Source organism: Aedes albopictus, chromosome 3 (assembly GCF_035046485.1).
Source record: "Aedes albopictus strain Foshan chromosome 3, AalbF5, whole genome shotgun sequence".
Lineage (NCBI taxonomy): Eukaryota > Metazoa > Arthropoda > Insecta > Diptera > Culicidae > Aedes > Aedes albopictus.
In genome coordinates this window covers 411,486,231-411,630,409 of record NC_085138.1, presented here as the reverse complement: position 1 = coordinate 411,630,409, position 144,179 = coordinate 411,486,231, and the positions used below count along the sequence as shown (strand labels likewise).

Sequence of the window (144,179 nt, the reverse complement as noted above, 5' to 3'; positions counted from 1 at the left end):
TATGTAACTGTATAATGTGTTTTTCACTAGTCAAATAAAAATTTTCGGTTCATCATAATTCGACTCAGAGTACAGAATGAAAAACACGTGTTTTTTAATGAACAGCAACTCAATTAATGTGTTGTTCAGTTGTTAACCATGATGTTCTGTGCTAATTCGCCACTGCTGAATAGGAGTCGAAGTGTGATCATTATTAAACCACGGGATGTTTATGTTTTGATTTAGGCGCTTCAATTCATCATCTCTAGGTTGGTGCTGATAGGAAGGCATGCGGCCGGCAATCGACGGGTCCCGAGTTCAAATCTTGATTTAGAAATTTACCTAATGTGTAGTTCACAGTATAGGGTATGTGTGCCATCAGTAATCTCATGCTCCCATATTAATCTTATACGAAAACAAGCAATTACGGTACCGATTGGTTCCGTTCTTTTTGTTTTCATGGGTGCTCAGTGCACTGCTCACATCTAACGAAAAATTCAAAAATAAGATACAAATCAAACAACGCTTCAATCTTTTGTTTTTCGTAGGATGAAAATGGGAGCCACATGCTTAATAAGGGAACTAATACCCCTAAGTGCCAATCATAAACTCTCGTAGAAATTGAAAAATTTTGTATTTTATTTATTTTTAACCATTTTTGCTAAAGCTGGATAACAGCTTTACTATATAGTTGTTAAACGATTTAACAACAAACAGTTCAGTTGGTACACAACACTATGCTTTATAGTTCCTCCAAATTTGTGTGAACAAAACCCGAACAAAGGTTGAGCCTGGAAATTATCCAAATATTATTCAGCATCATGCTGAATTAATTCGTCGTGAAGGTGTTTGTAAAATGAGTGATTGTTACTTGGGTTGATCAATGACAAATCAACGAGTGGCTTAACACATACTCAGAGGGCCAGTACTTGTTTTAGAAATATAAAACATGTAACCACAGACATGTCTGTGATGTAACGTTTGCATTAACAAGAGAATTATTCGAGAAAGATTGAAAATTCTGAACAATGTTACCCCGGATTACGGTACTCTCTATTGGTAAGCCTTAAGTTGTCCTCTCTCCCCTGGAAGCTTGGGTCCTGGCTTATACATCCTTCTTCTTCTTCTTCTTCTTCTTATTCTTCTTCTTCTTTGTGGCTCTACGTCCCCACTGGGACTTGGCCTGCCTCGCTTCAACTTAGTGTTCCTTGAGCACTTCCACAGTTATTAATTGAAGGGCTTTCTTCGCCTGCCATTGCATGAATTTGTATATTATGAGGCAAGTACAATGATACACTATGCCCAGGTAATCGAGAAAATTTTCCCGACAGGAATGGGGATCGATCCCGCCGTCTCCGGATTGGCGATCCATAGCCCTAACCACTAGGCTAACTGGAGACTCCAGGCTAATACATATCAGCCCCGTACATATCCTTTCATCAATGTTGTCCGGAGTAATATCTCTACCGCATATCTACTGCATATTTACGCGACCTTTGCTCCACAAAGCGTAGGCATTCAAAGAGCACATGCTCCGCGGTCTCGTCGCAGTCTGCGCAATCTGCGACCTCTTCCAGTCCTCCAATCAGTTCCACTTCCTCTATCGACTCGCCGTATACCACGAGGGTAATATCATCGGCAAAGCCGACCAGCTTTACGCCCGGTGGAAGTTTGAGCCTCAACACAACACCATACGCCACGTTCCATAGTACCGGGCCCAGGATGAACCCTTGAGGTACCCCCGCGGTGATCTTGTAGTTCCTCTTGCCTTCGTCGATGTCGTAGATTAGCATCCTAGTCTGTATGTAGCTCTCCAGTTTCCGGCATAGGCTAACCGGGACTCCTAGGTGGTGTGTGGTGCACTCGATGGCGGCCCAGCTGTCGCTGTTAAACCCATTCTTTATGTACAGCGTGACGACCGCACAAAAGCGGATTCCTGTTCGTTTATTTTCGAGCGCCTTCTCGGCCGTTTTGGTTACAGCCCTAATATCGTCCACCGTCGATCGACCCTTCCGGCAGCCAAACTGGTTATCCTAGAGGCCAGAGTCATCGGATTTCGCGGTATAGACCATCAGCCTCGACAGAATGATAGTTTTCCGGAGGTGCCCAGAAGGCTGATAGGTCTGTATGCCGACGGGTCGCCAGGTGGCTTCCCGGGTTTGGGAAATATAACCAAGCTTTGCCTTTCCCAACTCTCCGGAAATGCGCCTCTGTCTAGGCACATCTGCATAGCCATTCTGAACATGTCAGGGCAAGCCTCGATGGCCGTCTGGATGGCTACTGTCGGGATACTGTCCGGACCCGGAGCCTTGTTCAACTTAAGCGACTTCGCTTTTGCGATGAGTTCGTCGTTCGTTACCGGGGCAACCTCGCTATGGCCGGTTTGGCCATACGGGACGGGGCGCATGATCGTGTATCAGGACGCGGGAACAGCGTTTCCACGATCTTCTGCAGCATCTCAGGGGGCGTTGCTGACGCGCCCTTCGTTGTTGGCTGCCTGGCAGAGGTTTTCGAAGCATGCCTGTTTACGCGCCTTATTCTCTTTGTTCAGTGCCAGTTTAGCCACCCTGTAGGCCTCACTTGGTTCTATTCTATATCCTCATCAGTGAGAGCTCTTTGCATCATCCTTCTTGCTCTTAGACAGGATGCGCGGAGTTCTGCGATTTCTGGACACCACCAGTATGCCGGTTTGCGTATATTTCTGAGTAAGATCGCCTTGGCATTGTGGCGTTACATGCATGGCTTAGGGTTCCGACTATCGCTGGATATTTAGATCGTCGATGTTACTCTCCATAAGCAATCGCTCCACAAATGGAGCGCGAGGTCAGCCATTTCCGATGTCGGTTGATTTGGCCGTCTTCCTCCGTGTTCCACCCTGTATCGAATCGCCTGATGCTCACTGTGTATGTATCCATCGCCGACCCTACAGTCTGAGCTAGCATTTAGACTCGGGCTCCAGAAGGTCACATCAATGATGTACTCTGCACCGTTCGCAACATCCACGTTCAGTCTAGCCATAGCTTCGAGTAGAGCCAATCCTCTCGCGTTAGTCAAGTGGCTACCCCACTCAATCGCCCAGGCGTTGAAGTCTCCACCGATGACTACGACGGGATTCAATTGATTCGAATTCAATTGATAGCGAATCCAGCATAGACGAGAACTGGTCTATCGGCCATCTTGGGGGAGCATAAAAACTGCAGCAGTACACCCCGTTGATCTTCACTATTGCGAAGCCCTCGTGCGATGTGCAAATTATTTCCTGCATCGGAAAACGACCAGTTGTACAGATCGCCACTAGCTTGGCCTTATCCGCTACCCAGTTCCCGTTATCGGGAGTTATGCGGTATAGGTCCAATAGGGCGATGTCTGTACTTGACTCCGAGACTGACTACCACAGCAACTGTTGTTCAGCTTCACAGTGGTTCAGGTTTAGCTGTGTAACCTGCATTATCGTCGGTTGGTTCGATCTCCTCGCGTGCATGGACATTTAGGCCCGACCGTTGTGTGATCCTTGTTCGCCGTGCAAAGCAGACAGTTTGGTGCCGAGTTGCACTCCCTGGTGATATGGCCTTCCACTTCGCACTGCCTGAAAAGGTTGCTCCTGCAGGGCCTTTACACGCCCACGACTTGTGTCCTTGCTCGAAGCACTCAAAACACGCGTCTGGCGGCGCGTACATGCCGAGCGGGCACACTGATCAGTCTACTTTGATCTGCCCCTACGGGGAACTTGATCATGGTAATCTGCGTGCCTGCCGGGCTCTTTCGCAGGTGGATTGATACACTTGGTGCATCTACGCCTAATACCTCCAGAGCTAGTGCCTTGTAGGAGGTGCCTTTTTTGGCCGCCTCCTTCTTCATCTCTCCAGTTCTGGTGAGCCGAATGCTTTTTACAGGTGAGAGACGATTTTCGCCTCGCATGGTCTCAGTTCCTCGGCGTATTTATCCGCCTCAGTTTTGAAGACCAGCGCGTCGCTCCGTTCGTTTGTGGGCTGGTTTGACTTTCCCAACTCTGAATCTCGGCAGACCTCTAAATTGTCTCTGAAACCCCTTGAATCCACTAAAATTTAGAAGACATTTATGAAATCCATTGAATCCCCTGAAAATTTTCTAGTACTTGATTGTAGTTCCCTCTGAAGCATCCTTATATCGCTTGAAACTTCATTGAACCCATTTAAAGTCCCCTCAATGGCCTTAAACTCCTTAAACCCGATAATGTCATCATGAAGCTCTGGAAACTAGTAAAAAATCCCCTCAAGCCTAACAAACGTCCTTCCCTTTTCCCTGAAATACAGCTGAAGACATTTCTGAAGCCCCCTGACACACCTTGGAAAATCTTCAAGAATCCCACTGAAACCTCCTGAAACTCCTTTTTGGAGTAAAACTAAATCAACTCTGAAAGATCCAAAAACTTCCGAAATTCAAAAAAAACATGCAATTCCCAGATTTCTCCTTTGAAACTCTCCTGAAGCCTCCAAGAAACATCAGAAACTTAATGAAGTAATTATCCTAAATGAAAAGTTCGGAATGCCCTAGAGAATAAAACTTCCTTCAGAAGGTTCCTTGAAAATGTCTACTTTTTACAAATCTTTTTCAAAGACACCTACACGGAGAAACTGAAAAACTCAAAATTAGGTACTTTTAAACTCAATTTTGAGTTCTTTTTCATCTCCCTTTTCATGCGCTCTTTCTGTTGTTGTCAGAGAGTGAAGAGAGAAACAGCCCAACTTTTGCAGTTTCGTGCGTCAAGCCAAAATTGAGTTTCTAGCACAGTACTCAAATTTGAGTGAATACAACCTAGTCAAAATTTCGGTTGGGTGGAAAAAACGTAAAATTAGGTATTTTTTTCACATGGAAGCAAGCGGGAACAACCCAACAAAAACATCGATTCCATCAACTCAAAATTGGCTTGACGCACGCCACCCCGAAGTTGGGTGGAAAGAACTCACTTTTGGGTAGTTTCGTCTCTCCGTGTACCTCGGCGACGTCACGTGGCCCTCGTGATATCCGACACGATGATCGCCTGTGGCTTACTTGTACTCTGATGCCCGGTCTGCTGCATGTGCCGGTACAACCTGGCCGTCACCACGAACGCCTCTCCGCACTCGTCACAGCTGAACGGCTTCTCACCGGTGTGTCTCCGCATGTGCACCTTCAGGTCCCCATTGGTAATGAACCGCTTCTGACAGAGCTCGCATTGGTAGGGTTTCTCGCCGGAGTGCGATCGTTGGTGGATTTTGAGGTGGTCCTTCACCCGGAAGCTCTTGGAGCAAGCCTCGCACCGGTAGGGTTTGATGTTCTTGTGGATGTCCTCATGCTTTCGGAGGGCCTGTTGAGAGGAGAAGGAATTGCCGCAGGTTGAGCATACTGGGCGGGTTTCTGGCGGGGCGTGGACGTTCCGATGGCGTCGCAGAGTGGATGGACAGTTGAAACGAGCCGAGCAGATTTGGCAGGTGTAGCGTTTCTCGTTGTTGTGGATCCGCAGGTGGGCTTGCATGTCCGCTTTGGTGCGGAAGTCTTTGGAGCAGATTTCGCACAGGAACGGCCGGATGCCTTGGTGTTTGACTTTGTGGCGGAGAAGGGTTTTACGGGAAGGGAACTTCTGGTCACACTGGTCGCAAGGGAGATTAAAGTGAACGGTGATGTGGTTGCGGAGGCCACTTTTTCGGGCGAACCGGGCCGGACACTCCGGACAGAGGATGGGCTTCTCGCCGGTATGGATAACAAGATGGGCTTTCAGGGAAGCCGAATCGCCGAAGGATTTGGAACAGGTATCGCAGAGATAGGGACGCTCACCGGTGTGCGTACGGAGGTGATTTTTAAGGACGAAACTGCGAGCGAAGACTTTGTTGCAGGTTGGACATTGGTGGACCTTTGGCTTCCGTTGCTTTCGTTGACTAGGTTCTTTAGGTTCGTGTTCAGTCTCTTCAAGCTGATCCTCTTCTGAAGGGTTTGTAGCTTCAATAGAGGTACTTACTGTACCTAGATCATTAGAAGCGGAAAATGCTTCATCATTATCACTAAGCTGTTCTTCCTTAATATCTGGCGATCCCAAAATTGGTATTTCTTGATACGTCGCATGGACTTCAGGGGAATTTGCAATGCCCTCATCATCCTCAACAATCGGTGGTGTCTCCATTTGCTGTTCATCCAAATCATTCTGGTCACCTTCTTCATTCTCGCTTGAGCTCGAACTGATACTTCGCTTGCCCTTTCCACCTAGCTGTTGTTTCTGTTTCACCTTTTCGACCTGTTCCAAAAACTTCTTTCTTTCCTCGGGTATAAACACATCTCCCTCCTCAACCACGTCTTTTTTGAACTTGCATTTGGAAAACTCACATCGCCCACTCGCCACATGCTTTCTCCAGCCTCCGGCGGTTTCGAACATTGCTCCACATCGATCGCACCTAAAAATGTATTGATTCTCTGTAAAGTTTGCAGCTCCACTAAATCCCCAGTGAAACCCCTGAAACAACCCTGGACATCCCCTGAAATTTACTTAACCCATTTTTAGACTTATTGAAGTACTTTGAAACCCTTCTTAATCCACTGAATCACCCGAAATCCCTCTGAAATTCTCTAAAGTCCTATTGACACCCTCGGAAACCCCTTCAAAATCCCCTGGAGGCTCTTCAAAATAGCTTAAAACCTCTCTGGAGACTTCCAAGGAACCTTGAAAATTACTGAATTTCGCTGAAAATCTCTGAAACTCCCCTGAAGTCCCAGAAACCACTTGAAACTTCTCTTTGCGAGTCTAAGGTAACAATATCCTTAAGACTACCACAGTCATCGATATCTACGTCGGATTTCAATTATGGCGAATATCTTGACTAAATTTCAAAGGATTTTGAAGTACTTTCACCAAAACTTAAAAAAACATCCTCACCTGTTCTGCTTACTCTTGTAGTGCAGGCTCCTGTGCTCCAGCATCGACTTCCGGTGTCGATACTTCTTGCCACAAACATCGCATTCATGTGACTTCTCATCCTCCTCTTCCTTCTTCCTCAACAGCTTCCGGTCCCGAAATGTCTCCTCACACATCGCATTCTTCGCCAAATGATTCCTCAGTCCACTCTTGGAATGGTACTTGGCGCCGCACACTTCGCAATCGTACCGCACCTCATCGATGTGGATTTTTTCGTGATCTCCAAGCGTTTGCTGGTGCGAGAAATGTCGCCCACAGAAACGACAAATCCACGTCTTCTTCTCCTCAGGCGGCCCATACCGATGGCCGGTCTTGTGTAGCTTTAGCGACGTCGCCGCCAGGAAGCGACTATCGCAAACATCACACTCATAGATGAAAGGCTTCTTCTTCGATCTAGTTGGCTCCGTTTTAAGCTTAACTTTGGCGGGAACTTCTGGCACTGGAGATGGCTTCATCTTCTGCATCGATTTTAGTTTGTCCAAAGCCTTCTTTGTCGGTGGCTTGGTGGGCTTTCGCTGCACCGGAGCTGGTTCATCCTTCAACGGTTCAACGTGAACTACGATTACTTTTTGAGATTCGTCAGTGGAGAAAGATTGAACTGTGTCTTGGACACCACTGGAATCGAATTCCACTTGGATCTCGTTTGAGTTAGTTGCATTGCACTCTACAGTTGGTTCCGAAGAGAGCGTTGAATCTATGCTTATCGTTGGTGGATGAAGTTGGATATTCTCTACGATTTGGATTGCTTGTGTGGCATTGCTTGTTTGAACAATTGTGCTTGCTAAAATATAGATCAGGATTATCATTTGTAATGACAGTTAGCTATCCGACGGAAACAGCAGTGAATTTGTAAATTTTATGTTTTATATTGTTCCAATTTGTGACGTCGTGCATTATTGTACATTTGTAGAGTCCTTTTTTTTTCGTAATAGTATGCCTAGCGCAAAATAAAGTAGAGCATTTGTAGGGTTGCATATTATTTACGGAATAAGTCGTCCTCTATAGTTTTTAACTCTATTGATTAAAACGTTCGAAAATATGCTTCGGTTGTTTGCAGCACTACACGTCATTGTTGAGATAACGAAGGTTGCAGTTTGATTGAAGCTTTACCCAAATCAAACAATCTATAGTTTGAGAAGGATTATAATCATAGTAAAATCAAGCATAATAAAGTTAAATGTGTTAGCCAAGCATTATATTCCATTATAGTTTGTTCTTCCGACGCTGCGGGCAGGTTAATTAAACGAATATTATTTTTATGCCTGATTCCGGTTGAAATAACCTAAATTTTGTTTGCTTTTACTATTTTTCCTGTGTAGTGGATTGCTTAAACTCAATGGCACATTTACACCATTTAATTGTGCAATTTAAATTACAGTAAAACCTCCATGAGTCGATATTGAAGGGGCCATCGACTCAAGGAAATATCGAGTAGTGGAACAAAAATCCTTTGGGAAGTTTTTTGAGGGAACCATCATAGTAACCCAGAAATTATTTTTCAGTATGGAAAAATTTACCTCCATGAGTCGATATCGAGTCAAGGAACATCGACTCATGGAGGTTCGACTGTATACAAACTGGGAAACTATTCAAGGTTTATCTATTTAGGAGGGTGTCCCCAATTTCATCCTTTGCCGTAGCTTAAATGTGCTATTGGCTTAAAACAGTCTTCACAGAGCTTGCTTCGCAAATATCATCAAAATAATACTCAAGGCCAAATTCGTTTCATTCCTTAGGGGGCGCATTTTACCTCGCTCACTATCACCACTGACTTACCTGGAACAAGCTGGATAATGTTTGCCGGTGCCCCCGTCGAAGCTAAGGAGATTTCCTGCGCATTTGGTAGGTCATCGGCCGGTTTTAGCTGATAAATTTGATCACCTGATACGGCGTAACTGTACACGATAAATGGCTCGCCATTGTTCATTGTGGCGTGAACAATATTCTATCTAAAAAAAAATAAATAATAAAATATCAGAAATTGGAGATCGTTGCGCGTTTTGTAAACATTCGAATGTGCGAACGTAAACAACAACAAAGCTGATTTTGACGGACGTGAATGAAGAATAAAGAAGAATGCTTACCTCATACACTGAAAGCCAAGCTGAAAGCAAAATTAGAATTAAATTTCAAGAAAGATTGGCACTAAATAATCTTCAGGGAATTACATACATTTAGGCGTATTCTGCATATAATAAATCAAATCGAACGTATCCAGCCATTCAGGAAGGTTTATATATATTTTCAAATGAAATCTTCTCAATAAATTAGAATATTTTTTGAGGATATTTCCTACGAATCCAGAAGGGCTATACAATTTTTTCCATAGGTAATTTGTTTGACAAGTAATGTTTGTAAAAACGGCCCGGCGCAGCCGGTTGTGATGACATAGTGTACTGTTGATGTTCTTTTTCCTTTTTTATTTATAGAGTGACCCTGGTAGTGGACACTCTGTTCTCAGCCATCAGGCAACACAACAATTAAAATAACAAAACAACTACTATTTAAATGGCTGAGAATAATAAAAAATGACATCTGATAAGAGAACGAAATAGCAAAAGAAAACATGAATGTGCTTCTAGTGGACTAAGCGTCCTTTTAAAGGAGCACGAATATATAAACTGAAGTTTTACTAATTCTAACATAATTAACGACAGTATTGGCCGCACAGAGCTATGGAAATCATGGACGAGAACGGCTTCTCTGGGAAGCTCATTAGACTGATCAAAACAACGATGGACGGTGTAAAACACTACGTTAGGGACTCGGGTAATCTGTCTAGTTCGTTCGAATCTCGCCGGGAACTGGACAAGGTGATGAACTCTCATGCCTGCTGTTCATCCTCGCCCTGGAAAGTGTTATGCCATGAGCTTTCATGGATTCCTTTACAAGCTCCGTCAGGTGTTCCTACTGCAGTTCACTCATAAATTCCTCCAGAAAAGTCATTGGGAATTTCTGCAATAATTACACCAGGGGTTTCTTCAGCAAGTTTTTCAGGGATTGCTCGAGGCATTTCTAGAGAAATTACTGCAAGAATTTATTCAGGCATTCTTTCAGAAATTTCTTCAGACATTCCTCTAGAATTTCTGACAGGGTTTCTTCTGGAGTTGATTCAAAGATTCTGTAGAAGATCCTTGAAGTTCCTTGAAGGTTTTCTTCTGGAATTCCTTGAAGGATTTCTCAAGGAACTTCTTCAGGGATTTTTCCTTGAATTCTTTGAAGCATTTTTTCATAAACGCCTTCAGGAATTTCTCTAAGTATTTTGTGCAAGCATTCTTTCTGGAATTTTGCGGGGATTCCGCCAAAGATTGCTTCAGGATTTCTTACCTGGAATTCTTCGAAGCATTTCTTCCGGAATTGTTGGAAAGATTTCTTCAGGAACTTCGATAGGGATCCCAAGTAACAATTCTATTGCTGATTGGTTTCCTTTGATTTTTAATAAGGTTTTATTACAGCAATAATTAAAACTCACAGTTTTATGACTGCTTTTATGAAAACCATTGATAGAATGTTTTATAGTATACTTGATGATATCCATGAAGACAGATTTTAAGAGTAAACAAAACTTTCCGATATGTAAACCTTCTGACAATTATTATTACCACAATAAAACTGTTAAAACACTCAACAGATGGCGATCCGTTCGATTTGTAACGACATCTGTTGGTGGAAAAGCAGAAACTACGAAACTGCTAGGTTTATTGCGGTCATCATAAAAGAAAATTGCTTTCATTTTATTTTCATTGATTATGGTCGTCGCCATATTGAAGAATTAGCTTACGTGAATGGAAAATAGTGAATTTTGCTTAAATTAGCAATGAATTGATAGTTTGCCAACATTTTCATAACATGCTCACATAAATAAACTCTCTCAGCTGAGTTTTCTTGTGATTCGAGATAGTTTTACTAAATTCACAAATTGATTTATTTCATTCTAAGATGATAATATTGTTGAGTGTACAACACTGCTGCCTATTGCCCCCACTTTTATTGGCACCACTGTGTCTGTTTTGCTTTTGACATTTCATTCGATGTAAAACTTTCAACTGAATAAACACGTTTTTGTATTTTTGAACTCGCAAATCGTTTTCTCGCAAGTTAAATATTTCTGCTGTGGCAATTCCCATAACTCTGTTAGGTTGTGTGCCCAGTAATTCCGGTTCGGTTCGGTTCGGTAGTGGTTCCTACGATGGAGGACGACGGAAAAACGGAGCGCGTCTACATGTTCGACGGCAGCAACTACATGGCCTGGAAGTTTCGCACACAGGTGCTGCTGGAAGAGCACGACCTGTTCGTGTGTGTGGAGCAAGAGGCGGAAGAAGTAGAAGAGCTGCAGGAACAGCCTGGCGACACGCAGCAGAAGAAGGACGAGAAGCAAAAGTTGCGGGAGAAGCGGAGTAAGCAAGATCGGAAGTGCAGATCGCTGCTTATCTCGAGGATCAGTGATAGCCAGCTCGAATACGTCCAGGAGAAGAAGACCCCCAAGGCGATTTGGGAAGCACTACGACGGGTGTTTGAGAGGAGGAGCATCGCTAGCCGCATGCATCTGAAGCGACGAATGCTGAGCCTGCGGTACGAGGGTGGCTCGCTCCACGAACATTTCCTGCGTTTCGATCGCCTCGTCAGGGAATATCGAGCTACTGGAGCAGAGATGGAGGAGCTGGACATCATTTGCCACCTACTGCTTACGTTGGGGCCAGCGTTTTCGACGGTGGTGACGGCCATCGAGACCATGCCGGAGGAAAACCTCAACATGGAATTCGTCAAATGCAGGTTGCTTGACGAGGAGGTGAAGCGCAAAACAGTGGGTGGTGAATCGAGCAGCACGGTAAAAAGCGATTCGGCAGCGTTCTCGGGAGGCAAGCAGGAGAAGAAGAAAAAGAAGGTCTTCCAGTGCTTCGGCTGCAAGCAGGAGGGCCACAAGCTCGCCGATTGCCCGAGGAAAAAGGAGGGAGAACAGAATCGGAAACAAAAATCGAAGGCACATCTCGCTGAGGACGGCGGCGTGTGTTTCGTCGGCGTGAGCAGTGACGTGGATCCACCGGACGAAATGAGTCGGCTCCAGTGGTTCATCGATTCCGGCTGCTCCGACCATCTCGTGAACGATAAGGCGTTGTTCGACGAGCTGAAGCCGCTGGAGCATCCAGTGGAGATCGCTGTGGCGAAGAACGGCGAAACGATTCTGGCGAAGCATTCCGGCACGGTAAGAGTGAAAGCTCTTGTTAAAGGTAAATATACTGACTGTTTCGTGCACAATGTGCTGTATGTGCCTGAGTTAAGGTGCAATCTTTTCTCGGTGATGAGGGTGGACCAGATCGGGATGAAAGTGACGTACCAGAACGGGAAAGTGTGGATCCACCGAGGATCCGAGCTCGTCGCGTGTGGCTCGCGGTATGGAAAACTGTATCGTCTGGATTTCTTTACGGACAAGCACGGCGCGAGTGAGGCATTGTTATCCTGTGGGCGTATTTCGAAGCATCTCGAACTGTGGCACCGTCGATTTGGCCATTTGAATACGAAAAGTGTCGAAAAACTTATTCGGGACCAAATGGTCTTCGGACTGAAAGTGAACAATGACAATTCGGACAAGAAAACCGTCGTGTGCGAGGCTTGCGTGACCGGTAAGCAAACCCGGAAGCCGTTCGTTGTGCGGGACGCGAGACGATCGTCGCGAGTGCTGGAGTTGATACACTCCGATGTGTGCGGGCCTGTTACGCCGGTCGGCCTAGGCGGGGTGAAGTACTTCGTCACTTTTATAGATGACTGGAGTCATTTCACCATGACGTTCCTGATTGAGAGCAAGGATGAAGTCTTCGAATGTTTCCGGCAGTACGAGGCTCACGTGACGGCGAAGTTCGGGACGAAGGTGTGCCGCCTCCGCTGTGACAACGGCGGTGAATACAGAAGCAGGGAGTTTGAGCGGTTCTGTGCGGACAAGGGTATTCAGGTGGAATGGACGGTTCCGTACACCCCAGAGCAGAATGGGGTCAGCGAGCGGATGAACCGCACTCTTGTGGAAAAGGCGAGGTCTATGCTGGAGGATTCGAAGATAGACAAGCGGTTTTGGGGTCAGGCGGTTCAGACTGCAGCTTTCTTGGTAAACCGAAGCCCGTCGAGTGCCCTGGATTCAAACGTGACGCCTTTCGAGCTCTGGGAGGGCCGGAAGCCAGATGTCAGCAAGCTACGTGTCTTCGGCTGTCCAATGTTCGTGCACATTCCGAAGGAGCACCGTAAAAAGCTCGATGCGAAGGCCTGGAAGGGGGTCTTTGTAGGGTACACTCACAATGGCTACCGTGTGTGGGATCCTGTAGCGAAGAAGATAGTCCATGCGCGGGATGTGGATTGCATTGAAAGCGATACGGTGAAGAGCGGAAGCAAACCTCGTTCCAACGGTTTCGTCAAGGTTCCAGTGATTCGCGAACCGGAGCCAGAGGAAGATGAAACGGAAGAGGAGCCCAGCGACTCGGAGTACGAGGATACCGGAGACGAGTTCAGAAGCTTTTTGGAGGACGATGCGGTTGAGCCGGCGGCTGAAGCACCAGCTGAAACGCTGCCTGTTAGCAACGCGGAAGGAAGACCGAGGCGACAACGAACTGCTCCGGCGTGGCACGAGGATTTCGAGGTCGAGTATGCGGGCTACGCTCTGAATGCGATGGATTTTGTGGATAACCTTCCAACCACTGTTGCGGAGGCCAAGAAGCGGGATGATTGGAGTAAGTGGGAAGCTGCTATGCGAGATGAGATGGACTCCCAGTCGAGGAACGGAACATGGAGGTTGACCAAGCTGCCTCCGGGGCGTACCGCAGTGACCAATAGATGGGTATTTCAGATCAAGCGAGGACTGAACGGAGAGCCGGATCGCTACAAAGCTCGGCTTGTGGCGAGGGGCTTCAGCCAGAAATTCGGCTTCGATTATTCGGAGACTTACTCGCCTGTCGCCAAACTCGACACTCTGCGTACGGTTTTGGCTCTGGCGAACCACAACAAGATGGTGGTCCACCAGATGGATGTTTCCACGGCTTTCCTCAACGGGAAGCTCGACGAGGAAATTTACATGGTGCAGCCTGAGGGGTTCGACCGAGGGGACGGTAGAGTGTGCCGGCTGAAAAAGTCCCTCTATGGGCTGAAGCAAGCGGCGAAGACATGGAATGATCGATTCGACGGCTTCATCGTGCAACGGCTTGGGTTTACGCGAAGTGCAAATGACCCATGTTTGTATTGGAAGAAGGTTGGACAGGACACCGTGTACTTGGTCGTGTACGTGGATGACGTGATCATCGCTGGAGCGAACTTGAAGATTGTGGAGACGGTGAAGCGATGCCTGACAATGGAGTTCAAGATGACCGACGGAGGTGATGTGAAGAGCTTTCTCGGGATGCGTATTGAACGTGACGTGGAAGCAAGGATGATGAAGATCAGCCAGAAGCGGTTCTTGCAAGATTTGCTCCGAAGGTTTGGCATGGAGGAGTGCAAGCCTGTCTCCACTCCCATGGAGGTGCGGCTCAAGTTGGAGAAAGGCACGGAGGAGAAGCGGACGAAACACCCGTATAGAGAGCTGGTGGGTTGTCTGACGTACGTGTCGCTGACGACGAGGCCGGACATTGCGGCAGCTGTGAACTACTATAGTCAGTATCAGAGCTGCCCTACCGATGACCATTGGATTCATCTCAAACGGATCTTGCGGTACATACGCGGGACGCTAGACCTGAGTCTCGTGTACCAAGCCACAACGCAGCAGCTACGCTTGAAGTGTTCACCGACGCGGATTGGGCGAACGACACTTCCGATCGCCGGTCGATAAGCGGCTGTATCTTCAAGGTACTGGGTTGCACTGTGGGGTGGATCACTCGGAAGCAGAAAACCGTTTCGCTGTCATCCACCAAGGGGACGGCATCCTATTTTTTCACTATGGAGTTTGACAGGTTGGATTGTGCCTCCTTACGTGGAGCATAAATTTATGCTCCAGCCAAAATATTCACCAACACAGTCGTGAAATTTGAATGTTTACCTTTTTTACGAGGGATATCGGTGCAAAACGCTCACATCACATTAGATCTCATAAAAGTGTTGATCATGAAAAAGCTGCATTATTTGATAATTTTCAATTTGAGAGTGTCGATGTGTAGGTAAAGTTCCTACAGAGAGTGATAATTCTTTGTGAAAAGTCACACAATACCTCTTTTTGCAAACTTTGTTCGCCAAAGTGCGTTTTTCCTTATTTTCTTCCGCTGCTGTATTGAGTGAATGTTGGTATTAGTGTGCTCTGATTGCGCATGATAAGCGGCAACAAAATCAGATCACCGTAGCATCCCCGTGTCATCCACAGAAGCGGAGCTTAACGCTCTCTGCAATGCAGCTTGTCATCAGATGTGGATGGTACGGCTTCTGAAGGACTTGGGATGTAAACTGGTTGAACCAATTACCTTCTACGAAGACAACCAGTCCACCATTCGGATCGCGGAAAATTCGAAGGAGTTTGGACGCTTAAAACATGTAGATGTCAAGCTACACTTCCTGAAGGACCTGGTGCGAGAAGGACGGATTCAACTCGAGTATCTTTGCTCGGAAAACCAACCAGCGGACATCATGACGAAGAGCTTGCCGGTTGGAGCGTTTCGACGTCATCGTGTGGGCATCGGCCTTATAGACAGCAGCGCTTGAAGGAGGGTGTTGAGTGTACAACACTGCTGCCTATTGCCCCCACTTTTATTGGCACCACTGTGTCTGTTTTGCTTTTGACATTTCATTCGATGTAAAATTTTCAACTGAATAAACACGTTTTTGTATTTTTGAACTCGCAAATCGTTTTCTCGCAAGTTAAATATTTCTGCTGTGGCAATTCCCATAACTCTGTTAAATATTCAGTATTTTCGAAGCGTATCAATTTTATAATTCTGCAACCCCAATATTCACGATAAATTCGAATGCGCATAAGCCTACCAGCACAATAACTACTTAAATATTATTTTGAAATGATTGCTTTCTACTTACGAATGATGTGTTCTCCTGAACTTTTCGTGCCATCGAAAAAGTTTCTTTGCATCTTGAGCTGTCATAGTTTTTGTTGAAAAAAAAACAACAACAATCGAGAATGGGAAATTTTTCAACTAGGTTTTAAAACGGGTTTATTGCCACTCTTAATGCGATTTTCAAAACCTCTCCGAGAGTGGTCCACTTAGCCGGAAGATGCTCTTGAAGAGGTTATCAAGAGGTTTTGATGTATGATTCAGTTTTATTGCAAGTTTTATAAAATTGGTCATGAAGATCTCTTGTAGAGCCGAACAAAACTAAAAATGTTACTTGGGATTTCTTCTCAAATTAATTCATGGATTTCTGCAGCCGCTCCTTCAAGGACTTCTTCTGTAATTCTTCCAACAATTTATTCCACTGTGGTTTCTCCAGAAATTTATTTCAGGATGCCTCTAGAAGTTCCCTACTGTAATGAAATAAATGCTTGGCTTATTTCCTACTCTTCGCATCGACCAATATGGCATCTTCTGTGCGAGAAAAATCGCCAAAAGTGAATCGCAAAAATATTGTATGGCGAACACCATTCTAATTGGCCTAGAAACCTATTTTTTGACAGGAACTGCAGGCAACTACGAGGATGACATCATAAAATTGTTGACTCAGTATTCGCAATATTCGATGAGATATGTATTTCAGATAATGTTTTGGCCCAATCTCACCCCTCTGACCTATTGTCCGAAACCCCAACGACGGTTTTTATCCCGTTCTTGCAATGTAAATGTCATTAACCCAAATTGAATCGATCATTATAGTCAAGTAAAACATTCCCGTACCAACAAAATGATTATATTTAAATATTTTGATCAACAAAAAAGTCGACTGAATCATTTCCGCATCTTCACGGTCGCCGCAGCAAGTGAGAACGAATGATCACCAGTCAGTTTGCCTTACAAGTCAACAGTGGTCACACTTGGTCCGGGTTTTCTGTGCGTCCTCCTTCGTAGTGGTCGTATTTTTCATTGTAACTCAGATTCAAGCACTGGAGTTCTTAAAGCAAACCCGGAAGTAGTTCCAGAAAAAAAAGCCGGAAGAAGTTCCTGAAAAAAAAACGTCAATTTTTTTAAGGATGCCCGGAAAGAGTTCCCAGAGGAATCCCAGAAGGAATACTCGGAGGAATTTATGCCCGGAAGTAATTTATGAAAGAATGACGAAAGGAGCTGCGTTGCGTTGCGTTGCGTGGTAACGGAGTAATTCGTAGATTGCATACTGAAAGTTGTCATGTTTAAAGCTTTAATACCGTCGATGGGGGTGACAATGGGTCTGGGGGGTGAGATTGGGTCAAAACGGAGAAACATAAAATTTGAAATAGTTCATTAACTATCGCTAATTTATATTGAAAACTTTATATTATTTCAAAGAGGAGATGTTTTTACACGTCGTGATGCAGAATAAGATGTTTAACAATAATCGTTTTTTTTTTAACTTGTGGCTAAACTTATATGATGAAACTACTAGAAAATCACTCTGAAAAAATTTCTCCTCCGTAATGTTTCACACAAGTACCTAACCATAAATTTTCCTATAAGTGCTTAGCTGTAGGTATTGCCTAGTAGATGCAACGAAAAAAGCGGGCTGCCATTGCTCTTTTTATTTTAAAATTCAATATTTTCGACATTATGTCTAAATATTAAGAATGGGGGTGAGATTGGGTCAAGCAAGTTATTGAGTGCACATAACATTAACTTAAAATTCAACTTGTTATTTGGTCCCCATTTGACGTTAGAGTTGTACCATGTTTACGGTACCTTCATAAAAGCACTTTTTTCGAATATATGTCGAAGAAGTGTCAAGCGAGTGCGTTCATGCGTTTAGTGCCTAATATCATTTATAACAATAAACCCATGCGTTTGGACAGCTCCTCTAATCATCAGCTAATCTTCAGAGTACTGCAATATCGTAAGCTCGCAAAATACACTTAATAGCGTTCATCTTCTCCATTCATTTTTGAAATTTTAAGGAAATATCGTGAAACTACCAGACGGTAGTGGGATCTAGGAAATACCGGGGCTATAAAACCGGTAGCATAGCACAATGTCGGAAAGCGAACGAACGTCGAATTGCGGCATACGAGATTGGCAGGTTTTTTTTTTTAATCAATCTTTCAATGCGCCCCTCGCTCATTGTAATCCCTCTCCTCTCATGGAGGTTGAAATTTTAAATGAGGATGATTGTGGTAGCTAAAAATGGCGATACAACATACAAACGTTATTTTATCAAACTTCAACAATTTTTTTGGTTGTATTAGCCCTTTTAGATGAATTAATCATTTCTTAAAATTACCTAAATTTTTATTCGTCATGGTTTGACGGCTGTTCGAGTCCGTATGAAGTTGATCATCAATATTAACTTCTTTTCTCGATCAGCCTAGATAGCTGTGTAGTGTCGGTAGCGATTGTCTCAATTGGCTAAGAATAACACTACGGACCGCCTGTTCCGGTGGTAAGAATCCACCAACAGGTGACCCCTAATTCATGGTGTGATGCGGCTTTATGCTTACCGTGCCTAGGAATGAATGGCTAGGGGGGTCTAATAAAAACCTAACCGCTAACGGAGCCTGTGGAGTACCAGGGCGCCCTCCACAGTATGTAGCCCTTACTGCGCTAACCGGAGCAATGGTGCAGTGGACCTTGTGTTTCTCCGAGACAATCAGCTGCCCTTCTTTAGTCTCACTTGAGGCTAAATAAGGGCGGGATTATGAAGATGTTGTTAATTAGTTTAAATTTTCACCTATATGGTTTCGCATTATGCGATTTACACAGTGTATTCTGTGTATCCTCGCCTTTGGCGTTTTCCAATCGATACCGATTTGGTTTTATTGTTGCTGTTCTTTGTTGTGCTGCTGTTGCGAAGAGTTTAATCTTACCTAGTTTGGGTAGTGGCTACGGTTAGGATAGCTCAGATCAATCTTCAGCATAAAAGAACAGCAACGATCAATCTTTGCAGACTTATGCAAAATGGTACAGCCCAAGTGGCCTTGGTACAAGAACCTTACTTTCGCAAGGGAAATTTCTATCTAGGAAACCTTGTGAACCCGGTGTTTGCCACTTTCAGTAAACATGAAATGGCAAACTCGCGTGTCATGCCTCGAGCCTGTGTGCTTGTCAACAACGCAATAGTTGCTACACTCATCTCTGAACTAACCACCAGAGATGTATGTGCTATCACAATTGATGTATCTGTTGGAAACCTCAACAGGAAATACGTCTATTGTTCTGTGTATTTACCACATGATGAACCATCCCCTACGGATGCTTTCAAACAAGTCATCACATACTGCACTTCAAAAGGCCTTCCGCTAATTGTTGGCAGTGATGCTAATGCACACCATATTATCTGGGGCAGCTCAGACATTAACTTGAGAGGCTCCAGTTTGATGGAGTACTTAAGTAGTACAGATCTTGCATTACTTAACATAGGCAACCGCCCAACCTTCATGGTATCTGCTAGAGAGGAAGTGTTAGATATAACGCTTTGCTCTAGCAGAATTAGTCACGAGCTGACCAATTGGCATGTGTCAGATGAAGAATCTTTATCTGACCATCGCTATATCTTTTTTGAACATTTAAATGTTACTTCGCAAACATTGCGTTTCAGGAATCCTCGGTCAACAAACTGGGATCTTTATACTGATTTGGTTGCAGCCAAATTTCATGGATATTCACCATCCATTGACACTCCAAGTGATTTAGATGATGCCGTTGATACTACAACGACCTTCATCATGGAAGCTTTTGAAGAAGCATGCCCTCTACGGTCTGTGAAGATCACAAGAGGAACCCCTTGGTGGAACTCTGATCTGGCGAAACTCAGGAAACAATGTAGAAAGAGTTGGAACAGACGACGTTCGGCTGGTTCGGAGGCTTTCAGGTCGGCTCGCAAGGCCTACAGGAAAGCTCTCCGGTCTGCTGAACGATCCGGCTGGAAAAACCTTTGTACAAATGTTTCCAGCTTGAGTGAAGTCAGTCGGTTAAACAAAATCCTTGCGAAATCTAAGGATTTCCGGGTGAACGAACTTCGTTTGCCAAATGGCGATCTGACTTCCTCTGATGAGGAAGTTCTGGAATGCTTATTCAGCACACACTTCCCTGGATGTGTGGATATTACATCTTCGGATGATCCTGATGTCTTTTCTTGTAGTTATGATTCTTTAGCTTCGGCTCGGAGTATTGTAACTATAGAATCGATTGAGTGGGCTCTTAATAGCTTTGCTCCTTTCAAATCTCCTGGGGCAGATGGGATTTATCCTATTTTGCTTCAGAAGGGATTTGATTATTTCAAACATGTTTTGAAAAAACTACTTGTTTGCAGTTTTGCTACAGGGTATATTCCCAAATCCTGGAGGGATATTACTGTAAAGTTTATTCCGAAAGTGGGTCGTGCGTCGTATGAAGAAGCAAAGAGTTTCAGACCCATCAGTTTGACCTCTTTTCTTCTGAAATGCTTAGAACGCATTGTGGATCATCATATCCGTGATGTTCATCTGGCCAACGTGCCTCTTCATGTGAACCAACATGCCTACCAATCTGGTAAGTCCACTGTGACTCTTTTACACAAGGTTGTTTACGATATCGAGAAAGCATTCGCTCAAAAGCAATCTTGTTTGGGTGTTTTCTTAGATATCGAGGGTGCCTTTGACAACGTGCCTTTCGATGCCATATTGGAAGCCGCACGGAGTCATGGTATATCTCCAATGATTTCCAATTGGATTCACCAAATGCTCAAAAACCGATATCTCTTCTCGACATTGCGTCTAGCAGGGATTAGGAAATTGAGTGTTTGTGGATGCCCCCAAGGGGGAGTCTTATCACCGCTTTTGTGGAATCTCGTAGCAGATACGCTATTGAGGCAACTCAATAATAGCGGTTTTCCTACTTATGGTTTTGCCGACGACTACCTAACATTGTTAGTTGGTATGTGCATCAGCACCCTTTTCGACCTGATGCAAAACGCCCTTCAGGTAGTTGAGGGTTGGTGTCGCCAATATGGCCTTTCGGTTAATCCGAGTAAAACATCTATTGTTCTTTTCACGGAAAGGCGAAACCGTAATGGCGTTCGACCTTTGCGTCTCTTTGATTCTGAAATCGATGTGACTGAACAGGTAAAGTACGTTGGAGTCATTCTTGATTCCAAGCTTTCCTGGACACCTCACATTGAGTTCAGAATCAAGAAAGCTTGTATGGCCTTCGGGCAATGCCGGCGTACTTTTGGTACAACTTGGGGTCTAAAACCCAAGTATATCAAATGGATTTACACAACTGTGGTTCGGCCAATATTGGCTTATGGATGTCTTGTGTGGTGGCAAAAGGGTGAAGTGAGAACGGTCCAATCAAAATTAGGCCATCTCCAAAGGATGTGCTTAATGGCGATGTCTGGAGCGTTCTCTTCAACTCCTACGGCAGCGCTAGAAGTTCTCTTTGACGTTGCCCCACTACACATTCATCTCAAACAAGAAGCCCTTTCTTGCACTTACCGGTTACGGGTACTCGGTCTACTAGAGGAAACTCCTGTGAACCGCAGTTCAACACACACCTCGTTGTTTCCACTTTTGGTGAATTGGGACAAAATTGTCCTTGCTCCAAGTGATCTTACAATTGCTTGTAATTTTCCATATAGGACATTTTCCACGAAATTCCCTTCCCGGGAAGAGTGGACATCTGGTTATCTGGAAAGAAGTATTTCAGACGGCATCGTATGTTACACTGATGGCTCCCTTCTCGAAGGTCGAGCAGGTGCTGGTGTTTATTCTCGTGAGCTAAGGCTGTATCAGTCTTATTCACTTGGTAGACACTGTACCGTTTTTCAGGCCGAAATCTTTGCTCTTATGTGCGGAGTGCAATCAGCACTTCAGCAGCACGTAATGGGCAAAGTAATATACTTCTGTTCAGATAGCCAGGCTGCTATTAAAGCACTTGCTTCGGCCAACTCCAGGTCGAAGATAGTTATCGCTTGTCGAACTCAAATCGAGGAGCTGAATTCAGCAAACGCTGTTCACCTTCTATGGGTACCTGGTCATTCTTCCATCGCTGGAAATGAATTGGCTGATGAGTTAGCTCGCTCTGGAGCATCACATGACTTCATTGGCCCTGAGCCAGCTATTCCGATATCGAAGTGTTGGATTAAGCTTCAGATTCACACCTGGGCTGTCACTCAACACAGACAATATTGGAATAGTTTGGAGTCATGTCGTCAAACCAAATTGTATAGTGCTGAGCCATCTCTACGGGTGGCGAAGTATCTAACTAATCTGTCTAAGCAGAATTGCAGCATGCTGGTCAAAGCATTGACTGGCCACTGCCGACTCAGCTATCACATGGCGAATATTCAGCAAGCTGATTCATTTGCCTGTGATAGCTGTGAATCCGATTATGGAACTTCGTATCATTTGATATGTAACTGTCCAGTTTTCGCGCAACTGCGTTTCCGAGTATTCGGTAAACACTTATTAAGTGAAACTGACTTCAGAAACCTGAATCTTCAGGATATTCTGTTGTTCTTAACCCGCTGTGGTAAAGAGCTATAGGCTCTCTTTCGCTTTATGCGTTATTACAGTGCCCTTTTCAGGGCGCTGTGTGAACCCATTGTGGTACGCTTGTGCGTTAGTACCCTCTTCCAGGGTATTTTTCCTATTTCCCTACCTGTCCCTATCCCCATCCAAATCCTTTTTCCTTCCTTTTCGCTCAGGTAGATGATGAAATAGGCTGTTATTTTGGCGATGGCACAAATGTCCCAAATGGAGGATAACGTGCCTCTGGAGCCGGCCTTCTGATACCTGAATACATTGTATTTTAAGTAGGTTTACTAGATATGATCAATAAAATTAACGTATATTCTTAGATAGGCGATTTCGTATACTTTGACCCATTCTCACCCCCTCTAAGGGGTGAGATTGGGTCAATTTTCAATCATGTGTAGTTTAGTAAGCAATTCATATAATGTGATACTTTCTTGCCAAACTATTATTACCACATAGAAGAGTACATATACCAAATAAAAAAGTTATTCCGATTTCAATTGCATTTGTTATTAAACAAACAATCGATGAGTATCCTTTTTTGACCCATTCTCACCCCCAACGACGGTACTCTTATTCCAGTTACTTATGGAAAGCTATTTGGGAGAGAACAGCTATCCAACCAGAAGTCTAAGTAGAAAATACATGAAAACTTTCATAGCCGGCCACGCCCATCTTCTCCGTTACGAGGATAGGAAAGGAAATGATGATATGACACCTACTTAATAAAAGGCCAGCGACTCACCGGCGCCCTCATAAGTTTTTTTTTTATCTGTATTAACGAGATTTTTAGCCCTAGGCTAGTTCATCTCGGGACCCACGCTTTACTTCACTTCCGAAGGAAGAACTCACATTTTTGCGAGTTTGTCGGGAGTGGGATTCGATCCCAGGTCCTCGGCGTGATAGTCAAGTGTTCTAACCATCACACCAGGTCCGCTCCGCCCTCATAAGTGTCAAGGAGTTTAATATATGGAAAGGGATGATTTTGGATTCACTATAAGCGAGTGATGCTACAAGATTTTATGTATGTATGTGTAATTGAGTAGATCGTGCAGATGTGTTGCTGTAAGTATGAATGTCTTTTGTATATTAAACAGCAGTCGTTGGGAGTGACTTGGCTAAGAGATTAATTGTCACTCCATGGGCCTTTTTACTCCAGGGATGGGGCACAGGCATTTTCACTGTGTCCTGGCTAAAAAGCCTTGGCTTAAGCGCCATTTATCGCTCTCTGAAACGAAAAGTAACATAATTTGGCCAACCGGAACTGACCTGCCTATAGCGTTGCGTCTTCTATGTTATGAGAAGGGGAAGGGATAAAGGGGAAGGATTATATCTATTTATCGAGAGGCCAGCGACTCACCGACGCCCCCGTAAATAGTAAGGAGTTGAAAGTTTGATTAGGGAATATTTTAATGTTTATTATAGGTTATACAACAGGATTATTGGGCTTGGATTCGTTAAAGCATACAATTTTCATTCCAATAATGTATGAAATGAAAATTTATATCTAAATCAGAAAGATCTCACCAGTTAAATTCTTGCTCCTACTGCTCTATTTATTCAATTACTGCAGCCGTACCAACGTCTAAAAACGATTGTCTCTGGAACGGTCGGTGTCCACACTGTAACCCATTGCTGATGTTCTCTTTCCGCCGTTCTCCTATTGCACACAGTTCATCCCAAGACCACGAGTCAGCTGCGTACACTTCTTAAATCACGTTTTTCCTCACTGTCGCAAGGGGCAAAACATTTTCTTCAGCCAATTCTAACACGGTTCGAGATCTACGACATGATGGGGCAGTTATCCATTCACAAAGGAATACAGTTTATCCTAAAAATCTCACATTTCTGGAGCAACATTTGAAAAGGGCATACAAGCATTGGTAAACAATGACTTCACACGTCGCTCCTTAGCCCCCCTCAGCTTATTCACAAAAACTAAGACCGTTATCAGATAGAGCAAACATCGATCTTTCGGATAACGGTGTTCATTTGCATGGGCGGGCTGCTGTTATGCCCTACGGAGCGTTTTAGAAAAAAGACACAAGACCTCTTGGGCCCTTTTCAAATGTTGCTCCAGATTTCACTATTGTATTCGTCTAAAACTATGGCTAGATTTGTGAACTGCACCTTACTTTTCACCATTTCGTCGGCCGAAATCAAAAGCACACGGAACGAAAAAAATAACGCGAGACAAAATTTTAAACACAACCGCCAGCACGCGCGACCTGCTGCGATCTCTATGAAAGAATGACGAAAGGAGTTCCTTGAAGAATTCAGGAAGACATTTTTGGGGGAATACCGGAAGAAGTATTTAGAGGATTCCCAAAAGAAATCCCTGCAGAAATTTTAAAACGAGTTCCTAAAAGAATTTCGTAATGAATTTCAGAAGCATTCCAGGAAAGAACTTCTGAAGGAATCTCGGTAGAAATCTGGCATTTGCTAAGACTGCTGTTGCTGCTGCATTTGCTAAGAAATCTCAGGAGAAATTCCTGGAAGAATCCCTGAGGGATCTTCTGAAGGTTTCCTAAATACAGTGGGGACCCGATTTTGTCTACCCCCGATTTTGTGAACCTTTTTTGAACAAGGAAAATAAAAGTTCTTTTTTTTTTTTTTTTAATTTCTTTGTATTTGTGAATTTTAACTTATTGCTAATTCTTCACAAGGAAAATAAAAGTGTTTTTTACTCAGCTTTGCCGTTTTGGAATCAATAATAATTCTGCTGATGTTTTTGGAGTCATACATGAATTGCACAATAAACACATCTCGCGTAACTTTTGAAAACAGCCAAATATTGAGCCTTGCAAGGATTTCGCGACGATCGTGCGAAAGAATGAAGTATGAAAGAACAATGTTAACATACCCAACAACAAAGGAAACAGTGCGTAAACAAACCGATTAGTCGAAACACCACCCCAAAATGCGCACCCGCTGCCAAATTACTGCAGCGATGACTGCAACCAATGTATTTATGCTAAAACCGGTGTGAACATTTTGTGGTGGGACAATTGTGTTTGCCTGTGCGTCGTATTAGGCGCAAGATCGTCAATATACTTCGTTTACTGAATCTCGTCCCAGTATGGAAAATGCAAATTGATCTCTTTTTTCCAGAGATGCCTCGAGAAATACTTGGGGGACGTTCATAAACCACAAAGACTTTTAGGGAGGTGGGGGGTGCGGTATTACGGAGTGGTTGATCAAAGTCTACGCTTATCAACAATATTCTAGGTTGAGGTAAACAAAATTCTTCCCACCCATCTCCGTGCAGGGGTGCCCCCTCACTCGGAGCAATTATGTTCAAAGAGTTCAAAACAATTTTTTTATGAGTTTGAACTTGATTTTAAAAATTGTCCCGATTTTGTCAGTCCAATATGCTACCGGGGGCTAACAAAATCGGGTTCTCACTGTAATCACCTGGGCTGCAACCTGTTGCCGAGAAAAGCCAATGCAACCCAATTATTATTGCAAAACGGTGAGTCGATAAAGAGAGCGTCCAACATAGCTCTGGTCCACACAAGTTCCTACCTCATGCTTTCACGGGTTAAACGATGCGAAGAGCTAGTGTGCTTAGCTGGTAGTGCAGCCTGGGTACGGTTGCCCGTCTGACTTCAGCTAGATTGAGGAGGTACGTCCCGAGCGCCTGTTCACCAAGGAGGTGCGACTCAAACAGCGTCTGTTTTGGCATCCAGCGGCTGAATATGAAACGCTGTATCGCGTCAGCTATACCTAAGGGGCTGTCCATAAACCACGTTGTCATGAGGGGGGGGGGGGGGGGTCGGCCAATGACCATTTTGTATGGAAGAAAAAAAATTTGTATGGACTAATGACCACGCGGGGGGGGGGGGGGTGTTGAGAAGTCCAAAAAAAATGACCACGTGATTTATGGACAGCCCCTAAGGTAGCAGCCCCGCCAACGCGATGTAGGCAGCGCGACCCCGGTAAGGTAGCCTGTCGAAGCCTTTCAACGCTACGAAAAATGAAGTAAGAAATAGAATATGCGACAATTACACCATCTTCGGCCAGAGGCCGCGCAGACTGAGCATTACTAACATTAGACAACGGACAACACATATAGCACCCAGTGGCCCAGAGGAGAATTTTCCGTTTGACGAAAAGTTTTCCCCGACTGGAGCGGGAATCGAACCCACACTATGAGGCTTACGAGACACCTTAACGACTGACGCCGCTGACCGCTCGGCCACGAAGCTCACAGAGTACCACAGAGTACCAAGAAATTTCATCCGCAAACTGTACGCTTGATTTCGATCCGTCAAACGTCGCACGAATCAGTCTAATTAGCTTCGCCGGAAATCCATGTTCGAACATAATCTGCCATAACTCATTTCTTTTCACTGAATCGTACGCCGTCTTGAAATCAATAAACAGATGATGGGTCTGCAAGTTGTACTCCCGAAATTTATCGAGAATCTGCCGCAGGGTGAACATCTGATCCGTCGTTGATCGGCCCTCACGAAATCCTTCCTGATATTCGCCGACGAAGGACTCCTCAATCGGCCTCAGCCTGTGGAACAGAACTCCGGACAAAAATTTGTACACTGAATTGAGGAGTGTTATTTCTCTGTAATTCTCGCACTCCAGTCGATGCCCTTTCTTGAAAAGAGGGCAAATGAGACCATCCAACCAACTAGCAGGCAGTTCTTCCTCCTCCCATATCTTCAATATAATACGGTGCAAGAGTTGATACAGCTGCTCACAACCGTGCTTGAGAAGCTCGGCCGGGAGTTCGTCCTTCCCAGCAGCTTTGTTCTTCAGTCCCCTAATGGCTGTCTTGACCTCGTCTAGCGTTGGAGGTTCCACAGCTTGTCCGTCGTCGTCGATTTGAATTCTGTCCGTCGCTCTTCCACTCCCACCGTTCAACAATATCTCGAAGTGCTCTCTCCACCTGGCAGCCACCATGGTCTTGTCTGTCAGCAAGTTTCCATTACGGTCGATGCACATGACGGGAGAAGGCAATGTTTTTCTCCGCACGCCATTGACAGTTTCGTACAATCTCCGCATAGCATTCTGTTCCATACTCTCTAGCGCCTGAGCAATTACATTTTCTTTTTTTTTTATTTAAATATTTATTTGAAAGGCTCATGCGCGCATTACGGAAATGTTAAAAGCATTACGGAGCCAATTTACATAATAATGATTACATGTTCTAATTACAACGGTAACCTTGTGCATACAGTTCGTTTATTCTTCTATCGTCTTCTTCCATGTACTGTTTCCTCAATTCGGCATCCTCGATCCAAGAGTATGAAGACCGTCTACCGTCTACCCTCGTTGGTTTGACCGCATGTAATCTGAACACTTTTTAGTTTGACCCCCTCTAATCTGCACATCGTTCAAACTAAAAAGGGTTCAAACGTCATTCTGCTAATGGAACGGTGTGGAACGGAACGCAGAACCAAAACAAAACACCAAATCAGGTTGCCAGTAGTGTGTTTTTCGATGCTAACAGAGTTACTAGATGTTCGAAATGTTATTCCATTTGTGAAGAAAATCGCAGCAGGCGTTGCCGCGAACGGGTGTGTTTTTATTTTGCTCGTCACGTTTTCTTCGCGTTCGCAAATTTCACGGTTCCGCTGGTGGTTTGGTCGGTACTACGCCACCCGGAAAGTTTTGTCACGTGTGGACGCGTTGATTTGGCTTAGTTTAGAATGCTGAACTGTGAATAAATATCGAAGCAAAGTGAATTTTGACTTACCAGTGAGAAGAAAAACAACGTGGGTGGCGAGTAAGCGTTGCCGCGAACGGGTGTCAAATCCGCTTGTTATTTTTTTTTGCACGTTCTCAAAACGAACTTTATTTGAAGATTGCGCTGGTGGTTTGGCAGGTATTACGCCACCCCGTCAATTTTCTTCGTGTGAAAGTGTAATTCTTCAGCGTAGTATCCATTATTCGGGAGTTTCGGCGTAGTGCCAGTAATCGCTGACTCGGTTGATCGGTCCACGTCGTTTTAAGTGTACGCGGCAATGGAAACAATCCTATTTCGGTCGTTGCTGCATCGCTGGTGAAATAAAAGTTCAACTATATCACGGCAGACTATGAAGAACTTGGTGAGATCTTTCTAATTAAAAAACGTCATTTTATTCATACATGTGATATTTACTATACCTAAATACGCGCCAGAAACAAAAATGCAAATTTTTGATTCAGGAAGTGTTAATGCATTTCAGATATCCAATTGATATTCGGATGCATCAATGCGGGGCTTACTGTTTCAGAAAACGACCTCAAGATGTACGTGGAAGCCCTGTCATACTTGAAATGGGTCGTTGGAAGTGCAGTAGAGCTATCACCTTCCATATCCAGGACTAAAACTGTTTGCGTCTATGGATAAAAGTTAAAAATAGACGCAGACATTTTTCTTCCATAAAAGCACTGCCGGTCAGTGGGAGATGGATTGTACATACACACATACACACACATAACAGAGTTACTAGATGTTCAAATTAAAAATGAACCCCGTTGGTTTGCATGAGGTGTCGTTCAAACCAACGGGGGTAGACGGTACTCCTAGTGCGTACCGGTGAAACATCAGGGACTACAATAACGCTGCTATCACTTGCGGTGGCGGATGATGATGCGGGCTTTTTTGATATTTGGCTGCTGTTCGCTGTGTCCGAGTCAATCGATCTTTGCCGCTTTGTTTCAGATTTGCTCAGTTTGGGTGCAGTTGCTTTGACACTAGAGGCGTCCGACTTTGACAGAGATGGCCATTGTTCATCGTGGTTTGATTCCTGCTGCTGTTTGGATGCTTTTGTTACCACCGGCTGTGGTGTGGTAATGAGGTGCGGTTGGATGTTATTTTTCGCTGCGGCTTCTGAACACCAGAGTTTTGGATGTAGTTTATCTCCGCAATGTTTACACGTGCGAACTTGTTGGAAGTAAGTAACTGACGTGATTTCGTCAGCGATAGTTACGTACGATGGTATTGGTTTCGTTATTTGCATTCGCACCACGCGAACTCCATTATTGAGGCCTGGAAAATAATTTTTCCAGACCTCATTTCGAATGCTAAATATATTGGCTCATATGACTGATTATGGCCAAGTTGTCGATTTCCTCCGGGAGGTCATTAATACGAACATCCACTGCGGTGCTATCAACGTAGACCGGTAGCGGAATATCGATCGTTTTCCCATCACACTCCATACAATGTTTGAGATGGAACTTCGTTGCGATGTCAGATGCGGCTTTCTCGCTGTGCATTGAAAGATACACAACGTTTTTAACATTGTGCAGCTGCAAGCTCTTCACTGAAGTCCAGTCCATCTTGAGCTCCTCATCGAGGAACTTCCTGATGTCCGGAACGCTTGGCCGCCGTGGAAGAATAGAAATATCAAGTACGACACAGTTATTTCTCGATATGATGCGACACAAAAAAAATCTGGTGGAGGAAAGCTACAACGCACGTCTGGTGTGAGCGAAGGATGTATAGCAACTGAATTACATTTTCCTCGTGTTTTTTTTTCTTATTGCGGTGGATTTGTTTTTCGGCTACTCTTGCTTCCCTATATCGCTCCCTGCTCTGCCGGGTCCCCGACACCAACATCCGGCTTCTGGCAACATTCTTTTCGTCCGTTACCCTCAAACACAGGCACTCCTCGTCGACCCATCCGTTGATAACCGAGCTCGAATCTTACTAACCACGAGATAGTGATCTGAGTGGGACCTCAAAAAGTTCTAACATCAATTACGTCCGAGAAATGTCGGCCATCTACCAGCACACGGTCGATTTGGTTGCAAATATCGCCGTTTCGGTGTCTCCAGGTGCCACTAATGGCCTTCCCCCTGGTGGCAGCAAAGTTGACTAATCTCAGGTCGTTGTCATTAGTGACGGAGTGAAGGCTCTCCGTACCGATGAGTGAACGGAAAAAGTCCTCTCTTCCGACCTGCGCGTTGGCGTCATCGATGACTATCTTAACGTCGTGTTTTGGGGATTCTCCATAGGTCTTGTCAAGACGTTCATAAAACGCATCCTTCACATCATCGGTTTTCTCGTTGGTCGGCGCATAGACATTGATCAGGCTGTAGTTAAAGAATTTGCCCCGGATTTTCAATACGCAGATTCGCTCGTTGACCGGCTTCCACCTCATAACTCGCTTCATCTGTTTCCCGATCACTATGCATCCGACCCCATGTTCTGCCTTATCGCTGCCGCTGTGGTAGATGTTATATTTGAACGATGTGTTGGCGACGGGATCCACCGCCCTGAATTCACGTTCACCAATTTTGGGCCACCACACTTCCTGTATAGCAGCCACGCACACACCAACTTTCTGCAATTGACGAGCTTAAAGGCTCACTCGTCCAGGTTCATTTAAGGTCCTGACGTTCAAGGTACCGAGTTTCCAATTATAGTTCTTATTTCGTTGCTGGGTCGGTTTCCGAGAGTATCGTTAGCGATTGTGTCACATTTGCCCGAAAACCATTCGCCCGAATGACAAACGCCCAAATTCCATTCGCCCTAGTAGACCATTCGCCCGAAAAACCATTCGCCCGAAAGTCATCCAAAAGAACGATTCCATGCAATTACTTAGAACGATAATAATGATATTACCTTAGTTTGAAAGAACGGCCTATGTTTTGAAGAAGGCCTAATTGCTTGTTAAAATATTATATAATAGCTCATTAATTGTTAGCATTGTTGATCGAAAGGATAAAGACAAAGCTTCAGCACAGAGTAGTCAACACTTTTAAGTTAATAGTGTTCACGATTGATCTATTCGGAGTAACTACGTTTCGTTAAAATGAACAATAATTGATAAAAATTAAAACGTGTGAGCTAACGGATGCAGAAAAACGCCAAAATTGCGAGAATGCACCATTCTTATTTTAACAAGCTGTTCTTTTGAAACCATGTTTGGAATCTAAAAGTAGTAAAGTTATATAACGTCATGGTTCCCCATAGCAGAACAACTTAAAAGAACAGCTCATGATTGAAAGAAGGGCAAATTTCTAGTAAAAAATGACATCAAATTGAATTTTCTTTCCTTGGAGGTGAAACTAAAAAGAGAAGCCTATTAACAAAAGAAGGGACAATTCCAATCAATGTTTCCACAGCTATATTGCCGAAAATGCCTGTAACAGTTTAAATCTTAAATCAGATTGTGTTCAAAGAAAGCAAAACCCTCTGATGAAAATGGTTGCAGTTACTTTGAGTTGATAATGGCGTTCAGCCATACGCGTGGGCGGCACCCAAATTGATTTCAGAATAGTTATTTATGTGACGAGTTGCAAAAAGTTGATTTTTTCAGCACGAGTCGTACATTTATCCAACGAGGCTCGCCGAGTTGGATAAATACGAAGAGTGCTGAAAAAATCGAGTTTTGCAACGAGTTCCATACTAGTAGTTTACGCAACAAGGTGCAGAATGACGATTTTTACAGCACGAGTCGTTCATTTATCCAACGAGGCTTGCCGAGTTGGATAATTACGACGAGTGCTGGAAAAATCGATTTCTGCACCGAGTTGCGTACAACGTTTTTTGCAATTTCATAAATTACCCTTGAGGATAGTTTTTAACAAAACTTTTTCATCAAACTGCACACTGATGTTCATAGCCATGTTTAAGAAAATCTGAACATAACATGTTATACTGTGCAGTTGTCACAATTTTTCAAAACTGCGTCCAGAAAGCATCAAGAAGTTGACCAAAACTGAAAACAGTGCTGTAATGGTTCATTACGCAACGCAAATCAGTGCTGTAATGAACCATTACAGCACAGTTAATTTGGTATGGGAAAGTAGGCCTTTTCCTGTCAGATTTGCGTGAGATAAAACAGCCTATTACGATGAGAAATTGCAAAAAAAATTTTATGCAATTCAGTATCATAATTTACATTTTATCTAACTCATTTTGGTATAATGGCTATTTTTTCCGAACTGGTTCATTATGTAACTGAAATGAGTTGCATAATGAAAAATAGTTGTATAATGTTCATAATGCAACTCATTTGAGTTGCATTATGAATATTATGCAACTCAAATGAGTTGCATTATGAAAAAATCATTGCATAAAATTTTGTATGGAACTCGTTGCAAAACTCGATTTTTTCAGCACTCTTCGTATTTATCCAACTCGGCGAGCCTCGTTGGATAAATGTACGACTCGTGCTGAAAAAATCAACTTTTTGCAACTCGTCACATAAATAACTATTATGCAATGATTTTTTCATAATGCAACTCATTTGAGTTGCATAATATTCATAATGCAACTCAAATGAGTTGCATTATGAACATTATACAACTATTTTTCATTATGCAACTCATTTCAGTTGCATAATGAACCAGTTCGGAAAAAATAGCCATTATGATACCAAAATGAGTTAGATAAAATGTAAATTATGATACTGAATTGCATAAAAGTGTTTTCAAGATTATTATGGTTTTCGGGCGAATGGTCTTTCGGGCGAATGGTCTTTTCGGGCGAATGTCTTTCGGGCGTTTGTTACATTCGGGCGTTTGTCATTCGGGCATTTGGAATTCGGGCGAATGGTTTTCGGGCGAATGTGACAGAACCGTCTTTCTAGTGACATGCGATAATGATGTTACCCGCGAGGTAAAAAGATAGATTGCGGCTGTGAATCGGGCCTTTTTCGGTCTGCGAAACTAGCTGAAGTCCCGCAAGCTGCAAACGAAGACAAAACTCGCGTTGTACAAGTCTCTGATTCTTCCGGTCGCTTTATACGGTCATGAAACGTGGACGTTGAAAGAAGTTGACCGAAGAGCTTTTGGAGTCTTCGAACGTAAAGTGCTGTGAACAACACTCGGCGGTAAACTGGAGAACAGCATCTGGCGATGTCGCATGAACTACGAATTGTACCATGTATATAAAGAGATGGATATAGTGAAGTGAATACAACACGGCAGGCTGCGGTGGGCTGGACCCGTAGCTCGTATGCCGGAAGAACGACAAGCTAAAACTATATTCAGCAGAGAACCAGGAAGGGGTCGTCGGCTTTGTGGAAGGCCGCGCACACGTTGGATTTTTGCAGTTGAGGAGGACCTAAGGACTCTAAACGTTCAGGGCGACTGGAAGCGATTGGCCCAGGACCAAGGCCAGTAGAGGCGGATACTTCATTCGGCGTAGACTCACCGCTACGAGTTGTAGCTCATCAAGTATCAAGTAAGTACTGTAATCACCCAGTGCTCAGTGATTCCGACGTTTTTGGATCGATTCAAGTTTGCATCATTTTAATGTTTCTTGTGATTTTTTCAAGCACGACCAATTTTCATAGGGCATCCATACTCCACAGTTATTGCAAATATACATAAAGGATTTCGATTAATATCAGTAGTTTAATACCTCTCTGAGAATAGCATATAATAAAAGCGATTTTTAAACGTTGTTGGGTGGCAGTGAATTTAGTACAGAAGCACTGATCGTCCCTCCACCCATAATAACACCCTCATCAAAGCGAGGCGAGGCAAGTCCCCCCAAGTGAGGTGAAGGTGAACAAAAGAGTTTGATCCGCATTGATTGATTGGGTCGGCGGTAGTGGGTGGGGTCCTCACGTCAAGTGGCGATAAAACATGTGCTCGTCTCTTATCGTTTGATTTGCCTATATGCATGGGCATTGGACATGCGGAACGCAAGCGAATCGATGCGATCCACAATAGGGGCTTGATGGCGTGGAATGTTCGAAATATCTCACAACCATTTAAAATACCTAGCATCGGAGAAACAATAAACCATCCAGCTGTGTCTGAGCTGAGCACGAGCCGACCGGGTTGACTGTATCAAATCTCGAAAAGCTTCAGATTCGAGAAGGGTTAAGTTCGCGATCAAGGTCAGTCCGGCGTGTATTGGGGAGCGGGGAGAGAGGGGACACATACATAGTTTTGTTTCGGTTTGCTTCGCAGGTGCTTTTGGTGTTATTGTTGCTGCTGCTGTTGTCGGATTGGCATTGATTGGCTTGTGGCGATCGCGATTGAATGCGGCGGTGATGGTCTGGAATCCGAGCCGAAGGGTTAAGTGGACTGAAATTGAAAATAGCTTTAATTAGGGTCAACAGGCAGCGAAGAGATAGACGGAAATCGGTTGATATAATTGTTCAACATTGGTGCTTCAAGATTTTTGAATGTCTTATGTCAAATCAGTTTATTTAGATTTCAAAATCAGCTGCGATGTTGGCAGGTTTGTTCTCTGCGTCATGAGGTGTTTTCTGTTTAACTCAAATTTGGTCACAAGACTTTCATACTGAGTTATACGGCCAAATTTCATGTAATTTGGCTAGCAAAAATCCTCCACGAAAAAGACAATAAAATTGCCAAATATATTCAAAATCCTTTCACATAATGCATCTTAAATGGCATTCTTTTTGGAGTCTCTTATACATGTATGCAATGAGTTGATTAAATGGAGATTTATAGATCCAATGAAAAATGCTAGCAGGGATTACAGACCCGGGGCCTGACAAACCCCGTCGCTTGCGAATCAGCCGAAGATTAGGACTACTAACTCCAATTCGGTGTCAAGTGACTCGTGCCGAGGAATGAGTGATCGAGGGGGTGAAAAAGATGCTCGAAGCAATACAATAAAAAAAAAAAAACAAAAAGTAGGAGGAAGTGGTAGTGGCAAGGAGTGGATTGGCGAGGTCTCCGTTAAGGAGAAGTGAGGATATAGGTGAAGGAAGCTGCGTACGCAGCTCCAGCCCCCCCCCCCTCCCACGGCAAGGCAGTCGGTGGAGATACTAGATGGAGCGTAGTTGTTGAGGACCATCAACCAAAACAGAGAAGGACTGCCCGCAATCGAGGTGGCTGAGCAGCAGCTTGGCAAGATCATCGACTTTGCGTCCACGAAGACCAACATTAGTAAGGAAATGAAAACGGCTTTGTTGCGACTTCTTAAGTCGATGGACGATGCCAAGCAGGAACACGCGATGCTTGCGAACACTGCAGCAGCCAGTGGCGGAACCTGTGAAGGAAAATGAAACGAAGTCTACTCAGGCGGAGGCCTTCGCTTCCGTGGTGTGGCGGATGCGACTGCTCGTGACAAGCACCCGCAGAAACAGTTCCACCAGGAATTCCTCAGGGATTTCCACAGGAATTGTCCTAAGAGTTGCACCGCTGATTCTTCTAGGGTTTCTACCAAGAATCTCTCTAGTAGAAATTCCTTCAGTTAATCTCTAGAATTCCGTTCAGTAGTCTCTTATGAAATTTCTTCGAGCGGTCGTCCGAAAATTCCTTCGGATTTTTTCCCATAAATTTGTTCTGAAGGAGATCGACCTGACAATGCCTTCAATAGATTCTCCGGGAAACTCTTAGAGAAATTATCCGCGGAAATTTTAGATAATTTATCGGTGAATCCCTCAAGAAGGGATTCCCAATTTGGCTCCTACAGAAATTCTCGGTACATCTTCTGGAGAAATTCCTGGTGAAGCTTTTGGAATAATCCTCAGTATAACTTCTATTTCTAAAGCACGGAAAACTTCATTTTCTAAAATACGGAATCATTTTATAATCAATTTTTTGGTCACAAAGAACCAAATGACAGATTGGTTTCTCACACTTTGTATCTCAAGCGAGTTTCTCTGATGACCATGGCTGAGATCTTAGAGCATCTTTGAACGAACTTTAATCTGGATCTGGCTCGCAGACTTAATAAATTGGCATACGAATTTATTTTCTTGGCTCCAAAGTTTGGATCCCAATTTGTAATCTTCACAGTCGAAAAACGCAAGACAAGATCGAGATCATCATTTGTTCCTTTTTATACCAGAACATTACAAATTATAGATGTAAATATAAATGTAAATGTTTGAAATTGAGCTGTCGAAAGCTTACATTTGTTGTATAAATCTGAGAGCAATACAATATTGATTTTTCTGGTGGCCAGTTCGATAACCACGTGGAACTAATATGACTATTCATTTGGAGCCCCTATAACCATAGCTGTAAAGGCATTCAGCATGACCATACTGAGGGACACGGGTTCGATTTACGGTCGGGCTAGCAACTTTTCGTAAGTGAAATTACCCTCACTCCCTTGGGCATAGAGTATCTTCGTGCCTGCTACACGATATACATATAATGATTAGCAGAGAAAGCTCTCAGTAAATACTAGTAGAAGTGCTCATAAAACTTAGTTGAGAAACAGGCTTTTTTCCAGTAGGGATGTTATGCCAAGAAGAAGATGTCAATCAATCTCTTTTTGTATCACAAGAACAACAGAAAAAGGTTGAACCATGTGGCGCTGGGTTTTGGAGCGAAAACTATACGAAGTTCAATGTCGTTACCCAATTGACCACCTTACGGAGTCCCTGTAACCCGTTTAGCATTGACCAGACCTGCCCAGAACCCTCCAAAAATGGTCCTAAACAATATTTTTTCTCATTTCAGTGAAGTGTGCAGAGAAGTTATGCAATAAAATGTATAAAGGGAACATATTCGTGGATTTTCAAGCACATAGCAACAATGAAAACTAATATTTCGGATGTTCCGGATTTCCGGAACCGGTTCTCAATAATTAGTCAATATTAATGCCTATAATCAAAGTCCACGTAAATACCTTTCCAACGCTTCTTGGACGGTCCTGATTACTTGTTTGGTTGCAAAGTTATAGCCTGTCAAAGTTAGGGTCTCAAAAGCGGCATTTTTCAGTTGAAGCAGGTTCCCGGTAGCCGCAGTGGCCAAATCCAGATTTCTCCGGTGGTTTTGAAAACTAGACTTGTGGCCCTTTCATTTGAGCCAAAGAGATCCAAAATCGGACAAGCCACTGATTTTTGCGAGCTGTTCAAAGTTTGGGGTCAAAAATGACCCCAGGGTCTTATTTGTAACTTTTTTTATGGGAGTGCCCCTAGGGGTCGTTCCATGCTTTTTATTTTTGGGAAAGGTTTATTTCCGCGAAAAAATAATTGTCAGAAAATTTCAGATTGCTAGGATTCGATAAATAAAAACCACAGAGAATTGAAATTCGAAAAAGGTCAAAAAAGACCCCAAGACCTTACTAAGGTTAAATTATTTATGATTAGAATGTTTTGGCTTAACAAAACCAAACAAGCATTTTTTTAGGTCCCACTTTCCCCGGGGTACGTTACTCGTACGGGTGAGATAACCTGGGGCTTAAGCGCAATAAGGAGTGCAAGGGCGCCGCTTACAAGAGGCTGGCGGAAGAAGTCCATGGTGAAGGAGTAGATGTGAGGGCTCTCACACAAGAGGCGACTCTGAAGGTCGAAGACCTAGGCGAGAACGCCGAAGTGACAGAGCTCGTTACGGTACTTGTTACGGGTATAAATATTTGTTACAATTATAAGACAGAATAATTGTTTAATGTGCTAAAAGTTTTTTATTTGTGCGTTCTTTGTGATGTATGTTTTATTTTACCTTGTACATATTCCCATAATTTTAAGGTACATTTATAGGATTCTGGAAACAAAAAGTGGCCCATGAGATACAATCCTACTTTGATTGCCAACTTTCAGGCCATTTCTGGCAGCGGTCAAGTACTAGAGATGTAAACCTTTCTCTGCCAGGGACTTCAAGTTGTTGATCTCAAGTATCGAACCCTGAAACGGGATGCCTGATTAGGATTAGTTTTCCTAGACAAAACCAAGCTATGAACACAGTAACAAATATTGTGAACTAAAAGGCAAACTGCCAACTAAAATACAATTCCAGGATGACTGGTGGACCCAAACCAATAAATGAAACCTCGTCATCCTGTGATCGGAAGACGTTATCCATCTGGATAACAGGGCACTTATATGTTTTGTGTTGTGTTGCGTCAATTTGTGATGTCTGTATATTGTGCATTTGTAAGGTTCTCTTTGTGTTGTGATGTGTTAACCCTTTGTAATAATTATTTTTTTTTATTTTTGTAACACACTGCGTCAACAATGCGGGGTGCATGTGGCCACCGCAGCCGTTAGGTTATGGAAGGAGCCAGCAGGGACACAGATAGCTTTGGTTCAGCTACCTGTGGTGGACGGCAAAAAGTCCGTTAAAGTAGGCTTGATAAAGGTTGGCTGGTGCGTATGTCACCAGACGTTCCACGAGCCACCGGTGGTTTGCTTTAGGTGTCTGGAACCAGGACACTAGTCATGGGACTGCAAGACCCTGACAGGCGCAAACTGTGCAGAAAATACGGCGCTGAAGCCCATAAGACACAAGGCTGCACAAGTCCATCCATTTGTATGATCTGTACCGGGACATCCGTGAACAACAAGCACCCAACGGGTGGTGGCCCAAGGTGCCAAAAGCCGTAGTGAACAAATCACAGTGCAGGTGACGCAGCTGAACCTGAATCACTGTGACGCAGCTCAGCAACTGCTTTGTCAGGCTGTTTGTGAGTGAGGGACGGATATCGCCATCATAGCGGGCCGATACCGAGTACCCGACGGCAACTGTAATTGGGTCGCGGACGGGATCTAAAAAAGGGCAACGATGTGGACGACGTATAAATACGCCGACCAGGAGTTGGTGTCTACTACCGATGAGGGCTTCGTGGTCGCCAAAGTAAACGGAGTCTTCTTCTGTAGCTTCTATGCGCCTCCGCGGTGGTCGATCGAGCAGTTCACGCAGATGCTGGACCGCATGACAACCGTGCTAACAGGGCGATGGCCGGTGGTAATAGCGGGTGACTTTAATACCAGGATCAGATCGTGCTAGAGACACTGGCTATACTAGATTTCGACCTGGCTAATGTCGGTCAAGAGTACCTTTAGTCGGAACGATGTGGAGTCGATTATTATTGACGTTACTTTTTGTATTCCCGGCCTAACAAGTAGTTCGAACTGGAGAGTAGACGATAGCTATACTCACAACGATCACCTGGCGATTCACTACAGTATCGACGACAACAACAGCAGGTAACGGGTAGAAGAGGCGGCTAGGCCAAGGCAAAGCCCTCGCAGGTGAAAGACAACATACTTCGACAAATGGGTATTTAGGGATGCGCTCCGCCGTGAGCGAAACCTACTTGGTTTAGATAGCGACGAGCTGGCAGCGGTGCTCTCGCGTGCGTACGATGCAACCATGTCTAGGCGAATCCACCTTAGAAATGGGGAGGCCACCGGTTTACTGGTGAACTCAAGCGATTGCGGACCTGTGCCGCGCCTGCCTTCGGGTTAGGCGGTGGATGTAGTGAGCACGATCTGAGGAAGAGCGACGGCGGGTGGTGTTTGCCGGTGCAAAAGCCGCACTGAAGACCGTTATAAGGGCAAGCAAAAAGGCCTGCTTCGAGGGTCTCTGTCAGAGTGCCAACGCGAATCCGTGGCACCAACGTGATGCCTACAGGATCGTGATGGCCAAGGCAAGAAGCGTAATGGCTCCTACAGAGCAGTCTCCAGAGATGTTGGAGGGGATCATTTTTGCCTCATGATCATAGTCCTTGGCCTTCTTCTGTAGGACTACTGAGGACGGAGGCTGGTGAAGAGAAGAGTCCGGACAGAGTTCCGAACTTGGCCTCAAAAGTAGCTATTGCAGAGGTTCCCGGGTTCCTGTCGGTTACAAAAACAGCCGAGATGGGGCTCCAGCGTAAGCGGAGGGGGATTCGCTACTGTGCAGTAGTGACTCTGGAAGTTAGGAACGCGTTCAATAGCGCCTGCATCTGGGGATACCCGGGTACCTGAGTAGTGGTTGTGAATAACCGAAAGTCGAAGCAGCGACGATAAGCTTACCTTCGGTAGCCACGTTGAATATGTCTGCAAGAGAGCTTACACAGCTATAGTGGCACTGTTCCGGTCTCTTGTGCAGTTGGAAGCAGGCGTGGTGTCGACCCTGCATACCTTCCAAGGACAAAGGAAGTGGTAAGGATCACTCGGGAAACTAAGAACCAGCACGCAACCTTGGTGGAATCCCCAATACGAATTATCGATGTTCTTAGCTGCAGGCTACGCAGCTAGCCTTGAGGGTGCGATGTGTACTAGCCCCTGTCTGAAGCAGTGCTCTCTTGGTGGTTCCGGAGAGACGAAGGGTTTGGTGACGTGACCATGGAAATGTTGTTTAGTGGGTTGAGGTAAGAGTAGTCCTGGCTTTCACTTTTGACTCTTCGTACACCTGCGAATCCTTGGCGAAGAATGAGTTGAAGGGCATTTCGAAGAACAATCATACTAGGTCTTGCGTAGCTTATTTTCACTATAAATATATATATTATCATACTTTTAAGCTCTAATTACACGTGTTACGATTATCGCAGCACAGAGGTTGCTGCTTCTAGCTGTCCCGTTTCAAATTTTCCGCTTCCATTTCCCAATCTCAAAGACGTCTTCCGGAAAAATGATAAGTTTTTTTCGTTATAAAGTACACAGATAGATATAGGCAGATTGATAGATACAGGAAGGAAGGAAGGTATAGCTTTTCAGTGTTTGTTTGAAAATTTTGGCACATTATCATCATTATTATCGTCTTTTGTTTTTTGTATGTTTGCTGTTTTGCTTGCTCAACACTGCTTGAGGTGATTTTCGCATTTCCTATAAAATTTGTCACGTCCTCCTACTAATTGTTCCAACCGCCATGCCACCATCTCGAGAAGTGTTTATGACTTCTCGTGCCACGTCTCGATCCGATTTGTCACCTTAATACTGTGTGTTTTTTTATTGGTTCATCATTTGGATATGGCGGAACGAGCTCACCGCTCGCGCGGTGACCTTCGCACACGCGGTGCGGTACGTACGATATCGAAGCGCAAAGTTTTAGATTCGATGCGTGATTCGAAAATTTATCTCCGGTAAATAGCGTGGCGGCGCTCTCGCTATTGCTGCTAATTAATTTACTGGCGGTACATATTTGGAGACCGTCCGTGTTTCCGAATGCAATTGCTCTTTTATCTTGTGGGGACAATGAATAATATTTGTTGAGATTTCGTGAGAGCAAATATTCGTAAATTTTTTATGGATCTTCGAAGATTTTTCGAGAATCCAATGAAAAATTTAAGAAAACTTTGGACCTCTCAAATATTGTTTTTATAATTTGAGGAAATAATTCACGTCAAGGAATGTAATGATTTATTTTTATTGTGAGTCTCCCATTCGAATTGTCTCACTTTTGTTTTTACTTCGATGTCTTATCGGGTGAAATTGAACCCACGGACCGTCATGTGTGTGGCAAGTGCGCACGCATTCCAACCTTTACAGATAACGAAGACGGCCAGCCGCCGTGCCGGCACGAGAACATCGGCGGTGGCGTTCGATTAGTAGGAGGACCGAGCACGAGTGTTTCCTTCATTTATTACACCACTCTCTGCTGACTATGGGGAAGATTTGTTCACGTTTTCCTCCCTATCCGATTAGAATAATTAAAAAAAACTGTGTTTGACAATAAACTAGTGTTTGATATCGCTCTCGGTCGTTCGTTGCGCTAACTCAAATCACTTCTAGGTATTCTTGTAAGTAATTCATCGTGGTGCGATATGCGTATTGTTAAACCCGTCTACTTGACCCGAATCGCGCGTTATCGATGTTCTGTACAGAGGCGCGCTTCGGGCATCAAAGTAGGCGAGCCGTTGATTTTACCCTGGCTATGGTGAGCTCAATAGATTTGGATTGCTAAAGTTGTTGCAATCGTAGTTGGCCGTGTACACGTGCACATTGATGGAAGCATGTCGTTTGTATTCTAAGTTTGTTCCTCTACACGACATGCGTGATCCAAATCTATTGAACCAACTGCTGTTGTTATTCTTTGAAGAATGCACAGTGGGTAAACACGAACGAATGTCTCTTTAACGCTGATGTTTTTAATACAAAAGTTGATGCCATGAATCATAATATTCTATCATTGATAAGTGACTCATTTTGTCCCATTGCTATTCGAAGAACTTCTATAGGAATTCCTCCAGGAATCTCCTTGAGGGGATTCCTCCAGGAATCTCCTTGAGGGGATTCCTCCAGGAATCTCCTTGAGGGGATTCCTCCAGGAATCTCCTTGAGGGGATTCCTTCAGGAATCTCCTTGAGAGGATTCCTTCAGGAATCTTCTTGAGGGGATTCCTTCAGGAATCTCCTTGAGGGGATTCCTTCAGGAATTTCCTTGAGGGGATTCCTTCAGGAATTTCCTTGAGGGGATTCCTCCAGGATTCTCCTTGAGGGGATTCCTCCAGGAATCTCCTTGAGGGGATTCCTCCAGGAATCTCCTTGAGGGGATTCCTCCAGGAATCTCCTTGAGGGGATTCCTCCAGGAATCTCCTTGAGGGGATTCCTCCAGGAATCTCCTTGAGGGGATTCCTCCAGGAATCTCCTTGAGGGGATTCCTCCAGGAATCTCCTTGAGGGGATTCCTCCAGGAATCTCCTTGAGGGAATTCCTCCAGGAATCTCCTTGAGGGGATTCCTCCAGGAATCTCCTTGAGGGGATTCCTCCAGGAATCTCCTTGAGGGGATTCCTCCAGGAATCTCCTTCAGGGGATTCCTCCAGGAATCTCCTTCAGGGGATTCCTCCAGGAATCTCCTTCAGGGGATTCCTCCAGGAATCTCCTTCAGGGGATTCCTCCAGGAATCTCCTTCAGGGGATTCCTCCAGGAATCTCCTCGGGGATTCCTCCAGGAATCTCCTCGGGGATTCCTCCAGGAATCCCCTTGAGGATAACTCCTGAAATTCCTTTAGGCATTCCTCCTTGGGTTTCTAAAAGAGGTCCCTTAAGGATTCCTCAAATAATTCCATTAGGGATTCCTCAAGAAATTCTCTTAGGAATTTCTCAAAGAATTCCCTTAGGGGTTCCTCAAAGAATTCTCTTAGGAAATTCTCAAGGAATTCTCTTAGGAATTTCTCAAAGAATTCTCTTAGGAATTTCTTAAGGAATTCTCTTAAGAATTTTTCAAAGAATCCCTTGTGAGATTCTACATATTCCTTCAAAGATTCTTCAAGGAATTTCCTTAGAGATTTCTCAAGGAATCCCGTTCAAGATTCCTCAAGGAATTCGTTTAGAAATTCATTAAGGAATTTTCTTTGGGGTTCCTCGAGGAATTCCTCCCACGACTTCTCAAGGAATTTATCTAGAGATTTTAAGAAACTCCTCCAGAGACTTCTCAAGGAGTTCTTCTACAGATTCCAAAAGGAATTCCTCTAGGAATTCATCAGGACCAAATCGAACAAAATCGGAAACTTTAAGTCTGAAACCAACATCGTTAAAAAGATTCACATTCGTTCTTACCCACTGTGCAGCCGTCTCGGATTCAATACTGATGATGTTTGTAATTGCGAACAAAAAACATATTTGACTACAAACTATTCTCGTCTAGGATAATAAGTAACTAGCCGATCCAGGGTGATCGATCAACCGTGTGTGTGTGTTGTTGGGTTTGTCCCACCCGCGCGCTGTTCCAACGTTCTTCCTACCTTCAAGAGTCACGCTCTTACTCTTCTTGCATGCATACCAAATTAGGGTTCGTGTGCTGGTCATCCGCCGTCACATATCACATCTTCTGAATGATTTCGTACTTTTTGCGCAAATCGCACACGTCGTTCTTTGGGTCGTACTTCTTCCGGGCCGCCAGCTGGGCACGTAGCTCCGCGGCGGTCATGTTGAGGTTAAGCTTGGGACCTTCCTTGGATGCGCTTCCGTTCGTCGCCGTCGCGGCGCTGCTGCCGTTGCTGCTGCCATTCATCGCCTTCTTGGATTCCGTTGGCGTCGTCGTCATCGGCGTCGTCGCCACCTTCGATGGAGACACTGACAAGGCCTTGGTGTCCTCGATAATATGATCAACGCTTGCTGTGACGACGGCGGGTTTCTGCTGCTGCTTCGGCGATGCATCGCCATTTGTCGCTTTATTAGCACTCATATCGCTGTTCCTCTTGTTGTTCATTTCCTCCTTGCCGTTGACGTCATGCGGCTTGTTGTTCTCCATCGCCATCATCATCGAATCCCCCTTCGTGCCGTTGGTCATCTTGCTGCTCTTCTCGTCTTCGGCCGGTTGTTTGCTGTTATCATTCACATCCACTCCGCCGTTGACACCGTCGGTCTTAGTTTTGGCGATCGCTGCCTTCAAATCTGCTGCATCAGCGCGGGGATCGATCACCAGTAGTTTCGTCTCGTTCGGCACCCCCTTGATCAGCTCCACCACCTTCTTGTGCGTTTCGGTCGTGATGTTCGTGCCGTTGACTTCGATGATCCGGTCACCTTGGCGCAACCCAGCGGCCTCCGCCGGAGATCCATCATCCACCTTGCCGATGTACTGCCCTGGACGGCCCTTCTCAGCGTGCAGGTTGAACCCGTATCCATCAAAGTCCGCCCTTTTCACAACGTGACACAGTCGCGCCTCGTACTTTGTCCCATTAGTCGCCGCCGCCTGACTATCTTTTTTGTTGGACATGTTGCTTTCCCGATGTTAATCACCAACGAAGAACGTCTTATCACCAGCTGCCTCCGGTCGATACTGGAGAAATAATTGCGCTGGAGAGGCGCCCACTGCTGTTGCGTTGACCGCTCGCCTTGCCGCGTGCGCCACCCGATAAGATTCGTCCGTCCGCCCTAGGCCTGCTACGATGTGCGGAGAGAAACCTGAAATTGAGCAAAGGGAGACGAGAGAGAGAGAATGCGCCGGTTAGAGAGAGAGAGAGCGAGAATTCGAGAGTCAGACATTTAAATATATGCAGGCAATGTGCGCAATGATACACTAGGTACTATGCAGTTAAATGCTAGGGTGGTTTTATGACGGATCGTGAATGAATCCCCTCATATTCTAATGCATTATTCATTATAAAACAATTAACCGGTCGTTAGGCCGAAACGACGACCGGCGTGGCAATTGATAAAAATGTGACTGCCGTTTTCCATTCTTTTGACGCGACTCGCGGGAACAGGTGATGATCTCAGTTGGCGTGATTGAGGCTTCTTCCTCGGACGGAATCCGGTTTGATTCGTTTGAAGTTCTAGCGAACTCTCAGAACAACTAGACATTTCGAATTTGCTCTTCGTTTTAAAATTGGTAGTTGTTATCTTAAAAACAAGATCGCGCAATGCTACCCACCCAAATACTCTGTAGTTTCCAAATCGCTCACTCACGGCGCTTGCATCGTTTTGCTGCTGTTTAACGTTTGCTCGAGCACTATCGCCATCTAGTGAGCACTTGACGAAATATATCACTGAGTAATATCTGCGTGGCGTGGTAGTCGCGGGAACAGATGATGATCTCAGTTGGCGTGATTGAGGCTTCTTCCTCGGACGGAATCCGGTTTGATTCGTCTGAAGTTCTAGCGATATCTCAGAAAAACTAGACGTTTCAAATTAGCCTTTCGTTTAAAAATTGGCAACAACAGAAACAAGGTCGCGCAATACTAACCTCCCAAATACTCTGTAGTTTCCAAATCACTCACTCACGGTACTTGCATCGTTTTGGTCCTATTTAACGTTTGTTCTGCTCACTACCGCCACCTAACGGGCGCTTGACAAAATACAGCATTGAGCGATTATGTTTTCGAGACCTAGATCACAGAGAAACAGACGTCACACTCTACTCGCTTTCCATCGATAACCCTTTTAACGGTTGATTCAAATATTCGGTAGGTGGTCAATTGACCACTCGCGGCGCTGGCATCATTTTTGCTGCTGTTTGACGTTTGCTCACTACCGTCACCTAGTGGTGGCCCGGCCAAACACAGTACATTTAGCATTGGGCGATAACGTTTTCGTGACGATGTTTTATAATGAAATTTGTTCTAAGTGTTACGTCTGTTTCTCTGTGCCTAGATTTTGACCAAAATGATATCTAAGCGATACGTCTGTTCGTCTGGTGTTGGACATTGTGTATGGGATAAAATTTTGTTTATTCAACTTCTTCTTCTACTGTTGTTCTTATTATTCTGTCTCTTTTTTCCGACCTTGTTCTCCGCCTTCAACTTCAAGTTTTATTTAGAGTCATATCATTTCTACAAGCAGTGTACGATATAGGTACTGGATGTAACAGCTAATCTGGCCGCTTGTGGTGAATCCCCACTAGTTACTACCTACCTATTTTTGTACACAATCAGCCAACGGCGAGTATGATTACCCGCAAACAACATTTCCAGCAGAGCGCACCACACGACGAATTGCAATAATTTATAGAGCTGATGTCACTTGATCGCGCTTCCTTCGCGTCGCGTCGTCGCGGTCGCGGCTCATCCATCGAGTCGAGGCAAACCTATTTTATTGCTGATGAAGCGGATACCCGGCCGGCACTGCGCGAGAGTTGGGAGTTTTATTTCCGAATGTGAGTGCGCCGCCGCATTGATTGGAATAGGCATTTCCTCTGATGAATATAGACATGGTCATAATTTCCGCGGCAATGATGAGCTTCGCTCGCAGAGCGAGATGTGCGGTGGTGAATATGAGCAAATCCAATCGATTCCAATTCAATAGTATGCTTATGATTGTAGAGTTTTCGATTTCTGGTTCGTAACTCTTATCGCTGCGCTGGTGATTATGTTGAAAAGCTATAATTTGAATAGGAAAAGCGGAAGAAGATTATAGTGATGCCATTCAAGTCAATTTTACTAATTTTAAATATCCGTCAGAGTGTACAGCTACGTTCATAAAACTACCAACAAGAGACATCATCTGCGGCCTGGACTCCAAAAGGTCACATTAATACTTAAGGTATTTTTGTAATCCACTTTCATGACATCCACGATCAGCCTTGCCGTAGATTCGAGCATAGCTGTTGTATCTTCCGCATTTCCCTGGGCCTACACGTCGCATGGTCTCTGTTTGCAAAGCAAATCAAGTATTTTTGTGCTGAGTTGCAGTCCCTGGCGATGTAACCATCTTCTCGGTTCTTCCTGCGCTCCTTGCACGCCCACAATTTGTGGCCTTATTCAAATCACTTGAAGCACGCTTCGGGCGGCTCATAGATTCTGAGCGGGCACACTGGCCAGCTCTGACTGAGGCCGTCTTGTTGTTCTTCTTGACTGGGATCTGAATGATTGCCATGCAAAGCACTTGCTACCTCTACATCTCGCACTACTGATGACTGGTGAGCACCTCGGCGTCGGTTATCTTGCCCTGGTTTTTACACAGGAGTATCGCCTCCACCGATGGGGCTCTGACCAGCATCTTTTCGCTCAGGACCTCTTGAGCTAGCGGTTTGACAATGTATAAGGTGCCTTTATGCGCCGCCTCCTTCTTCAGCAGCCTTGTTCTTGTAGAACTGGTCTAACCACACAAGTTTTTAAAATACCATATTTTCAGGTTCAGTTTCTGAAATGCGCTGTTGACAATTGAAACTAGATATGTCGAAATTATATTTTCAGCACTGTTCTCAGCACCTCAGTGTACGTATCCGCCTAGACTTTGAATACCAGCGCGCCTCCCCTGTCATGCTTGCGGGTTGGCTTAGCCTTCATTTTAGTTCTTTCCTTTTTCCTAACTATCATCCAGGAGTTCTTCTTTCCCTGATCCGGTTACTTCCTGGTCGTCTGGTGGACGGGAATATTCTCCCATACGTACGACTTCGACGAGTCAAAAGCTGTTTGTTTGAGTGAACCTCTTCTCTTTGCACGAATCGACCGCACTCCGCTTCACGATCAAAAGGTCGTGCTCCTTCTTGGCCATAGCCGGATGAACGCTAATAAGGAGTGTTCATCTCGGAACCTACTTTCAACCAGTTAGTTGCCTAAGCTGGATACAGGGACATCGAGAACGTACTCTACGGCCTTGCTACGGTTTAATGCGAGGAAAACCAGTTCTAAAATTAGCTCATCCGCCGTTGAAGGTCAGTGTCAAGTACGTTAAACAGTACACCAAAACCCCAATTTACGCTCAATTTATTTGTACCAATCTCAATTTACGCCCTCCTGTTACGGACTAATTTCCAAATAGCTCTCCCCCAGTTTACGCCCCTTAGGCGTAAATTGGGATTCTATAGAATACCTATAGGTATTCGAGAACAACTAACATGTGATAACATAGGTATGTAATGTATAATGGAAAGGAGACTGGGCAAAAATGTGTGGAGTCTGGGCCCAGAATGTACACCAATGACCCATATCTCTTTCGAAAGGTCTAGTTGAGACAAGAAAAAGTTGCTGACACATTCTACCGTGACGTTACAACGTTTTGACGCATTCGTAGTCAGATTTTCCACTATAACTCATGAAAACGAGCGTAAACCTTAAAATATTTTTTCATATTCGGATTCCTTGTAAAATTTCTGATATATTTGACCTATTGAACATTTAGTTTTCATTAGAAAAACGTGTTCAAAATGCGTATTTGTAGCGTGACGTTACAACGCGCTAGAATCCGACCCTCTCTAACGCGCTACCAACAGCTCAAAAAATCTGCTCGGATTTTTATGATATTCTGAATTTTTTTCCACCATTGAAATTTATTGGTTTGTTCTTCAATTCAATGGAATAAAACATTTAAATTTCGGATTTGTTTTTGGATAATCGACTTTTACATTTCGTGACGTTACAACGCCCGTTCAGTTTCAAACAGGGTTCTGCTCGCGTTGTAACGTCACGAAAATGCACATCATGTTAGAATCAGAATAATCAACCAAATTCACCCAAATTTGTGAATACATCATTGCATTATCTTCACTGCTTCAAGGGGGACTTTATTCTATTGAAAATCCGTTTTGTGATAAATGGCTCGGAGGGCCAAGTTATTGCTATCAGCAGTATGAAAACACCTTCATGAAGGTTAATGGTACCCATCTTCGGCCTAGTACCACCCATATTCATCTAATTTTGTCCCAAAGACTAAACCGTTGATATTCATTACTTCGCACCGCCAGATATTTAGATTTTGCAGCATAAAGCTAATCATGCCGTCGAATTAAACATTTTTTCAATAATTTATGCAATGTCATTGATTCAATTAAAAACGCTTTAAGATGTGCGAGCAGTTTTTGAACCAAAGACATACCTGAGGATCTGCATACCACTAAGGGGCATCAATTTCTGTGACTCCAGAGACAAATAGACCTAATTCTGACAAAAAAACCATCCTATATATGTCAGAGTCATAATTACTTAGAGAGTTAGTGTCTTTGGCAAAGTTGTTTGATAAGTCAAAAACTTACAGCTGATTTACTATTGGATGTAGGATTCTGACACACTGGGCGACGTCAATTAAAAGTTTACAATAGTTTACAAACGATTAGAATTTCCCAAAAAGTTTTCAACAAATTTTGACTAACTATTCTTTGGCAAAATTTTTGGGCACTTTATAAAAAGTTACAACATGTTGAATATTTTTTAAATATAAAGTGCATGATTTTTCAAAATTTCAACTACCACTAGGCAGTTAGAAACTTGAACCGAACGGCTTTTAAACTGAATATTCTTGACACACACTTAAAACAGAATGCCGAGATCGGCTGTGCGGATCTCGGTTAAAGTTCATTTGCTGAAATCTCGACTAAATGCTTGACGTTTAATATTTGATGATAGCGGCACCCATGGGTGCTGCTATGAATAAACTTGAATGTTTGCTGATATCTCAGTTAAATCGCGATTTCCGAGCACTCGGCTGTGCGGATCTCGGCAAAAGAATGAAAATTAGCCAAGCTCAACTGAGTGTGCAAGATAAAAACTTTTCCAAAGACATCAACACTAAAAGTCTAAAGTCTAAGTAATTAGAGTCCTGAGATATATGAGTTACAATTTCGTAGGTGTTACGTCTGTTTGTCGGTGATTCTCGTTATATCAAAAATAGATTTAACACTGACGTAATATCCATTCCATATGTTTCAAGATCCTAACTATTTAGACAGTTGGTGTCCTCGACAAAATTGTTTGGCTGGTCAAGAACTTTCAATTGATGGGCCGTATGATTTCAAATCCTTCCACTAGGAGGCGCTAGAGGGCATACACATTTTTAGTTTTACTTATCTCAGGATCGTGAAAGATGGTTGCTTCATTAAAGTTGTTTGGTAGATCAAGGACTTTCAGTTTAATAGCCGTATGGTATTAACTTATGCCACACAGTGGTGGTAGTTGCAAATTTTCAAAAGCATGCCAATTTTATTAATTACCCAAAACACATTCAACAATCCGTAACTTTTTAAAAAATATATCAAAAATTCTCAAATTTTGACTGATAGTTCCTCATCTTGTTATCTGTAATTTCTACAAATTTGGACTTGATTGGTTAGCTCTACACAAATATGGAAAGCTTTAAGAAGAATCATATTTTTGACTGTTGTTCTATTAACTCTTATATCTTAGGAATAAGTGAATCAAATCAAATTAAATTTTGAAAGTTAAGAATTACATATTGATCTTTGATTACTATTTGATTTGAATACAATGTGTCCAAATTGAAAAAAGTTGCAGCATGTAGAATACTTTTCAAGAAATTCTAATTCCTTTACTGCTTTTGCAAAATGGAAACTAACGTCTTATAGTGGCAATATCTCGCATCTATTGGTAAATCAACTGCAAGTCCTTTACTTACCAAACAACTTTGCCGAAGAAATCGTATTTTTATAGGGATCCTGAGATGTATGAAATTTAAAATTTGCAAGTTCTCTAGCGCCGCCTGTTGGTGGAACTTTAAATCCAACTATCCATCAACTGTAAGTCTTTGACCAACTTAATAACTTTGTAATTTCGTCAGTGTTCCGTCTGTTGGCTACTGATATCACAGAAATTTTCGGTTTGAGTGGTATTTGATCACGATTAAAAAAAATTACAATATCACAGTACAATTACATCGTAGATTTTGGCCAAACACCATCTCCCCCGTCCTTTAACCCTCGAGCGATCGCGCTGTTGTATTTTGTACAACACGTTGAAAAAATCTCGCGTTTTGTACTCAGCATTAGCGTGGTGCTGACGCAGGTAGTCAACCGCGCGAGTTACGGAAGGTTAAAAGTCTACGTAGTTTATGAACGGACAATGGTACGCAATTTATAAACGATATCTTGAAAAAGAGCTCATACACAACGAGAACGAAACTGTTTTGAATATAGAACTACGTTTGTTCAATTCAGAAGCCGTCCAAGCCAGAAAGATTTGGTCTTTTCCACAGAACTTTTTTTCGTGACGTTACAACGCAAACTTCAACCAGGTGAAACTCAGGCTTCCGTGAACCGATTTTCTTTCTTTTAGTCTCATTTGAAAGATCTTTTCGAGTACAAAGAGCATACAAAATTTCATATTTGTAACGTTTTCCGTATTTGAATAAAATTTAAAAATGTTGATTTTTCGTGACGTTACAACGCAATAAAAACCCATACTATGATCAGCCATATTTCAGAGTTGTAAAGTCTTCCGATTAAAAATCTTTTTATGCTAAAAAATCTACATACATTTATCAACAAATGATAGAAGACTTTTGCAAAATCAGTGTGTTGCTGTTTAAAATACGACAGTTTGGATGAAAAGTGTGCCTAAATGACTTAAAATCACGATTTTAATGTTAATCTTAATCGTCGTTCAATTTATATTTATTGTCATACTAATATCATGTCGAATACATTTTTGGATGGCAAAAGTAATGTAGGGTTTGTGTGCCATCAGTAATCTCATGCCCCCAATTTCATCCTATTCGAAAACAAGCGATTACGGCACCGATTGATTCCGTTCTTTTTGTTTTCAGGCGTGCTCACTTCTAACAAAAAATACAAAAATAAGAAACAAAACAAACAGTGCTTCAATCCTTTGTTTTTCGTAGGATGAAAATGAGAGCCACATGCTTAATAAGGGAACCAATACCCTAGAATGTGATAAAAATGTCAAATATGCCATAACTCAACTTTGAAAAATTGTCATTGATGATACGGCGCCCGTATAATGTGTCTGCTATGGGGTCGAAAATATTCATCATGGGAGAAAAAAGTTATTTGACATTTTTTGGGACGGATTTTAGTTGTTTCTGTTGTAATTATTTGCATTGTTTTACACAAGCAACCAATCTCAAATAAACCAAATGTCTCATCTGTCAGTGTTATACTCAATAAGAAGTCATTCTATTACAAAAAGAAATTAATAATGATTTCAGGGACAGGCCAGTGTATAGAAAAGGTTGGGGTTTATGCAAGTTTTTAGGAAAAGTGGAGGGGCACGCAGTGCATCAATCTAGGTATTAATATTATTATAGTGGAATGGGTATAACCAAAGGTATTATACTTAAAAACCCTTCCCTTGAGCAAGTGCTTGTACAATGTACAGATTATAATGTAGAAACACAGTGAAACATATCAAAATATAAGGGAAATATGAAAAAAAAAATCGCTTTGATTAGAGTCAAGCTTTATCCGACCAACCGGGTTGTCGTAAGGGTTGTAAGGTAAGGATGTACTATCATCGCTACTGTTACTTGTCGTGATCAACAAGATATTTGTGGGGGCGTTTGACCGTGCATCGAATTGTAGGCTACACTAGCAGCCCATCACGATGCAGCATCTGAACGACTTCGATTTGGCTGATGGTGTAGCCCTACTAGACCAATGGTGCTTTGTTAAGCAGAGTAAGCTCAATGACCTAACCGAACGTTTCTTGGCAACAGGTCTAGCTATCAATGTCAGCAAGACCAAATCATAAGATGTCAACACGGGCTACCCCTCCAACTTAACAGTAGCTGGAAGGGTAGTAGGGAAGGTCAAAAACTTTTAATATCTTGGATATCTTGGAATCAAGAATTAAAAGATCGAAGTGGTGAAGAAGATGCGCCATCGTTAACGAAGCCTGTGGGGTTCATATGTACCCCTCACAGTAGTTTGTCCCTCACCCGTTAATGCATGGCGTGGTGGACGTTTTTCCACTGCTACTCGTGGAATTGCAAACTGAAAACAACAATAATCAAAAATCAGTTAGTAGCGGTAGTGGCGAGCCCCAGACAAGCAGTTTGCACGTATAATGAAGTGTATGACCGTGTTATACGCACTTTCATGCAGTTAAGTTATGTACATCGCATACGATGCAGCAAAAGTGCCTTATGCAAGTGCAAGTGGAGTCAATATACGTGCATAGGCGGGACAACAATAACGCCATAAGACTTGAAGCTACATCTTATGTGATGTACGGTATGCCTTATTACGACGTAACATAGCACCTTATACGACTTTAAAATATTCGAAAAAACAACAACTATTGTCATCTCAGTGTCGGACTAGTGACCATTGCATTATCGAGCCCCACTTTACGTGCGTATTCACCAGACTATCTGGAGATATAACCAATTAGGCGTGATTTCCCGCACTGTTTCCACCACCCCTCTCTGGCTAGCGTCATTCATTGTTGATTATCAGAGCCACAAAACAAACCTAATGAGTTTACAGTAAGGACCCGATTTTGTCAGCCCCATTTTGCGACAAACTTTTTGTTCTCATTGCCATACGGTCTCATTTTATGCAATTTATTAATTTTTATCATCAAACTACTGCTGAGATGCAGAACATAGAGGGATAAAAAGTTTGAAAAACTGTCACAGTTTTTGAAGAGAGCAAAAAATGTGTTCCGGAAAGGGGCTGACAAAATCGGGTCACTTATGTATAACCATAGCGATGACTATTAACTTTTTTTTTTTCAAATAACATTATAAAAATATCTTAAAACTAAAGGCTCACACGGCAATGAACCATAACGGAGCCGCTATCTTGAAAGAGTACAGCATGCCAAATCGTAAAACGAGTCTCCGGAACTCTCAGAAACGAATCTTCAAGGCTGAAAATAAAGAATACCAAAAAAGGGGGAACAGTATCAAACAAAATAAGCAATCTCGTTTAGAAATTTGAACAAAAGTTTCAATATATGTTCATTTTTTAAGCCCAAAATATCCCGTATAGATACAGGAATTGAAAAACCTGCTGCAATTAGGCTATCAAATAATATCTTCCTCGGTGCAATAAACCGAGAACAATTAATTATAATGTGATCAATGTCTTCATACGATAAGCCACATTCGCATAAGTTTGAATCTACAATGTTGATACGATACAAATGACTATTACAAATATAATGATTGGATATCAATCTCGAAAAAGCACAAATGAAATTTCTACTCCCAGATACATTTTTAAACCAAGGAAAATGATTCACCTTGGGACATGACACCATCGCCCTTTAATGACTATTAACTGTTTTGTAGTTATTTAGCACTGTATGGACAGTCCAACAGCACCTCACATATCAAATCGCATTATGTCAACATAAACGTTTCTAGCTTATGCGAGTTTTTATGCACCCTTTAACGAGTTTATTTTTTCATTCATGCGATTTCATTCGTACACCAATGCGAGTTCAGCTAACATAATATAACAGGTACCAAGAGAAGTCGTATAATCATCGCAGTGTGCAATTAAGCGAACTCATTTGATACGCTACGAGTTCGTTCGCAAACTTTTGAGAATAATATACAATATATAAAAGTTAATTTACATTTCCATGCGACTTTTCCAGATACATCGCAATAAGTACAAAAAAATAACAGCATATGCCATGAAAATTATTGCTCCGCCGTACATATATGCGATATAAGCTTAAAATAGTACTTTTTACGATGTCGCAAGAGGTAAGCTAGGTAATTCTTTAAGCAGAGTAGGGACAGTATGAGGTAGCTGTGCGCGAATTGCCAATATAGGGAACCCCATTTTCTTCCTAACTAGCATGGCGGGAGAGGTCAGGGATGGATCATGGTTGATGAAGGCCATAAAAATAGGGATGAGTAGATTGTGGAAAAATGAAGGTGGCTGCGCAGCTGACAGGAGAGGTGCTACCAGGCGGCGTTCGTAAGGCCGGTTGTTAACGTGAAGTGTGAAGGACAGTGATACCTGCAAGCTTGGAAGAGGCCCGGCTCCTCCCAGATCGAAGGGAGCAGACCATGTGTAGGTCCTCAGCGACCACAGATTAGGGCGGGTAAAGGCGAGAACGCTTTCTGGATTTTGTGGTCAGGCAGAAGAAGAAAAGAAAGAAGAATGAGGAACATGAGCTTAGGGACACTAAGCCAAGAAGAAGTATAAGAGCAAATGCCAAGGGCTAGAAGGAAGACGCCCTCGTTATTCAGACAGTAGTCTAAGCACTCAGTTATTTTGAAGGCGATGATGAGCAATGCCAAGCTCACGGACTTTGAAGCCGACGTACTCGAGAATAGTATCCTCGTGCTAAATCACCACAAAACCTGCAAAGGCGCCGCTTACAAGTGTTCATTGACATTATAGTAAACAATCGACTCCTTTCCGGATGGAGGCATTTCAGTACTGACATTAGCCAGTACGAAACCTTGCATGGTCAGAGCCTTTAGCACAGTCTGACCAAGCTGGTTCGTGAAACAGCGTCCCCTTTCCACGGCCTAGACATTGAAGTCACCCGTCCTTCGGTCTTTGCCCTATCAGCTCAGCCGTCTTACAGCCTAGTATCTAAGTGAACTGTTCCAACGCCTACTCCTGGACGGGATATTTACCCGTTGTTCATATCGCCGACCCAGTTTCCGATATCGGTGGGTATTCCCATAGTCCGTTATGTTGGCGATATCCATCTCCCACTCAGCGACTGTCTGAATCAGCAGTTGCTGGTCTTCGTCACAGTGTGGTTCAGGTTTGTACTATGACTTATCAACAAAGGCTCTTTTGAAGGCCAGGACCGCTGTACATGCTGTTCACGTATTTCCCGGAACAAATCAAACACTTGGAATGGTTTGTCCTGCATTGCGCCTTATGACATTCGTCCCCACATCGCCTACAAAGCATGCTATTGTGCCTCTCGATATCACAATTAATCGCCAATTTATTCAAACACACACAGCTGTTCCTCAGAAACCCCAGCTTCTTGTTCCCTTCAGTCTTATCCAATCCTAGCTAGAATGCAAAGCTTCTATCTTTAAATTCCATTATTTTTTCAAGTTCCCTTGAGAAATCACCACTTCCTCCTTAAAAGTGTAGAATTAGCATTTAAGGCAAAACTGGAAGCATTTCCTCACTGTTTGGTTTTTGAATTTTTATTAAACAACGAAGCAATATTTTCAAAATCGGTTTTCGTGCGCATGTAGAGTATGGATCAAGGTATCTTCTGATTTTTTTTTTTTGAAGTGGAAAATGTTTTTCGTTTTTGCAGAAACCATTTTTGAACAAAATTTCACAAAAAAATGTTTTTGCAAAAATGGAAAACATTTTCCACCTCAAAAAAAATCAGAAGATTCCTTGATCCATACTCTACATGTGCATGAAAACCGATTTTTAAATATTTCTTCGTTATTTAATAAAAAATCAAAAACCGAAAAAAATGAGAAAATGCTTCCAGTTTCGCCTTAAGTTAAAATACACATTAATAAAAACAAAAAAAAACTTCCTCCTTATAACCACCAGCATGTTCCTAGAGCCCTCGGTAGCTTTCCAGAATACCCAGTTGTTTTTAAACTTCTGGAGGTTTTTCTTGACTTCTATAGAATTCATCTGATTCTTCCCAGAATCTTCTACATCCTGCTCTACTAAGAGCTATTTGCTCAATTCGTTGGCTTTTTCCACTAACTCTTTGCTTTTTACTAGCATTTGCTCCATGAAGCGCCAGCTTTTTCTTGAATCCCATTTTATTTTTGGAATAGCCCTAGGTATTCCTCTCTTTATCTGAATCTTCTTAGATCCTTAGATTCACTTACAATTTCCAAGGTTACAAAGTTTTTGCTGAAATTAAACATTCCAAGCAGGGTGCAAAATGTTCATAGTCATTGACTGAAAACAGCACGAATTTGAATGATTCTGCACTGAATATTCAAAACAAACAAATTCATTTTCGCTCTCCCTCTTCACACAGTCAGTCAACTCGTAGTCATTGAATATGAAGCCGATCGAGAAACATCTTCACAATTACCTACACAGATAAAAAATAATGAAATTTACACGTCATGTAAACTTCATTTCAGTCATGTAAACTTAGTGTTATGATGGTATGTATGATATATGATGGATATATCATGTAAATTTATGTTATATGTCATGTAAATACTCAGAGTCATGCTGAATTACATGACATATAATGGAAATTTACATGATATTTTATGACTTTTACATGATATGTCATGTAAACTTCTGTGAAATCCCACGCTCCAAACATGTGCATCATATGTCACAGAATTTCACACTCCTTTTTCGATCTGTGTACGTTTATGGTTACGATTCCTTCCAAAAACACTCCACAACAATCAAATGGGAAAAGATCTGTGCAAATCACCGTTAAATATAATCGAAACGTTGATATTTTAACAGCAATTTAACACTTTGTAGTGTGTAGTGAATGAAACTTGCCGCATGGTGAACTGCAGCTTGTCTGCTCGAAAATTTTGCGCCCTGATTCCAAGTAACCGAGCTTCTTATTGAAAGCATTGTTGTCTACCTAGAGTCACAATATTTCTGGTATCCTCGCGGTACAGCAGTGAACATAATTCGTAGAGCCTTGTAGAACCTTGTAGAACCTCACATAAGTTACATTACTAAAACACCCTATTTAAATTGTTTTTTTTTATCTGTATTAACGAGATTTTTAGCCCTAGGCTAGTTCATCTCGGGACCCACATTTTACTTCCCTTCCGAAGGAAGAACCCACACATTTTGTGAGTATGTCGGGAGTGGGATTCGATTCCAGGTCCTCGGCGTGATATTTAAATTGTCTCAAAGTGTTTTTTTTTCATTCTTCCCTTATATGTTGATGTTTCACTGTGTTTCAACATTACAATCTGTACATTGCATAATTACTTGCTCAAGAGAAGGTTTTTAGGTATAATATTTTTGGTTATACCCATTCCACTATAATAATATTAATACCTAGATTAATATACTACGCGCCCTTCACTTTTTCCTAAAAACTTGCAGAAACCCAAACCTTTTCTTTGCACTGGCCTGTCCCTGAAATCATTATCTTTTTTTTGTAATAGAATGACTTCTTATTAAGTATAACACTGACAGATGAGACCTTTGGTTTATTTAAAGTTGGTTGCTTGTGAAAAATAATGCAAATGATTAATAGCTAAAATCCGTTCCAAAAAATGTCAAATAACTGTTTTCTCCCATGATGAATATTTTTGACCCCATAGCAACATTTTCTTGTCTCAATTAGACCTTTCGAAAGAGATATGGGTTATTGGTGTACATTCTGGGCTCAGATTCGCCTAGTCTCCTTTGAAGTTGTTTCTCAAATTGTTCGTCTCAAGCAGCACTACCACCAGCAGTGTTGTAGACTTTAGTGGTTCCCAATTTTGAGTTACGGCCCACGCAAACTTCGCAAGATCCGAAATCCTAGCAGAAAGTGAGATTTGTTTTGGGTTCTGCGTCTCAAAATAAAGTAAAGTATGTTGCAAAGTTCAGTGGTTCCCCAGCTAGGGTCACGAGCCATGCTGATTTTGCAAGAACCGAAAGTCCGAGGAGAAGATCTGAATGATTTTTGAATTCTATAATATATTATCTCAAGGAGCACTAATTGTAATAAAGTGTTGTTGTGAAGCTCAGAGGTTTCCAATCTAGGGTCACGAGCTGTGATAATTTCTCAATAATTTAGAGCGCCATGAGAAAGTCATAATGGTTTAGCTTCTGCGTCTTAACCCTTTATAAGGTAGTGGCAACTATATTGCCACCTTATACACATATTTTTTTCTGTTCGTTTAGAAAATTTTTACAACTTCTTTTTTAACTGATGGACACATTAGGCCTTTGTGAACACTCATGATTTTTTTGAGCCATAACAAATATGAATGGGCTTTTTTAGAACAAAATGTCTTCTCAAAAACTGCCATTTTTGAGTGCATGAAGCTCGAAAAACTGTTATGGTGAGCGAATTGAAAATCGAATGATGGGGAATGAAAGGCCTAGGTTCCTTTTACTTGTGGACAAAATTTCAACTTGATTGCCTCATTATTATTATTAGAAACTCAGCCTTTTGAAAAAATGTACTATAATAAATGGACATGCACTAAAATTGCCATAACGTCCAAAATAATTAACCAATCAAGTTCAAATCCACACAAGTAACTCATGAATATTAGGGCAATAACCTGTCAAAAAATCAACATGATTGATTAACGCATCACAAAATAACAACATTTTAAACTTTGTTGATAAAAAGTTAAAATTTAGACCAATTTTTTTCATACAAAATCAACCATCGAATTTTTTGAAAATGAAAACGTTTTTGTTCATTACACCACATGTACTTCATATTCCAATGTAGAACGAGTGGATTCCGTGCCTGGTTCTCTCGGCCTTATAAAGGGTTAAGAAGCAATTATTACAATAAAGTGGCGTTGCAAAACTCAGTGGTTGTGAAAGTTTGAGGACAAGTTGTGATTTTTTTTACGATTTACGATGGTGTTGTAAACCTCAGGGGTTTCCAATCTGGTGTCACGGACAATGTAAAGTTCTCAAGAATTTAAAAGCGATGATAAGGGGTCATCCATTAAGTACGTCACGGTTGTAGGGGGGAGGGGGGGTTTGTGACAGTGTGACAAGCAATGTATTGAGTATAGGAAAAACCCGTACGAAGGGGGGAGGGGGGGTCGAAAATTCCCAATTTTAGCGTGACGTACTTAATGGATGCTCCCTAAAGTGAACATGTTTTTTTTTTTCAGATTATTGAACCAGTGATTCCCAATCTGGGGTCACGGGCCATGCTAATTTTTCAAAAGCCGAAGTCCTAAGAGTCCTCCTCAAGGATCCCTTCTTACAATAAAGGTGTGTTGTAAAGCTTGGTGAGTCCCAAGCAGAGGAAACGGTCTATTTGGCGTATAATAATTTACTATGGATCTGTTCATAAACCACTTAGACCAAATTTTGGCCAATCACATGTTCCTCGTCACCCTTAAACGCTCATGAGGCATCTTCAGATCTCCCTCAAACCCCTTGAGAATCCCTGAAACACCCCAGAGATCCCCTCAAACTTCCTAAAATGACCCTGCGACTCCCTGAAATGACATTGAGACCTCCTGCAAATTCGTTTGGAACCCCCTGATAACCCCTGAAATAATACTGAGGCCCCCTGAAACACTCCTCAGACCCCCTGAAATTCGCTTGGTACCCCATGAGAACCCCTGAAATGATACCGAGGCACCTTGAACCGTCTCTGAGGCTTCTTAAGACCCCCTGAGATCCCCTGAAACCACATGAGACCTCCTGAAAGTCCTGAAAAATAATTTCATTTTGTTCTCACACTTTCAATTCTTGAGAAATTCGCTTGGTCCGTGAGCATGGATTGAAAACCACTGATATTTGCAACACGTCTATATTAATGGTACTGAGATAACCAATCTGAAAAACATGTTCATTTTCTTCTAGCACTTTTAGCTCTTGCTAAATTCGTGTGGCCCGTGACCATGACTTGGAAACCACTGATCTTTGAAAAACATCTGTATTAAAGATACTGATGCTTGCGATGATCAATCCGAAAAATGTTGCGCATCTTCCTAGAACTTTCGGTTCTTGAGCCCGGTTCTTCTGGCCCATGACCCCAGATTGGGAACCACTGATTTTTGCTATACAACTACATTATGATTCATCCACACACCTTCGGATCTTAAGAAATTTGATTGACCCATGACCGCAGGTTGGACACCACTGCACTTGGCAAAATTGCAAATTATTGATTTTACTAACTTGAAACCTTTTCACAGGTTAGAAGCTTTGTAATTTCAATCCTCATCCTGAAACTGAAAAAAAGGCTCCCTCAATTTGGAAAATGACTATACTTCGACTTGGAAAGATAGGAACGAAAAAAAAACAAAAAAGAACGACGATACCTAAGAAGCGTCAAAATTTGAATCGGTTAGTTGTGCCCGCCACCGCCATTACCGCTCGCAGAAAGTGGATTGATGAAGTCCGGCCTAAACTCGACTACATTTTATGTGCATTCCTAAACACCAGACGAAGAACGATATTTCCGTAAGTTTTGGTTTAACCTTCGTAGTTTTTTTTCCTTTTGTTTGGTATTTAATATGTACAATTCTTAAAAGAGCCCTCGATAAAGATAGCATGACATAGACCATTGAAACGTCGGGCATGAAAATACAGGGGATAGACAAAATGATCGGGACAGGCCAAATTTTCCCTTCTCAAACAATTTTCAAACAGCTGTAACTTTTTAAAAAGTGAATCAAATATTCTCAAATTTTCACTGTAAGTTGATCAACTAGTTGTGTATCAGTAGACAAAATTTGGAAAAGATCGGACTATTCTGCACGAAGTTATAAAGATTCCAGAAAAAGGTATAATTATCCGATAGCCAAATTGGAGCTGGTATATCTCCGGATTCAATAAAACGAATGCTATGAAATTTTGACTATTTATGACTTATATGATGAGCTTTGAAAATCTTTTGAATTAACCTTAAATTCTTAACACGGAAGAAAATTATAACGATTAGATTATTTTTCTGCCACGTTCTGGATGCAGGCATGTTGCAAGAATACCGCCCGGATAAAAACTAACCATAGGGTGTTTGGTGAAAACCATTCCTGCACCATACAGTGTACCAGCTACAATAAACTGTGTTGTAATGAAATGGTTCGCTATACTTACATTTACATTGGATTTTTATGTAACAACATATTATACTGTTTTTCTAACGTTTGAACCATTCACTTTTCCGAATCATTATTTTTCCGTGAATTTTTAATTATTTATTCAGTTTAATATTTTTTCCGTGCTTTGTTTTATTGATGTTTGTGACTTTTTTGATCCAAACAGGGTTGTGCAGTTTCGGGATGGTTAATGTCGAACGACACTCGCTTTAACCATCACTTCATACGACAAACGCAGTCCACCAAAACATAATCTATTCACGCAAAAGCCACTCAAGCCAACCCTCGCTCAATGCAGAGTCAACCACAGCCAGCAGCAGCGATCATCTCTTCCTTTCGAACCACACGATGAAACACCGAAGCGAGTTTTTGTTCTACGCCTTGCATTCTATTCATAGGGCGTGCTATCTTTGTGTTTGCTACGCCATGCAATACTACTAAACAAATTGACCTCCATCCTGGCCCTTTCAGATGAGAGTCACCCAGCAGTGAGTGACATAGCTCTTTGTCGAAACGACGGTTAACAAGCGTTCGGCTGCTCAGGAAATGTGCAGAGAAAGAGCGGGGCGGCGGCAGCCACCGTATCAATGCGTTCGTCTCGAATGTGTTCGTTAGTAACATAGAGACGGTCGGCTGTAGCGTTGATAGAGCAAGGTGGGCAATGTTGATGTTGCGGCTTTTTTGTGTTATGATGGTGATAATGCACAAGACTGGATCCAAAGGAAAGGAAAGAGAAAAAAGTGAATAAGTTGAAACATCAATTTAAAGTCAATAAATCAGTGGTAAACCAGATGTCCTAAGAACTGCAGGTCCAAGCAGGGGTCCAAGATATATGGCGGGCTAGGTGTGTAGAGTGCGATGAGAGAAATACGAATGTAAGCCAATTCGAAAGATGCAGGTCAGATTACCGTAAATCAGTGGATGAGTTCAACACTATTCTTTCTGTATTTGCATTTAGGGGAGTTTTCTCCTCTTCTCTCATGTGAACTTGCCTTTGACCACAATCGAATCAAATGCGGTTGACAAACTTTATCTTTGACGTAGAGCCATCTTTAACATATGGACTGGACTGAACACTGAAATGACTTCTAATATAGGTTCATCTGCGGGTTCGCTTTTTAACCTAACTTATATTTGAATCGAACTTGACAGTTTTCTCATGAGTTGTTATGTATTTCAAACTTTAGTCAAACTGGTGCCTCAATATCCACGTCATCCGAGCTCGCCGACTTGGCCACCACTCCTATCACGGTGAGTTCATCCGGGCCCGACTCCGTTTGCCACCAGCCACTACAACCTCATACAACTAATTTTAAGAATACACCTGTGTGCAATGAAGATATGCAATGCTATTCTAGCTCTCGACCAAATCTCGCGGTAGCTCGTGCTGATCAGTCAGGTTCAATCAATAACAATGGGAATTGGTATTACCTCACACGTTTTCTGCCACACGAAACTGAAAACAACATAATTAATTATATTGCACACCATGCTAAATGTAACCCTACACACATCATATGTCAAAAACTAATTCGTGCGAGTGATAGTGTTCGACCGCTTACATTTCTGTCGTTTAAAATTAAGTTTCCTGCTCAAATTGAAAACTCGGTACTTGCAGAAGGATTTTGGCCAGTGGGAGTTACAATTGCTCCTTTTTTAGACAGACGATCCAACAGTCGCAAACCCATAGGATCACGGATAGAACCTCGCTCGATTCTTCGCTACCCGAGCAGATACAACCAGCGTCCCACCTCCCTTCAGTCGAATCCTTTACCTCAGCTTCATCCGCAGCGGAACCTAGTAGAGTAATGCGGGGCAAAAGTTCGCACGGGGCAAAAGTTCGCAGTGGGTCTTTTTCTGAGCACAAGTTAAGAACCCAAACGAATCTGTTCGGGTTTGACACATAATTAGGTCAGTTACTCGTCAATAAAAATTGGATTGATTTCGTTATGGTTTGGCAGAGTTATGCAAAAAAATGTGTTTCGAGATGTTTTGATAGAACTTTTGGACCATTTGGAATAAGAATTTGTAGTAACAAGAAGAAGAAAAATCTCATAACCTCTTGACGTCGGAGAATCATTATTCCATAGTAGTTCGAGAGGTGCACTCGAATAAACAATAAACTACTAGTGCTTCTTACAGAAAGGGACATTGTTAAAACCTCTACAGTGGGGCAAAAGTTCGCAGTATCTGTGGGGCAAAAGTTCGCACTAGATTTCTGAATCTAGTACATCAATATAATTACAGAATCTTTGAAGCAATGAAGATTTCATATAGAAACTACTATTTATGTATAATATGTGTAGTATGCACCCTGAAATCGTTCCGGCAGAGGATTTGAACTTAGTTTTGTGAGAAGTTCCATTGTAAGACAAACATTATGTTAACCCATTTAAATCAAGAAATGAAAAATGGTCAAAAACATTTTTAAACATTTTCTTCGTCATCCTCGTCGTGTCTTTTCGTATGTTTCTGAAGTTCTTATGTTCATCTACTCTACCGGGGTCTTTCATAGCTTAGTTTGTAAATTGACAGCTATAACTCATCGCCATACTGACGGGGATAAGATTCGATTACGGTCCTGTTCAACAGTTTTGCTGCATATTTGTTTTTTTTTATGTATTTTGTGCAACATGTATCTCTATGATTACCCCACAATGTATTTTGGCAACTTTCAGTAACGCTGGAAAGGACAGCTCTTAGTTAATAGTTGTGGAAGTTTTCATAAAACACATTCTATACAAAAGCTGAACACCAGGTCGTATTCCAGTTGGGCCGTAATACTAAAAACAGAAGGAAATCAGTTTTCATGACTAGATTGAAAAGACGAACATGCATTAACATGCAATAAAAGGACATCACACAAATAAACTACCCTGTACAAAGTGCGAACTTTTGCCCCGCATAATGCGAACTTTTGCCCCCACTATGGGGCAAAAGTTCGCATTGGAGTACTTGTATTAAAAATTGTATTACTAAAACCACAAAAGTAATGCGAAAAAATCTAGTACTACATTTTGAAGGCAACATGATAGGGACCCTTTTAACGAAGAAAAATGATATTATTTTCTTTTCGTTTATTAGTTATTTTGTGAAGTCTGTTAGGTGCGAACTTTTGCCCCGCATTACTCTACAAAGACAAGACAAACACGGGTTACCATCGCCAAAACTCACGCCGTCGAGGTTCAGAGTAACTTTAGTTTGAGTGAGCTACTCTGCTATTACCAGAACCTTGGAGGTATGAATACATCTCTTACTGATTATCGTCTTGCATGTTCCGACACCGCATACGATATTTATGCTTTTACTGAAACATGGCTCAGTAGTGCTACACCTTCTTCCGCTATTTTCGGACAGGCGTACTCTGTTTACCGTGCTGACCGCTCACCTTTGACTAGCTCTAAGAAAACTGGGGGAGGTGTACTGCTTGCTTTTCGCTCAACTTTTAAATGCCGCTTATTGCATCCACCCAATTGCACATCTGTCGAACAATTATGGGTGGCACTTACAGTTTTGGATTACACATTATATGTTTGTGTAATTTACATTCCTCCCGATAAAGGAAACGACCCCGTAGCAGCCTCTCAACATTCAGAATCGTTAGCATGGATCACGTCACAAATGGGCTTGAGAGACAAAATTCTGATTTTAGGTGATTTCAATATGTCCTCGGTTAATTGGATCACTGGACCTGCATGCTACTTGTATCCTAATCTTGGGCGGTCTAAAATAAACAATCAGCAGCGCCAAATACTAGATGACTACAGCACAGCAGGTTTGGTCCAGATAAGCTCTGTTTATAACTCTAATAGTCGTTTGCTCGATTTATGTTTTACCAGCAGTGAACACATTCAAAATACAACTGTTGTTGAAGCCCCCGCTCCATTAGGGTTCATTCAAATATTACGTAACGCTAAGGGGGGAGGGAGGGGGTCCAGCGCTGCGTTACGCTTCATACAAAATTTCAAAATTTTCCATACAAAAGTTGTTACGTGGGGGAGGGAGGGGGTCTAAAATTGACAAATTTTGCGTTACGTAATATTTGAATGAACCCTAGTCAAATATGTTCAGCATCACCCACCTATTCAGGTTCTCCTAAGGAATAGTGTACCATGCAAATTTAGATCAATTCCGGACTGTGTCCGATACAATTACAAACGAACTGATTTCCTCAAAATGAATCAATTTTTGGCTTCAATCAATTGGGATGCCATACTGCAAGATTTGAACGTCGATACTACAGTTGAAGTAGTCAATTACGTTTTGAATTAAGCAATTGAACAGTTCACTCCCAAGATCCCTCGTCAAGAACCTCGCTTTCCACCCTGGTCAACCAAAGCTCTTAAAAGATTGAAGTCGGTTAAAAGGTCTGCTCTCAAAAAATACTCTAGAAATCGTAATCCTAACACCAAAGCATACTATCTAACGTGTAATGAGCAATACAAACGATTTAACGATCAACTTTTCCACGATTACATAAGCCACACCCAATGCAATCTCAAGCAAAATCCAAAACAGTTCTGGTCATATGTCGATGAGCTAAGGAAGGAATCAGGTTTACCATCTACCATGATGCTTGAAGGAAATGAAGCATCAAGCATCAAATCCATCTCTAGTTTATTTAGACAGCATTTCTCAGCAGTATTCTCTAACAAAAAATTAGATGCTCGCCAAATTTCTGAAGCCGCTGATACAGTTCCTAATCGCTCTGCTATTGGCCGTCATCCTAGAATTACTCAGCTTACAGTCGAGTCAGCATGCAGTAAGATGAAATGCTCATTGAACCCTGGCCCTGATGGCATACCTTCCATTGTTCTCAAAAACTGCAGTTTGACACTCTCTAAGCCTTTGTCTGCTATCTTTAACCGATCACTGTCTTCTGGATATTTTCCGAGTATATGGAAAAAGTCATACATTTTTCCAGTGTTCAAAAAAGGCGATAAAAGCGATGTTTCAAATTACAGGGGAATCGCTTCTTTATGTGCTATGTCAAAACTATTTGAACTGCTTGTGCTTGACTTCCTTAAACATCATTGCTTGAACTATGTATCTGAAACTCAGCATGGCTTCATGCCAAAAAGATCCACAACCACCAATCTCGTTAGCTACACATCATTTATTATTAAGACATTCGAAACTCGTAAGCAAGTTGATGCAATTTATACTGACTTCTCGGCAGCTTTTGATAAGATCAACCATCAAATTTTGATAGCTAAACTTGAGCGTCTTGGCCTAACTGACCCACTCTTGAGTTGGATACAATCCTACTTATCTGGTCGCTCTATGTCAGTTAAAATAGGCAGTGTAACTTCTGAATGCTTTGCTGTGCCTTCTGGTGTCCCGCAGGGTAGTCACATAGGACCGTTTTTATTTCTGCTCTACCTAAATGACGTAAATCTGGTGCTTAAATGTTTCAAGCTGTCTTACGCCGATGATTTCAAACTCTACTACGTGATAACTAGCCGCGATGATGCCATATTTCTCCAATTTGAATTAGATAAGTTTACAAACTGGTGTAGAATCAACGAAATGAGTTTGAATGCCAACAAATGTTCCGTGATATCCTTCGCCCGTAAACATTCGCTTATAACTTACGCCTATTCTATTAATGGTATTCCCCTTAAACGAGAGTCCACTATCAAAGACCTAGGGGTTCTGCTAGATTCAAAGCTTTCATTTAAAGAGCATCTTGGATACATCACTTCAAAAGCTTCAAAATGTCTTGGATTTATATTTCGCTCAGCCAAGCTTTTCGTTGATATTCATTGCATGAAAACTCTTTACTGCAGTCTAGTCCGCTCAATATTGGAATATGCTGTTGTTGTTTGGGCTCCATACTATAAGTCAGGTATTCAACAACTTGAGAGAGTTCAACATAAATTCATTCGCTTTGCACTTCGTCGTCTTCCTTGGAGTGATCCCCATAACCTGCCAAGCTACGAAGATCGATGTAAACTTATTGACCTGGATCTTCTTGAACATCGTCGAAATGTTTGTAAGGCCTCATTTATCTCAGACGTCTTACAATCAAATATCGATTGTCCTAATGTCCTTCAATCAATGAATGTTGATTCTCGTCGTCGCTATCTTCGTTCACATCTGTTTTTCCGGTTCCCTGTATTCCATACAAATTACGGCTATAATGAACCTATTAGTAGTATGTGTCGTGTTTTCAATCGCTGCTATCACGTTTTTGATTTTCATTTGTCTCGTGTCTCCAACAAAAACCAGTTTCGCAAAGTGTTAGTTTGATTGAGGGGTTAGGTGTTAAATGTCTTGGTAGAAATAGGTTTTTATATTTTAAGATTGTACTAGTATTAAGTAGCTATAAGAAATCGTAATTGTATCATTTGGAAATTGTATTCTGTTGATGCGAAAAGAAGAGGAGGTTTTATGCCTATTTGAGAGAGAGCATATTGAAGCTCAGCTCAAACGGGCTTTTCCCTGCTCCAATAAAGATAAAGAAAGATAAAAGATAAAGAATATTGCAATGAAGGTTAAGCACGCTGTAATGATACTTATGTACCTCGTCACCCACTTCATGCAACTACATTAGTGATCCAATAACACTTAGCACGCTCGGCATAGTTCCATCATGCCGCTCAAAGTGTTGCCACAAATAATGCTTAGTTTGCAAAACACGGTTATCTGGCTGGTGGGGCATGGGAGCCTAAGCTTCAACTGTTAATGCAATCAGAGACTACTCAGACTTAGACTTGGGAGATCCTATATATGAAGGGTTATCCAAAACGCTCTGGAGAATTCCCAAAGCGCATTCTAATAAATCTAGTAAGCTTAAGATGCCATTAACAGGAGGAAAATGACAAGATAATATAACAATATATTATGAAATTCAAATAACTCAACGTACATATGTACAGATGGGTAAATTATTGGTTAAATTGGGAAAAAATCCACAGCACAGGTACATCTGTACATATGTACGTTGAGTTATTTGAATTTCATAATTTGACCACACGGATTGGTATTACCGAAAATTTGCACTTCAAGTGAGTCGTTTTCGAGCATCTACCTCTACGTAGTTACCCGTCGTATCAAATAGAATGCGAACGACGCGTTTGATCGCCTTCCAGGTAGCATTGTTCTTCCTCTACAAGTGGTTGAGGAAGCGTTGCCTGTACGATAGGCAAACAGTTTCAAACAATAAACAAATCGCTTTTGCTCTTCGTACATAGGGTATTGGTTCCCTTATTAAGCATGTGGCTCCCATATTCATCCTACGAAAAACTAAGGATTGAAGCGCTGTCTGTTTTGTTTCTTATTTTTTTATTTTTTGTTAGAAGTGAGCACCTATGAAAACAAAAAGAACGGAATCAATCGGTGCCGTAATCGCTTGTTTTCGAATAGGATGAATATGGGAGCGTGGGATTACTGATGGCACACGTACCCTATGTACAACAGAGATGATTATATTTGCGGTTTAGGGGAAGATGATATGGATCGATGAGATTAGAATTGAACCTTATTACAACTAAGTTGCCGGGTCATTAATTGGCTCGGTAGCTTAGTTGGTAAAGCACTTGTCTAGCGAATAAGGGTCGTGAGTTCAAATCTCACCTGAGCTGTGGATTTTTTCCCAATTTAACCAATAATTTACCCATCTGTACATATGTACGTTGAGTTATTTGAATTTCATAATTTGACCACACGGATTGGTATTACCGAAAATTTGCACTTCAAGTGAGTCATAACAATATATGTTTATGTAATGTAAAACAATACAACATAACAAAAGAGTACCATTCCAAAACCATTTGATTAAATGTATAACCAGTAGTGAAATTACAATTGAAAACAATTTATTTACGGTACATTTTATTGTTTGAAACCATTTATGTACCATACAATGTACGGTATATTTAAACCCACGTATCAGTATTTTAAACAATTCATTAACAATAAAATGTATGGTTTTGCAAAAAAAAAAATATATGGAGAAAAATATATTTTTATATTGTTACGATACTTAACAACCTGTATAATATATTGTAAAAATCTTATTTACAATTCATGGTATGGGGTCTACATTACATCTTATTGTTTTTGTATTTTTATATTTACAGTGGTGTCTATTGTAAAAATATTGTTCTAAATAGTACTGTTACAATACAACATTCGGTTTTTCTACTGTATTTTTTATTCGGGCGGGCACAACCCTGCAAAGTTGGTGAAGTGATACTAGCGTTAAAATGCCAACAACTATGAATCAAAAAGACCAAAATGGCGAAAAAAAGTTTGGCATTCCATGCTACTTTTACGCAGCGGCAGCGTAGTAATATATATTAATATAATTTAATTTTAATGGTATTTTGCGCACTTCTTCGCTATAATTCAATTGCAAACCAATTGACTTGAAATTTTGTACACGGCTAGATACTATATACGTACACAGATCGAGAAAAGAGTGTAAAATTCTGTGACATATGATGCACATAATTGGAGCGTGAGATATCACAGAAGTTTACATGACATATCATGTAAAAGTCATAAAATATCATGTAAATTTCCATTATATGTCATGTAATTCAGCATGACTCTGAGTGTTTAAATGACATATAACACAAATAGGACAGACCGGTGAAGTACTAGATTTGTAGTAATGAGCTGAGTTTTAGTATGGTGAGAAGGTTAATTCTCCGTTTCTGCAATGAAATGGTGCAAAAAGCGTGGGTATTATGATTCCTTGCCTAATTTGATGCTGTTTGAGCAAAACTTTGGACAACAGTGTTGTTGTTTTCTTAATTTCTTGCAATATAAACAACATAGTTATCCAAAGTTTTGCTCAAACAGTATCAAATTAGGCCAGGAATCATAATACCCACGCTTTTTGCACCATTTCATTGCAGAAACGGAGAATTAACCTTCTCACCATACTAAAACTCAGCTCATTACTACAAATCTAGTACTACACCGAACGTGCCCCATTTACATGATATCTCATGTAAACCATCATAACAATAAGTTTACATGACTAAAATGAAGTTTAAATGACGTGTAATTCTCATTATTTTTATCTGTGTACCTACTTCACCGCGTTCCAAAAATTGTGTCAATTAGTTCAAAATTAATTGACAAAGTTATAGCAGAAAAGTGCCTAAAATAAAAGCCCTGCCTAGATGGTTCCACTTCCCTACCAAAATGAGAGAACAAAGATAAAGGTCTCTCTGTGATTATCTGTAAATCCTTGGCCTCATATAGGAATCGTACCGAAGACATTATATTTTATGACATAGGTATTCTAATCAAAAGTAAAGAAAGAAGCAATTGCAAATGAAATTCATAAAAAAAACAGATGACCATACGATCATGACAAACAGTGTAACAGTGTATTTGACCGCGAGCAGACAAATATGTAGATGTGTGCCTATTAATTGATGTGAAATTAACCTTCAAAAGCATTCATTACACGAGAAAAGCACACGGACCGAGGAATACTTCACCTTAATTTCCATAGTCATGCGACCCATCCAGGAGATTGGAGCAAAAGATGGAAAAAGATGATCAAACATCTTCAATTGAGGTAAATAACTGTCAGAACGACATAAGCATATAAGTAAACGACGAGGAACGAGCATTCCTGCGTTTTATTATGTGCATCATTAGAATGCAGCAGCTCTGGCCCGGCAAAGCATAATTTGCTGAACTCCTCGGCAGGCTTGTCCGCACTGAGCGCGTGAAAATTCTGCTCTTTTGATTTACACCACCAAAACCATCATATTTATGCAATCTTCCTATCTTACCTGATAGAAGGATGTTTGAATATCCTAAATGTCATTTCGAACTGTCAAAAAATCGCACCACAGTGCCGCACTGAGCGCGCAAAGAGAAATTCACCGGGGTGAATTCACCCGGGTGAAATTCTCTTTGCACGCACAGTGTGGCACTGCGGTGCGATTTTTTGACAGTTTGAAATGACGTTTAGGATATTCAAACATCCTTCTATCAGGTAAGATAAGAAGATTCCATAAATATGATGGTTTTGATGGTGTAAATCAAAAGAGCAGAATTTTCATGCGCTCAGTGCGGACAAGCCTGCTCCTCGGTTGCCTCTTGAAACGATCAACGCCGCGACCGGTGAAGGCAGCCAATCATATCACAACCGCTCGGTTCAGGCCCACACTGGCACTGGGCTGGCCGGCGTGGCGTGGCGCATCTTGTCTGAGGTCGCGCGTGAAAGACGCGGCGGGGAATTTTCCTCCCGGGGCGGTCGGTGTTGTGGTACACTCTTCTGTTTTTATCGTCTTTTTCTTAAACAACTCGAACTCAGTCTCATCATCAGGCATGGCGCGCAGCGCAGTAGGCTGGCCGACCATTACCGTGGCAGATGATGGAAAAACCGGTTCACACGCGATCAAAGTAGGTAAATCTTGAACACGGTTTGACCCCAGCCAGCCAATAGCAGCAGCAGCAGACTACTCGATTCAATCGAGTCGTCCGTTGAGGATGAAAAAAGTGCGCTTTTTTCGTTAGAGAATCTTCTTAGTGCGCAGCGCACACGATGCATGTTTCCGAGGTAACCTCAACAGCAGTATAGCAAATTGATGGAGAAAGAACAGCAAGTCAGGGGTATACCTGCCCGTTTCTATTTCTATACGAGTAACATGAAAGCCGGGCCAAGGTGGAAGAACTTTGACTGCGACGTATGGAGAACTTGACCCTCTCATGTGAATAGTACTGAGCAGTAGTGAGGCTATTGCATCAATGTACGCGAGAGTTTGTGGATGATGATGTTCGATTGCATCATCCATCAGAAGGATAGTGTTGTGCTAATGAATTGAAGTCGCAACGCAGTTGCTATTTCTATCCAAGACTTCCAAGAGAATGTGTTTTAATTTTCGGTTGTTGTATATTGAAGGTGAACTGGTCCGACGTTTATTTGCAGCACGTGACAAAACAACGCGCGATACAAAATCGTGCCATTTGAAATTCATTGCGCTCGTAAGGCGTGAAATTGGATTTCTAACGTGGAGTATTATCAGTTATATTGGCAAACGATATTTCTGTACGTGACTAGTGCTGAGGATTTACAAAGAAGCTGTCTTCAGCAAAGTTATTCAGAAGCCCAAAAGCAACAACTTTTGTGAACGTGGCATTTTTTAAGGAGTTCTGATTTAAGAGATATCGAGGTGAGTCAGGGTGATGCAATATTTTTGCAATACTTTTTGTGAGTCTATACTTATGACGGGTAGTGTATCAATAAATGCTTATATTTCTAATCTTAGTTGACTTGTTGTCTATTGATGGTAGAACTTTAGGAATGATTATTCTACATGAAGTTAGTGATTCTAACAAAATTTTCATTCCATCTAACAGCTTTATCAAATATCTTCGGATTAAATGAAAAAAAAAATAAATAAAATTTTGATCTTCGTCGAGGAGCTGAACAACCGGAAGGTGCCGGCCAACCAAAAATTCTCATAGATGGCGCCACCATGGGCGCATCATGTCAAACACAATCCACGGCGGCTGTCAAACTGTATTGTCGTTTCGAAATGTATCAGCTGTTATTGTTTACCAACAATACTTTGTAACAAATTGTTTTCGTCATCGTTCAAAGCTAAAAGTCTTGGAACTTGGGACTAAAGGAGTTTGAAAGCATTACGCAAAGAGTTGTCCGCTTTAGGCGCCAAAAACAGAGACGTCAAAAGACAGGAAATAAAAAGGATCTCGAGAAAAGGTAAATAGTATGAAAATGTAATGATTAATTCATAATCCAGATCTTGCTTCTGAACTGGCTCGAAAACTGGCAAAATCATAAGCTGAATTCAATTCTTGTGGCTGTTTAAACAGTTCCAGCAGTGAATAGAAATGCTTTCGAAAGAATCAAACGAAATGAAAGAATTTTGGGTCAAAAGATGGGCTGAAGTGGATGTCTTTTGAAAAATAGCATTTCAGTGTTCGAAATGCACTGAACAGTTTCAAGGTCCAGACACGAATGCCACATAAATGGTAAAGTGTCTTTAATAAATATTAATAATAATAATAATAAGTTTTAAGGCGGCAGCAATACGATGAGCACCTCAATGGCGACGTTGCAAGTACCGAAGGTGGCGTGGTAACAGATCTAGGAGTATGTGCACAGGACGAAAGACTTCCGACCCCTAACCTCCAAGAGATTGAGGAGGAGGTTGGCCGATTGAAAACAACAAAGCCGCTGGGGCAGATCAACTACCAAGCGAGCTTCTAAAATACGGTGGAGAAGCACTGGTGAGATCACTACACTGGGTCATTATTGCTTTGTGCATTCGAAATGCAAATATCAAATGCGGGAACACCAAATGCGATAAGATTTTCTAACAAGCAACCCGATGTCAGTGGGAGCATTTGGATCCTAGGTTGGCGGTGGTTTTGGCTATGGTTGCTAAGTTGCCTTTGGTAACATTATGTTACCGCGTTTGAAGCGCATTTGGGCACCGCTTGCATCTTGAACGTACACAGCAATACCAAGATTTGGGAGGAGGAAGTATTACCGGAGGAGTGGCTGGAAGGTATCGTGTGTCCCATCTACAAAAAGGGCGACAAGTTGGATTGCGGGAACTACCGCGCGATCACACTACTGAGCGCTGCCTACAAGATACTCTCTCAAATTTTATGCCGCCGTCTATCACCGATTGCAAGAGAGTTCGTGGGGCAATGAGCCATTTTACGAAGTAACAACAATGTTGATGATGATATTGGTTTTCACGGGTTATTGGACACTACCTCCTGTCAAAATTCATTCATAAAATCGGCTCGTAAAATGGACTATATCAGACTGGATTTATGGGTGAACGCGCTACAACGGACCAGATGTTCGCCATCCGCCAGGTGTTGCAGAAATGCCGCGAATACAACGCCCACACATCACTTGTTCATCGATTTCAAATCGGCGTATGATACAATCGATCGTGAACAGCTATGGCAGATTATGCACGAATACGGATTCCCTGATAAACTGACACGGTTGATCAAGGCGACGATGGATCGAGTGATGTGCGTAGTTCGAGTATCAGGGACGCTCTCGAGTCCCTTCGAATCTCGCAGAGGGTTACGGCAAGGTGATGGTCTTTCGTGCTTGCTGTTCAACATTGCTTTGGAGGGTGTAATAAGGAGAACGGGGATAAACACGAGTGGGACGATTTTCACGAAGTCCGTTCAGCTGCTTGGTTTCGCCGATGATATTAACATTATTGCTCGTAAATTTGAGACGATGGCGGAAACGTACATCCGACTAAAGAGTGAAGCCAGGCGAATCGGATTAGTCATTAATGTGTCGAAGACAAAGTACATGATGGCAAAGGGCTCCAGGGAGGAATCACCGCGCCCGCCACCCCGAATTTATATCGACGGTGATGAAATCGAGGCGGTTGAAGAATTCATGTACTTGGGCTCACTGGTGATCGCCGACAGCGACACCAGCAGAGAAATTCAGAGACGCATTGTGGCAGGAAATCGTGCTTACTTTGGACTCCGCAGAACTCTACGATCGAATAAAGTTCGCCGTAACACGAAGTTAACCATCTACAAAACGCTGATTAGACCGGTCGTCCTCTATGGGCACGAAACATGGACCCTACGTGCAGAGGATCAACGCGCCCTTGGAGTTTTCGAACGGAAAGTGTTGCGTACCATCTACGGCGGAGTGCAGATGGAAGACGGGACTTGGAGAAGGCGAATGAACCACGAGCTGCATCGGCTACTGAGAGAACCAACCATCGTCCATACCGCGAAAATCGGGAGGCTACGGTGGGCGGGTCACGTCATCAGGATGCCGGATAGCAACCCGACTAAAATGGTTCTCGAGAGTCATCCGACCGGTACAAGAAGACGTGGAGCGCAGCGAGCTAGGTGGGTCGACCAAGTGGAGGACGATCTGCGGACCCTACGCAGAGTGCGGAACTGGAGACAAACAGCCATGGACCGAGTGAAATGGAGACGGCTACTATGTACAGCAGAGGCCACCCCGGCCTTAGCCTGATCGGTAAGGTAAGGTAAGTAAGTTTCAAGGTGGGTTAAAAATTCCATGTGCCCAATCTATTATGGCTGGTTCGATCCGGAAAGGTTTGCAATATCAAAGCCACGATAGAGCGAGCAAAAACACGGAGAGCCAATGCCATAGGCCAAAAGACATTCGTATCATCTACGATATCTCATGTCGGCTTGGTGAGGCTCAGTGAAGAGAATTGTCATACAAAAGAGGCACAAAACAAGCAACAAAGAAGGCGCAACGATTATTCTTTATCCCTCCTGGTAACAAATAATGACATGATCTCGACAATTTTTGTTGCAGACAAAACGGAAGCTGAATTTGTTGCGTACTTTTCAACTCGTGAATAATCAATTATTACTAACCCAAAGTCGAAACTGTGTGATGATAGATCTTCAGGAGAGTTGCAGTGTTTACCAACTCGAAGTTACCGTTCGAAAATCGCAATGTAAGGCTTAAAATCTCTAAACTCGTGGTGTACGATGTTTATCCTATTATTTTCAAGTTGGGACAAACTTATGTCGCATTGGGAGGATTATCGCAACAAATACAGATTGCGACATTGTGTCATTATTGTTGCGCGATGGTTGAATTTTGATTCACGGACCGTGAAAGATATGTCTAGACAATTGTTAACCGGACCGGCTGGCCAGTTGAAACGATCGCCAGATCAGCAAGACTTTTTCTACTTGATGATTTTGTGGCTATATCGGTCTCTTTCTACTCATAAGTATAAGGGAGTAGAGATCAAAGTGGATAATGAAGTGATAGATATGATAGAATTCGCTAGGTAGCGAACAAGTGTGAAAATTTTATAGAGGATGAAATTAGGCAAGTAGGCCATGTATTGAACGAATACATCGAATGCGTGAAACTTCTGCCGTGCGACCTGTGCTTTTAAACAGATCGGCTTGGTTGGTAGTTCATACCACCTTACCAAGACTGGTAAAAGTTTCAGGCACCCGACTGCCTATGTATTGTTCTGTTTTCATCACAAATTCTATCGATCGGTAGCTTTTTCGGAATTCGCACTCCGTTCATAGAGGTATGCCTATATCGCGGCGTGTTCTTCCTATTAGCTTTTTCGATCTTATTGGATAGAACACTTTTCTTTTTGAGCCAAACTTTTCATATCATGTACTGATTTATCGACCGTATTCTATAATTAACTTGATGATTTTGTGGCTATATCGGTCTCTTTCTACTCATAAGTATTAAGGGAGTAGAGATCAAAGTGGATAATGAAATGATAGATATGATAGAATTCGCTAGGTAGCGAACAAGTGTGAAAATTTTATAGAAGGTGAAATTAAGCAAGTAGGCCATGTATTGAACGAATACATCGAATGCGTGAAACGGTCGATAAATTAGTACAAGACTTTTTCTACTTGTAGTCGATGACCGGTGACCAATCCGGGTTGACCTGGACCGCTTCAGTCAAAAGTGAAAATAGACAACGCCCACACCGAGAAAAATTCATACTCAGAAACTGAGCTGGTCTTACTCAGAACTCGAAAAACCGTTTGTTTTCTTACTCAGTTTCAGCTAAAAGTGGAACAACTCATTGCCATTGTCACCTAGTGAAGACACTGCGTAGTGCGTATTGAAGAGTTAAGGAGCCATGTTCAGGAAGATGTTCATTTTTTTATAATTTTCATTATTTTATGATGATTAACCTGGGCTTGTTAGGGGAATATCTGTAAGTAAAAAGAAAATCGTGTTAAGTACTGTTCCCTTGAATTCCACTAAGAATTTGCATCCTTTGACAGATACGTATTTCGACCTCAACTGTAAGGTTGTCTTCAGTGCCTTGTACTTGACTTGTTGAGGTCGAAATACGTATCTGTCAAAGGATGCAAATTCTTAGTGGAATTCAAAGGAACAGTACTTAACACAATTTTATTTTTACTTACATTATTTTATGTTTTTAGTGTATTTTTTAGAGTCATTTTTGTATATTTCAATGTGGTGAAAAGACCTGGTTACATCATTACAGAGTTTGAATCCTTCAATGATCAAGATAAATACATTTTAGCGTTACTTCTGAAACATTCGTTTTAACTTGAACCACACATTCGAAACAGTCTAAAACAATACTGCACCGATATTTTGGGCATTCTACGATTCTAGATGCGATCTAGCCGCAAGTTAAATAACCGAAACTTGGATCCGCATTGAGATTGCTTCGCGTGTTAGTAACTGCGATGATGACTCATGTAACGCAGTGCTGCTTTGCTGTTGTTCATATTCCTAGCATCACTTGTCTCAAGAGCATCTTCAACGGAGACCTTGGTGATGTGAATGGTATGTTTTTCGTATCGCAATTCTCGAAAGTGTTGCAAGGTTGCGTGCCGGGAAGCAGTTTTTATAATAATAAAAACTACTAGGTTGTCAAAACCTTGCACGTGACTAATGAACCCCATTCAAACGTATGCATCAGGCAGTACACATAATTACAGTCAACCAATTGCATTGTTTCCGAACGTCGCACAACGACAATGTTAACAGAGAGAAGAAGAAAAAACATCTCAATTATCGCATCATTCCGTCGTTGCACTTATATTTGCGTAGAAATAATTTCGTACGTGTTTGCAAACAACAGTACTGTTCCGAATTGACTCAAGCTGTCTTATTTCGGTCCACGTCTACTCCTACCCGGGTGTATAGGCAGCCAGGTAATTAATCGTTTCGCTTCCAATCTTCCATTGTTTGCCCGCAATGCAGCCAGAACGAACATTAGCTTAAAATGTGGGCAACGAGGTCGCGGCGGTGTGTGGAACACCTGTACGCGTGCCTCCGCGTTCACTTTTCATTCTGGAAGTGCAAAAGATATCTAGGTACCTATACCCCTAGGGTAGAAGCTTCAGTTTTGGCCAGTCCGGAGTTTTGGCCATAGTGCGGTATTGAGCCTGTTGCGATCTAAATCGGCGTAAATTTAATTTTTACTAGTAGATCCTAATACAATATGATGATTGCAGCTGTGAAAACCACACATTTTGATTAAAAACTAGAAGAAAAAAATATATTTCCTTAAAAAATCTGCTCCCATATATCTATTTTGGCCAGGGTGCTTCTAATTTGGCCACTCCCATAAGAAATACACGTGATTGGCCAAAAAAGAAACCAAACTTAAGAATATGGCCAAAACTGCGGCAGAGCTTCTATTTTGGCCAGTGCTACTTTTAATACAAAAATCAAGTATTGGCATGATTTCTGCATTTTTCCTTCAAAATATAGATTGAAACCTTTCATTTGACGCATTGGTTGTTTTCATAGGATTATTGGTTATTTTAATGAAAATGATTTCCCTTAGACTGGCCAAAACCGGTGCCCGCACCCTATATCTCGTGAAACCCATCTGGACTTTTGGCGAACAATATCCGACTCGAAAATGTGCACCACCACCATCCATGCGAGCGCGCAAACACGAACCTGTCCCCTCTGTGGTGATCAAAGTAGACATCGCCGCGACCTACCAGGGAGGGCATCTTCCAGACATTGGCGTTTCTAGGATTTTTTCCTAGGGGGTGCCTGGGGGGTGCCAGTTTGAGTGGCTTTTAGGTTGGTTTGCTTTTTTTGCAAAAAGAAATACCGATCCACCTTCAACTTATTAGTACAAAAATATCGCGGGACAAATAAGCACGAAATTTTAAACGCGCTTTATTTTAAAGAACAGTTTTTTTTTTGTTTTTGAAAAATCCGATCCGTTGTACTGACTTAACACTCATGTGAGGTTTGAGAACTTGATAAGTTGATTACCTATAATACATGGAATTTGTATTTTCAGTTGGAACTTTACAATCATCACAACCCCTTTGTGGATTGAATATATTGATTAAGAATACGTTTTCAGAGCAATTATTAGAAGTGTAAATCTCGGAAACTATCAAATATCCACAAATTTGCGTTTAACTTGTATTCTTCGTGACATCCTCTTTGTTTTATTGCATGATAACAACCCTTATAAAATAGTTTTCAAGAACAATTGTAAGTCTTTTTTTTCCTCCCATGTTGTGGAAATTAAGCCACTGCGTCCAATAAGCTGAACTTTTGTGGCATTGAAATTGTAAAATCAGGATATATATTTGCATTTTTGGTTTGACTACAACATTAATAGCGAACTTCGATTTTTCTCTTCAGGATTCTAATTCTATGCAATAATATAATAAAGAAATTTGTGTTTTCGGCAAAACATTGTTTCGGTTATTCCTCAGGGAATATTCCCGGCAACTTATTTGGAAATTGTTTTGCAATTCATTTGAATTAAGACTTCTTTATGAAATCTCTCAGTAATTCCTTTGAATTTGGCAATTTTCTTCGGCAATTCCCTTAGGAATTTATATGTCTAGAATTTGATACTGAACACCTTTTACGCATCCTTTGAAAATTTCATCGGAAATTACTTTGGAAATTTCTTTGGCAATTCCACTAGCAGTTTATTTGTTTTTCTTTACTTCATTAGCAAATCCTTTGAAATGTTTTCTCGGGAGTTTCTTCGCCAATTTTTAGTAGTCTTTCAAGCGATGTTTTGGTAATGTCAACAATTCTATTGATAATTGCTTTTTAAAATTATCTAATTTCTCTTCAGGCAATTCCTTTGGAAATTATTTTACTGAAGCCTATGGTGATTCATTCTACATTGACTCTGGGAACTTCCTCACAATGTATTCGGCAAGTCATTCTACTTTTTTTCCGATTTTCGTTGATTTTTTGGAATTTCATTATCCATGCTAGGTATTTCTTCACCAATTCTTTTGAAAACTCCTTCGGAAGTTCTTTTATAAATCGCTTCTAAAATTTAAATAGAAATTCTTTAAAAATTTCTTCTAGATTTCTTCAGTAATTATGTAAGGAATTCCTGCAGCAGATGATTTCAGAACATTTTGGGCATTTTCGATGTTACTTGCATTGAACATTTATTTGGGAATTTTATAAGCAAATCCTTTTGAAATTTTGGAAACTTTTAATATTACTATAAGAACTTCTTCGGTAATTTCTTTGGAAATTGATTGGGCAATTTTCTTGGAGATTTCCTTTGGGAATTTCTTTGAAAAAAATCTCTGGCGGTTCTTTAAAAAATCTGTCACTGCAATCACTTTTGGAATTCTTTCTAAATTTTGTTCAGAAATTCCTTTGATGATTTTGGAAAATTCTTTGAGAATTTCTTCGATTTTTTTTTGGGAATGTTTGTGTAATTTTTTATAGAATATATTTCGGCAATTTATTTTGAGATTGGATTTGGCCAATTTCTTTAAAAAGCCTTCCGGAATTTCTCTGGTGATTCTTATATGAATTCTTTTGGCAACTACTTTGAAAGTTCTAAGGTTATTTTGATGATTTTTTTCTGATAATTGCTTTGGGAATTTGTCAGGAAGGTTTTCGTGAATTTTAAGGATTTTTTAGAGCAAGTGCAGTTGAGAATTTCTGTATTTCCAGTTCAGCAATTTTCGGAAGCAATATATATAAATACAACTGAATCATAGAGAATAACAAAAGTAATCACGATTAAATTGCCTGAGAAAGTTGCAAAATAACTGAAAAAGAAATTGCTGAAATAAATTCAGAGGAATAGCCATTGAAATTATAGAAAAAAACCAAAGAAATTGCTGATTAAAAGCTACCACAGAAATTTTCAAAAAAACAACATGCCGAAGGAACTCTCAAAGAAATGTTCTAGCGAATACGGAGGCGTGGGTTCGAATCCCACCAGAACGTGTTTTTTTTACAAATTCATCTCTCAATTTGTCAAATAGCAACATACGGTGCCTTCTAATCAATAAGTTTTTCCTGTTCATTCCTATAGGATTTCACTAGAGATTTGTCTAGTAATACCTCCTAGGATTTCGCTGGAATTCCAACTATTCTCGAAATTCGTAAAGGAATTCCTACAGAGATTTCTGTTGGGATTCCTTCAGCTGGAATTCTTTGAAGAAGTCCAACAGAGTACTAGAAGTAATCCCATGATTAGTTTTTAGAGTAATCCATGATTAAAAACTCAAGAGGAATTCTCAGATGAGTTTTTGAAAAATCCCTGAAAAACCCTAGAAGAATCCCAGCAAGAATGCCTGGAGAAATCCGTAAAGGGATTTTTGCAGGTATCACAGTGAGAATTCCTGGAGGAGACCTAGGAGGCATGCCTGAAACATTAGAAGCAGCAGAAATCGCTTTAGAATCCCAGGAGGAATTCCTGGATGAAAGTCAAGAAGAGTTCCTGGAGGAATCTAATGAGAAATATTTGGAGAAATCTCAGGAAAAAAAAACCCTTTAGGATTTCCAGGAATAAACACCGAAGGTACTTCTGCAAGGCTCCTAGTAAGATTTCCTTGAATAATCCCAGCAAATTTTTGAAGGAATCCCGGGAAAAATACATATAAGAATCCCTAGAGATATTCCGGGATGTATCATAGTAAGAATTTCTGGAGGAGTCCAAGGAGGAATTGCCGAATGAATTACAGCAGAAATAGCTTGAGAAATCCAGCTGAAATTCCTGGTGGAAGGCAAAGAGGAGTTCATAGGAGAAAATCTATGAGAAAATTATGAGCGAATTTTTGGATAAAATATCTTGGATTAAATTTCCTGGAGGAATCACCGGAGAGCTTCTGAACAAATCCCAAAAAAAATCTCAGGAGGTATTCTTAGAAGGATTCTGAGATGTATCATTGTAGAAATCTCAGCAGAAATTGCTGGAGAAATTTCTAGAGAAACCTCATCAGGAATGCCTGGGGGGAATCTAAAGAAAAATCCTTGGAATACCTAGAGAAGTCCCTGCTAGAACCGGTAGAGGTATTCTGGAAGAATATGTAAAGAAGGCCCTAAAGGAATCGCAGGAGGAATATAAGGAATATATGAAGGATTCTCAGAAAGATTTATCCGATATATTCCAGCCGCCACTATGCTAGGATAAATTCATATAGGAATCTCTAGAAGAATTTCTGGCCATATCATAGTAAGAACTTCTGGAGAAATTGCTGGTAGAACCACAGGAGGAGTTGTTTCAGATATTCTTGGAGGAAGGCCAAACGGAGTTTCTGAAGGAATTCCATGAGGAATTTCTGGAGAAATCTTTGGATAAAATTTCTTGAGGAATTCCTGGATGAGTTTTTAGAGAAATCCCTGGTAGAACAACCAAAAGAATGTCTGCATGAATTCCAGGAAGATTCTTTGGTAAGATCCCTGCAGAAAAGCCAGGAGAAAGCTCTAGAAGAATCCGTAGCATAATTTCTGAAGTACCACGGTTAGAATTTCTGGAAGAAGAATAGCTGAAAGAACCGCAGAAATTGCTTGAGGAATCCCAGCTGAAATATCTGGAGGAATTCCCAGAATTCCGGGAGGTGTTGTTGTTGTTTTATTTATTTACGACACTTTACACCGTTATGGTGCATTCGTGTCGATAAAATGCATCAAAACAATACAATATTATTCAATTTACATGGCTTGTTTCTTCTTCGATCTAGTTTGATAAACCGTCCATCCCAATTCAGCTTTCTGTGCTTCCTCGTTGCATGATCGTTTTGCTACGCTCTCTTCTCTTCTTCCATTTTCCGTTTCAGTTGACAACCGTCTCTTCGCAGTCTCTGGCTCCCCTTCAGTTTCAACGGTTTCAGTTTCGCGCTCATCGGTATCGTTGTTTCTATTATCATCACCTTCACCGCCGCCGCCGTCGTCGTCGTTGTCATCGTCACTTGTATCGGTGCGAGTCGCAATCGATGGGTGATCAACAATTTTGTATTGTTTATCACCAATGCGGTTTTGCTCTTCAGCAGAGCTTGATAGTAGTGTTGGTTTGCTTGATGATTGTGCGTTTATTTTTGGGTACGTTACGTACGTGCTTTCTCCGTTAACCACAATGCGAGACGGTAGCGTCTTCTCCAGTCTCATTCAAACAATTCTGACGCCGTTTAGAATCCCAGGGAAGAAATTTTTCCATACATCATTTTCAATGGATATAACTCTACCGTACTGCTGCATGTGGCGCACGATGATGTCGTTCGACATTTGCGGTGAAAGGTCGTGGATCTTGACGGTGGTCGTGGGGCCATCTACGTAGACTGGGATGTAGTACTTTTTTCCTTCGTGGATGTAGTAATGTTTGAGATGATGTTGCTTTTGTAGTCGTGGTGCAACGCCAGCGTCAGTCATCTCAATATACACACAGTTTTTGATATTGTGTATTTGGATGTTCTTGACGTCGGCCAGGTCGATTTTAAGGCTTTTTACGGCATCATCAGCATCGGCAGCCATGTTGGATATGTGGCTCGAAATTTCAAAGTGATAATTCTCTGCCACCAAAACGAATATTTGTATGAAAAAGTATCATCCGATATGCTCACTCGCAGTGATTGCGATGATACTTTTTCTGCTCCGTGGTTGCAGAATTGCCAGTTTTTTATCACTTCAAAAACGCGAGGCAAACAATCATTGAAAAGCAAAAAATCAATGATTCGTTTGAAAGTATAGTGATGCATCATGACACCTTAACGTCGTCTTTGAGGAATTCCTCAATCTGGTCTAGTTTGGGCCGTCGTGGCAGGACACTAAAGTCAACAACGAGTGTGTTTTTCCTGTACGTAGACATCCTGCAATGGCTGCAAATTCTAACACTACAGGAACAACGGACTAATTGAAAGACGTAGAGCTGTACGAAAAGCACTTGTGTCGCGCACGAAGAACGTTTGCCAACTCGATTCCGGGAGGTATCATAGAAGTAATTTCTATAGGAATCCTTGAACCAGGGATGTCGGGGGTATCCTAAGAGAAGATCCTCTAACAAATGCCTGGAGGAATACCTACAGTTCTCCTTGAAATAATCGGTAGAAGTATACTGGAGGAATCCCTAATGGAATCGCAGGAGAAATCACAGGAAAAATGCCAGAAAAAATCTTTAGAAGTATTTCTGAAGGAGTTTTAAAGGGGATTGCTTGAAGAGTTCCAGCTGGAATTCATGGAACAAGGTCAATAGAAGTTCTTGGAGAAATCCCTTGTGGTATTTCTAGAGGATAAATACTTGAAGAAATCTCTGGAAGAATCACCGAAGGGATTTTTAGATAAATCACAGAGAGATTTTCCGGAAGAATTTCCAGAAGAACTTCCCTAGTAGAATTCCCAGTAGGAATTGCTGGAAGAATCTTAGCTGGAGTTGCTTGAGGAATTCTAGCCACAATTACCGGAGGAAGGCCAATATAACCTCCTGGAGGAATTCCATGAGAAATTTCTGGAAGAATCTCTGAAGGAATTCCTAGAAGAATCACCGGAGAAATTGCTTGATCAATCTCTGCAGACATTTCTTGAATGTACAACCCCATCAGGAAGCAGAATCCTAAGGAAAGTTTATTGAAGAAATATCGGGAGGAATCCATAAAGGAGGCATAGAGAAATCATTGAATAAATATAGAAGTCTGTTCATTGTTCTTACCAATATCCAAAACGGCAATACGTACAACAGTTGTATAAGTAATTATAGGTTTGTTTATGTTTTGTTTAAATGTGCCATCAATATTGGAATTATTGTGTGAAGTTTTAAATTTTAGGTGCCAATCAAGGAAAAATTCTAGGGGGTGCCAAATTTGTTCTAGGGGGTGCCAGGCACCCCTGGAACCCCCCTAGCTACGCCAATGCTTCCAGATCTGCCTTCGCAGTTCAACAACCAACTAAGCAGGCGTGTACACATTATAAATGCAGGTACTTCATGGTATGCCGTGTGTTGGTTGGATACGGCTTCACCGCCGCAGCGTAAACACCCCACCGAGAAGGTGTTGGAAACCTGGGTATTTAGATGAGCCTACTTTGCACTGATCAAAATCGCGCAGCAAGGTAATGCAGCTGTGACAACGTGAGAGTATTCGAGATGTTGATTCAAAGTTTTTTTTATGCCAGTGTCACTGACTGCAGCTCTGAGTACACCAGCTTTGACAGACTTTATAATCTGTATATGGTTGGTTGCTACTCCGAGAATGATCGGAGTTAGGATTTGCCATAGCCTTTCTCTTTGGGCATAATTTAGTGGTTCCATTCCACTTATGAATGGTCCAATAACGGTGCCGGCGACGTCCTTGCAGTCTGTTGGGAATGGGAAAGCAATGTTAGTAAACAACGTCTGTTGTTTGGAGACCATATTAACCTCTGGACGTATCAGATATCAGGTGTCAGAAAGCCGGTTCCAGAAAAAGGCACTGTAATAACGCATAAAACGTAAAGACAGCCTATACTACCGTGAATCGCATATCAGTCCCATCTTTGCTGGATTTCCTATGCAAATGGGACAGATATGCGATTCACGGCAGTATAACTCCTTACCACAGCGGGTTAAGAACAATAGAACATCCTGAAGATTCAGGTTTCTGATGTCAGTTTCACTTAATAAGTGTTAACCGAGTACTTGGACACGCAGTTAGTGGCCACCACACAAGACATTCATAAACCAATATCGGTCGAACAACAACTGTGTAAATCCATTTGATATAATTGGGTTTTAGACCCAGAGTTGTACCGAAGGTTCGCCGGCATTGCCCGAAGGTCATACAAGCTTTCTCGATTTTGAAATCAAAGTGAGGTGTTGAGGAAAACTTAGAATCAAGAATTACTGCAGCGTACTTTATATGATCACTGATCAGTCATATTGATTTCAGAATCAAAGAGACGCAAAGGTCGAACCCCATCATTACGGTTTCGCCGTTCCATGAAAAGAACAATAGATGTTTTACTCGGACTATCCGAAAGGCCATATTGGCGACACAATGATGCACATACCAACTCACAATATTAGATAGTCATCGGCCAAACCATAAGTAGGGAAAACGCTATTTTTGAGTTGCCTCAATAGCGTATCTGCTACGAGATTCCACCAAAGCGGTAACAAGACCAGTCTTGTTAGCGATCACAGTCTTTGGCACCTTTTCGTCGATATTCGGCTGGCTTTGTCTCCAATATTCGCAACACAAGCGATCAAACTACTGTACGGAACAAAAATGTTGATCTTCGTTCTGCCGCTCTTGTTGTGTGTAAGAGGTAGCGGTCGCGCTCGAATGAAACAAAGCAAGCTGACACCCGACCGCGGCAACGAAACGAAGGTAGTGAAAAGTGTCGAATGTTTACAAGCCTGAACAAGACTCCCCCTTGGGGGCATCCACGGATAGTCAATTTCTAAATCGCTGCTAGACCCAATGTCGAGAAGAGATGTCGGTTTTGAGCATTTGGTGAATCCAATTGCAAATTATAAGAAATACATATACTATGACCACGTGCGGTTTCCAATATGGCATCGAAAGGCACGTTGTCAAAGGCACACTCGATATCTAAGAAAACACCCAGAAAAGATTGCTTTTGAGCCACTGTGAAAAGTCACAGTCAGCGATGGGAACACTCACTTGCAGAGAGTTACACTCACTTGATGATTTGATGGTGAGTGTAATTTACATTCACCTCGTGGAGAGTTGCCTTCGCAGCTCCTTCGCGACTTCGGTATGCGTGTGCGACCCCTACTCTATTCGGCAAACTTTTAGACAAAACCACAACGCAAAAGTCGTCCATACATCATTTCTTGATTGCACGCTTCTGAGCTGAGAAAACATCAAGTGAATGTAACTCTCTGCAAGTGAGTGTTCCCATCCTTGGTCACAGTGGACTTTCCAGATTGGTAAGCATGTTGGTTCACGTGAAGAGGCACATTGGCCAGATGAACATCACGGATGTGATGATCGACAATGCGTTTTAAGCATTTCAGAAGAAAAGAGGTCAAACTGATAGGTCTGAAGCTCTTTGCTTCTTCATACGACGCACGGCCCACTTTCGGAATAAACTTTACAGTAATATCCCGCCAGGATTTGGGAATATACCCTGTAGCAAAACTGCAAACAAGTAGTTTTTTTCAAAACATGTTCAAATAATCAAATCCCTTCTGAAGAAAAATAGGATACATCCCATCTGTTCCATGAGGTTTGAAAGGAGCAAAGCTATTAAGTGCCCACTTAATCGTTCTATAGTTATGATACTCCGAGTCGAAGCTAGAGAATCATAACTACAAGAAAAGATATAAGCACATACAAACAGACATAACACCTTGAACGGTTTTCATGGAAATCCATCGTCCAGTTCACACTACCATCACCTGGTGGAAAAGTTGCACGAATCACTGTGTTGTGCAATATCGTCAACAGAAGGCGCTAGTGTGAAACGTCAAATGCATAGAAAAAGTATGCGCGCGCCTCTGGTTGTGAAAGCCACAACTATGAAAATTTAAAATGATCGTTAAAAGCGTGGTCGATGGAAATTCGCAAGTGTTACGTCTGTTTGTCTGTGATAAAAGGTTCTTCCGATGATGTAATATCCACACATCCGGGAAAGTGTGTGCTGAATAAGCATTTCACAACTTCCTTATCTGAGGAAGAAATCTATTCAACCGCCTGACTTCACTCAAGCTGGAAAAATGTATACTGAAGTTTTTCCTGCCAGATCGTTCAGCATACCGAGAGCTTCCTGGCGAGCCGACCTGAAAACCCCCAAACGTCAGCTGTTCCAACTCTTTCTACATGGTTTCCTGAGCTTCGCCAGATCAGAGTTGCACCAAGGGGTTCCTCCTGTGACCATTACAGACCGTAGAGGGCATGCTTCTTCAAAAACTTCCATGATGAAGGTCGTTTTATGTAGTATCATCTAAATAACTGGAGTGACAATGGATGAAGAGTATCGATGAAACTTGACCGCAATCAAATCAGTGAAGAGATCCCAGTTGGTTGACCGGGGATTCCTGAAACGCAAAGTTTGCGAAGTAACATTCACATGTTCACACAGCGATGGTCAGATAAAGATTCTGACACATGCCAATTGGTCAGCTCGTGACTAATTCTGCTAAAGCAAAGCGTTATGTCTAACACTTCTTCTCTAGCAGATACCATGAAGGTTGGGCGGTTGCCTATGTTAAGTAATCTTAGATCTGTACTACTTAAGTATTCCATCAAACTGGAGCCTCTCAAATTAATGTCTGAACTGCCCCAAATGATATAGTGAGCATTAGCATCACTGCCAACAATTAGCGGAAGGCCTTTTGAAGTGCAATATGCGATGACTTGCTTGAAAGCATCCGTAGGGGTGGTTCATAATAAGGTAAATAAACCAAACAATAAACGTAGCACATACATCTCTAGCGGTTAGTTCAGAGATGAGTGGAACAACGATTGGGTGGTTAGCGAGCACACATGCTCGAGACATGACACGCGAATTTGCCATATCATTTTTAATTTAAGGTTCTTGGACTAAAGCCACTTGGGGTGTACCATTTTGCATAAGTCAGCAAAAATTGATCGTTGCTGTTCTTTTATACTGAAGATTGATCTGAGCTATTCTAACCGTAGCCACTACCCAAACTAGGCATGATTAAACTCTTTGCAATCACAGCAGAACAAAGAACAGCTGCAATAAAACCAAATCGGTATCGATTGAAAAACGCCAAATGTGAGGAAACACAGAATACACTGTGTAAATCGCATAATGCAAAACCATAGAGGTGTTCAATGACATCTTCATAATAACCACCCCCCCCCCTCCCCCCCCCCCCCCCACCGCACGATTCATTCCTAGGCACGGTTAGCATATATGTAGCCACATCACACCATGAATTAGGGATCACCTGTATAGTGGACTCTTACCATCGGAACAGGCAGTCCGTAGTGTTATTCTTAGTCAATTGACAACCGCTACCGACACTACACAGCTATCTAGGCTGATCGAGGATCGAGAAAAGAAGTTAATATTGATGATTAACTTCATACGGGCTCGAACATCCGGGATAAGCACTCACTGAATGATCACCAAAGGAAAAACAATCAAAAGTTGGACTACCAATCAACCATCTTTGGAAAATGAACCGTAGGTATATGAAAACAGTTCATCGTACTAATGACAACACCGCTAATTATTCGATGTCTTCCCACACTTCAAAAGCAAAGACCAAAAGCAACGGATGAACTTTCATTGCTAATGTTACAGAGTGCATTAACCGGTTAAAATTGCCTGTGTTTGTTTATGCAACGGCAACGACTGAATCTGTATGTACATAGTTATGCCAAAGATTCACATTCGAACGTCTCAAACAAAACATCTTTCAATGACAAACAACGTAGAGTAGCCTACTCAAAAAAAAAAATCAAAATAGTACAATCGTCGAATCATAGCAATCATAGCACATGAGTGGCTTAAAACGCGTTTGAGAAGTTTCATGTTTACCAACGCCATGCGTGTTCTTGACAAATCATCCAAGTAGGCAACACCACACGATATCCCTCGCACAAAGCGAATCCGGTTGCTAGGTTTCGATCGCATCGGAATGCTGCAAGTTCCTGTGCCAACTGAGTGTTTCCAAACTAAAAGTATCAACCTTACAACAACATGTCGTCGTCGTCGTCAGTCGTTCGGTTGACGACGACGACGATCAGACGACATGCTTCAACGATCTTATCGTCTGTGAGAATTAGAGTTTGCTACACTGACTGGGGCGATTGCTCTTGTAAAACGCGATCAAACTCTGCACCGGGTGACGCAAAAGCAAATCTGCTGCAGCAGTAAAAATTAATCATGCAGCACAGAAAAGAACGGCGAAAAGTTTACGAAAACCCCCTATAGATGCCCTTAGGCAGGCGCGCCCTTGCACGTTCATTAGAGCTGTTCATTTTTTTCTAGACACCACGTGTAACAGTAGACGGCGTAATCCAATCCGGTCATTTAGGGTGTGAACCATTTCGCTTATTCGTTTAACTTTTAGTTAAAATTTGACACTTGGATAGTTGTTTGCCATCGAAAAGTTAAAAAATAACCACGACGGCGGTCCATTTGAAATTTGACAGACGAGTAGTTATTTGGAACAAAATACAGTACGCAGCCAAATCATTGCGAACAAAAAATAACTATCGAACTGTCAAGACTAACCCTGCTCGGGAGTAGGGTTATTTTCAAAATAACTATCGAAGTGTCAAATTTTAACTAAAAGTTAAACGAATAAGCGAAATGGTTCACACCCTTAATATGGCAACACAAGTTCTGTAAAACCCCACTAATTCGGCAATTTTTGTGTTCGAATTACCGTGGTAAATCTTTAATTAAGGGGGGTCCGTGGCGTAGTTGGCTACACGTTCGCTTGATAAGCGGATGGTCATGGGTTAGATTCCCAGCCCCCCCAACAAAAAAAAAAAAACTCGTCAGCCGCTTGAAGAGACACATGAGCCCACCCATCACACTATGGCCGTCTGGAAGCGGACTGACAACTGACCCTCTTCTGAGCAAACTCGCTCTAATGCTCCACACCCGGATTACGGCAACCGACCAACGGCGATGAACAATGGACCCCACTTTGGACTGATGAAGCAGAGTATCACGTGCTCTTCGATCTACTGTCAAAGTAGAGAGTGCAAAAGAGGCAACGTCGCAGCAGTTCCAAAAATAGAATTAAGTTGATAAAGTGTTACATCGCCACTGTTCAAATGGACAGTTGGCAATTGATGTCGCTCTCGTGATGCCCAAGTTGGCGAATAGAGCTTGTAGTGTAAGGAAGGAGATATGTAGAATAAAAAAAAATCTTTAATTCGACAAACTGGTCGCCTTTTGTATTACCGTATTACCTCGCTAATACGACACCGACTTTCGTCGAATAACCGGGGTAAACTTTTAATTCGACAAACTGGTCACCCTACACCACCATGCTCATTCAAATTTGGCAACTCTATTTTTGTTTTTGTTCTGATTTCTGGATTTGTTATGAAACATAATTTCAACAGATATTGCGGTGAGGCGAATGAAAAGTTCGTCCCTTCTACGATTGTTACCATCCTAAGTTCATTCCGGTTGGTCTCCAGGCGGTTTGGGTGTCGAATAGCACAAACTCAGAACTTCCGGAAATAGCTGCTGCAAGAGGAGCTGCTGCAGGTGCGAGGATAAGCGCAATATCAAACTGTTTTGCATTTACAGTGTACATCGCTGTGACATTTGAACACTTTTTTATTAGACATATGTCGAATAAGCGGGGTACGAATTGAAAAGTGTCGTATTGAAACGTGTCGAACCAGCAACGTGCATTGAAATTGTTAATGAAAAATGCTGATGTTATTGTAACTCCTTTGACGGTTACGCTCTATTCACGAATTACTCGGGAAATGAAAGATAGATTCTCAATTCAATTTCAGATTAGCGAATGGTATAATAACTGACAAAAAATAATGCAACAACAACATCTGAATTCTGCTGGCAGAATTAGATGATAAATTTAAAAAATTTGCGATCAATTTCAAAAATTGAGGTGAGAAATTCCATGGTAATAAATGAACAGGTCTACCATTCAGAAAATCGAGTATAGCGCCGCCGCTGCAACTAAATGGAAACAAATTAACCGGAAAGTGAGCGCGAGGAGCGTTGAAGTGCATGGCTTTTGCCCGCACAGATAAGCCCATTTGTGTGGAGAAACGCGCTCGACGACGCTCGAAAGGTAAACACCGGGTTAATGACAGTCTGCGGGTATTGGGGTAACCATGGGCAACTCTACGCAATCCGGCCCGCCATTCATTGCCGACTATGACGACAACGACCGACCGACAGGTTGCAATTTTCTGCCTACTATCTGCAGGTTGCGGTGACTCTTTCTCCGGCAACGAGCAACTTAATTTTGAACTCTTGATATATCGCTTTGGAGATATATTACACGTACTTATTCCGTACTTGGAAGAAGTTTATGGGAGCTACACGTAACTGGACATCTACGCATTCTAATAAAAGCCTTCCTTCATTAAAGCACGTAGTTTATACGGAAAGTTCACAGATATTGGACTATTCCGCATGCGTGGGGGATACAAATTCCGGGTTGGTTTTAGGTCGCCATAACAAACGGTGCCGAATAAATGTGTACACAAATTTTAACCAGCTTACGGCCCGGACAAAACGAAAGAAAACAAGCCAAATTGTTGTTTGGCATTTAGCGCGCAGCAGTCAGTATGTAGAAAAGTGCAGATCGCGCCAACCGCCAGGCGTACAAGCGGTCGTTGCCTCGGTGACGCAACTGAACTCCCAAGTGCTGCGGTTTGTCCGCATAGCCTACTAACTGACTGTCTGCCCGGGCCTTAGCCTACTGGCCCGGCCGGCCATGCTCAATTGAGGATGGGAACGTCGGTTTGTCCAAAAAAAAAACGTTAAAATAAAAATAAAAAAAACAAAACAAAATAGTTAGACGAGTAGCCACGAAAAGTTACGACTCGGCGACGGATGAATGGACGGACGATAGATGAGACCGAGCAGTGTTGACATAGGTTAGGCAAGCCCGCATCTCCTCGGTCGGTCGGTCGGACGGAGTAGGCGCCCTCTTCACTTTCGGCAATTTCCATTTCGGCGTGGCGGTTGATGATAGCGCGCACCGTCAAACGAAACGATAGCGAGTGAGTTGCGTCGGTAATTGATCGCTGAGTGCACTATAAATGAGCTTAATTCGTTTAATGAGCAAGGTACACTCTGTCATAAACGGTTGCGGAAAAGGTCTTGGACAATTGAACACGGTCGATAGATGGGTGGTATCTCACAGTCGATTTAACAGATGTTTCTTCACAGTCTACTGGGACTGAACTGTAGAACAGCTTTCGATATCGGCAATTATCCTGAATTTCTGTGTACTTGAATGGGAACACAAAGGTAAAGTTTGACCTTTTGGGTATTACGCAGATCGCATGAAATTTCTTAGCAGAGAAATGCAGAGGCGCATTGTGGCAGGAAATCGTGCTTACTTTGGACTCCGCAGAACTCTGCGGTCGAATAAAGTTCGCCGTAGCAAGAAGTTAACTATCTACAAAACGCAGATTAGACCGGTTGTCATCTATGGGCACGAAACATGGACCCAACGTGCAGAGGACTAACGCGCCCTTGGAGTTTTCGAACGGAAGGTGTTGCGTACCATCTACGGCGGAGTGCAGATGGAAGACGGGACTTGGAGAAGGCGAATGAGCCACAAGCTGCATCATCTGCAGAGACAGCCAACCATCGTCCGTACCGCGAAAATCGGGAGGCTACGGTGGGCGGGTCACGTCATCAGGGTGTCGGATAGCAACCCGACTAAAATGTGTTGTAATCCCAGCAAGCACAGTGGACACTTTCGCGGAACCGAGTTTCTACCGACTACCCGTCCCGAGATTGCGTGATACGAAAGAAAACTATGTACAATCGCTGCGTTTCAACGGACATCTATTTACAAGGAATGCATAGTACGGACTAAGAACAATAACAAACATACATATTCATCAGCATATATGCTTCGTCGCTCATATGGTCAATCACACACATACACTTAAACGGCTACTTCATTTGACAGTTATGCTGACCTCTTACAGGGGGTTGTCATCACTTAATTATTCCATATATTACCGGGGGGCTGCCACTACTCCACTCCAACAAAATGGTTCTCGAGAGTCATCCGACCGGTACAAGAAGACGTGGAGCGCAGCGAGCTAGGTGGATCGACCAAGTGGAGGACGATCTGCGGACCCTACGCAGAGTGCGGAACTGGAGACAAACAGCCATGGACCGAGTGGAATGGAGACGGCTACTATTGTACAGCAGAGGCCACCCCGGCCTTAGCCTGATCGGTAAGTAATGAAATTTCTTGAGCTATCTCGATGCGTGTAAAATTCAGTCAAGGCATCGCTCAAGAAATGAGCAAGCGTCGCTTTATTCCGGATCCTAGTAAGGAGCTGAAACGAAACGTCAAATCAAATGGGGCTTGCTGTGTTAAATTTCAATAAGAATTCACGTTAGTCCTAGAATTACCAGAACTTAACAGTCCTTAACAGGTTAGTACGCAATGAGATACGTAAAGCATGTTTGTTTTAATAACATTAAGTGTAGTCTCGGGTGGGCAAAGTCCGATTCTTTAACTATCAGCAAGGCAGAATAAATGCAATTTTAGAAACTGTCACCAGTAACAAGGACTTTATACCATGAATCCTTATTACCAAAACACATTACCCCAACTTGACAAACCGGATGTCACTAGGGTTCGGTTTGGTAGATCTTTAACCGTAACGCAACACAAAAAGGCGATCTACCTACGTTACGGGCTCCGTAAAAAATCGAGCATGTTTTAAACCCCCTCAACCACCTTGAACCACAGACAAACAGACGTAACACTCTTCAAAACAGCTTGGCACATGTATTTAACGATCAATTCAAATTTCATTTGATTTGCGCGATCGTTCCATCAGAGGCGCTAGTGTTCGATCGCTTTGACGTTTGCCAGTGTACACGTTGCTGAATGATGCAAACGAAAATTACAGGCAATTTGTGTAGTAGTGTGCGTGTTAGCAAAACGTCAAATCGAAATCCATCATGGCCGACAGTGTCGCGCGCGGTTTTATCAACAGGTGGCAGTGTGCTCATGAAAATGACACCGGGCAAAAGTTTTTGATGAATTTCCTCTAAGAGTTACGTCTGTTTGTCTGTGCTTGAACGCCTTGGATTGAGGTTCTCTGTTTGGTAGACTTTTACCTCCGGAACAGGTGGTCCGTAGTGTTATTCTTAGCCAATTGAGACAACCGCTACCGACACTACACAGCTATCCAGGCTGATGGGCAAAAGAAATTAATATTGATGATTACCTTCTAAAAGAGCCCGAAAAGCCGTGACAATGTTGCATAATCAATGGTAGCTACTGGACCCACTGGAAGAATAGTAGATATTATTAAGTACCTTCAAGGTCGTTCAAACTACTGATCATTATAAACTATAACATCACGTATCCAATTAGTATCAATGACCCTTTTGGAATTTGGCTTCGTGATCGTGCGGCTAGTGTCACCAAGCATTTAGTCGCATCGTGCTAAGGAGCGCGGGTTCGATTCCCGCCGCAGCTGTCAGGAAAAGTTTTCGGCTGTGCTACTGGGCGTTGCATGCTAGTTCGTTGTCTAGTGTCGTGCTTCCTTCAAAGAGCGAACAGCTCACTGGAAGTACTAAACGTGTCCGTGTTTTTTTTTAATTGTACGAATTATTTCAAAATTCTTTACAGATATTTCAGACCAGTGCAACTACTATGAAGAACAGAACTTTGCGTCTACACTCGTAACAGTAATCTAGAGAGTGGAGGCGAGAAAGGCAAACACCGTCGCCTCAATTGTTACACGATACCCACGAGGAACGCACGTGCTCCTAGGAGCCGAAATTTGTTACTCGATGGAGATGGATTTAGCACAATTCAGTTTGATCTAGTTGAAGGTACTAGAAGATTGCCGAGTGTTCTATGCTAATCAACGTCCTAACGCTAAACAATGGGTCCTAATTTAGGAGAGCGATGACACACTTAATCTGCACACATATGATAAGGTCCTATTGGATTTACCTGATTCGATTCGTATTCTGCAACGAGAGACAACGTATATTTGGATGACTTTGACTCAGCATTACTTTATTTTGAAAATTTAGCACTTTAACTTTTTTTAATAAACTACTGCTCCGGTTCACTATCCGTGTGAAAAAAGACATTCTAAATGTGCTCCAACCCTATAGATGCCAAAGATTCTCCCTCCGGTCAGGTTCTTTTTCATCGTAAATCTTTCCTTCAATCCGATCTAGTTGGTAATTTTTGTATGTAAAGTGTAGCTAGTATTTAACAAACTGTGTTCTATGTTATACAGTTGGACCGTTGTTTAAATAGTGACTTATTCATTAACATGCATATGTTCTAAATTTACTTTTAGGTTTTAGCAGGTGATTCAGGATTTATCGGAATGGTATTGTTAAACTAGTACGTTAAATCTATATATATAAAAATGAGTTTGAAGTTCTTTTGAGGCAACAAAACTCAAGAACGGATGAACCGATCGACATGACTCTTGCACGGTTAGATTCGTATTCGTGGTGGCTGTGTTTATATGTACAAAAAACTACGAAAATCATTTAAAAAAGCATGAAAATAGTGAAAATACTGATTTTCTTATGAGCCGGGAAGAAATTCAGCGTAATAGAAATTAAATCAATCTAGAGTGCGTTGCTACGATGACCTCAACAGTTGTCAAACCGCCACAGCTTGGCAAGACAACGTTTGCCGGGACAGCTAGTTATACATAAAACATAGTTCATACCGAACAACAGTATGGATATCTCTGCTTGTTCCCTCTGCTGCTCTGATGGTGCTATAGGGTAAACTATAACATTACAACTATGTGAGCGCAAATAGTGCTGAAAATGTCATATGACACTAGGCCAGTACTGCGACATTTGCACCCATTTAGACTCTGCACAAATTCGTTATTGTCACAGTCGAATTTGGCATATAACTTCGCAGCGGCTAACGCATACAAGTTTGCTTGATTTTTTGACAGGATCGGCCGCAGCACAACAGTTAAACGATATAAGACTGATTAGCGTGTAATGCGTAGCTGGGAAATGATAATTCAGTGAATTTTCAAATTATCCCAGAAGCGAAACATTAATGAGAAACCCAATATTGTAGAATTCAGCTTGGTTGGGAAGAAGGCCAACTCTGAGTTCAACAGCTTGCAAAAAACCTCCCATGACGAAATGAACAAAACTGCCGAAAACTGCCGAACAATTTCCCATTTTTAAGCTTCATATGTCATCGGCTATCTTCGAAAATGTCAAACCAATAATGAATATCACTTGGCATTTACGAAGATGGTCGATGACATTGATCTCAAATATTTTTGTTAGTTTTCGTTTAAATTTTTCGTTCACTTACTTGTAGGACAGGCCAAGCCTGAAATAAGTTGTAGTCGATTGAAGCCAAATAAGTCAGAATTAGATGATCAGCACTGTCTATAACCCCCTCGGAATTGTATGAATCATTCCAAAGTTGTGTTGGGATAGTCCGAAGCAATTGAACTACACCGAGAAGCAGAACCTAAAGTCTACACGCTTAGAGATTCCAATATAATGAAACCGTTCACACTGAGGGGTATTTAGGTGATATTCGAATGTAAACATGTTTACAATTTTTCATCCTCATCATTTCTACTTTATTTTATCCCGTGTTGTTTTTTACATCAGTGCAATTTGTTTTGAAATGATCTGGTTGAGTATTGCGGATTTATAGGCCGTAACCCATAATCTCCACTGCAGTGTTTGCATCACCAGCTGCCAGAACAACGGCGTGAACATTCTGACGGGCACTTGACCAGCCGGTGTATTTAAGAAGAAATATCAGAGAATACAAATATGGCTGCCACAATCGCCGACTTGGACCCCCACTTACGATTTCAAGAGCACCGATCTTAAAAATTCATGAGCAAATCCGCTCGATTTGGAAAAGCTGTCTCTTTTTACAAGGGATCAAAGCCAGGATTACCAAGTGCGGATTGATTCGATGCTTTGTTCATCAGATTTGTGCCTGTAAAGTTTGTATGCAAAATTGCAATGTGATTACTTGATGTTTCACCTTAAGTCGTTCTAGGAGACGTCTAGTTTATTTCACAAATGAATGTGTCTGCTACTGTCGGAAAATTCATATCTCGACAGATATCCGATAGATTTTGCTCTAAATTTCACTAAAAACTTACTACTGTTGCCAATAAATAGTTTAACGAAACGGTCTCGGTATGAAATACAAAGCCCTTTGAACTGACGTTTTCAACTGATTTATAGAGGCGAATGAACCCTTCTGGTTTAAAACCTCTATAATAAACGCAAAAAAAAAAACTGATTTATTTGCAGATTGGAGTGTACAATCAAACGGTGACCGTTCTATTCACGGTTCAAACCAACACCCAAAATAACAAACAATGATCGTTCATCAGTATCCCAAAGCTTTCAAGTGAACCATTACAATATGTAGTCGCATAAAGCTCCAGATCAAGCGACCGGAGCTTGTGAGTCCTTACTCCTCATTCTTATTCTGGATGGATTCTCTTTTTAAATACTTCCAGGAGTTCGTTACAGGGATTTCACCGGGAATTCCCTCTCGAGATTACCCTTAGAAGCTTTTTAAAAATTTCTCCACGGATTCAATCTAGCGAATCCTTAACTCTTGGGAACTCTCCAGGGATACACTATGTGAATTCCTTTCAGGGATCCTTCTGCCGGTGAATCTTCTAGGAAGCTATTCCTCCAGTAATTTATTCTGGAGATTCTACCAGGATTCATGGAGAAACCATTAAATGAATTCCTGAAGGAATGCGTGGAAGAATTCTTGAAAATTCCAGGAAAAATCCCCGGACAAATACACTCCCGTTCAAAAGTTTGGGGTCACCCCCTCAAAAACATGTCATTTTTTTAGGCCCATATCTCCGCCAATTTGCGTCCGATTTCAAAACCCTAGGTTTCATTCAAAAGATAATAAGTCAAAGAAACTTTGAACATGATTGAAAAGAAACTTTTTCAAAAAATTTTGTATGTAAACTTAACCCAAAGTTGCCAAATTTTCTAAAAAATGAATATAAACTTACGGCAGCGTCGCTGGAAGTTGGGTCGACCAAATTTTAAGATGAGAGCGGTAATATGACCCATTTTCTATTAGCTTTCAACTGCTTTTTACAGAACTTAGCTAAAAAGTTGAAGGAAACCATTGAAAAGTATCTGGAGAACTCCTCAACTCCTAATGCTTGAGGAATTCCTGGAAGAATCCAAGGAGGAATTTCTAAATGGGAAGACTCCTCAAAAAAGAGAACAAGAAACAAAAACCTGGAAGAAATTTCCTGGTGAAACTGCGGAATGAATTCCTGAAAAAGTTCTTGTACAAATCCTGGAGTAAAGTAACAAATCCAATCTAAACGACAATCCAAAGTAACTTGTGAAAAAATTTGGGAGATAATTTCAGGAGAATCCACAAAGCAGCTTCTGAAAGAATATCTGCAAAAACTGATTATCATAGTTTGAATTCGATCAGAAATTCCAACATTTTTTTACGCAATTGTGTCACCAGTTTTCTGAAAAAAAAATCTAAATTTCAGCAAATCGTTTGCTGAAATGTTCAACTCGGCAAAATTTATTGAGGGTGCATATATCGTGACCATCGTCTTTCTAAAAGTATGCATATATTGCTTCAGAAAATCTGGAAAGAATCGCATTTGTCTAGCTAGAACGAATCCATCCGAAAAATAAGTTTCTCTATTCCTTCCAAGTCTCCAAGCTATTTAAAAAGTACAGCCTCCTATGATTGCGCTAGTCGAAGTCTTTGGATCCGCACCATGCACCGCAACCGTAGATAAAAACCGCAATCGACATTAATCGTCGTAGATCGGTAAGATGGCCAACTAGGATGGCGTGGCGACGCGGTATCGACGGAAGAAAGCGCGGAGGACAAACCGAGGAAAACAGGTTTCATAATCTCCGTAATCGAACTCGTCGGCGTCGGTCGGTCGGTTGGACCAAGCACCAAGTCACCTTGCTTTCGGTTCGCTTTATATTTGCTCTCAAGAAGGCCGGCAACACACGGACGGACGTACGGGCGCAGTGCAGTACAGTTTAGTTTAGTAGGACCTGTCTACCGCGGCGATCAACGACCGTGCTGCTAATGCAGGAGCGTGCGAGGACGAGGAGACAACAGGTCTTGCGCGGCATGGCCAACTCGCAGTTCCATTCCAAGTTGGTGCGGTAAACAAGTGCGACCCAGATAAATCGATTGATTATCAAGTTCGGATTGCGTGAGTTGCACTTTTAGAAGAATGTGTGTGCTTGCTTCTGTGATTCAGTCACTAGGTACAGAACAGTGCAATGTCATGACGACTTGGTGCTAGGCCGGACAGAAGACGATAATGGGGGGCTTGAACTGTTTTTATCTTCCGACTGTCAAATATTTGTCCACTTTGTGTGGGAAAACCACAGCTCAGTAGGCTTAGTAGGGTGTACGTTTAACACTGGTAGCCTAGCTTCATAGTAGGATGAGTAAGCTTAGGAGGGGTATTTGCCCACAGCAGCTGTATCCTACGACTAGACTAGATCGACATTCTTATCAGTCATAAGTAGGCGAAATATTTACCTTGCTAATTAGGGACTTCCGACGATATTCAAATGTGAAAGCTTGGTTGAGCATTAAATTGTTTTAACATTCTTAGTTAATAACTGAGGAATTGCAAGTGAAACACTAATCTGATTGGCCTAGGTTTAGACAAAAAGTATTGGATATAACTATTTTAACTCCTACATTCTCAACAAAATTTCAACAATTATTCAATGTTCAAAAGTAGCAGGAGTCGAACGAAGGAAATTTATCTAACCACAAACAGATAATGTTCGAGTAAAATGCCAGTAAATCATTATAGAATGTCTGGTGGAGGTGGAGTACCTACTAGATTTGTAGTAACGAGATAGATTTTTGTATGGTTCGATGATAAATACCTACTAGGGTAAGAAACACGGTAAGAAATCAAAATTTGAACTAGTCAAAATGTAATCTTAATTTGAACTATTTTGAAATTCATTGAAATGACGTGCTTTTTGGGCAAATATTGTCCCGAAAAAGATGTTAAACAGTTTTCCGTAATATAATCTGATAACATAAGCTTTAAAAGCATTGAAAAAAGCGTTTTTGCCATCGAAAATAAGCAATTGAAAAATCACTGTGATTTCACCTATTTCCCCCCAGAGAAAGCCCATTTTCGGTGCACCCATACAGCTCATGCATTGCATCACACGCAATAAGTGAATACGTCAAATGAAAGCTTATTTATCATAGAATCAACCAACCGAATGATATTCCGCATTATTTGTCACAAAATTATCAAATTTAAGTGATTCTTACTTGGAGAATGTTATCTTAAGTTGAACCATTTGTAATCTAAATTGCTTTACTAGTTCAACGGGGGTGAGCTTCTAGTGTTGGCCTGTAGATCGCGCTAGTTGTTGCTTTGTTTACTCTTGGGGGATGAAAAATTCCAAATTTGATTTCCAAATTCCTAAAGAATTTCGAACATTCTGAGTTGAGATTCCACTGCCTAATGAAAAATAGGTATGAGAATTAGCAGATTCATGTGATTTTTAATTGTTTAACATAATATTGGCTGTTTTGTGAGTTGCTCGAGCTGCTGCCGCCAGTAGTTCAAATTAAGATTAAAATCATTGTTGATGAAAAATCGAATATTTCAATGAAATTCGGTGCAAATACAAACTTTTTACCATTTAACAGAAAGATTATACCCGTGGCTTTCATATACATACGATTTTGCCGTAGTAAATTATTTCTATGTGGGAGAAAAAATCACTTAAAATTTGCACTGCTTCAGAAAGCCGCAGTTTGGTTCAAAGTTTGATTACCTACCCTACCTCCGTTTCTGCAATCAAATGATACAAAAAGCGTGAGTGTTATGAAATCTTGCCTATGGGACGATTCAAATAGTCTTCTTCTTCTTTATGGCTCTACGTCCGCAGTGGGACTTGGCCTGCCTCACTTCAACTGAGTGTTCTTTGAGCACTTCCACAGTTATTAATTGAAGAGCTTTCTTTGGCTGCCATTGCATGAATTTGGATATTGTGAGGCAAGTACAATGATACACTATGCCCAGGGAGTCGAGAAAATTTTCCCGACCGGAACGGGAATCGAACTCACCGTCTCCGGATTGGCGATCCATAGCCTTAACCACTAGGCTAACTGGAGACCCTACGGTTCAAATATGACGTCCGTCAATTTTTAGGATTTTTAGACCGCCCCTCCAACCTCTGTCTCGCTATTTCGTATACCTAGTACATGGAGTGTCACACTTTATCAGACCCCCCCTCCACACTAAATGATGGACGTCACAAGGTGTCAAAATTTCGATTATTATCGAACATTCATGTACCTCGGATTTTTCTTCGAAAATGATTAGTATTTGGGCTATATATTCATAATCGGAAAACTAGAAAATATTTCATCGGCGTAAATTTTTCCATACATTTTGTATGGGACGTTTTTGGGCTAAAATAGTATTATTATTATTATTATTATTATTATTATTATTATTATTTATTAAAGACACTTTACCACGTTTGGTAGTGGCATTCGTGTCTGTCTAAAATAGTAATTATTGATTTTTAGTATGGAAAATATCCAAAAACTCAGCTAACTCAAATTTTCCCCGCCAGAATATTTTCAAATTTTACATTTATACATTATAGCCGAAATTCTAACATTCTATGAAGAAAAATCCGAGGTACATGAAAGTTCGATAATAATCAAAATTTTGACACCGTGCGTCATATTCGAATGACCCCTAATCTGATGCTGTTTTAGCAGAACTTCGGGTCACTTTATTGTTGTATTTTCCATTTCTTGCCTCTTCAATGACTCAAAATTTTACTCAAAGAGCATCAAATTATGCTAGGTATGGACCTCAAACAACCCGGGAGCTTCTTGACAGCTGCCGAACAACGTCAGCGTACCTGAAAATTTTGGTCCGGGTGGTACTGTCAGATTCAAATCAGCAATCGCTACTTTTGAAAAGGACGAAAACCGACAATAACAAACCGCACAATAGTTATTTATGCAAGAGTTGCAAAAAGTTGATTTTTTCAGCACGAGTCGTACATTTATCCAACGAGGCTTGCCGAGTTGGATAAATACGAAGAGTGCTGAAAAAATCGAGTTTTGCAACGAGTTCCATACAAAATTTTATGCAATGATTTTTTCATTAAACAACTCATTTGGGTTGCATAATGTTCATAATGCAACTCAAATGAGTTGCATAATGAACATTATGCAACTATTTTTCATTATGCAACTCATTTCAGTTGCATAATGAATCAGTGTGGAAAAATGGGCCATTATGATACCGAAATGAGTAATATAAAATAGAAATTATGATATTGAATTGCATAAAAAATATTAAAACATTAAACTGAAACCTTAATTTGTTGTTTCCGCTTTTTTGTGGTAGATAAATGCAAATTAAGTGCGGCATGATGCATTTGTTTACTAGAAGCAAACATTATATCTATAAAACGGGTAAAGGCAAAACAGTCGGCTTCCATAAAATTAATAAGAAACTCATGTTTTCTTCTAGTGCGGTTATTAAGCACCAGCAAGTAATAAATTAGTTTACTTATGCTAACATTTTAATGCTACATATCTGGCGACAAAGCCAAAATGGAAGTTAAAAATAATCATTTGCGGATGTTTTTTTTTTTTTCGAGTTTGATCTTCGGTTTGGACTAGCATGTGCAGTCATCCATTTATATGCAAGACCGTTTAAACATGTGCTTTTATTACATTTCTTACAACAACAAAAAGTAAAATCAAAATAATTTCAATTCAATGAACATTAGCTTTTGCGCTTCTGTTGAATACGTCCTTTTGATACGAAACGCTAGCCTCTTGTTGGCTTCCACTCACCACGAAACAAAAAGATGTTTTCGCATGGACAAAAATGGTTGCGTCAGTGAAGGATGGACCCGTTGTTTACGAACAGTAGCGACATCTGCGATTTGCAAGTAGGTACGCGAAACTGAGCTCATCTGTCAAGTTACGGGGGGGTTGACCTCAAACGAAATCGCTCAAGTAATATGTCCAGTGCATTATTTTTCCTTGAACGGAAATGATCAAGAATTTTAACACAGCATGCTCCATTTGATTTGACGTTCCATCTCAGCTCCATACTGGGGTCAAGAAAAATTGAACGCTTGCTCATTTCTTGAACGATTCCTTGCCTGAATTTTCCACGCATCAACATAGGCAAAAACATTTCTTGCGATCTGCGTATTCTTCATTACACCAACAAAGCTAGCCATGAAAATGTTTGACACTTCTGAGGTCATTTTGACAGACCACACACATGCATGAAAAAGACGGATCATGTATTCTACTTTATCGATCTTGTTGCCGTCCTTTTCATGCACATGTTACATTAGGGCAGTTCAGACTTTAAACATGTCAAAAATTCAAAGCTCCCATATGTTCATTGCAATCCTTGGTGCAAAACTAGAGTCCTGTCAAATTTTAAGCCATTTCGGTGGTGATTTAATGGTGGCCCAAAAGCAAAATAGGTTTATATGGGAATTACTATGGAGAATTTTCGAAAAAGGTTCTCCGCGTTGTAGATAATTCACACATGGATGAAGGCATAGGGTCAAAGTCAATTTGAATTCTTCAGACCTCAATGATGAATGTTGCCGAAGACCGGAACTTATTTCGACAATCGGGTAAAAAGTTATTAAACAAATCCTCACTCACATGCGCATCTTTATACACGATGTCCTGCAAGATGTGCAAGAAGGTAACACGCATACTATGATTGCGTGTCAAGCGTGTCGATCGAGCTGCGGTCGTCTGTTCAAGCATGCATGGATGATTATTGATTAATAACTTCTGTCTCGTCAGTCGAAACGAATTGCGATCTTCGGCAACATTCATCATTGAGGTCTGAAGAATTCAAATTGACTTTGACCCTATGCCTTCATCCATGTGTGAATTATCTACAACGCGGAGAACCTTTTTCGAAAATTCTCCATAGTAATTCCCATATAAACCTATTTTGCTTTTGGGCCACCATTAAATCACCACCGAAATGGCTGAAATTTTGACTGGACTCTAGTTTTGCACCAAGGATTGCAATGAACATATGGGAGCTTTGAATTTTTGACATGTTTAAAGTCTGAACTGCCCTAATGTTACATCTGTCAAAATGACCTGTGAATTGTCAGTCATTTTGAGGTTAGGTTCGTTGGTGTAATAAAGAATTACCCAAGGTCTTCAAATCTACACTCGTAACGAAGCATCGCGCACATCAGTATAGTGATTCATTGATTTAGCTTTATTTTAGAGACTTTCAGCCCTTGACATTAGTATAGTGTATTTTAGTAAATGTAGAGGATATAGATGATCCAAAAAGTAACCCCAAGTGATCCCATACTTTACTTTGACAAAGTCCTAACAGAATCATCGTTTTATCAACCCAAGCACTCCTTCACCGAATGAACACAAAAACATTCCTGAAGCGACCGCCAACAATAACTACATCCTATACGTATATATCGCAACCAGCTTGCCTGCCAACGCGCAAAGGCAAAGGTGATAAATCGAGTTTGGAATTTTTGCACGGCACACACGTGACAGCGACTGACTGCCCGCCCGATGACAACTACTGCGCGCCGCGCCAGCGATGATGACCGCATCGATTTGCGCATCAACGCGCAACGCAACGATTGAGCACGCGGTCGACATGGACGGGCTACTACGATTAGCAGCACCACAACGAATCATCAACAACCGCACTTCTGCCGAACTGTCAACAGAAGCCGGTTTTCTGGAATGTTTTTTTCCTCTCCATCAAAAACGCTGATCGCGCTGATCGGTTCTGACGAAGGTGTTTGTTTGCGTTTTTTTTTTTCTCTTGCTCATGGCAGTATTATGCGGTTTACCTTGGGTTGGTTCTGGATTTTGAGAGATGCTGGAAATTAACCCGGATTGTTTGATTCCATTAGCATTCGATAGCCGTTCCAATGTGAGCTTTATATCGATAAGCTTTCAAATCAGTCAGTCTGGGTGCAATGGCCATAAAAATTGTAGCAAAGTGCTTGATGAAGAGAAGGGCATACGCGTCAAGTGCGGCGACGACGCGTCAAAATCACGTTCGCGTATCGAAATGTGTAATTCCGATTTAAATAATGTATGCAGCATGCGCTTGCTGTTTACATCGAGGACTACACACTAGTAAGTCACTCACTAACTAGTGGTCACTACTAGATATGGGTGGTGGAGCAAGACCAAAATGGAAAATAACAACGCAACGAAAAAGGAGCTCAAAATCTGCATCACACGTTTGGTCTGTCTCTATACTTAATCGAAACCTGCTTGATCGAGTGCGGCTCAGTTCGGATACCCAGCTAGCTGGTGTGGACGCTTATTAGCTAATTCGACTCAAATTGCTGCGTGCGCCCTGAATAATAAAGCGGAATGATTGGGTGAGCAACAGTGCCGCCACATGCAGTGTAAATTATCCGGCACCAAATTTCACTTTTCATTTGGCGATGGTTTTTTTGCGTGTACTGACGACAGATCTGTCAATAAACTCTGTATTGTAGTTTGAAGAGGTTTTAGGCGTAAGATTGGTCTCCAGTTAGCCTGGTGATTAAAGCTATGGATCGCCAATCTGGAGACGGCGGGTTCGATTCCCGTTCCGGTTGGGAAAATTTTCTGGACTCCCTGGGCTTAGTGTATCATTGTACTTGCCTCACAATATACAAATTCATGCAATGGCAGGCCCTTCAATTAATAACTGTGAAAGTGCTCAAAGAAGATGAAGAGTAAGGCCAAGTTCCAGTGGGAACGTAGAGCCCTACAGAAGAAGAAGAATTGGTATAAATATTGCTCAAAAAACCGACATTCGATCCGAGGCCCGGAGGGCCGAGTCACATATACCAATCATTTCAGCTCGACGAATTGAGAAAATGTCTGTGTCTGCAGTGCAGACTCTGCACACTTAAATTAAATCGCCGTCCTCAGCATACGGATTGCCGAGAATCCAACAGCCGAGAATCCGGTAATAATTTTCACTGAATCTCGGTAAAAGTTTTAACGAGATGTCGTTAAAACTTTGCCGAGATCTCGGTAATCCAACTTTTTATCGAGATCTCGGCAAAGTTCCCCGAGACTCGGTAATAGTTTACCGAAATCTCGGTAAAAATTTACCGAGAATCAGTATATATTTTACCGAGATGTCAGCTGTTGGATTCTTGGTAAACCGTTTACCGAGATCAATTTCTGAATTTAAGTGTGTGTGAACGCTATTGAATTTTATTTCTATCAAACATTTGCTTACCGAGATATCTTTAGAAGAGTACTTGAGAGAAGTACAATGCCTATATTTAATATTGTTTCTTTTGTTTTTTTTTCAAAAATTTTTTGTAGATATTAGCTCAGACATACCTGAAGAAATACCTATTACGAAAAAATAATTAAGCACTACAAATGCACATTGAAATATAACATTATATAGTGGAACCTTACAAATGCGTAATAAATTAGGACATCACAATTGGACAAATACAACACAAAACATATAATGTTGCCCTGTTACCCTATTGAATAACAATTTCCAATGACATGATGACGAGGTTTCGTAATAATTGTCGGTTCATCAGTCAATTCTGTAATCGTATTTTCTCTGACAGCCTTTTGTTCGCAGCATTAGTCGCTTTCATAGCTTGAGTTTTGTCTAGGAACTTCTAATCCTAAGGGGGCATCCCGATTCGGGTTTCATCACTAGAGTTCTATAACTTGAAGTCTGTGCCAAAGAAAGGTTTACATCTCTAGTACTTAATCACGGCCCGAAATGGCCTGAATGTTGGCAATCGAAATAGGATTGCGAGCCTCTATTCTGCCAGAACCCTATAAATGTGCATTAATACTAGGGGAATATTTACAAGTTAAAATAGCACATATAACACAAAAAATAAAACTTGTAATATACCTCATGAAATATCTGGAGGAGTTCAAGAAGAAATCCTGGAAGAATCTCTGACGGAACTTCTAGAATAGAGGAATGTTTGTGCGTATCTCACCGTGTTCTAATCAATTCATATAAAATTGGTCCCACACCTTACTTTGACAAAGTCCTAACTGAAGCATTTTTGAACTCCTCTATAAAACCTTCCTTGTATTTCTTCCGTAATTGCGCCATGGATTCCTTTATAAAATCCTCCAGGAATTCCTCCAGAAATTTCTTCAAAAATTCCGCAAAAAGCCCCCATGGGTTTTTTTTAGGAATTCGTTTATAAAACCTTTGAGAAATCAATACGAGACTTTTTTCAGGAAATTATCCACGGATTCCTTCAGAAATTCTTTCAACGATTCCTTCAGAGAATCAAAAATATAGAATACCTCAAAACATTTTTCCAAAAATTTTGACCAAGGATTCCAATAGAGAAATCTAATGCGGATTGCTTCCAAAATTGGTGCATGCGTTCCGTCAGAAATTCTTCCAGGATTTCGTTCTAAAAATTTACGAAGATTTCTTTCGGAAACTCTTCTTGGTTTCTTCAGAAATTCTTCCAGGGATTCTTAAAGAAATTTCTCCGGTGCTTCTTTCAGATATTTTCTCAAAAATTTCTGCAGAAATTTCTACAAGAACCCTGTTTGGTAGATTTAATGAGTTTCTTTTAAAACTGCGTCAGGCATTACTTTACGTTTAAAAAATCTTCCGAAAAGTTCTCCAGGAGTTGTGGAAAAACAACCGACCAACTGACAAATTTTCCCTCTTTGGTTGGCTTTTCGGACAGGACAAAATTATAAGCGGGATGAGCTTGGCACCAACAGGTAAGTGTCAAGGAATTTATTCAGCGATTCATCCAGAAAATCCTCCAAGAATTACTTTCAGTGATTCGGGCAAGAATTCTCCCATAGATATCCACAGGATTTTCCTCCAGAAGCTTATCCGGCATTTCATCTAGGAATAACTCTAAAAATTTCTCTACGAATTTTTAGGAAATGTATTCATTATTATCCTATTTTCCTAGGAAAGTCTACAGGAATTCATTAAAACTCCTGATAATTCCTTCATATTTTTCTAGGAATTTTACAAACTGTTTCCCGACTTTTTTTTTTCAACCATTAATCCAACTCGTTCTTTAGAAGTTCTTTCTGGGATACCTTCAAGAAATTCCCTGAGATTTCTTCAGATCTTACTGTAGAGAATCATGCATTCATTAAAATTCCACGGGGATTCTACTGAAGATTCGTTCTGGAATTCCAACAAACATTGTTGCTGTACAAGAGATGAAAAAATGTTGGCTGACTTTTGGCTCAACTTTGGCTGAATAAGCTGTTATTCAGCTATCGTTGTTACTTGGGATTCCTTCAGAGATTTCTATTAAAAAGTCTCAAGAAACTTCTTCAGGATTTTAGGGATTCCCAACTAACACGAAGTCGTGTGTGATGAAGAATAGGATGCTAAAATGGAGGAAATCTGCTTCCATTTAACCACGTAAAAAGTGTACGCATATCGCCTTCACTGTAGCATCCTGTTCAACAGCATATGCGATCGTGTGTTGGCTGTGTTTCTTCAAGAGAATCAACAGAGAATTTCTTAAATTTTTCTTCATTGAATTTTCCAGAATAACTCTGATAATTTCTTCGGAAATTCTTCCAAGAATTCCTTGAAGAATTTCTTCAGAGATTTCTGCAGAAAATTCAGTTTTTTTTTTATAATTGCCTCTGTGGTTCCGTCAGAAATATATCCTGTGATTTTTTCAGAGATTCCTGCTGGAATTGGTTTATTCCAATATTCTTCCAGGTTTTTGTTTCAGAAATTCTTCCAGTAATTGCATAAAAATAATTGAATGAATTCTTACAAGAACCTTTGGAGAAATTTCTGAAGAAATCCCTGGAGCATTGTCTGAAGAAATCCCTTAAAAAGCTTCTGATGATACCTTTGTAAATTCCCAGAATAAATTCTTTAACATTTTCTGGGAGAATTCCTAGAAGCAATTTCTGAAGTTATTTCTGGAGAAATTCTTGGATGAATGCCTGGGAGAATACATAATAGAAAACACCTTAAGATACCTCCTCAATTCATAGCGAAAAGGAAAACTTAAGATCAGTAGGGGAATTGTCTGAAGAAATCCCTGCAGAAATTTCAGACAATGGTACTGATGGAATTCTTGAAGAAATCTCTCAATAAATTTATAAGGATTGCTGCAGTAATTTCGGAAGAAGTCCGTGTAAGGACTCCTAGAGATATCACTGGAGTAATTTATAGCAGATTCTATACATACGTGGGACCTCTCATAACTTACTAACGGAACGTTCAGTTTGGGTTATTTAGCTTGTTCTGATAGAACCCACCCAAGCAAGGTTTATAAGGCAAAAAACATGGCGAAATTGAGAATTTTCGAAGATTGTTTTGTGGGTGGAAATTGGGTTTAGAACGTCAAGAAACGCAGTTGGCAAGACAAAGTTTGCCGGGTAATGCTTGTTTCACATAAAATTTATGAAGGGATTTGTACAGCAGATTTCTGAAGGAAATCCTGCAGGAACAAAAAACAAATCCTGGAGGACTTTTTTTGCAGAACCACCAGAGCTGGCACTTTTTGAAGAAAGCTTTGAGAGACTTTTGGAGATGAACCAGCCTCGAGGCAGAAAATATCCCTAATAACCAGCCCCGGGGCAGAAAATATCCCTAATAAAGCTAATAATAATAAAGCTTTTAGAGAATACTTGGAAGAACTGGAGAACCCTTTACAGGTATTAATGGAAGGATTTCTTCGAAAAATCCTTGAAAAATGATAAGGTAACTAGAGTAATTTGCAGGAATTACTGAGAGAATCTTTGGAGAAGTTCCTAAAGCATCCACCACCGGAGAAAATCTGAAAAAAAACCCTGGCGAATGATCTCTATAAATCCTAAGCAATCTCTGGAGGAATATCTGGAGGAGCTCCTGGAGAAATCTCTGGAGAAAGTTCCAGAAGAATCTCATAAGAACCTTCTAGAGGCGTATCTAAATAAATGTCGGAGAAAATCCCTAATTAGATGCAAGTTATAGCTGAAGGAATCATTTGAAAAATTCCAACATAGTTTCTGAAAGAATTTCTAAGGAAATATCTGAATTTACTAAAAGAAAACCCTAGGATTTCTGAAAAAAAAATGATCTGAAGAATTTTTTGAAAAATTTCCTGAAGAATTCCTGGAGAAATTTCAAAAAACTCCTGGAGCAACTCCTTAAAAAATATTTAAAGAAATACATGGAGGAACACATGCGTTAACTTATGTAGCAATCCTTAAATGTATTTGCTAAAGAATACCTGTAGGAATCCCAGGTGAAAGTTCTGGAGGAATTTCCCAGAAAATTTCTTGTGGAAAGTCTTTTGAGAAATTTCTTGAAAAAAAGTCCTTAAGAAGTCCAAAAAATTCGTTGAGAAACTTTTTCAAGAATCTGTGGAGGAATTCCTTTGAGAAACTTTTAAAGAAATGCACGAACAGAAATTCTTAAGGGATACTTGGAGGAATTTTTGAAGAAATTCTTGCTGCAATTATTCTAATAAAAATTCTAGTAAAAATTTTCTTAATATAAAACAAATTGGAAAAAAATATAAATTCTGAAAGAATCTCTCAAAGAATATCTGGCACTGTCCCTGGAAGTAATCCTGGAGAAAATTCTAAATAAGTACATGAGAAGGAATGTATGCTAAAAGAATTCTCGGAGGAATCTTTAGAAGAACTCTTGATGAACCCATAAAAAAGGAGAAATGAGGCATGTTGGAAGACTAGCGTCTTCAGCAAAGTTGTTGAGGAGGTCAGGGGCTCTACGATAGAACGATATTTTAGTACATATTTGCTCCAGTAGGCGGCGTTAGTGATCGTAAAACTTGTTTGCTTTGATAGGCTTTTTGTTGACAGCTATTGCCAATATCGTCGCGCTCGTGTTGTGAATATCAAGCGTGGTTTTGCAATGCATAATCTGCCCCCACTCGCATAACAGTCCCATCTTTGCTGGGTTTCCTATTCATATGGGACTGTTATGCGAGTGGGGGCAGTAATGTACCTAGCATAAGTTGAAATCATTCTTGAGTTAAGCGCGAAGCCTCCGGCAAAATTGATCAGGACATCAAGAGCTATCCGATAGTGAACTTGTTGATTCTAGGTTTATTCGCTAGGTGACACTAATGAAAAAAAAAATTCTAAACTGCTATATCTCGAGAATCGGACCACATAGAAGAATTTCGTCTTCGGCAAAGTTGATCAGAGCATCAAGAGATATCCGATAGTGAACTGGTTGATTCTAGGTATATTCGCTAGGTGGCGCTAGTGAGTCTCAGACATTCTAAACTGCTGTATCTCGAAAATCAGACCACATAGAAGAATTTTGTCTTCGATAAAGTTGATCAGAACATCAACCCGAACAGGAGAAAATAGCTGAACAATAACAAACTCAGGTATGGAAAACCCAATACGTACAACCTGAATGAGCTATTAATTAGCCCTGCATAAGAAGTAAAATACCTCAAATAATAACTGGAGTGTATTTTATGCATAACTAGTGAATAATGACATCAGGTATTGCAATACCTAAATAATAATCGGCGATTTTTCTGTACAATATCGTAGGAGCAGGAATGAATAACTGACACATAACTGGAGCATACCAAAGTCAGGTATCATACCAAAACCAGGTATTGGTCGGTTGTCCAGGTATTAAAAATAACTTATTTTGGTATTGATAGAATACCTCAACGAGCTATTATTTTGGTTTTAAGGACTGATTGAGGTATTATTCAATTATGGAAAAATCACTATTTGTATGGAAAAATCACCGATTATTATTTAGGTATAACCATACCTGAAGTCATTATTCGCGTGTTATGCACAGGAAACACATCAGTTATTATTTTAGGTATTTTACCTCTTATGCTGGGCTTCTTAATACCTCATTCAGGTTGTAGGTATTCGGTTTTCCATACCTGAGTTTGTTATTTTTCAGCTATTTTCTCCTGGTCGGGTTAAATAGCGATTTTTCCATAATTGAATAATACCTCAAGCAGTTCTCAACATCAAACCAATAACTTGTTGAGGTATTTTATCAATACCTACAAAATACCAAAGTAAGTTATATTTAATATCTGGATAACCGACCAATACCTTGTCTTGGTATGATACCTGACTTTGGTATGCTGCAGTTCAGGTTTGGCCGCACTGAGCGCATGAAAATTCTGCTCTTTTGATTTACACTATCAAAACTATCATACTTATGCAATCTTTTTATCTTACCTGATAGAAGGATGTTGAAATATCTCAAATATCATTTCGAACTGTCAAAAAACCGCACCGCAGTGCCGCACTGAGGGTGCAAAGAGAATTTCACCCGGGTGAAATCACCCCAGTGATTTTCTCTTTGCGCACTCAGTGTGGCACTGGGGTGCGATTTTTTGACAGTTCGAAATGACATTTCGAATATTTGAACATCCTTGTATCAGGTAAAATAGAAAGATTGCATAAATACGATGATTTTAGTGGTGTAAATCAAAAGAGCAGAATTTTCATGCGCTCAGTGCGGACAAGCCTGCTGCAGTTATGTGTCTTATTAGTTCCTGCTCGGGAAGAGCTGTCCAATAGTGAACTTGTTAATTCTAGGTTTATCCACTAGGTGTGGCTAGTGAGTCTTAGAAATTTTAAACTTTGGTACCTCAAGAACCAGACCACTTAGAAGAATTTCGTCTTCGGCAAAGTTAATCAAAACATCAAGAGCTATCTGACAGCGAACTGGTTGATTCTAGGTTTATCCTCTAGGTGGCTTTAACGAGTCTCATAAGTTTTAAACTTCTGTACCTCAAGAACCAGACCACTTAGAAGAATTTCGTCTTCGGCAAAGTTGTTCAGGACTTCAAGAGCTGTCCGACAGTGAACTTGTCCATTCTAGGTTTATTCGCTAGGTGGCGCTAGTGGGTTTAAGAAATTCTTAACTGGCGTATCTCGAAAAACATGGTTTATGAATGGTCCCTAATGAACTAGTTGATTTTAAATGCATTCATTCAGAAGGGCTAGTGAGAAGCTTTAAACTTCTGTAGCTCGAGAAACAGACCACACAGAAGAATGTCGTTTTAGGCAAAGTTTATAAGGACATCCACGTTTATTCGCTGGGTGGCACTAAAAGGTCTTAGAAATTTTTACTTGGAAATTTATTTTAGGCAAAGCTGATCAGGTTATCAACAACAATCGGATATTGAATTAATTGATACGATAAGTGCCAGTACTGAGTATTAGAAATTGTATACTTTTGTATCTCGAGAATCAGATCACACAAAGATGAATTTCATTTCAGGAGAAGTTGATCAAGACTACATTTTTTTTTTTTCAATGTTTCACTCCAGTATATACTCCACTGTGTATTTAAACAAAATTTTCGCCATAGATGTTTGTTTAAATAACTGCAATATTTATCTTTCTTTTATAGTTTTGAGATACTCCAGAAGAAATGGAACGTTTATCATGATTGTGGCATGATTCGTTCGTTAATGGGTTAAGAAAGCTTAAGTATCCAGCACTGATATAATCATGACAGCACTGTTAAAGGGTTGAAGGGGAGTACTGGTTTCAAGGAGTGTTTCAGAGGATATTTTGGTGTGTGAAGGATGGTTTAGACGGACGAAGCGAAGGATCAAGCAGACTGTCACGAAGTCTTCAAGAGGATATAAGGCTTTATTCGGGGTGGAAAATAAGGCTCAGGGATGTGCTAGAAAAAGTTGAGGTCCTGCATAATCAATATGGTGATGTTACATAGATGATACGGTGCGGTTTTGTAGTGCACTAATTTCCAAAGACGTTCTAGGTCATCCAAAAACTTCCGCGAATAAAGGCCTTTACATCTATAAGTGTAATCAATGGAATGTTGTTACATTACTGCTATGTTGCAACATTCCACAGGTCCATGGAGCATTGTTCTGAAACGAAGACTTCCAAAGATGTTTTAGGTGCTCCAAGAAATTCCGCGAGTGAAGGCCTTAAGATCTACAAGCGTAATCTATGAATTGTTGTTGCATTACTGATACGGTGCAACAGTCTACAGGTCCATTGAGCATTTTTCTGAAAAGGAATTATTTGCACAGACGCTCTAGGTTCTCCAAGAACTACCGCGAATAAATACCTCAAGATCTACGAGTGTATTCGATGGATTGCTGTTGCATTACGTATACGGTGCAACATCGTACAGATCCATGGAGCATTAATTATACTGAAGAGATCTAATATCCAAAGATATTCTGATCCTCCAAGAACTTCCACGAGTAAAGGCCTGAAAATCTACGAGCGTAATCAAGAATTCTTGATATATTACTGATACAGTGCAACATTCTACATGTCAGTTGAGCATTGCTTTAGGACCCTATTGAGTAAATTTTGTTTGTTCTGGCAGAAATACGTACAGTATCTATCCGTATACAAACAGTTAAGTTTATTGGTTATAAATTGACTGAGTTATAGCGGGAAACTACCCAAAATAGCTCCTTCTACCCAAATGGACCAGCACCCATCTTAAAATGCATGAATATTAATACATTCTCAATACATTCCTGAAAACTAGTTTCATAACATTCCCTCACTACAGTAGTAGATTGACCTGAACTGAAAGTTGCCTCATTTCCCGTGAAACAAAAAGTTGATTTGATAAATACCAATCACCTACATACATCGACAGTCCACGACGAAAAACAAAAGTGCAGATAAGATAGCGCCCCCCTCTCTCTACCATCACGGTTGTGGTGCTCAAACGCTGTTGAAACAGGTAATTGCAGCAAACCGGTAAATTGGTCAGATTGTAGGCGCAACCGGTCACTGCGCGATGCGATGCGATGTCCACCAACAACATGTTACATATATTGACAAATCAAATTCGATTCGACTTCGAGTGGAAAGGTGTCCGTCTGCCCCGACAACGTTGTTGTACGTACATCCTCATCTTTGGCCGAGTTTTCAATTATTTTGTTTTTTTTTTGCTTGACTCTCATTTCAGAGGCTTCTCTGATTTGGCATTCGATAACAAACAAAAAACGACAACGCAGACGTCCAATTAGGTGTAAAATTAATTGCGTTAGATAACGCCGGACGGATGGACGGAACAATGGTGAAATGGAATATGGTATGAAAGTCAATTCGGTTCAATAGCGTGCAATGTAGGAAGAGCAAAACAAATAATAATTGGGCAACCCAAGGTACTCCTCAGCTCAAAACACACGATCAAGTATTCATTGGCACGATGGGGCTACTTTGTTTTTTTTTTTCAACGCTTACCTCTTCTCCTTGCTCTTATGTCGCGCTTTGATGATCGCTTCGGCGGCACAAAGAAGACAAAACTCGTCGTCGCAGTAGTCCGTCCCGTGTAAGGCCGGTCTTCGCTTCCACACGTATACCGCGAACTCTTCACTCGGTTGTCCACACTGACTGGATGGCTCCCAAGAGCAGTACAAACAACAAGAACTTCCACACGGAGGAGTATAATAACACACCGCACTCGATGACGCTGCGCTTCGGGCAGAGGTCCCAAAGATAGAACCTTGATTCTGGCTACGGCGGAACACACCAACACACACGAGCACCTGCGTTTTCCTCTTCTTCCTTTCAAAAGCGCCTTTTCTGCGGGTCTGCGCCTTCCGTTTAAATGCTTTCAACCTTCACCGAAAACTGACCCGAGGAGTCGATGCAAATGAAGAACCTTCAGCACTTCACTCTCTCACTATTCCGTACACACTCCGCTGAATACTTCTACGCGACGAGGAGCAGACGAGAGGGGACCTCACTATTAGAAACTTCCTTCTGGCTGCACGATTCTGCTGTTGGATTCTTCTTCCCGAAATTCCGGTTTTCGGTTGGATTGGACCTATAACTGCCTTCTCACACGCGGATTGCTTATAGATTGTCGGTGTTCACCGTCTACCTGTTGCCACTGGACTAACTCTGCGCGACCGCCGCTACGGATGGGAAAGGTGTTTGAATTGTGGAGCGAGCTCTCGAAACTTTGGAGTGCAAGAGAACCGCTCATTTCGCGCGCAGCACTCACTCTCGCGCACTCTTTGTGCGCATCATTCCGTGCGCGATGGAGTGGACATCGCAGAGGGCTCTGATTATTGTTCAACGAGTGCATTAGCATAGGGGAAAAGTCGTCGTTTGCGTGGATCGTCGCTTCTAGAGAATCACTCTGCTGACCAAAAGCAACCTGTTTGCGATGCGACGACGACGCGACGGTTTGATTCCGTTCTTCAGAACGAAGGATTTGCTCTTCCTATGTATATTGAAGCGCCATCAGCATGCAAGGGTGCATCTTCGGAGCCAAGGTGAAGACTGTTGTTGTACATACATACAGATCACCAGAGACGCGGAAAGCTTCTGACTTTGAGCCAGGTTGAACTGATGGTCGATGGGTGAGGGATCCTCGTCGTTCGTTGCGCGGGTAGATAGAATACCTGTGGCTTTCAAATGGTTTTGTTTTGACGCAGAATGCGAGGTATGAATATTTATGAAAATCAATCGAGTTCTTTGGAATACAAAATAGGATTGTCTTACTTATCGAAAAGTTGTATATAACGTAAGGTCGTTTAAATTTAGATTTCAGCAGTTCAAAACAAACAAAATGCTATAAGCGTTTCGAATCGATAATTCAAAAGTCAAGTTTGAAATGTTCTATATTTGCGGGCTTTTTTGACATGTTTGACGTAGGACTACGTTATGGCACAAAGAACCATCATTCAGTCATCAACACAATTACACACGGTCCAACACAATTTTTGACCAGCTTCATACTCATAAATCTCAAGCTTTGGCTCACCTCGTTCTGGGAGAAGAGAGGGGCATTGATTAGAAATTTTGAAAAGTAAACATTTTCGAGATTTTTCTATTTCTATTTCCGCGTGCACGATATCATAAAAAGAAAAGATTGTATTAAAAAACAGGAAACAGAGCCAAACGGGATTGAAGATTCAAAACAATTTTGCTTTATTTCGGCAAAGTGGTGCGACAAATCAAGAAAGTGAATGAGTTAGTAAGAGAATTAATGCATTAATGAGTAAGTGTAATTACTGGGTAAATGAGTTAGTGAGTCAGTGGAGCAAGGGAACTGATGGGTTAAAGAATATGTGAGATCTGTTCCGACCGAGGAAGTATATGCATTGGCGAGTGAATTAGTGATTTTGTCAGTAAGTGAGTTATTGAGTGAGTTAATGAATAAGTTCATAAATGAGGAAATTATTGAGTGAGTGAGTAAATGAGTTAATGAATAAGTTGGTAGAGATATGCCACAAAAACCCAACAACGCAGTGGCTTGATTTTCCCCAACAGCGAGGAAGAAGAAAAAAAAAGTTGCAAAATGAGTGAGTTAGTGGACGAAAATGAGTGAGCTTGTAAATTAATGAGTGAGTGAGTTTGTAAGATAGTTTGAGAGTCAGCGAGTAGGTTGGTAAGTGAGTTAAAAAGCAATGAGTGATTTAGTGAGCTAGTGAATTAAGTATTGAATGATAAGTATGTGAGTGAGTGAGCGATGGAGCTAGTGAGTAAATAAATTAGTACATGAGTGAGCTTGTTGATGAATGAATGTCTGTTCACTCGTTTAAAATTATAATGCAAGTAAGGAAATGTGATTGTTAGTAAGTAAATGAATGAGTTAGTGGGTGAGTGAATCTTTTGATGAGTAAATTAGTGAGTTAGAGAGTAACTGAGGGATGTAGTGCGTTTGTAATTATTGCAATAAGTTGACAAGTAAATTAATGTGTAAGCGAAAGAGCTGATGAGTTTGTGAATTAGTGAATTAGTGAGTCTGTTAGTGAATGAATGTATGGGTAAGAGAGTGAGTAAATAGGTAGTTAGTGAGCGATGTAGTGATTTAATAATTCAATGGGTAGGTGATTTAATAAGTGCGTGAGTTAGTGAGTGAGTAATCCTATCAGTTAGTGGTGTAGTGAGTTCTCTTTCGTTTGCCTGGTGGAGATCACTGCGTCCAAATTTTAGGACTATTCTGATATGCCCTTTTGCTGTGAAGTACGCATGTTATTCATCTCAGTAATATGTGTCACTGAGATACATACCTTGGTATCGACTGAATTCAATACCAACTATTGATGAATAGATATTCTGAGTAACACTGTGTAATTCCCTCCTTCTGGCGAGACAAGTTTTATGAAGCCAACCACATTCTTCGGGGAGAAGATCCACATGTCAGCAACCTATCATGGATAACTGCACTGCAATAGCAGAGGATGTGTTCTGATGATGTTTCTCTCTCCTCGTCACAGAAGCAGCAATTTGAGGTTTGGAATGCTCCGATCTTTTGCAGATGGTATCTGCAGGGGAAGTGTCCAGTTATTAGACCTGTATAGATGTTAAGATCGTTTTTGTTGAGACCTAATAGTTGTTGGATTTTCTTGAGGTTTATCGTGACGAGTCTTTTGGATTGGTTCGATAGGAAAGTACATTCCAGTTTGATGTGATTGAACTGGCCATATATGTAATTGATCAGTTCCATTTTTACAGAGCAAGCTCATCAGTGATTTCGTGTCCATCTTGACCCGTATGCCTTGAGAGTGTAGTGAGTGATGTAGTGAGCTAATGAGTGAGTGATGTAATGAGTTATTAAAGTGATGTAGTGAGTTAAATATTGAATAGTGAGTTAATAAGTATGTGAGCAGCTAAGCGAGTGAGTGAGTGAGCTAGTGAGTCAGTGAATAAGTAAGTGAGTGAGTAAGGCAGTGTGTGATGTAGTGAGTTAATTACAAGTGATCGAGCTACCGTGTGACAGCACCTCGAATGAAAATTTCAAACAAGACAACCCCCCGACTGCTGCGATTGGTCTACACAGACGATTCGGCGATGCATCGAATAGATCAACGGAATGGATCGAATGTGGAGAGCGTGACGTGCAACGGCACAACCGAAAGAGAGAGGAAAAAGCAAATCAGTTATATTCGTACCGCCGCGCGGACAAGTTTCGTTGTTATAAAAGTGTAAAAATAAAGATGAATTGAAAATCCTCGTTTTTCCAAAATTATCGTCCGAATTTTCGCTTGGAGTTTTCGTCGGTTATCCGGTGGTAATCCGTTTCGTACAGTCCGCTACATAAAATTGGTCCAACCGAGCCGAATAATAAAGTGAAGCTTGAGTTCCGTCGGATAAATCGCGAAACGAGAAAATTGCGTTGCAAATGTGCGAAGAGAAGAGCGTGTGGCTCGGAGCCACGCTCGAAGCCATTTTGGAATAAGCGAGGTCCTGGTAGTGAAGACGCCATCTTGAAGTTATTGATTAAAATCAATGTGGAACCGTTGCCATTAGTGTAATAAGAAGAAAAGAAGAGTGGTCACGGGAAATTAAGTGCTTAATTGGTGAAATGATTGCAAACTTGGTTGCGTTCATCCAGTTTAAGTGTTTAGATGCCGAATACTAAGGATACTTCGGCAAATCCTGCAAGCAGTTCTGGAAATGCTGCATTTGGGCAGTTGAATCCGGAAACATCCACCCCCAGGGTCAAGAAGGAAAAGAAGAAGAATAGGCTGCAACTACAGGAAATGGAGAAGGTTAAGACGCTTGTCCATCGCCGAGGCCTTGCAAAAGGTAAGGTCACCAAAGTCCTCAACATCCTGAATCCCGAAGATGAAGAACCGCCAGTGCTGACAGAGGCCCAGATCAAAGTCCACCAGCGTAAAGTCGAAAGTGCGTACACAGAGTACAACGAACTCCATGTGAAGATCCTTGAGCAGCTCACTGAGGAACAACAGAATGCCCAAGACGTGAACTACGCTGAGTTTGAGGAGCTGTACGACCAAGTGTCATTGATACTTGAGGAGCAGCAGCAAGACCTTCTGCGGAATAATGATGCGATCCCAAACCAGCAGAATGTGGGTGCCTATCAACAACCTCCGGTGGTAGTGCACCAGCCTCTTCGGACGCCAGTCCCAACTTTCGATGGCCAATATGAGAACTGGCCTAAATTTAAGGCCATGTTCAAAGATTTGGTTGACAAATCACCGGATCCTCCCGCAGTAAAGCTTTACCATTTAGACAAAGCATTAGTGGGATCTGCGGCTGGTTTGATAGATGCGAAAACCATCAACAATGGGAACTATGCCCAAGCTTGGGTAATTCTAGAAGAAAGATACGAAAACAAGCGCCACACGATCGGGAAACATATCGACAGCCTCCTATCCTTGAAAAGGATGACCAAGGAATGCCATACCGAGCTGCGTAACCTAGTGGACGATTGCACAAGGCATGTGGAAAGTTTGAAGTTTCTCAATCAAGACTTTTTGGGAGTATCGGATTTGTTCTTGGTGCATCTACTAACTGCAGCATTGGACAAGGACACTCGCCGAAGATGGGAGTCAACCATAAAGCACGGCGAGCTACCGACCTACGATAACATGATAACGTATCTAAAGGAGGAGTGCTTTATTATGGAGCGATGCGAGACTACCAGCCACAAGCAACCTCAGCCGAAACTAGCACACAAGTCGTCCACCCAGAAGGTCAATGCTGCTATCACGTCTGGAAATGAAGCAAAATGCGATTTCTGTGGCAAGAACCATTTGAACTTCTCTTGTCCTGATTTCAAATCTCTCAACGTCCAAGAACGACTGGCTAAGGTTTGCGAACGCAATGTCTGCTTCAACTGCCTGAAACGAGGGCATCGCGGAAAGGACTGTCCGTCTGAGAAAACGTGCAACAAATGTAAACGGCGTCATCATACCCTTCTTCATGCGGAGGAACGAGCGAAGATAGTCACCGAAAGCAAGGACACCACCAGCAAGCAGGAAGAGTCCCAGGTCCCGGAGCGAAGCGCTGAGCTGGTCCAGCTGACGAGTGCGACATGCTCTAAGGAAGAAGTAGCATTGCAGCAAGTGTTGCTTCTTACAGCGGTTGTGAATGTCATGGACAAGAACAACAAGCCCCACCCATGTCGTGTTTTATTGGACTCAGGATCCCAGGCAAATCTAATAACACGCTCTACTGCTGAACTTCTTGGCTTGCAGCAGAGTCCATCATCGATTACGGTGACTGGTGTGAACAACACCAGAAGTCGCGTTTCGAAAAGCACCGTGGTCGAAATCCGTTCCCAGCATTCCAAGTTTCACGCAAACGTTCAGTGCTTGGTGACCGATGCTGTTACGTCTGTTCTGCCTACGTCGAATGTTTCTGTGAAGAATTGGGAGATTCCTGTAGGAGTACGTTTGGCTGATCCTGATTTCTTCAAGCCTGGAAGGATAGATATGCTGCTGGGAAACCAATGGTTTTTGCGGCTGCTGCTACCAGGAGAGTATTCCATAGCAGATGATCTCCCTGTGTTGCGCGAAACTCAACTGGGCTGGGTTGTGGGTGGCATGTGCAGCGAGCCGTTGGATTCAAGCATCATAATGCACGCACACGCCATCACCTTGGATGACTTGAGCAAATCCGTCCAACGTTTCTGGGAATTTGAAGGAGTACAGGAAGACTTGGAAAAAAGCAGCGAGGAAGAAGAATGCGAAGCGCACTTCAAAGCAACACATTGGCGGAGTTCTTCTGGCAGGTATGTAGTTCAAGTTCCCCTTCGAGACTGTGTGGATAGGCTTGATGACTGTCGATCGTTGGCCTTGCGTCGGTTTCATATTCTGGAACGAAAATTTGATCAGCAAACTGATGTAAAACGGCAGTATGTTGACTTCATGGAAGAATACCAAGCCTTGGGACATTGCAAAGTGATTGATGAGGCAAAGGATGCGGATGGATTGTTGAAGTGTTATTTACCTCACCACGCCGTGCTTCGACCCACAAATACTACTACAAAATGTAGGGTAGTGTTTGATGCCTCAGCCAGCACATCCGGATATTCACTCAACGATGTTCAAAAGGTAGGTTCCATCCCACAAAATGACTTGAACTCCATTGCCCTGCGCTTCCGTATACCACGTTATGCCTTGACGGCAGACGTTCAAAAAATGTACCGCCAAACGCTTTTGGATGAGTCGCACAGTCCCTTGCACCGCGTCTTTTGGAGGAAGGATCGACATGGACCGTTGAAGGTGCTGGAGCTCACCACGGTCACCTATGGCACCGCATCGGCTCCATTTCTCGCCACAAGGGCACTCGAGCAATTGGCAGACGACGAAAGAGGAAAGTATCCAGAGGCTGCCAAGATCGTGGACAACGATTTCTACGTTGACAATGCGCTTTTTGGAAGCAACGACATTCGTGAAGCAGCGGAACTTCAACGGCAGCTGGTTGAGTTGCTTGAAAGTGGAGGTCTGCACTTGCATAAGTGGGCGTCCAATGAATCATCATTGCTGGAAACCATACCTGAAGAAGATAAGGAAGAATTAGTGAGCATTGAAGAAGATGGAATAAGTGATATAGTGAAAACATTGGGCCTTATGTGGGAGCCCAAAATGGACTATCTGTTGCTTGCATCCCCACCGTCGTTCGATGTTCAAACCCCAACAAAGAGACAAGTACTGTCGGTCATCTCCAGAATGTTTGATCCCTTGGGAATTGTGGCACCTGTTATTCTGATCGGCAAGTTGCTGATGAAGGATGTGTGGAAGGAAGATGTTGGGTGGGATGACGTCATCGGCGGACAACTAGAGCAACAATGGAAAAAGTTCTTGGAATCAGTAAGTGAAGTGAATCAAATTCGAGTTCCGCGTCATGTGGTAGCGTCGAACGCTGTCCACAGTGAACTCCATGGATTTGCAGATGCATCACGTGATGCATATGGGGCCTGCATCTACGTGCGGTCGATTGTACCTGGGCAACCAGCTGAAGTGAGACTGTTATGCCTGGTTTACATTGTTCAACTGAAACGAACATTTCACTTGCTAACTTCTCAAAGATGTTCAATTCAATGGAATGATGTGTTTAGACTGAGCAAATGACTTGAGTATTCACTTGAATGCTCTTGAATGCATCTCAGTTGAAGCAAGTGTTTACATTGTTCAACTCGTGCGAAGCGTAAGCAAACTGAATTGAATTCATCTCACTGACAGATGACCTGAATTCAGCTCACATGAATCGCGGGTTTAGACGGAGCAAGTGAGACGATTTCGTTTGAATTGAATGAAAAAGTTCAACATGTTCAACTTTCGTTCAAGTCAAGTGAGTTGCGCATGTGAGATGAATGGTGGTGTTTACACGTTCAATTTGCATTCAATTGGGCATTTTCCATTGACTTGAATCAAGTCACTTGCACTGTCTAAACCAGGCATTATGTGCGAAGTCAAGGCTTGTTCCAAAAGCCGTTACAACGATCCCACGAAAGGAGTTGTTGGGAGCGTTGCTATTGCATCGACTGGTGAAGAAGGTACTAGGAGCAGTCCAGTTGAAGTTTGAGAATGTTGTGTTGTGGTCAGATAGCCAGGTGGTCTTAGCTTGGCTTAAGAAGAATCCAGAACTGTTGGAGGTCTTTGTGAAGAACAGAGTTTGTGAAATCAATGCAACTGGTGAACAATTTACTTGGAAGTACGTGAACACTAGTGAAAACCCCGCTGACATTGTGTCACGTGGCCAATCGGCTACCACCTTGGCAAAAAGTGAACTGTGGTGGACTGGACCGAAGTTTTTGAAGTGTGAAGACTATGCGAACAAGAATCCGGTACCGATTCCGGATGAAGATCTCCCTGAACTAAAGTGTGCAGCTGTAGTCAACACAGTGGACCGGTTCGACGAGTTACCTGTCTTCAAGCGGTTTGAATCCTTCCGAAAATTGCAACGGGTCTTGGCGTATGTGTTGCGATTCGCTAAGAACTCGAAGCAAAAACAGAAGGAAGACCGTACCCTCAAGCTGTTCCCGACGGTTGCAGAACTAAGAGATTCGTTGAAGGTAATTGTGAAGGTTCAGCAAAATCGACACCTTGCTGAAGAGATAGCCTTGATCCAGTCAGGTGAGTCAAGTAAGAAGTTGAATCCACTGAGTCCTTTTGTCGACAACGATGGTCTACTGAGAGTTGGAGGTCGCATGGGAAATTCCAAACTACCATTCGATGTCCAACACCAGCTGGTACTGCCGAGTCACAATGTTGTTGTAAAATCGTTGATTCGGGCAATTCACCATGAGAATCTTCATACCGGTCCTTTGGGAGTACTAGCAGCACTTCGTAGACAATTTTGGATCACCAATGCCCGCTCTGAAGTTCGAAAAGTTACCCGTACATGCGTCCAATGTTTTCGAATGAGACCGCATACTCTTGAACAATTTATGGGTGATCTGCCAGCTAGTCGATGTGACAAGGCACTTGCGTTCCAGAGGGTCGGTATTGATTTCGCTGGACCTATAATGATTAAGCAGTGCGGGCGAAAGATGGCTCCTGTAAAGGGTTATATTTGCTTATTCATTTGTATGGTTACCAAGGGAATCCATTTGGAGGCCGTAGAAAATCTTTCCACCGAGGCCTTCGTTGCGGCACTCCAGCGATTTGTGTCGCGTCGCGGCATACCCGGAATCATTTGGACCGACAATGGTACTAACTTTATCGGCGCAAAGAGGGAGTTGCACGAACTGTACCAGTTGTTTAAGCAGCAGCAAACCGCACGTCAAATTTTTGAATTCTGCCAACCCAGGCAGATTTGTTGGAAAACGATCCCTCCGAACGCGCCTCATATGGGTGGTTTATGGGAGGCTGGCGTGAAAAGCGCCAAAACCATCCTTAAAAAGGTATCGCAATCAGCTCTTCTCACGATGATGGAGTTCGGCACGCTTCTGTGCCAGATTGAAGCGGTTCTCAATTCCCGGCCGCTGTATGCTCCATCGGATAACCCAAATGATCCTGAACCCTTGACTCCTGGACACATGATGATAGATCGCCCACTGACAGCGATACCTGAGCCGACATACGATGGGATTCCGGTTAACAGATTGTCAAGATGGCAATACGTGCAGCATCTCCGGAATGGATTTTGGAAGAGATGATCTGGCGAGTACCTGATGGAACTACAAGCAAGAAGCAAATGGAGAACGAAGAACGACAACGTTAAACCCGGCATGATTGTTTTGATAAAGGAGGACAACTTACCTGCACAATGTTGGAAGATGGGAAAAATTGAAACACTATTCCCGGGAAAGGATGGCATCGTGCGGGTGGTAGAGCTGCGAACTGCAACCGGCGTGTTGAAACGGCCCATCAGTAAGCTTGCTCCGCTGCCTATTCTGGACAACTCCCCTTCTTCTCCGGCGGAAGATGTTCGAGCTACCGTGTGACAGCACCTCGAATGAAAATTTCAAACAAGACAACCCCCCGACTGCTGCGATTGGTCTACACAGACGATTCGGCGATGCATCGAATAGATCAACGGAATGGATCGAATGTGGAGAGCGTGACGTGCAACGGCACAACCGAAAGAGAGAGGAAAAAGCAAATCAGTTATATTCGTACCGCCGCGCGGACAAGTTTCGTTGTTATAAAAGTGTAAAAATAAAGATGAATTGAAAATCCTCGTTTTTCCAAAATTATCGTCCGAATTTTCGCTTGGAGTTTTCGTCGGTTATCCGGTGGTAATCCGTTTCGTACAGTCCGCTACAACAAGGTTAATTATTTATTGAGTGAGTGAGTAGGTAAGTGAGTTAATGGGCGAAAGAGTAATGCTAGGTATGGACCTCAAACGGAATTGTTCAAGTAATTTCCGTTCAGTGCAATATTTTACCTTGATCGGAATGGCCAAGACATTTAACACTGCAAGTTCCATTTGATTTGACGTTTCTTCTTAGCTCCGTACTGCGGTCAAGAAAAATCAAACGCTTGCTCTTCTTTTGAGCGTTTCCTTACCTAAATTTTCCACGCAAGGCTACTCATAACTTAGTGAGTGAGTGTGTGAAAGTGTTGGTAAAAGAGTGAACCAGTGAGTGAATTAGTAATTACGCGTGTATGCACGTGAATGATAATGATGGGCACAAATTATAATTATTGAGTATGAGTAAATAGGGTGCGTGTACCAATTATGGCACTACCTAAGGAAAACTATTTATACAAAAATAACGAGAGGATCAACGAATGGTACCAATATGTTAAAAGATAGCTGAGCTAGCATACTTTACAGGAAAAATATAGAAACGGAGCCAAAACTACTTTTAGTATTTATTAAAGCGTGTGCCAATGATAGGAACCCTGTACCAATTATGGCTACATTTGTTAACTTCGGTTCCTTTTCGCACCATTTGCATGAATTCCTTATGGGATTAGCCATAATTGGTACACTATGGCGAAAAAGGGTGCAAGGAAGCCGAAATTTTAAGGGAAATGATTTATTTCTACCATGATTTGAGCAAAATGTGGAGTTCAAATGAGTGCGACCATCTTTTGTGAACGTGATCTGTTGTTCACTAAATTTTTCTTGTTGATTTACATCGTTAAATAGTGAAAATCAACTATGGCGAATAATTGGTACTATAGCCATAATTGGTACACTTACCCTATATACAGATAGAAGATGCAGTAACATTGTATGATCCCCATAACAACCGGTTGCTGCAATAGTTATCATAACTTGGATCGAAGCGTTCAAACTTTGAATCTGATGGATAGTCTTCTTTCTCTAGATTGCAATGAAACGATGTAGCATAAAAACAAGGTCTACTGAGATGGTTGACAGTGTACATAGATCCCATCCGTTCAAAAGCTCTGACCCCTGTGGGGTGTGAATATATGTAGTTTAGTGTTATTCCCCTTGCGTGTTCTTCCCCTAGCAAGCATCAGTGACAGCCAGCACCGTGTGGACGTCGTCAGTTTGAAGCTGCCTCATTGAGGAGAGGAGCTTTGGCGGAGCAAGTCACCTTCATCGTGTGGTGCCGTATTATGCCAAGTGATTCTACGATAGTTTGCTAAGATGGCGGAGAACGGATTGATCCAGTGAGTTTCGCAATATTCACAACCCCGCAGTTGCAGGCAACAATAACATTCAGTTCTTTGGCGTGGAGACATTATTTCATTAGTTCAAACGCATGGGCTCCTAACAATCAAGCGTCAACAGTTCTTAGTGCAATGGATTTTTATACTACAGATGCTCATTTACCAACACACTTATTCGCCTGTTCACTCACTCACAAGGTCACTCAACAAAATTAATCCTCTTGGTGTCTGATTCGCCAATTCATCAGCGTACTCAAAAACTCATTAACATACTAATTCAAAAACTCACTCATCAACCTGTTCACCCACCAACTCATTTTTCCTTGAACTCATTTATTCGCAAACCAAGTAACCAACTTGACCATTAACCTAACTCAACTTACGTTCTTCTTCTTTGTGGCTCTAGGTCCCCACTGGGACTTCGCCTGCCTCGCTTCAACATAGTGTTCTTTGAGTACTTCCACAGTTTTAATTGAAGGGCTTTGTTTGCCTGCCATTGCATGCATTTGTATATTGTGAGGCAAGTACAATGATGCACTATGCCCAGGGAGTCGAGAAATTTTTCCCGACCGGATCGGGAATCGAATCCGCCGTCTCCGGATTGGCGATCCATAGTCTTAACCACTAGGCTAACTGGAGACCCCAGTCAACAGACACCTGAACAGGCAAGTTCAGGTAGTGTGGGGTGAGGTCGTCTTCTACATCACGCTCTCCTCGACCCACTAAACCAGAGATTCACAAACTTTTTGCAACCGTGGCGTCTATTGAAATTTTCAAAAATGCCGCTGTGTACCATCGAATTTTTACAAAGAATTGATTTTAATACGAGAAGGACTTGGCGGACTAGTGGCTACCGCATGCAAAGGTCCTGGGTACAATCCCTGGCCCGCCCGTTTCCTCCTACTTTATATCTTTTACATACTTTCTCCCTCCTCTCTACATATATTCACATGTTCGATGGCTATAGCCATCGCTAGAACAGAAACGGGTTGAAGAAGCCGTTTTCCATCCTTTCAACTTTCCTAGTTAGCATAGTGTCAATCTATCATATAATGCCTACTAATAAATAAATTCACCTTACGCCTGGCATTAACGCACCAATGTGTGAACCCATTGCCAACCATATCCCACCAACACTCCGGCATCCGCATGAATTTGTGCAGACGCAGAGGTACAGTCGGTTTGCTGTTGATACAAACGATTGCAATCATCACTTCCCTCCCCTTCTCCACATTGACCGGCAACCTGACGTGGCAGGCGCCATTGTCGCCTAACAATAGATGATCACCAACACTCACACACTGAAGATACCTGCTTAGTCCCCGACAGATATCTCATTGGTTCCTTGTGTGAGTGTAGCTGTTATGGCGATACTGGAGTAGCACCCACGGGCGGTCAATCAAGCTCAAGCTCAAGAATTTTAATGATTTTAATACTTTCAGTTAAAAATTTCTTATACAAATCGTTAAAAAAGCCTTCAATGCTTGCTTCAATGCCATGTTTTATTATAATTCAAAAAGAGGATTTCACAATGCTTTTTAAAGCAATATTACTTGAAGATTCATAGAACTTAACAAAAAATTAGAGTAATGGAGGATTGCATTGCAAAACTTATAAAGTTAAAAAAAGAATGTAGTTTACTAAATATTGGGAAAACAAAGATAGAAAAACGGATGCTTTGGAACCTGTCAGGGCGGCTGACAGTGACGGTGAGAGATATTTTTTTCGTATTCGTGCAAGAAGGGTACAAACAAAAACAGGTGGTTTTCAGAATTATGCACGAAATCTACAAATAAATTATCACAGATTTTTTTTACGATAAGCAAATGAACCTGCCTACGGCTGGAAATCTCAATAATAAAGACGTCCCTTAAAGTTTAAAACATCATGAAGATCAGGAGAGTGACAGTAATAATTCTGGACAGACGCGCCAACTTGGTCAAATTATTGGGGGGGCAAAGCCTGTTTTTTCTGATTTTTTGTACGGGAAAATTAAAAAATCGTCAAATATTGGGGGGGGGGGCAAACCTATGCTTGCCCCCCCTAAGTTGGCGCCTATGATTCTGGATAGACCTTAAAAAAGTTCCTTGAAATATTTGAATATTAAATAACAAGCTATTGATAAAATCGCAAACTAAGCAGAGTTATAAAATAGTCTAAATAACAATTTAAAGTTTCAACGGAAAATTTCAGAACTCGGGAAACAACAAAAAAGATGTTTTTTTTCAATAATAAAAGTTTGTTCTTTGTGTTTTGGCTCATCAGATTGCTGCGCACTGTTTGGGAAGTACTGCACTAAACACATTCCCATGATCGCCAAACCCTACGCCTCTCCGAAACCACCAAGAAGGCATTGCTTCAGAGAGATATCAAGAGTCTACAACAGCGCAAAGATACGACAGCAGGTTATCACGCAGGAGGACCTGGTTCAAATCTTCATAGGCGTCATATAAAGTAAGTATAATCCTGTTTCATGCAATACAAATAAACAACAGAGACTGTGGCGAATCTGAAAAGTACATTTTTGTTCCTACATCCAGTTTGAGAAATTTCCATCAGAAGCTGCTGAGAAGGCTTTCCAGATTCCTTATGTGAACTTCCAAGTTCCGAAAGTGCTTGACAATGAAGCTGCTTAGAAGGCTAAAAAGTATCCCTAGCAAACTGCTTAGCTTATGAAGTACCCTCTTATCCGACCTCTAGGTTACTTGGGGGTATTCTCCATGTTTTAATTACTTCTAGTTATTATCTAAAAGACAGTCCAAATCCAAACATCATTGCCACTATGGCCGCCTTGCAGTTCATTAAAATTTTAACTTACAGACCAACAAGACTGAAAATGCTACTCGTGATTTACTCACTAGCAAAGTGCATTGAGTTACATTTTCAGCCCGTCTCGGAGCTCGCAAAAATGTAGGCAATAATCAAGGAAATAATGCATTATTTAGAATGCAATATAGAAAGCAGACGTAAAGGAGTTACCGTCTTACCCCACTGGTTCGACACGTTTTAATACGACACTTTCATACCCCCCTTATTCTACACATGTCGAATTAAAAAGTGTTCTAATGTCTCAGCGATGTACACTGTAAAAGCAAAACAGTTTGATATTGCGCTTATACTCGCTAATTTCAGAAGTTCTGAGTTGGTGCTTTTCAACACCCAAACCGCTTGGAAACCAACCGGAATGAACTGAGGATGGCAACAATCGTAGAAAGAACGAGCTTTCCATTCGCGCCACCGCAATATTTGTTGAAATTATGTTTCATAACAAATCCGGAAATCAAAACAAAAACAAAAATAGAGTTGCCAAATTTCAATGATCGTGGTGGCGAAGGGTGAAGGGTGTCGAATTAAAAGTTTACCCCGGATATTCGACAACAGACGGTGTCGTATTAGCGGGGTAATACGGTACACCTTAATCTAGAAACGAACCGAATTCAGCAAAATTTTGCTGATTTGTTCAGTAAACTCTGCTGATCAACAGTAACGTTTTGCTGAAATTCAGCAAACTTTGCCGAAAGTTCAGCAAAAATTTTTGCTGAACCCTTCAGCTCGGCAAAATTCAGCAAAATATTGCTGAAAGCGTTTGGTGTGTATATAAGCAAAACAAAGGATTGGTCAAAGCAACATGCTCTTGGGCCAATTCTGCAAAAACAATGGCAATCTAATTCATCACGGCAATTTTTCGACATTATTCACGTCTGGAGCTATCCTGGAGCTCTCTGACCACTACCTGGTGATGGTCAAACTGCGTCCAAAACTCTTCGTGATTAAAAATATACGGTACCGGCGGCCGCCCCAGTACGATCTCTAGAGGGACTGAAGCAACCGAATGTCGCCTCTCAGCAAACACACGCAAAATCTCAAGGCAGCGTTTCCGTGTAGCACGAGGACGAGCTCGATGTGTCCTCTCTACAAGACTGCTGAAGTACAGTAAAAGCAACCATGAACGACGCAGCCGAAAGCACCATCGGGTGGGGTTCGACCAGGAGTGCAGAGTTATCTTGGGTAAGAAGTATGCAGTGAGAGCGATAATGCTTCTTCTTCTTTTTCTTTTTCTTCATAGCTCTACCTCCCTACTGGAACTTCGCCTGCCTCGCTTCAACATAGTGTTCTTTGAGCACTTCCACAGTTATTAATTGAAGGGCTTTGTTTGCCTGCCATTGCATGAATTTGTATATTGTGAGGCAAGTACAATGATACACTATGCCCAGGGAGTCGAGAAAATTTTTCCGACCGGAACGGGAATCGAACCCGCCGTCTCCGGATTGGCGATCCATAGCCTTAACCACTAGGCTAATTAGAGACCCAGGGCGGTAATGCTGCAGCATGGAACTCGGCAGAACGTAAAACTACAACTTTCACTCTTCCGAGTGAAAAAAAATCGCCTGATAGAAGAAGCTGAGTGGGAGCCTCTTGATGGACCAACGAGAGGTGATTGAAAGGTGAAAGCAGAACTTCAATGAACACCTGATTAGTTCTGAGAACACAGATAATGAGGATCAAGGTAACCGAAGAAATGGCTACGTCAGCACGGCGGATGATGGGAATCAGTCAACTTTCAAGCTGAGTGAAGTTAATAATAAGAACAATAAGGGAGCTAGTTAGAATAGTATTATAGCTGAACTCATCAAGATGATCCCGGAAAGCTTGGCTGTTTGTCCGCACCGGCTGATTGTCTCTATCTTCAGTGTGGTAAGTTAGAATGGGAGAGGTTCCCAGCTATCGCCATTCTAAATGCTGTCGTTTAACATAACACTACAGGGTTTCATACGGAGAGCCAACTGTAGCAGCCGGGACACGATTTTCAACATATCCGCCTAATTTGTTTGTTTTGCTGATGACATGAATATCATCGGCTCGGCAGAACATATGGAACGGTGATAGAGTTGTAGGTAGACCCGTCTGAAACGCGAGACAGAAATGGTCGGACTAGTGGTGATCGCGTCAAAAACGCATTCCGCATTAGTAGGTGGAAATCAGTGAGACAAGACCCACCTTGGCAGCAGTGTTACAATAGACGAGGATATCTTCGCAATGGTGGAACAATTCGTTGACCTTGGATCCTTGCTAATGGGTGATAATAACCTGAAATACAAAGACGGCTGATCCTAGGAAGTGTCTGCCAGGGGCTCCAGACGAAACTGTGGTCAACGAAGATTTACCCTGCACCTAATGCACCAAGTATGGAACGCTAATAAGATCAGTGGTCCTCTTCGGACATGAAACATGGAACATGCTCGAGGAGGGCCTGCAAAGTCTCGAAGTTTACTAAAAAGCGGAGAAAGATGAATCACGAGTCCGCTGTCGATACACTCTAAGGTGAACCCAGCATCCAGAAGTTCGTCTAACCAGAAAGGATACGGTGGACAGGGCATGTTGCAAGAATGTCGGATAACAATCCTGCTAATTTGATGTTCGCTACTGATCAGGTTGGCTTAAGGAAGCGGGGGACGCAAACCGAGTATTGGGTATCAGAAGGCCGGCTCCAGAGGCACGTTATCCTCCATTTAGGACATTTATGCCATCAGCCCTGTGCCAGTTGGATCATCTTACTAGCTCTAAGTTTCAATCGATTGAATGAAAACTTGGCATAATGCTCGCGGGATCTCGAAGTATCGTAGGTATGTGTATTCAAGCACAAAATCCTACTCCCAATGATAAAACTCACTCGCTTAGAATGGTCAATAATTCGGTGAATCTCGCTTCCACAATACTCGTTAGATTCAGTCTGATCCGGTCGATTAGCCTCGAACGATCGCCGCTGCGCTGGCAGCTCCACTGCTGTGTTGTGCCGTGGTGCTGCCGGCAGGCATGATCGAAAATATAATCATCCAACCCTGATGATCGCACCCCTGAAGGTCGCAACAATAGCCGAGCCGGCCGCCGGTATTGTGATGATCGCATGTGTTCTGATGGTGGGAAAGGGAGTCCACGAAGAGGGGGATTCTACAAATTGTCACAATACCCAGCCCAGCAAATGAGCACGTGTCGTCGATCGCCCACAGAAGCTGCCTCAAGCGATCAAATCACGTGGCACCTCCATTGAATTATTATAGCTATTTGTGTTGTCGCAGATGGTCGTCGGTCGCTGGAAAAATATGTTCCTCTCGCTACTATAAGAGGGTGTTGTGTATCTAGATGCGACGGGAGATCTTTACCAATCTTTTTGAAACGTAATAGCGGCTGTTCCCACACTGCAGTTTTATTTAGGTTTGCTTTCGAATGGTGTTGGGACAGGTGCTTCGAGATCGACGGCAATGACAGAGAACATAGCGATGTCAAGATCGGATCTTTTTTTATAGGGGAAGATACAAGTGGTGATCCCCCTGTCTTCCCTGGCAGAATTTGAATATTCATGCAAATTCACAAAAACTTCGCAGTTCGTGTATGTACCGGACAACGAGTTAAATCGACGACGACAACGGTAAACCTGCCGCCTATGGGGTTGGGTGTTACGTGAGCGGATTCAAACGAGTTCTCGCCGACTGGAAACCCCGGTCGTCATCGTCATGTTCGGTGCAGTTTTCCTCCTTGGTCGATGCAATTTTCGCTTCTTTTACTTCTTTCTCGCTGGTACCAGGTACATATGTTTCCCTCTACCCATACAACTTGTTCCGAAGCTTGTTTTAGCTAGCTTCAACCAGTGTTCTGGGTGTTGTCGTGTGTTGCGGTTTTGATCTTACAAAAGCTGTTCTGCGGAGAATGAGTGTTCGATAAAAGAGAGGATCACTCACTGCCGTATACGAACTAGAAGAGAACAAACTGAGACTAGCAAAAAGATGATTCTTTGGTCACAAGATATACGTGAGTTGCTAGACCGCAAAAGCTTGTGGTCAACTGCTTTTTTACTTATTCCGGTTTACGTTGGATTCTGTTTAGTCACATTCTTCGTATCTATCAATACATTCTATGAGGGTGATGGCAAGTAATTTTCATTTAGTTTGATATTCCACTCGTCTGAACTTAACCTTCCGTAACTCGCGCGGTTGACTACCTGCGTCAGCACCACGCTAATGCTGAGTACAAAAAGCGAGATTTTTTTAACGTGTTGTACAAAATACAACAGCGCGATCGTTCGAGGGTTAAACGTATGTACGAAATTTTCATTTTTATGTACGAATACTTCATAAACTGAAGTAGCTGAACATGAACATCGAACATTATGATCTGCTTAAAACTAGCATTTCATAACTGATTTAATCTTTTCATAGATCACTGTGGAAACGTTATGCCAAGATGAAGACTAAGAAAACTGAGAAGACTAAGAAGACTAAGAAGACTAAGAAGACTAAGAAGACTAAGAAGACTAAGAAGACTAAGAAGACTAAGAAGACTAAGAAGACTAAGAAGACTAAGAAGACTAAGAAGACTAAGAAGACTAAGAAGACTAAGAAGACTAAGAAGACTAAGAAGACTAAGAAGACTAAGAAGATTAAGAAGACTAAGAAGACTAAGAAGACTAAGAAGACTAAGAAGACTAAGAAGACTAAGAAGACTAAGAAGACTAAGAAGACTAAGAAGACTAAGAAGACTAAGAAGACTAAGAAGACTAAGAAGACTAAGAAGACTAAGAAGACTAAGAAGACTAAGAAGACTAAGAAGACTAAGAAGACTAAGAAGACTAAGAAGACTAAGAAGACTAAGAAGACTAAGAAGACTAAGAAGACTAAGAAGACTTAGAAGACTAAGAAGACTAAGAAGACTAAGAAGACTTAGAAGACTAAGAAGACTAAGAAGACTAAGAAGACTAAGAAGACTAAGAAGACTAAGAAGACTAAGAAGACTAAGAAGACTAAGAAGACTAAGAAGACTAAGAAGACTAAGAAGACTAAGAAGACTAAGAAGACTAAGAAGACTAAGAAGACTAAGAAGACTAAGAAGACTAAGAAGACTAAGAAGACTAAGAAGACTAAGAAGACTAAGAAGACTAAGAAGACTAAGAAGACTAAGAAGACTAAGAAGACTAAGAAGACTAAGAAGACTAAGAAGACTAAGAAGACTAAGAAGACTAAGAAGACTAAGAAGACTAAGAAGACTAAGAAGACTAAGAAGACTAAGAAGACTAAGAAGACTAAGAAGACTAAGAAGACTAAGAAGACTAAGAAGACTAAGAAGACTAAGAAGACTAAGAAGACTAAGAAGACTAAGTAGACTAAGAAGACTAAGAAGACTGAGAAGACTAAGAAGACTAAGAAGACTAAAAAAGCTAAGAAGACTTGAAAGACATGGAAAACTTGGAAGACCTGGCAGACTTGGTATACTTGGAGGACTTGGAAAACTTGGAAGATTTGAAAGACTTGGAAAACTTGGAAAACTTGAAAGACTTGGAAAACTTGGAAGACCTGGCCGACTTGGAAAACTTGGAAGACTTGGAAGACGAAGAAGACATACTTCGTTATTTCTGGACCGGATTTGATCATCGACGAATATCTAAATTTGATACGTAGGGGGATTAGGGGCATAATGGACACCCTAAGCAAATGAGTACTTTAGGCCTGTATAGCAGAGTAAAACTTAACATATTATCAGTTGACTTACAACTTTAACTTGTTTCCTACGTCTTTTAATCATTTACAGCAGGTAGAATGTTTTTATTGTGAAGAAATAATGAATTGTAAAGCGTATGTTTTTCAGGGCTGTCAGGAAAGGTACGAGGCGAAATGGACACCAATCGGGGCATAATGGACACCCCCGCATATTTTATGCTAATTCTTTCGTTACATCGACTAGTCAAGTAATTTGCCTACGGAGATCAACACCACAGATATATTACTCCATCTTAGACGAGTTTACATAACATCAAAGTCAGTTAAATAAACTTTAGGCTAAAATAATCGGATTTATTTTTTCCAAACTCTCTAAAACGCCTAACAGTATGCAATGCGCGTACATCCATTCGTAATTGCCAGTGTTCATTTCGCCCCGAATCGACTACAACATTAAAATTGCTATTTTAAGTAAATTCTGATCAAAAATAAAATACTTCATCCATTGCTAAATCTTCGTATACATGTAGATAAGCTAACAATTAACTTGTTTTTATGGTAGACTCACTCCAAAACTCGTTATACCTTATTTGATGCTGCTTTGAAATTATAAGAATTTCACCATATGAAAAACATATTTCAATTTCAATGATATGTTGGTTATTTTGGAGCAATATAAATGGTACTTTTGAAAAATAGAACCACGACTTGATCCTTTACACTTATGCATTAAAAGTTTTTCATAAAATTCAACGGTTTCGACAAAAACAGAGGTGTCCATTTCGCCCCGGGTGTCCATTATGCCCCTAATACCCCTAAACCAAAATTTTAATATATATTGTGTCGACTTTTCGAACCCTTTAAACAGAATCTCTCTCTCTTCTTGGCGTAACGTCTTCACTGGGACAAAGCCTGCTTCTCAGCTTAGTGTTCTATGAGCACTTCCACAGTTATTAACTGAGAGCTTCCTCTGCCAATGACCATTTTGCATGTGTATATCGTGTGGCAGGCACGAATATACTCTATGCCCAAGGAAGTCAAGGAAATTTCCTTTACGAAAAGATCCTGGACCGACCGGGAATCGAACCCGTCACCCTCAGCATGGTCATGCTGAATACCCGTGCGTTTACCGCCTCGGCTATATGGGCCCTTTAAACAGAATACCCTCTTCGAATGAGTGTAATCAGTTTTTTTTTTACCTTTTAATTCTGCCATATTTTGCTTATTCTCTGACAGATACGCGTATTTCGACTACCATTTGTAATCTTCTTCAGTGTCAGTTATCCACTCAGTGTGAATAACTGACACTGAAGAAGATTACAAGTGGTAATCAAAATACGCGTATTTGTAAGAAACTGATTACACTCATTCAAAATTTTAAATTGTCCATTTGGTTCCGGAGCTATTCCGGGACGTACTGGGATATGTTTTTGGCCAGACAAAGGGACAATTTTGTCGGGTTTCTAAAACTCAGGATGCGACATGCAATACAATAACAAAGGAAGCCATTCACAGATTTTTGACCACGTTGGATACGTTCCGGGATGTTTCGGGAACCTGATCCTTCCTGAAGAAATCTCTGGAGGTATTCCTGGAAGAAACTTTGAAGGAATCCCTGTAGGAATTCCTGAAGGAATTCCTGGAGCAATTCCTGGAAGAAATCCCTGGAAGAAATCAATAATAAACCAATGGAGATTCCTGAGGAACTCCTGAAGGAATCCATGAGGAACCCTAGGAGGAATTCCTTGAGAAATCTCTTGAGGAATTCCTGGTGGATGCTCCTAAAGGAATCTCTGGAAGAATCCCAGAATGAATTTTTGGAAGAATCTCTGGAGGAATTTCTGGTGGATGTTCCTGGAGGAATATTGAAAGAATCCCTGGAGGAATTTTCAGAAGAATCTCTGAAGGATTTCTTGAAGGAATCTCCTGAAATACCTGCAATAATCCCAGGAAGAATCCAAGTAGAAATCCCTGGAGGAATTTCAGGAATAATTCCTCGAAAAACCAATGGAAGCTCCGGGAGAAATCTCTGGAGGAAGTCCTGAGGGAATCTCTGAGGAATTCCTGAATGAATTCTTGAACAAATCTCTGGAGGAATTTCTTGAGGATGCTCCTGGAGGAATATCTGAAGGTATTCCTAGAGGAATCTCTGGAAACAAGTAGCTTTCCATAATGAATTAATGACAGGTGGGATATGCATACTATCAAAGGTCCGACTCGATTATTGCCCCGAAGAATTGAACTATTTTATTTTTCATATCATTAGCTTATTGTTTAAGGACGCCTTCATAGGTGGTCCTTTCGGGGATTTCTCCAGGATGTCCATGTGGGTATTCTTCCATGAACTTCCTTACAGAACTTTTATCCTAGACTTCCATCCAGGAATTTCATCTTTCAATTACTACAAAAACTGCAATCTTGAATTCCTTCAGTAACTCTTGCTTGTGGATTCCTCCAGATTCCCTTATGGATTTTTTCTGAGAATTTCTTTAGGAAATACTTCAAACATTCCTTTAGAGAATTCAGGAGTTTACTGTATCAGAAATTTATGGAATAGTAGTTCAGTCTGGAATCCAGGAATTCGATCTAGGTATTTTTACAAGAACCTATTAAGGAATTCCATAAACCCTGTAGGCTTTCCACAAGAATACTTTAAAGAATTGCTAAAAAATACCCTTATGCAGAACTTCTGAAGAATTCCCATAAGGAACTCCTGGAAGATCTTCAGAAGAACTTTTTGAGAATTTCCAGAAATAACTTCTGGAAGCTTTCTATAAGGAGCACCAGGAGGGCTCCGAGAACGAACATCTGCCCCCCTCTGCGCATGTCAGTCCCATGTTGTTTCTAATGCAAGTCATATTATTGTCACCCACGAGGTCATTCAATACGAATTCCAGGCTCATTTTGCAGCTCAATATGCCACGGAAAGGGTATACCATGGTATATCCATGGAGTGAATACATATTTAAAAAAAAAATGGGAGTGTTTCTAGAAAAGGTAGGCGTTTTGAAAAACAACATGGGACTGACATACGAAGAGGGGCAGTGGAGGACTTGCCTAAAACACTCCTGGAAAATTCCTAAAAGCAACTCCTCGAGGATATCCAAAAGCAGCTCTCAGAGTATTTCTAGTATAAAGTCTTGGAGGATTCCCAGAAGGAACTCTTGGAGGAAACGCAGTAAGGAAACCTGTAGTAAATTCCAAGCCAAATAATGATAGAACTGAAGTTCCTCCTTCTGCAGAATTTTTTTATAGGTCCAGAAGGATTTCAGGGAAAAATACTAGAAGTAACTTTTTGAAAAATCCCAGATGAAATTCTACAAAAGTTTTGAAGGAATCCCAGAAAGAAATTCTGAGGTAACCTTAGAAGGAACTGCTGGAGGAATATCTGAAATTATTCAGAAAATAATCTTGAATGAATTCCCGTAGGATATTGCTAAGAAACTTTGAAATTGCAGATCTCAGGATTCAACAATATCTCCACAAATACTGAACCGATTTTGATGAAAATTTTATGGTATAAGCTACATACAATGTACCATTACTGGTCCAAAACTCAGCTATTTTGGTGTACGCAGACTAAAGTTATGAAAAAAATATATGAACAAAATTTGCGCGTTCCAGTCTTTATCATCGTATTTCCCTCGGTGACTCAATAGGAATACCCACGTGTTCCATCATGCTAGACATGAAATTAAAATCAAGCAAGCCGTGCTATAAACGTCACAGTTTTCCAAGCTCTTTCCGCGGACACCGAGGATGTCAATCAAACAATTGCATTATGATTCATAATGCAACCCAAATGAGTTGCATTATGAACCATAACGCAATTGTTTGATTCAGTAACATAAAGTAGGCCGTAGTGATACTGAAACGGCAAGTGAAAAACAAATTTTATAGTGCAGAGTTGCAAAAAAATCTTAACTGCTACAGCGAATGGAATGTGAGTTATGTATTATTAAAAATTGATCGGTTGGTCATGAATGTGGTTTCCCCGAACCCAAATTCCCCGAATACCATTTCCCCGAATACTAGTTCTCCGAACGGCTCTTTTTCCCGAATCTATGATATATTATTATGCACCCCGATGCACCCTTCTTCATGTTAAAGGTGGTTCTTTTAAGCTTTATGAGCCATTTTACGAAGTGACAACAATGTTGATGATGATATTGATTTTCACGGGTTATTGGACGCTACCTCCTGCCAAAATTCATTCATAAAATTGGCTCGTAAAATGAACTATTGAGTACATACACCAGACCAAGGGAGGTGCTGCACAAAAACAGCTGAATAAAGAATGACAATATTGCTCCTTCCTTCCATGTGTGCTCGATCTAGAATTATTTATATTGTCCCTAATGTCTTTCTAGCTTTAGCGAATAGCCTTGCGAATAAATATTTGAAATACCTAATTTCTAGTATTATGATCATTTTTTTTTGTTAAAGATCACTTCAAACAAGAATATAGAGTAGTGTGCGGTAGTTCGGCAGCAGCAAAGTTTCGCGCGCTGGCTTTGCTAGATTTTTGGGATTTTTTTTCTTCTCTGCGGGGCTCCGACGACGGGACGACAAGTAGTCAGTAGTGTGCGGTAGTTCGGCAGCAGCAAAGCTTCTCCGTGGGCTCCGACGGCGGGACGAGTGTGCGGTGGGCGCGCCGTGGTTCGAGTCGGTTCCGAATTTTTCGCTTCCCATCGGCGCTAGTTTCCAATACACTTTTAGTTGATTATAAATATTTTCTTTCATTTTTTGCATTTACACAAAAGAGTGAAAAATGTTAGTTCGGGTTCGCCGGTGAAGAAAAATCCGAGCGCCGACAAGTGAGTCGCGTTCAGTGTATTTCTGTGTGACAGAGGTTCCCAAACTTTTTGCTACCGCGGCGCCTTTTGAAATTTTTAAAATTTTCGCAGCACACCAACAACTTTTTACAAAGAATTTTAATAATTTTAACACCTTCAGTTCAAAATTCAAATATAAATCGCGCAAAAGCCTTCAATTTCATGCTTTTTTATAATTAAAAACAAAAAAAATTGCTTAAAGACTCAGAACTTAACACATATTTAAGATTTCTGAAGGATTGCATTGCAAAGGATAGAAAATAGGTATACAAATGAATTGTTCAGAAGCTGTCAGAACGACTGACAGTGACGGTGAGGGGTCATATTTTTGTATTTGGTACTCAAAAAACTCAACTCAAAAACCCAAAAAAAAGGTGGTTTAATAATCAAAAATGAACTGTTCAATGAAATCGACACATAAATTGTCGCAGATTTTTTTACGATAAGAAGCTAAACCAGTATATAGGAGGAAATCTCAATCATAGAGACAAACTAACAAGTTATGATAGTGATGTAAGTAAAAATGTCGTCCCGAAACGTATGAGACAGCACGAAAACCTGGAGATTGACAGTAAATATAGATGACAGTATTATAGAAAGAATTTAAAAACAGTTTCCGGAAACATATACTTTGAATTACAAACTATTGATAAAATCGAAAACTAAGCTGAATGATAGCTAATGATAAGTCCAACATTCCGGAAATATATATTTTGTTTTGTAAAATCTAAATGAGAATATAATAAATTCCGGAAAACATTCGTAGACTTTGGAATATTTACTATTTAAATAAACATTTAGAAGAGGGAAAACTCCTTTGAATGAGTTTCTTTTGAAGTCTTCCACAAAAACGCCAAAGCATTGGTGGAGCGGATCTGGTTGGATGGTTAAAACACTTGACTATCACGCCGAGGACCTGGGATCGAATCCCACTCCCGACAAACTCACAAAATGTGAGTTCTTCCTTCGGAAGGGAAGTAAAAACGTGGGTCCCGAGATGAACTAGCCCAGGGCTAAAAATCTCGTTAATACAGATAAAAAAAATTGATATCGAATACAATGGTAGTGTCACTACACTAGTTTTACAAAACAATACAAAAACAGCTAAAAATATATTCTGCCTTCAATAATAAGAGTTTGGTTTTTTTGTGTTTTGGCCCAAGAGCCTGCGGCGCACCTGAGAGATGTTCACGGCGCACCAGGGCGCCGCGGCGCACAGTTTGAGAAGCACTGCTGTGTGGAATAGACTAAAGGTTTCTGCTCCCTAGTGGAGTGGAGACGCGCGATAGAATTTTATTTTGGCTAGTTCTTGCGTCGAAAAGTGGTCGGTTGTTAACGGCGGTTTGTGTATATTGATCCATTGTCAAATCATATCACCAACCATAGGTGACTCCCGGACTGACAATGTACCTTACCCTACTAACAAAAAATTCCTTCCTGAGACAAACGTGGAGATGTAGCGATTCGCGGTCTTTATAACAACGTTTGTCTTACTAACATTCTTTCCATCCTCGATGACCGTAAGGACGTGGCCGGCGCCGTTATTGACCTTATTAAATTTGAGAGCTCTCGAACTGTGTACATTGAGAATAGTAAACTAGTATCAAGCCCTATTCATTGGTTCCTTGTGCAATTTCGATTGCTCTGGTCAATCACGGAGTAGCAACTACGAATTGTGCGGTCATCTATGCTCATGCTCATGCTCAAGATCACTTCAAACAAGAATATAATATGTACCCTTTTCGGTAAGACGGTTCATTCGGGGAAAGGGGTAGTTCGGGGAACTGGCATTCGGAGACACGACATTCGGGGAAAAGTACCCAGGTAACCACTAAGCACTGTTGGAAGCGTGATAAAAGCCAATCAATGGCATTTCAGTGCCAGCAAGCTCTACACTAAATTTTCAAATGTGTACGGGCACTAATTATCATAAGAACTAGACTAGGCCGTATATTGTTATATAATGTTATCTTGTAGTGCTTTTTAGCCTTGTGCTCTTGAGCCGAATACAGTACCTGTCAGTGCTGTTAAACGGCCTAGCACTCATGACATTGATGTCAATCAAAATAGATTTGCATCGGACACCGATAACAACAACAGAAAAGCAGATAGATGATGAAGAAGTTTTGAATGAAATTGAGCAGTAATTTATGCTTAGCAGAATGTTACTGGTAGGCAGTAGCATTACATTTACCATTCAGAATGAGATACGGAGTTCTGTTTCCCCGAAGATTGTGGCTATATCTGGACTCTTGATAAAACCTCTTCAAGTAACCGTTTCTATAGAAACAAACCCTACCTCGAATCCCAAGTAGAATCCTTCTTCTTCTTCTTCAACGCCACCGATTGTCTATTCCTCAAATTCAAACTCCGCTTCAACAATATCAATTTATCAAGTTTTCTTCAGAAATGGTCCAGCCAAGAACTGTGCTGCAAATCTTTTTCAATAAAGATAAATATATTTATCATTCGTCCTTTGGATTCGGTCAGCTTCTTACGAGGCTTCTTAGTCTTTCGAATTATATCATGTCTGATGGGCCACAACATTAATGCATTTTCAAATTTTGGATTGTTTCAAATACTGTACTATGCAGAGCCAAATCCATGTTGCGCTGATAGAGCAGACGGCAAAAGCGACAACAATCGACGAAGAGTAACCTCGAGGACATCACCTGGAATCTGGATCCAGCAGCAAAAAGAATCAGTTAAGAGCGCATGCGAGAACAGAACGGCAGATAAACAAATCTTTTTTTCATTTTTTTTTTCTTTGTCCCATTTTGACAGCGTTCAACTCCAGAGACTCGGTACGGTAGGTTGAAGTTGGCCGTATATTAGCCGAATATTTCGCCAACAG

General features: G+C 41.6%; 3 protein-coding genes across 3 annotated transcripts; 1 reads left to right on the top strand and 2 right to left on the bottom strand.

Annotated features, from left to right (window-relative positions):
- Positions 1-4,956: 4,956 nt before the first annotated feature.
- On the bottom strand, positions 4,957-8,916 carry LOC109426271 (zinc finger protein 665). The gene is made up of 3 exons (XM_019701739.3): positions 8,678-8,916; positions 6,863-7,682; positions 4,957-6,383 (listed from the first exon to the last, which is right to left on the bottom strand). The coding sequence occupies exons 1-3, from the start codon at positions 8,826-8,828 to the stop codon at positions 4,964-4,966; spliced, it is 2,391 nt and encodes a 796-aa protein (XP_019557284.3). The 5' UTR covers positions 8,829-8,916; the 3' UTR covers positions 4,957-4,963.
- A 34,643-nt stretch (positions 8,917-43,559) lies between these two features.
- LOC109403309 (Na(+)/H(+) exchange regulatory cofactor NHE-RF2) lies at positions 43,560-117,111 on the bottom strand. The gene is made up of 2 exons (XM_019676116.3): positions 116,444-117,111; positions 43,560-44,885 (listed from the first exon to the last, which is right to left on the bottom strand). Exon 2 carries the CDS (start codon positions 44,695-44,697, stop codon positions 43,801-43,803), a length of 897 nt encoding a protein of 298 aa, XP_019531661.3. The 5' UTR covers positions 44,698-44,885; positions 116,444-117,111; the 3' UTR covers positions 43,560-43,800.
- A 3,453-nt stretch (positions 117,112-120,564) lies between these two features.
- LOC134291025 (uncharacterized) lies at positions 120,565-125,215 on the top strand. Its single transcript, XM_062858283.1, has 3 exons — positions 120,565-123,777; positions 124,365-125,043; positions 125,157-125,215. The coding sequence occupies exons 1-3, from the start codon at positions 120,565-120,567 to the stop codon at positions 125,213-125,215; spliced, it is 3,951 nt and encodes a 1,316-aa protein (XP_062714267.1).
- Positions 125,216-144,179: the final 18,964 nt, after the last annotated feature.

Coding starts and splice junctions, on each gene's coding strand:
- LOC134291025 (XM_062858283.1), top strand. CDS start 120,565: ATGCCGAATACTAAGGATACTTCGGCAAATCCTGCAAGCAGTTCTGGA. Junction 123,778..124,364: donor GGAAAAAGTTCTTGGAATCA/GTAAGTGAAGTG, acceptor TGTCTAAACCAG/GCATTATGTGCGAAGTCAAG. Junction 125,044..125,156: donor GATAGCCTTGATCCAGTCAG/GTGAGTCAAGTA, acceptor GTCCAACACCAG/CTGGTACTGCCGAGTCACAA.
- LOC109426271 (XM_019701739.3), bottom strand. CDS start 8,828: ATGAACAATGGCGAGCCATTTATCGTGTACAGTTACGCCGTATCAGGT. Junction 7,683..8,677: donor CATTATCCAGCTTGTTCCAG/GTAAGTCAGTGG, acceptor TCTATATTTTAG/CAAGCACAATTGTTCAAACA. Junction 6,384..6,862: donor TACAAGAGTAAGCAGAACAG/GTGAGGATGTTT, acceptor ATACATTTTTAG/GTGCGATCGATGTGGAGCAA.
- LOC109403309 (XM_019676116.3), bottom strand. CDS start 44,697: ATGTCCAACAAAAAAGATAGTCAGGCGGCGGCGACTAATGGGACAAAG.